Source organism: Patella vulgata, chromosome 2 (assembly GCF_932274485.2).
Source record: "Patella vulgata chromosome 2, xgPatVulg1.2, whole genome shotgun sequence".
NCBI classification, from domain to species: domain Eukaryota; kingdom Metazoa; phylum Mollusca; class Gastropoda; family Patellidae; genus Patella; species Patella vulgata.
This window is the reverse complement of record NC_065880.2, coordinates 75,391,464-75,535,642: the sequence shown is the minus strand read 5'-3', so window position 1 is coordinate 75,535,642 and position 144,179 is coordinate 75,391,464. Positions and strand designations below refer to the sequence as shown.

General features: G+C 37.4%; 3 protein-coding genes across 3 annotated transcripts; all 3 read left to right on the top strand.

Annotated features, from left to right (window-relative positions):
- Positions 1-2,037: 2,037 nt before the first annotated feature.
- On the top strand, positions 2,038-21,877 carry LOC126812547 (actin depolymerising venom protein gelsolin 1). The gene is made up of 14 exons (XM_050539004.2): positions 2,038-2,139; positions 7,332-7,406; positions 9,777-9,848; positions 10,645-10,722; positions 11,710-11,762; positions 12,816-12,921; positions 13,985-14,095; positions 15,397-15,463; positions 16,131-16,260; positions 17,060-17,138; positions 18,957-19,055; positions 19,699-19,855; positions 20,619-20,716; positions 21,695-21,877. Exons 1-14 carry the CDS (start codon positions 2,074-2,076, stop codon positions 21,875-21,877), a joined length of 1,374 nt encoding a protein of 457 aa, XP_050394961.1. The 5' UTR covers positions 2,038-2,073.
- A 9-nt stretch (positions 21,878-21,886) lies between these two features.
- LOC126812014 (villin-1) lies at positions 21,887-37,579 on the top strand. Its single transcript, XM_050538164.2, has 12 exons — positions 21,887-21,908; positions 23,079-23,168; positions 24,152-24,310; positions 25,499-25,582; positions 26,193-26,254; positions 27,307-27,400; positions 28,095-28,187; positions 33,089-33,133; positions 33,733-33,924; positions 34,435-34,506; positions 35,390-35,476; positions 36,380-37,579. Exons 3-12 carry the CDS (start codon positions 24,209-24,211, stop codon positions 36,491-36,493), a joined length of 945 nt encoding a protein of 314 aa, XP_050394121.1. The 5' UTR covers positions 21,887-21,908; positions 23,079-23,168; positions 24,152-24,208; the 3' UTR covers positions 36,494-37,579.
- A 25,802-nt stretch (positions 37,580-63,381) lies between these two features.
- On the top strand, positions 63,382-134,253 carry LOC126812011 (tolloid-like protein 1). Its single transcript, XM_050538115.2, has 18 exons — positions 63,382-64,557; positions 98,558-98,846; positions 110,158-110,456; positions 114,554-114,674; positions 114,900-115,078; positions 116,515-116,748; positions 117,394-117,603; positions 118,517-118,630; positions 119,013-119,158; positions 119,547-119,742; positions 124,299-124,421; positions 125,410-125,570; positions 126,448-126,631; positions 127,240-127,365; positions 128,102-128,443; positions 129,171-129,348; positions 129,866-129,938; positions 131,072-134,253. The coding sequence occupies exons 1-18, from the start codon at positions 64,410-64,412 to the stop codon at positions 131,225-131,227; spliced, it is 3,279 nt and encodes a 1,092-aa protein (XP_050394072.2). The 5' UTR covers positions 63,382-64,409; the 3' UTR covers positions 131,228-134,253.
- Positions 134,254-144,179: the final 9,926 nt, after the last annotated feature.

Genomic DNA, 144,179 nt, shown 5'->3' with positions numbered 1-144,179 from the left:
AGTTTATTTCGGTCGAAGTTTTGACGATCGGTACACTCGGCTTTATCAAGCAAAGAATGACAAGCATAGTGTGAAGGTATAATTATATACACAGTATGGAACAATGAACACATTAATATACAATGAGAGATTATCTATATAAGAAACCGCGAAGTTTAATCCATTGACATACACATACCACAGAACATGGCCAATATATTACCATGAATAGTGCACAGCCATTGAAATACCACAGAATATGACATATACACGAATAGTTCTCGGCTATTAAAAATATATGTTGATACAACCAACAAAATATCACTAATATAAAGTTTATATTCGATACCATACGTATCTAGACGTAACCAATAATACTTTTAATCAAGTTTATTGATATGTCAAACAGATTTTAATCTCGATCAATTAGTATTTTATTTTCAATTATGTTTAACTTTGCGTAACGAGGTTGTAGCTAACCTGTAATATAATATACTGTACATTTTCATCCATATTATTTAATATATATATATAATAATATATGTATGTGTTTGCCATTTTAACTCTGTATATACACCCATTTGTTTCTTTGTATTAATATTATCTAGGGAGATGGGTTTTACATAGGCTAAGTCTGTTCCCCAATTCCATTCACACATCCTGAATAAAAATTTGAAAAAAAGATACGATACGTTTCGATTTATAACGGGGAAATTTTAAGTAGATCTTGATGGGTTAAATGGTGAAATAAAATAAAATAAGTAACGTCCTGCTTCTCTGTACCGACGCGGATGGTGAACATGACATTCACCATGCATCTATTAGAAATTCTGGGTCGAATTATCACTCGAATCAAGAAAATAGTTGTGAATAATATCAAATACATATAGTCTCTGCTAATTACCTTCCTATAATCACTGGCCTACATATAGAAAGGTTTGTTCAAGTCCTTGAAAAGCACTATAAAATTTGTACGAGGAGAGGGACATTTTGCTCGGACAGCGGAGTTTCGCCAAATCTTCGTAAAATAACATAATTAATGAGTCTCAAAAATGGGTTTGTTTTAAGTAGACGTGACATCCCATATAAAAGAAATTCTACACCGACTGGGCTAATTACGACCGACATACACCATGCATTTTAACTCGATTTGCCCTGATAGCGGTGCTACGGTGTACTCTTATTTCGACTTCCAACTGTCGGGAATCTCTAACGTACGTCCAATGGTTTACACTGGACCCGCCTAACTGTACGACCTGAACCACCGGGGGGAAACAGTCAAGAAAATATCAGCTAACATTTGGGATCTAAGACAGGACCTCATGTCTAGTGATTTCCAACTGTCAGTGGATCTTTATTTTGCCACACATTCCATGATTGCAACATGCAAGCCAACAATTAACAGCGTTAATGTCTCTTAATATTGTAATGACCTCGTGGTCAATGATTTTCAACTTTCAGGGGATCTTTAACTTGCACCAAAACTATCAATAGCTTATAATGTCTTTTGGAGCAACGGTGGCCCAGCGAGTATGACGTTGGCTCGCTAACCTAGAGGTCCCGTGTTCAATCCCTGCGTTGGTCAATAGGACGATGGGACGAAAAAACCGAGGCTCCGTTTACACATTGGCGTGCACGTAAAAGATCCCTTGGCAGATGTAATTCTATATAAGAGTAGGCCGTCTTCATTAGCCCAGTCGGAGCATTTCATTTATCACTTCTTGTGGGTGGTATAGAAATAACAATAGAACCTAATACAGGGTATCTTTAACGTGCACCACATTCCATACAGCATGCAAAATCAATAATCAATAGGGTATAAGGTCTACTAATAGGTGGTATTGTAATAATAATAGAATATAATACAGGGGATCGTTAACGTGCAGCACATTCAATAGCGTATAATGTCTTGTATTAGATGGTATTGTAATAACAAAAGACTATAATACACCTGAATATGTAAATTACCGATGCGTTTATTACCATGTAACAGGTGGTTGAATCCACTTGATTTATAGATATTGAAACCACGCCTACTTTCATTAACTTCACAATCATATTAAATAAGTTCCTCATTTGAGCCAAATCGACAAAATGGCGTCAGACCCAGCTTTTGATAACGCTGGCCAAATTGAAGGATTAGAAATATGGCGAATTGAGGTACAGTAGATTTAAATCTTTAATTATTTTCAGTAAATAAATTGTAATTATTGATTTGTGTAGCTAAGATGATAAATGTCGGGTTTTTAATAGACTGGTTGTGTTATATTATTTCCGATAAGTGACAACCTATATAACAGCCTGTATTAGTAATATATTATATACATGCATAACGTGAATTAATATATGTTATATACATGCATATCGTGAATTAATAAAGCAACATCGACATGTATTTATTAACTGATAATTCATATTTAATACTAGTTCGAACAACACATGTGAGAATAAAGACATGGCATGAAAATGAAAAGAAATGGGTTTTAAAGTCCTGCTTTTCTGCTCTGACTGGGCTAATGAAGACGGGTGAAATGACATGAAATGAGGTTTAACGCGCTACTGGGCTAATGAAGACGGCGATACGCCATATATAGTGTGTTATAAGGGAAATTTTGTCCGGCAGCGGTGCTACGGCCTACTCTTATCACGAATTCCAAATGTCAAGGGATCTTTTACATGCACGCCAATGTGTACATGGGACCTTGATTTTTCGTCCCATCCGAGTAAGTAATTTATGAGACGTTGGCTCGCTAATCTGCATGTCCCGTGTTCGATCCTGATGTTGGCCGCCTAGAACGCTCATCGGGATTTTTCGGCATGGTTTCCTCTTGTCAGTGGTGCAGGACGGGAGGACTGGCAAGGGACAACGTATATTCATGCAAATGTGACGAAAAACTGAGCTCCTGTGAAAAATAGCATGACAGTTGGAAATCAATATAAGGGGCCGTAGTGCCGCTGCCCGCGCAAAATTTCCCTCACAGCACACTGCATGGCGTATGGCCCGGCCCGTCTTTATTAAATTCATATCCCAGTCTGAGCAGAAAAGTAAGACGTTAAACCCTATTTCATTTCATTTTTAATTTCTGTGAAATGAAGAGACAATTTGTTCAACATGACTAATTCATCTACACGTGGTCGAAGATATTTTACTATTACTCCCTGGTTTAATCTAAGTGGGTGATAAATACTGTGCACGTGACAGGATATGATAATTACACAATAGCAATCTGTCTATTTTGGGTATTTTACATGGTTGATAATTGCTGACTGGTTTCCTTATAATTAATTCAACGTTTGTTAAAACTTTACTTTAAACAATCTGCGTTTATACTCGACAATTATTCCTGTTTCGAATCGCGGTAAGTCAATCAGTCACTAACTGGTCTAAAGCATTGCGTTTCACCATGTGAAGTATGACAATCAAGAATACTTCCAAACCTGATCTAGTGTAATACTAATTTAAGCCATAGGCTAAATATCGTTTAATTGTACGTATAATAGATCATTTATTTTGCGCGATTTGATATGCTCTAGATTCATCGAAATGAAATCGGTTTTAACGGCCTACTGTTCTGCTCTGACTGGGCTAATGACGATGGACATACCTCATACGGTGTGCTATAAGGGAAATTTTGCGCACGCTAAGGCTTACTCTTATATCAAATTCCAATTGCCAAGGGATCTTTTACACGCACACCAATGTGTACACGGAACTTCGATGTTTAGTCCCACCCGTACGACTAGACAGCTGTCCTTGTCAGGCCCTACGTCCTGCACCACTGACAAAGGGAAAGCCACGCCGGAAAATCCAGATGAACTTTCTATGCCAACACCGGGAACGAACCCGTGACTTCCAGGCTAGCAAGCAAACGTCTTACTCACTTAGTCGCCATGGCCCCAATATTTATCGAATGCTAGAAAACACTGGTATAACCTAGTCTTTAAATCTTATTATTAAAGGTTTTTAACATTCTATTTCTCGGCACCAACCGGGGGACATGGGTCATTTTGCCCCGGCACCGGCGTTTCTGCATACTCGTCTAATTCCAACTACCAAGGGGTTCTTATATGTACACGAAACCGCGGTTTTTCGTCCCTACCCGGTTGACTAGACCCTGTTCCTGCACCACTGACAAGAGGAAACGACGCATGAAAATATGACGAACTTTCTCAGCCAACACCGGGGTTGATCTTCCTTGTTAGTGAGCCACCATGCGTTACTCACGACATGAACAAGCAATAAAAGTGATAAGTCATACAATAATTATACACGTTTATGGGTTTATTTTAAACAATGTTTGATATTGTTGGTATATACTAAGTAGAGTTGTGTTGTTGTGTGATATCAATAATAAATAAATATCCTCATGAATATTTATGAAGGAAGATTATTAATGGATATCACATTCTTTTTAAAATGAAAACAACTTGATGAAATGCAGGGGGATTTCCCTAAACATACACGACAAGAGCCATTTGACCCAACAGGGCTCCTTGTCCTTAATGTGCCCCACGCTAGGGGTTGAGGGGTTGCCCTCTCAAGCTTTCAACAATAAGGAACCCGCTACACAGAAATAAGTGACATGTACCAAATATATAAGCTAATAAATATAGATAGATATTGTTTTAATAGATAAGTTTTTAATAAAACTTGAGAAAAAGAGAGAGAGGGTGGGGGTTTAACGTCCGCGCAACAAAAACTAGGTCATTTCTGGACTAACATATATGGTTCAATTTTATTTCAATAATCCGCATGCACGTAGGGATCTTTAGCAGTGGGCGGAAAACGGAGGGCCTGGAGAAACCCCACTGTTTTGAACAGGCAACCATAAGCCTTGTCACGTGCAAGCTGAGAATCAAAACCACGCCATTTGACTCAGTGACATACGTTATGATCTAAAGCGCACGTTGAGGGGGGGGGGGGATAAGCAACATTCGGCCACCAAACACCAAACCTAATTTAATATAATGTATTAGTGTATGTTTTCTGACCTAATTAGAATAGTCTATAAGCCCACGCAATTATTAGGACATGCCCCGAGTTCTATTGCCGATAGTTGATTGATAGGTGAGAATTTAGAGGTTTTTCTATGTTGTTTATTTTTAAATCTGATTTTTTAAGGCATCGAGGAATGTCGATTGATTGAACTTGGTCGCTTTTAGGCGTGGTTCCCCCTTGTCGGGGATGCAGGACGGAGGGCCTGAAAAGGACAGCTGTCTAGTCGTTCGGTTGGGACGAAAAACCGAGGTCCCGTGTGCACATTGGCGTGCACGTAAAAGATCCTTTGACAGTTGGAATTCGATACAAATGAAATGAAATGAAATGGGGTTTAACGTCCTACTGTTCTGCCGCCGTAGTGCCGCTGTCAGGGCAAAATTACCCTCATAGTACACTGCAGGGTGTATGCCCGTCTTCATTACCCCTGTTCGGAGCAGAAAAGTAGTATGTTAAACCCCCATTTCATTTGGTCGTTTTTACTGACGATTGTATCTTTAAATATGGTATTAAAGCTAATTTAAATATATAATTGTATTCACACAGCCGCTGAAATCGATATCATTTATAAAACAGCATATTATTTGACACTAAAGTGCCGTTCATTGTCTGTAATATTATAAATCTATAATGTCAATGCTGTGCGTTAAAGGTTTACGTTACGGCTTGTATATCGGCCGCCACCGTGGCTAAGTGAATGAGGCGACAAAGCGTGAGATGTTTAGGTCTAAATATTAAGTCCAACTGCAGATTTGATCATGGTCGCGAGATGTAAATAAGGTTAGGGCACGTGATTGTCGAGATTGTGGATTCGGGCTAGGGTAAGGGTTAGGGTTAGGTCTAAGGTTACCTCTCGTGACCATTCACCAAATCTGCAGTTGGCCTTAATATTTACACTTAACAATCGGGATTCCCCCTTGTCGGCAGAACAATATGGATGGACTGACAAGGAACGTCTAGCACACGTGGAATATGTCGCTTCGACAAAGGAAAGGTAATGTTTTCCTCGTGACTGTCTTCATTTCATTTGTCTTCACTCACAACCTGATACCAATTTTGGTCACACAGAGTGATATTGCTGTTAAAAATGACTAACAGCCTGTTATGATATGAATGACTAAGTTCCCTTTAAATTTATTTTATCAGTTGTAAATGTGCTATTTTAAGACAAGCTTTTATTGTGCTCATAATTAATATGATTGTCTAATAGTAAGTTGACCATGAATGTATACTTGACATGGAAAGACGGAAGTATAACCATATAGAGATATTACTTACGTTTCCATCTACTTAATACAAACCCTTCCCTCTTGAAGTTTCAACCTGTCGGAAGAAGGATATGCCTGATAAACATTTAAAGAGTGTGGGTGGCAGAATGGTCTGTCATTGAGTCAAGTGGCGTGGTTTGGATTCCCCACTTGTACACGACAAGGTCCTCCGGTTTACTCCAACTGCTAAAGACTCCTACGCTCAAGCGAATTATTGAAATAAAATTGAACCATATGTTAGTCCCGAAATGACATAGTTTGTGTCGAATGGACGTTAAACCTCAGTTCTCTCTCTATCTCACTAATGATCATTTTACAATATTTGAATCTAAAGATACATCCCCATGTAACTATCTCCGGGGTATTATTTCTAATAACAGTATGGTAATGGAAAGTAGAGACACCCAATCTAACTACACAAATACTAGGACAAAAACGACAGGGTATCACTGACAGATTGTCTCTTGGAGTGAAGAAAGACACACTTCATGTATTGATCGAATGGCCAACGGGTGTGAGAAGGTTAATCAAACAATTTAGTTCGATATTGATGGTAAATAGACAGCGACTAACGACAAATACATACTCTAAATGACGTATCCCTCAATCAAGTCACTTGACAAAAAAGGGTTCTTAAAATAGATTCTTGCGGCATCTTTGGAGAGGGGTTGACAGATAAATTAGTTTGAATATGTTTTTAGTTCAATTATACCATCAAATCACAAAGTCTGTACCCGAGAATAATATAAAACGAAGTGTTCTTTGGAGCGATATGAGCCATGGTGCTTCAGTGACAAAGGTGCTTGATCGCTAACTCGGGGGCCCAGGATTCGATTTTCCGGCTTGGTTTCCCAATAAAAGTGGTGCGAGACTAATGCCCTGACATGGAACAGTGTGTGGACTTTCGAATGGCTCGGAAAATCACGGTACATTGCGCACGTAAAAGAACCATCAACCGTTGAAATTCGAAATAATTTCATTTCCATTTGAATCAACTCACCACTGGAAAATCATATATTTGAAATCAATAAAACAGCAAACTTTTCATAATCTTATTTGAATTTGTTGTTCTCTTTTTGTTTTTTCAGAAATTAAAGGTGGTTGCTCAAGATAAAAGTTCTTATGGTACCTTTTATTCTGGGGATTCTTATATATGTCTATACGTAAGTAAAAGTACATTTTATATAATATTTGTTTATACCTAAAATTACATTATATCTGTTTTTACAATTATATAACACATTCTATACATTGCTGAGGTGGCATTGCTGTGTGGGAGTCGCAGTGGCTTAGCGAGTAAGACGTTGGCTAATTAAACTGGAGGTCACGGGTTCGATTTCGGTGATGGCCGAAGAAGTTAATCGGGATTTTCCGGGGAAGTTAATCGAGATTTTCCGGCATGCTTCCCCTTTGTCAGTGATGCCGGGCAGAGGGTCTGGCAAGGGACAAGATATAGTCGTTCGGATGGGAACAAAAGACCGAGGTCCCGTGTACACTCTGGCGTGCACGTAACAGATCCCTTGTCAGTTGGAATTCGATATGAGAGTAAGCCGTATCGCCGCTGTCCTGGTAAAATGTTCCCTCATAGCACACTGTATGGCGTAGTAGGACGTAAAACCCATTTCATTTCATTTGTCATTCTTGTGGATTGGGGGGGGGGGGGGCACTAACCAGTAACTCTCTCAAGGATCACGTATAACGGGATATAAAGTCCACCCTATATACGTAACTGTAGGGTGAGTTGCCAAACCTCATGGGTTTCTCTGGGTCATCCGGTTTCCTCTGGCTCTGGCAGCTAATAAACCCTACACGCTAGCGAATTATTGATATGAAATTGAACCATATGTTAGTCCCTAAATCACCTAGTTTGTGTCTAGCGAACGTTAAACCCAATTTCCTTTTTGCTCTCTCTCTCTCTCTCTCTCTCTCTCTCTCTCTCTCTTTAATCTTAAATTTAAAAATCCATACCAGGCAGGTTTAGTTGGATCGCTTCGCTTTGTTACAAATAATAGTAGTATTTTCATTCATAAAGAAAGTATATAAGTCGCAACACTATTTAATTCGTCAATAATAAGTGGTGTCAACCCTATACAGCTGTGACCTCGACTATTTATAAAACCATTAGTATATCAGGTTGAATATTGATTTTGAAATATTATAATATTTACCACTATACTAATGTAGGATTTAGACAAACACACGGAAAGAGAGTGTAGTGTCCATTCGACACAAACAAGGTCATTTAGGGACTAACATATGGTTCAATTTTATCTCAATACTTTTCGTTTGTGCTTAGGGGTCTTTTAGCTGTGTGAGGAAGCTGGGGGACCCTAAGAAAACCCACGAGGTTGGACAGGCGACCCTGCCCAGATTTACGAATGTCATATACTAAATACCAAATATGCCAAGTTTTACAGATGTAAAATACTCAATACCAAATATACCCATTTTACGGATGCAATATACCGGTTTTACAAAATAAATTAATACATGAAATGGAATTGGACATGTATTTATTTTAATAAATACTAATATTTAGGTCATGAATTCTGCAGGCCTATGACTGATGGATGACTTTATGTACATTAATTAAATTTCACGGTCTATGAGATACAAATATGTCATTCTAAATCCACATATCCTAAAGGCAAATCTCCATATATACCCGTGATTCTACTTTTTAAAGTATGATGCTATATATATTGAATATTTTTAGGTTGTCTTCTCCCCTGTTGTTATTCGCATTAAGTATTAAAATATTTTATATTTCTGTTTACGTTTAAGTAGCAATAAAGGTAACAGAACACAATTTTTATAGGAAATAATCACTGGTTTATTCTAAATGCACGAAGTTTCGACAGGTGTCTTTTTATCGTCCCCTAAATGCCACTTAAAGATTAAGCAATAAGGTTATAAAGGATAAACTCCCATGGTCGTATTCATCGAGTAGCTATTTCCAATATTGTTTTTTAAAGATACATTTTCTTGGCCGTATTTATCGGGTAGACATTTCCAATAAAAGTATGGCAATTTCGGTATATGTTAGGAATCTGACTAGAAAAATATTGGATTCTCCAAAAAATACGCGCAAAATACAAAATTGTGAAGGTATCTCTAAAAGACAATCTGTCTCCTTGAGTGACGTCACGAGTCTGTCTTGTGTGTTAACGATGTATTTCCTTCAAAAATATGTTAATATATACACAGTTTTTATGGGATACAATCACAAGTTTTATTCTAAAAGCACGATGTTTCGACAAGTATCCTCTTATCGTTATCAAACGTCGTGCTTTCAGAATAAAAACTAGTGATTGTATCCCATAAAAACTGTGTTCTGTTAATGTGTTTCCAGATCGCTAAATGCCACTCAAAGATTAATATATACGTTGATATTTCGTTGGCGTGTACGTAAAAGAACCCTTGGCCGTTCTTTAGAATTCAACTAAGATCAGGCGGTAACGCCACTTTCCGGGCAAAATTGCACACCCCGTCTGATGGCATTAACATTGTATTCTGTTTGTATGTATTTTCAGACGAAGAAGTTACCGAATAGTAATAAATTACAGTGGAATTTACATTTCTGGTTAGGAAAAGACACGTCACAGGCAAGTACTCCATTTTATCTACAGATATTTTTTTTGCATTTTGCAGAAGACCTGCTGAAATCTTAACCTTTTAATACATGACCGGATTAACGGATTAAGCTTGCATGGGGCTCCTGGCTGAAAACAGTGAAAAGAGGGCGTATTCTGATCAATGTCAATGTCACACTCACACAAATGCAATGTGTGTGTCAGTATGTGGTAGATAGATAGCTTTATTTGGCAGCCCAGTTAGCTCCCCCCCCCCCCCCACGCCTCACCCCGGCTTTAGTCCGGCCTTGAAGCTATACTCTACATACATGTATTATTGTTATTAATATGGCGTGTGTTCGTGTCACACGACCTTGGGTTTGGGATCTCAATAAACGATATAACAGGACTCTGACTAGAAACCACATTTCATTCCTCAAAAACCATGCTACAGTCTCTACCTAGGGAGCACAGGGGAATCTCGCTTTAACATAGTAACAGTTTAGATGACCAAACGATTTTGTACATGGATACCCTATAGAAAAGGAACTCAAGGGTTAAATCTATTTGTTAAGGCCAGTTCAATTTTTGTCAAGGTCGCTGAGATGTAAATAAGGTTAGGGCACATGATTGCTGGCGAGGTTGTGGGTTGGGGTTAGGGTAAGCATTGGGGCTAGGTCCAGGGTTAGGGTTAGGGTTGGAATTAGCTCTAGCCCTTGGCGAAAAATTGAGCTGGCCTTATCATTTAGCACTAACCAACGACAAGGGCGGTAGAAATAAGGAGATATTCTTCAGATTAACACTATCTATTTTGTATGATATTATATAGGATGAACAGGGGGTTGCTGCCTATAAAACCGTGGAGTTGGATGATTATCTGGGAGGAGGACCAGTTCAGTATCGAGAGGTATGTCTACTGTTAACTTATGCAATATTTGCTTTAGCGGTACGATATTTTACAACTTAAAGCTACATTATGAAAGATTTAGATGACGAACTGACCTTTCTTGTTATAATAGTTCAAAAAGAGATAATGATAAATAAATATATACAATATAACATTCAAATTATTTTATTCTGGGGAAAATAATGCCTGTTTAAAGATGTAGCGCTGATCGTTTATTATCGTAGCAACGGTATTATAGTTATTTTTTTTAAAATCCATTTAAATTTCGGCCATCGGATGGTCTAGGGTGTTAATTGTGGGCTTTTCATCTGACTAAATGTCTAAATGGTACTTAATATAAGATTTGAAGCCAACAAAAAGATCTGCAATAGGCAAATATTTAGCTCTTACATAATAATCATTATATCTTTAACAAAATTGGCCAGTATTTCAGGAGTTTCTTTTGCAACAGGGAAATGAGTACATAAAACTTACCGTTGATGTTACCTGTGTAGGCCCGATTAAACTCATTTGCACAAATAGAATAAGCTCTAGATGTGAAAATGTTTTTTTAGATTACATTTGATAGCAAGTGTGTTAACCTATGGATTAAAACTGAGTCAGTGTCGTGTGTTAAATACTATTCTTGAACATGACATAAAGCGTTCAGGTTTCTTTAAGAATCATGTATCCAAATTTTATTAACTTACATGGGGCACGGCGTTACGCACCACAATTCTAACTCGCACCCATCCAAACACCATTGATATTCTGTGTATGGGTTTGTTTTGATATCCTCTAGCCAACATTCATTAAGGATGTGAATCTGACACACAAACCTTGTAAATTGTAACTGAATTTTAAAAGAGAACTTTAAAAGCACTGTTATTGCCCCCCCCCCCCCAAATAACAGTACGAATATTCGTGATATGTGACACAAATCATCATTGACAACCCGATTTTTTCATCTGTGTATTGTTATTTGTGTAATACATTTATCAATTTCAGGTTCAGGATCACGAGAGTAAATTATTTTTATCTTACTTCAAAAAGGGAATCAAGTAAGTTGTCCGTTTATAGTTATCTCCCTTTAAACAAACTCGACTATTGAACTGTTTAAGCTGACTTGGGCATGTTGGGATAGTCTGCTAGTGTCACGCTTCTAACTCTAGCTGGCCGGTCACCTCTGGCTTGCAGTTATAGTTTCGATAACTGGTGTGAGCGTATGTAGGTTGGAAATAGGGGCATCTTCTCAACCTCATGGGTACTTCGGTTTCCTCCCACGGGAAAGATAATAAAAATAAGACAACTTGTTTGCGATATCAACCTCGGTTAAAGTGGGCGTTAAACAATCAAGAACAACAACATTGGGCATGCATCTCTGGAATGTAATAAAATGGGATTTAGCCCTTACGGCTCTGTACGGGCAGGGCTAATGATAACGGGAATACGTCATATAGTGTGCTATGAGGGGACATTTTGCCCTGACAACGGTACTACGACCTACTCTTATTCGAATTCCAATTTTCAAGGGTTCTTTATGTGCACGCCAATGTGTACACGACAATGTGTACACTGGGCGACTAGAAATCCTGAGGAACATTTAGTGATGGCAAATTGGAATTGGACCCCATTGGATTTTACCTTTGTTTAATAGTCGGGTTGGGTGACCGAATGGTTAACGCGTGCGCGTTAGATCACAAGGTCTGTCACTGAGTCAAGTTGCGTGGTTTCGATTCCCCGTCCAACATCGTGGGTTTTCTCCGGGTCCTCCGTTCCTCCCCACCCCACCCCCACACACACATACACAGCCAAAGACCACTACGCACACGCGATGTTTATTGAAATAAAACTGAACCGTTTGATAGTCACGAAATGGCCGAGTTTGAGTCGAGTGGACGTTAAACCCCATTTTCTCGCCCTATCACCTCTTGTCTTGTTCAATATCACTTGAAGCTTTCATCATTGTTAATATTTAGATTGGGGAATCTAGTTAATTTTAACGGACATTTATATTGAGTAATCTGGCTTTAAGTGTTTAATGTTTAACGTTATCAGATAATAAGATGGCGGAGAATCTATAGCTTTAAGGATATGTTGTTTTGTGTTATCAGATATTTAGATGGAGGAGTTGAATCTGGTTTTACCAAGGTAGAACGAGGTGTTTATGAAAAAAGGTTAATGCAAGTTAAAGGAAAACGTAATGTCCGGGTTAGACAGGTGAGATGACACGTATTTATTAGGCGTCAAGGGGCCGCGGTTGCTTAGTTCCCGAAAACTGACTCAGGGTTTTAACGTGTTCATAGAATTTATAGATCCATTGACTTCATTTCTACTTTGATTGGGGCCAATTAAGACGGGCATACGTCATACTGTGTGCTATGGGGATATTTTGCCTGGACAGCGGCAATTGTCAAGGGTTATTTTAATATGTACACAGGACCTCGGTTTATAGTCCCATCCGAACGAGTATGCATTGTCCTTTGCCAGGCAGCCTGTTTCTTGCGCCACTGACAAGAGGGATCCATGCCGGAAAATATCGATGAGCTTTCCCGGCCAACACCGGGATCTCTAGTTAGCGAGCCAACTGTGTACTCACTATCAGGCTTACAGTCAAATATATTTAGATTACGATATTCATGCAGTGAAGACTTAAAGACATGAATCTATCTAAAACTACGGGAATCATTACAGAATATGTCAACCAATATTATTTTCTCAGTTGAAACCTGAATCAATTTAAATCTCCAAGAACCGTTTCAGAATGTCCTACAAGATTGTTTTCTTAGATAATAAATACTCGAATGTCTAATTTTAATGAACACCTAAAAACATTAATTAATCTAAAATTCCTGGAGCCATTATTGAAAATGCCCACCAGCGTTATTTGTTATGCTTTGCCCGAGGTTACCCTGTTCAGTCTGGGTACAATAAGGGAAGTGGCGTGGGCTGGTCGCAGGAAGGAGGCAAGATTTTGTAATAGCTCCTCGGCACCAAATGCAGGACCAAATCAAAGGACTTAAATCGCGATCTTGATATTGCGCCCCATCCGAAAGACTGGACACTCTTCATTGTCCGTAATCTGTCTTGTACCGCTAACAAGTGGTGAAACCGGTGAGTTTTTGTTGGATCTAAGTACTGGTAAGGGCCGGTTACAGAAAATTTGCGAGGCCGTAGTTGTTTATTAAAGACCAAATGAGAAGTGGTGCCTTGTGTTCTGAAAGAGTGGGTGATGTATGGTTTGTACTGACTGTAGAGTTATACTGTTGTTTATAAATTACAGGTGAAATGTGATGTTAGCTCATTAAATCAAGGTGATGTGTTTATATTGGATTCTGGTTTAACCATTTTTATCTGGGTTGGACCTAAAAGTACTAAAAGGGAAAAACTAAAGGTAATGTTGGCGATATTGTAACTTTCTCACTTCTTTTACTATACAAATCCATATAATTAACTCTTGGTGTGATTCCATCGAGTGCGAATCAAAATTTTTTCCCGCATTTAGAATCCATTCTGTAAGTTTCTTTTAAAAAATAATCAGATCTTGGTGGATGGTCTAACGACGTGTCTGATTCCGCCGAGTGGGGATCAAGATACTTCCCCATTCAGAACCCATTCTGTAAGTTCTTTATAAAAATGGTCATATCCATTTTTATATGCATAACATGCTCACACCCGGCTGATGGTTGAGTCGCCTAACACCAAGCTGTCGAGGTATAGGGATGAGGAAATCTAAATCGGTAATGTCGGAAACAAATCGGTGATATGCGTGTTAGGGGAGGGGGGGGGGCTGGTCCAGATCAAAAGCAAAGCGACAGGTTATCGCATCAGTAAAGTGAAATTGTTTAAAGAAGAAGGGCGAAGGGAACCATTTATCTAGATTTTTATTCTTGGCAAATTAAATACACTCCATTTCCTATCTACCAATTCTCTTTGGCTAGAACAGGCCAGGGGCGTGGCCCGGCCCGGGACTATTTTATATAATATTACTAAGTTTAAATCATGATACAACAAAACATTTTGTAAAGATTGTGTGGAAACCATCAGTCACATATTTGTCGAGTGTGAAAAAAATGACAAATTATGGAAAAATGTCCTTCATTGTCTTAATATTATCATGAATTCCGACCTATCCTTGTCTTCAGTGGATATAATATTCGGTAAATTATAAAAATTATATATTTATAGAAATAAACTATTAAACCAGTCAGTATCCCTAGACCTAAAACATGATAAATGCAAATACAAAATGAACTTGAATTATAGAGATATATTATGAAGCTTTGTTGAATGATCGCTATAGTTAATCCAGACCAGTTTGTTTTGGGGGTTTTTGTGGGTTTTTTTTTTGTTTTGTTTTTTTTGTTTGTTTTTTGTTTTGTTTTTTTTGTTTGTTTTTTGTTTTGTTTTCTTTTTTTTTTTTTTTGGGGGGGGGGGGTTATTACGGGTGAAGATGGTCATTTATAAGTATGGAATTCATTATTTATTGTTTTATTGACATTTTTAAAACTAATACCTGACCGTGTTATGGCTATTGTTCAATATAAAATATTACTAGCAAAATTGGATATGTCAAAGTCCCAATATCTTGCTCTGCTTTTTGTAAAGTGCTGACCCCAGGGCCACATCCCTGGCAGTACTCCTAATAAATCAGACTGGCAAAATATAATTGATTAAATTGTTGTCTTGTTGTAGGCAGCTGAAGTGGCAAAGATAATCAAAGATGAAGAACGCGGCGGTAAAGCCCAGGTGCTATTTGTAGGTAAGGTGATGCTGGCTATTTTAACAACGGTAACTGTGTTGTTTACAATTACATGTCCCGCCTTAATTATTGTTGTTTACCATTACCACGTTTTCTGTTGTGTTTTACCATTACCACGTTGTATGTTGTTGCTTAACATTACCACGTTGTCTGTTGTTGTTTACCATTACCACGCTAACTATTGTTGTTTACCATTACCACGTTAACTGTGTTGTTTATCATTACCACGTTAGCTGTTATTGTTTACCATTACCACGTTAACTGTTGTTGTTTAGCATTACCACGATAACTGAACAACAATGGACAAGTGTTAGAGTAAAACACTTCAATACGCGTCCGCTGCACCTTGAAAACAAACGAAATGAAATTTAAAGGCTTATTTTTGCTGCTTCAACCAGCCTAATGAAGGGAACACACTCCATGCAGTGTGCTATGATAACGAATTTCCCCGGACAGCGGCGTTCCCGCCTATTCTTTACCGATTTCTAACTGTTTGGTGTTTTTTTTGACAGTCGACGTTATTCCACGAATAGCCATTTGATGTTTTCACTTAGTTTTCTCCATTACACAGACTTAAATTTATTTTTGATAGTCGCGACTAGAATATTAATAATGTCACACGACGATCAGCCATTTTATTATGCTTGTTTATGTTTTATTTGATCAGAAGAAAAATGGGACCGTGATACTAAATTTTTCAAAGCTCTGGGATCGGAAGGGCAGATAAGCGATGAGGATACTGGTGGAGACGATCATGAATTTGAACGAACGGAACAGAATACCGTTAAACTTTACAGGTACGAATTTATAAAGGGGAACGGTGAGATGGAGGGGGAGACAAGTGGGGTTTAGCATCCAGTCGACACCAACTAGGTTACTTTGGGACTAACATAATATGGTACAATTTTAATTAAACAATTATTTAAAGGGATCATCCCAGTTTTAACAAAGTCTCAGAAATAAAAGTCCGTGTACGCATGACATTTTTAAGCGCCAAAACATATAGAGGAATCATGTATTTACTTTGTCTCTAAATTTCAGCTCAAAATATTGAGTCGTTTGGATGTGAACGTCAAAACCGCTTATCCGGACACGTAACCCTTTTAAGATTTCGGGTCATTTTTTTCGTCGGGTGACCTGATAATCTATTACCGTTCCTTTAGACGTCAAAACGGTGCGTGATGAATGTTCTGTACTTGTTGACCAACGGTAAAGTTTGCCTACGCGTTATTTTTATGGAATAAAAGTCTTATTTTATCCAGACACTGTATAATACAGCTTGGGGCACCGGTCTCCATTTCCAGATGAAGACTGACGGGTTTAAGTTGTTTGAAAACAAGTTATTGAGTTAGTTGCTCGGCCCTAAGAGATTTTAAGGGCTTTTCACACAAAATTAAGCAGTTTTATTCTCCAAAATATAATCGAGATTGGCCCTTTAAAACTCTGAATTTTGGAAACCTGAATTGTAAATATATACATAGCCTTTTTCTATATTATTCATAAAAATCTTTTCAAAAGTTGGTTATATAACCTTTTATATATCGGCGTTAAGTGATAAATTAATTTATAACACCGGTCCATTGAATATTAACTTAGGGTATCTGATGCATCAGGAAGTCTGGAAATGGAAGAAGTTGGAAGCAAACCTTTAAACAGAGAAGATCTGGATTCTAACGTAAGTTAATGAGTAAAACTTCAATATTTTAAATATTTTACTCTCTGTTGTGCCTTTCTTGTACTAAACAAAACCTCTAATAATTCACAGACGGAATATTCGAAATTATTTTAGTTAAAAATAAGTCATATTTCTGTAGGCTTGGTTGTACCATCCTTTTTGCCCTTCCGTAATCTAAATATAATCGGTTTTTTTTTCAATATATTGTACCTACAAACCTGCATTCTCTTTATCTGTCTGTCACCCACTGGTCGGGTAACACTAAGAATGCCTGTGTAATACGCTAATGTTTCTGCATGAGGTAATATCAGTATCATGAAATTATTTAATTAGGCAGTAAGAAGCCCAGAATTCTCTTAACATCAAGTCGCTATTTTAAATAGGTGATTACGTTCACTACAAGTCTGGTATAATACTTCTAGCGCCCCCTGCCGAGCAATGAAAGACATTATCTAGTAATGGATTAATCACTCTTGGCCCACGTTCAAAAGCATCGCAGTGCCCCCTGTCGGGATATTGAGATTGTAGTATGGATGAAAACGTTAGCTAATTCCTCGACTGCAGTTGATTTGGCCAGTAATGTGAATCATTAATGAAAGCTATTGATAAAAACGAGTTGTATAATCAACGTATATTGTGTTAAGCCCGGAGATTTTGTTAGTACAGAAAACCGAACCTATTTTACAGAACGTAGAATCAAGTTGAATCACCTTAGCATACGTTGGCGTTTATTCTAAACTGGGACAAGTTAATACTAATTTCGACAACGAACGTGAACGAAACTGGCATAATGAAGACGGGCATACGTTCGTATGGGGGCGGGTGGGGGGTCAATGGCCGAATGGTTAGCACCTGCGCGCTGTATCATAAGGCCTGTCATTGAGTCAATTGGCGTGGTTTCGAATCCCCGGCTGTACGTGACAAGGAGTAGGGTTGCCTTCCAACCTCGGGGTTTTCTCTGGGTCCTCCGGTTTCCTCCCACTGCGCGCAAACGAATTATTGAAATAAAATTAAACCATACGTTAGTCCCGAAATGACCTAGTCTGTCACGAGTGGGCGTTAAACCCCATTTCTCTCTCGTACGAGGGGGTTGGCATTCGCTTTCAGACACGGTACGGGCATTCGCAGACTGCTATGACTCGAGGAACATTTTCCATAGACAGAGTGCCACAGCTAACTATATATAGAATGTCAACTTCCAAAGATTCTTTTACGTGCGTGCACGCCAATGTATACACGCAACCTCATTTTATCTTCATGTCCGAACGACTAGACGCTGTTCCTTGCCATGGCCTCTGTCCGACACCACTGACATGAGTAAACTACGAAGGACAACATGTAACTCGTTGCATTGGAGTAAAACACGTGTTGCGTCTGTTGTATTTAACATAACACGCCGTCCAGCCTAAAACTCGTGTTACATCTATTGTATTTAACATAGCACGACATCGAGGCTAAAACACGTGTTATATCTATTGTATTTAACATAACAATCAGCCCAGTCTAAAACACGTTACCTGTATTTATTATAGCACGTCATCCTAATCTAAACCACGTGGTACATCTATTGTATTTGGGGCTTATGAGTACTTATGTGAGTCTTATGTTATTTTGAATATAAAATTGATGAAAATCAATTACAAGTATTTTGTTGGTGTGAGTGATAGTTCCTTTTTAACTTGGGTAAACCAACGTTTTAATGCCTCTATTCTAAGATGTTTCGCCCCATGTAAGGGATGTTTCGTCTCCAAACGAAGATGTTTGGCCTCCAGTCATTTTGCAAAACTCATTTTATTTATTTCAATGTTTATCTTCCAGGACTGTTTCATTCTGGATTCAGGACCAAGTGGTATCTACATCTGGGTCGGTAAGGAATGTACCAAAAACGAAAAGAAATCAGCTTGGCAAAATGCAACTGTAAGTCTAATTGAACGTTTTGTATACCGTTCATGATGTAGAAATATAAAAGACTTTACTTATTTCTAAGAAAACGGGGAGGGGGGTGCGCTTTGTATCATAAGGTCTGTCATTGAGTCAACTAGCGTGGTTTCGATTCCCCAGTTGTACGCGCCAAGGAGTAGAGTCGCCTGTCCATCCTCGAGTGTATTCTCTAGGTCCTCCGGTTTCTTCCAACTGCTAAAGACCTTTATGCTCAAGCGAATTATTGAAAAATAAATTGAACCATATGTCAGTCCCGAATTGACCTAGTCTATGTCCAGTGGATGTTAAACCCCATTTTTCTTTTTCTCTCCCTTAGAAAACGATAGAATCCAATGTATGCTGATACATCGATAGTTTGTCATTTTATAATATTTATACGCAATTGGTAGTAATCACAGTGAACGGTCGATTGCCAGGATTTACCAAAAGCAATCATCAAATCCAGACCCCTTTCGATGACCACGGGTCAAATAATATATCAATTCACTGTATTGCACATAGCTATATTGGTTTGGTTGTATGAGATTAGAATCGATTTTGTTTTCAAATTCTTACCCACTTCAAATAAAATCCCACCCGTCTCAAATCATAATCCTTTCATTAAATTTTAAATTTACAGGAATTTTTAAAGAAAAAAAGTTATCCACAATGGACACAAATAAGTCAATTGGTAGAAGGTGCCGAAACGCCATTATTTAAACAATATTTTTCGTCGTGGAACAATGCTAATATCCAGGTTGATTTTGGGATAGCTCCAAGACAAGGATCAGTAGCTGGTATGTATATATAACTAACACCTGTATATTATTTACGAATTCAGGGGGATGGGGAATGATTTCACACGTACGCTTTAGATCATAAGGTCAAGTGACCTGGTTTCGATTACCCACTTGTACGTGACAAGGAGTAGGGTATCCTGTTACAACCTCGTGTGTTTTCTCACCTTCCTCCGGTTTCCTCTCACTACTAAAGACCCCTACGCGCAAGCGAATTATTGTGATAAATCGAATCATATGTTAGTTCCGAAATGTCCTACTTTGTGTAGAGTGGACGTTAATCTATCTAAGAATTCATTCATATTGCCCCTGACACCAATGAAATGAAATGAGCGTCATACTTACCTGCATCAAACTAGATAATGAAGGCTGGAATATGCCACACAGTTAATATTAGCGAAACTTTGCCCGGGCAGCGACGCTACGGCCTACTCTTAATTCAAATCCCAACTGTTTTCCTACCATCTGAACGACTAGATAGTTTTCCATCAAAGGCCCTCCTACCTGCCCCGCTGCCAAGGGGAAACCAAAATCCTGAGGTAGCTTCTTGACCAACACCGAGGTTGAACCCAGACTTCATGGTCAACGAATCTGCACTACTGACAAAGGTTAACCATGTCTGACGACAGTCCCAACGAACTTTCTTGGTCAACACCGGAATCGAACATGGCACCAATTAGAGATGTATAATAGTATATACTCTTTTTTTCTGAACTTTTTTAACTAGCAATACTTGATTATATTTTATATGATAATTTTACAGAATATAGTGATGAGAAATTTGATGTAACTAATTTACATTCCATGCAGTCGCAAAAATCTGACGCTTTATTACCTGACGACGGTTCAGGTGAAACCAAGGTAAAATTATTTATTCAAATTTGTAACTTATCCATACCAAAATGCAAATGATAACAGGTGCTTTAGATAAAATAAGCATACCCTCTCCGTGCAGAAGCCCGTTACAATTTACCCATCACTTCACCGATAATTCGGACCTGAATTCAAAAATCCTAAGAAATGAATAAAATGCCTTTAACGTCCTACCTTTCTGCACCGACTGGGCTGCTGAAAACGGGTATACGTCATACAGTGTGCTATAAGGGGAATTTTGCCAGGTCAGCGGCACTGCGGCCTACTCTTATGTCGAATTCCAAATGCACAGGACCTCGGTTTTCCGTCCCATCCGAACGACTAGACAGCTGACCTTGGTGCTAGAGGCGTAAATTTATAGTTTCATTAATAAATTACACACCTGCTCAAAATTTAACGATGATGGTAATGCACCAAACTAAAATTCCAATACAACAAATAAATATCCGAATTTGCAAATAATTTTTGCGGAAGATTTGTAATGTAATATATCGGGTGACTGTTGCTGGGGCATTGGGATAAGTGGAGCTCTATAGTGCTGTTTATTTACATTGGAATATAATAACAATAATAATTCTAGCATATATAGCACAACACTTCAAACTAATGACTTTGTATCATATGTTAGTCACCTAATTGTGTTAAATGGACGTTAAAACCCGTTTTCGTATAATTTTTTATACGGGTATAGCTATGAACTCCGAAAGCGGAAGTGGTAGGCCATCGCCACCAAGCCTATATATGTTACTCCTCCGTCCGAACTACCCCAATACACCGGATTTCCGCCTGGGGACAGCCCGAGTGTAATTACCACCAACACTGAAAAGACGTACAGACAAATAAACTACAGTCACAAATATTAGTATAGATGGAGAATAGTAGATCATAATTTAGTATTATTGGCAGATGACCTAATTGTGTTGAGTGGACGTTAAAACCCCGTTTTCTTTATATATTTTTTATAAGATATATAGAGTAGAAGATCGTGATCTAGTTTTATTACCAGGAGAGATGCATGGTGTATTTTATACTGGTGATTGTTATATTCTGTTATACACCTATAAACAAGGCAATAGAGATAGTTATATTATATACTACTGGCAGGTTGGTACAATAGATATATTATATACTACTGGCAGGTTGGTATAATATAGATAGTTATATTATATACTACTGGCAGGTTGGTACAATAGAAATAGTTATATTGTTTAAGGGACAATATTGGTGTCAGCCATTATCACATATGTGATAGAACTGGTTAAACACGTTCCAAATATAATTTTAACACAGATAGATGTGTAACAAATTTTTGAAGAAACGGAAGTGACGAATGCAAAAAAAAAGGAAAACACGAGTTACCCTTTTATATAACTGACTGAAGTAACGAGCGATAACAGATACACGGGCGAATTTCTGCTCACTGATAATTCCTTCAAAGACCAAAAGTTGTTATTTGAGACTGTGAAGGGATATATGACAATTCAAAAAGATAATTGAATGTCACTACATAAGAGAAAACGAGAAAAATAGAAATAGCCCGTAAATTCCCTTGTTTTTATTCATTCTATATTTAATAAAAACATGGTAATGTGCGGACTTTTTCTATTTCTTTTGTTTTCTCTTATCTAGTGGCTGTCAGTTGTTCTGCGCGAAATTATAAATGTTTGAAGAAGTATCGTAGATCGTTTAGTGTCGTAGCAGTGGTACTTGAAAACCGAGACTAAGTCTTGATTATCCATTGTATCGTTAGATATTTTAATCTCTCGGGTGTTCAAATCCATTTAAAGGGCTACTATCCCAAGGTTTATAGAGAGCTAATCATGGTTTGTTATGTGAATAAATGTATGAATAATAGTTTATAAAACAGTCAAAGTCAAAAGCAAGACCTGCAATAGCCAGATTTATTTCTTACATAATGCATCTTTAAAGATACACTATGGAAGATTAGATAAAGAGCTAGGAATATGTAAAAGGAATATGTTGAAAATTTCAGTCAAAGTGCTTCACTCATAAGCCGAGAAAACCTTATTTTAAAATCACTGTAGCCTTGGTTGTCATTGTTATCCATTTTTGCGTTTAATCATAAACGGACGTTGAACAGCAGATCGGATTCAAATCCAATTAAAATTGCACACATAAGATGGCATCGAGAGTTGATTATGGTCTTTTCATGTTAATAAATGCCTAATTAATAGTTTATAACATTTCAAGCCTAAGGAAAGACCTGCAATAGGCAGTTTTACCTCTTGCATAATGCACGTTTAAATTAGTGGTTCAATAGTCGGATGACTTTCATTAAGAATTTATTTATTTCTTATATTTTCTGATTTGATGTTAATTCTTACTCCAGGGAACGAAGTGTGGTATAGATGAAAGGGGAAGTTCGGCCATATTGGCTCAAAAACTAGATGATAATGAACTAGGTGGCGCTGCCGTTCAGGTAAAGAATATTCTATGCGACTAATCACTTCCAAACTACACTACATCAATTAACCATAATAAACATTTTGTTCGCATGATATTATCCACGATTAATTGAATTGGGGCTATTCGACGATCTCGAGTTTTTTCACCTAAAAGATAAGCTCACACAAAATCAAACATTAATACATGTACTAAAATTCATCAGATCATACAGTATTTCTGTAAAAAATAACATATTCTCAAGCAATAATCTGGTATCCATTGACAAGTTTTCGCAACATTTACAGCCCTAATAATATATTGTTTAAACGACATTTAGTAATTGGACATATGGAAAGTAACTATGCTTGAACAGGACAAGAGCATCATTGTAGATACGTAGCTCCCATTAGATATAGTGATTATATCCCATAGAACTATTGCTTTTATTCATAGCCACCTAATGCTATGGACAGACGGGTGTATTTTTCCTCCCGATCTCGGCGATTGAAATTCGCCAGCGATTTTTTACGGCCGATAACGAACGGGCACACGTAGCGATCGTCTAGAGGGCGTACGCCGCTCTGTGAGTAATTATGTCGATCACGTGACTTGTACAAAATGGCAGCCATTTTGAGATCATGTGATATCAAAGATGTCGATGATTGGCTTATAAAAATGAATCGCCCGATAATATACGCTGGACACGGGCACACGAGCGAATTTAATCAACGGCGACAAATATTCGGCCGAAAATATCTAACATACTAGATACGAGCGATTGATCGAGCGAATAGTTCCCCGAGCAGAATCATCGTCGCCTTGAAGGGGCACACGGGCGTATTTTTGGAGCGATTTTAAAAATCGCCGCGATCGGGCGAAAAAATACGCTCGTCTGTCCCCCACTTAATCTAAAGGTTGTAATATTCTTTTTTCTTTACTTTTATTCGGATTCGTGTAAACTGTTACACCTCAGTCATAGGGTCCCATGTAATTTCTATTTTTTAAACTTTTATTCAGATTCGTGTAGTTCAGGGTCGGGAGCCGGAACACTTTTTACGATTATTTAAAGGACGAATGTTGATATTGATGGGAGGTATTAACAATGACGTAGAGGATACCAATATTAAGATGTACCATATCCGTGGTACTAATGACGTCAACACTAGAGCTATACAGGTAATGGCAACTTGTTTATCTTTCTGGGTGGTAATAATACGGATCCTAATATTAAAATTATCACATTTCTGGGTGGTAGTGATAATGAACCTGATAAAGTACCATATTCTCGGTGCTTATGAAATGAAATAAAATGGGGTTTAAGGTCATATTTTTATGAGGGGAAGTTTAATCTAAGCTGCACGATCTAATGTATTTTTCACCTTCTGCATACATATATATGATATAAATATGGACATTGACATTGTACTATTATCGCTTTTCGCTCGCCGGGTTACGATATTGTCTAATTTCCAGATCGTTAGGAAATGAAATGAAATGAAATGAAATTGGGTTTAACGTCCTACTGTTCTGCTCCTATACTGGGCTAATGAAGACGGGCATACGCCATACAGTGTGCTATGAGGGAAATTTTGCCAGAGCAGCGGCTCTATCGCCTACTCTTATATCGAATTCCAACTGCCAAGGGATCTTTTACGTGCATTCCAATGTATACACGGGACCTCGGTTTTTCGTCTCATCCGAAGGACTAGACAGTTGTCCTTGTCAGGACCTCCGTCCTGCACAGATCGTTAGGAGCTTATATTGTGGTGTACGATAGTATAATAGAGGATTAGTTATTATACATCTCAGGGGTTGGGATGCCCTAGTGGTCTAGACTGTCGCGCTTCGAGCTCTAGCTGGGCGGTCACCTCTAGCTTGTCGGTCGTGGTTTCGATCTCTGGTGTGAGCGTATGTAGCTTAGGGACGGGCCGCCCTCTCAACCTTGTGGGTTTACCCCGGGTACTCCGATTTCCTCTAACAGAAAATACGCATGCGCTAACATAATAAAGATAAGACAACTTGTCTGCGATATCGCCTTCGGTGGAAGCGGACGTTAAACAGCAAGAACAACAACTATTCATTAGCTATGGGAAATGGACACAACAATTACCAAAAAATCTTATTTTATTTTATTCAAACGGGCCGCTGTACAGTGGAGTGACGAGAGAATTTAATTCGTGACTATAATATTCCGCGTGTGGTGCAAATAAAATCGGCTGAATTTTTTAGGTCCTGTTTCCACGTGCCAGAGGTACCACTTGCAGGTGCATTAACAGGAAATGCCGGTTCCTTTACACATTGGTGTGTACGGTAATGAAGCCTTGGCGAGAAAATTTCATTATTATTTGCTTTACTTTTTTTAAGGTACCATGTCGAGCAGCTTCATTAAATTCTAACGATGTTTTTATAGTTCAGAGTGATTCCAGTGTCTTCTTGTGGTTGGGAAAGGTGATTATATTTGTTGTGTCTTTGTATTATTATTTTGCCTCAAATGGTGCCAGTTTCCATTGTGATGTTATCTCGTGTGGCGAGTCCACTTGCTGCCGTTACTGTATTTTTCTGAATTTGTATGCTGGACTGTGCATTTCGACTCCCAGCAGTGTCAATCATTATTTGGCCCTAGGAACATTTATCTGTTTTGCGGATTTGCCGATATCCTTTCAACTTCCGATCAACAACATAGATATGTTTCATGATGGCAAGCCGTATTCATCAAAGTAACGGAATACAATCACTGGTTTATGATACACGGTGCGACGTTTTGATAAATGTTCTCTTATCGTTTCCAATTAAAACAAGGCCCCCTGTCCTGCATCACTGACAAGGAGGAACCACGTCAAAAAATCCCGATGAACTTTTTCGGCGAACACGGAACGTCTTACTCACTTAACCACCGTGGCTCCCACAATAAGAGAACATTTGTCGCAACGTTGCGCTACATAGTGAACGTATCCCATATACATTATGTTTGTAATGTATTTATTGTGGATTATATATGTATCACATGTGTTTCTTTTACATCGTGATTAATCTCTAATTTGTAAATCTATTTATTTAGGGAGCCAGTCTTGAAGAGATCGAAGTTGCTAAAAATGTTGCTCAGTTCATATGTCCTGATAGGTAATCATTTCAGTTTTGATTTATTCAATAGATATTCACATATACAACTTATATATTCATCTCTAGTAAAAAAAAATATTTACAGAAATATAGATACCTTGTTTAAAATTATAAGTTATGTTAGGGACAATGAATAATGTACTCGCAATGTTGCAATTAATCAAAAAATTATATAAGATTAATCTGATCGAAACACAGATCTTCATATCGTTTCGTTTTTTTTTTTAACTTTCGATATCCTCCAGTACATAAAGATCTGGCCGGTTGTAGTCAAAGGTCGCGCCAGGGGCCATGGGAGCGACTTTTGACCCTATGACGTCAGAAATTTTATTAACAAAACAGTGTTGATGTTTCTAGTGGGATACCCACAGTTCCGTGCATCCCACGCCACAAAATCACATTAACAGACCGTTTCATTGGCTAACCCCTCACATCAACCAGATCCTAATGTAGTAAAGACAAGTAAAACGAAATTTTGAACTATAAAAACCGAAACGAAATAGGAGCTGTGTTTTAATCGGGGGCCTGTTTCACGAAATTTTAACTAAGATAAAATTCAAATTTTAGTAATTTGATTGGATAATATTAGATTGATTTTAGTGCTTAGCCAATCAAAATTGAAGTATCTACTAAAATCTGGATTTTATCTTTAGTTAAAATTTCGTGAAACAGGGCCCAGATTGTATATCATGATTTAGAAATATACAAATGAGTCACTCTGAACATTATTTGAGAGATTTTTTTGTGAAAGTCGGATTTCTAAAAATTTGGATTTTCCGATGTGATTCCCCCTTGTCAGTGGTGCAGGACAGAGGGCCTGGCAAGGGGTATTGTATAGTAGTTCGGATTGTACGACAAACCGACAAACCGTGACAATTCTGTATTCCCGTTGGTATGCACTTAGAAGAACCCTTGGCAGTTGGAATTGGGTATAGGAGTAGGCCGTATACCGCTGTCCCTGCAAAATTTATCTCATGGGGCATGCCCGTCTTCATTAGCCTAATCAGACTAGAACAACGGGACGTTAAACTACATTTCATTTTATATATCAGGGACTTGAAGATGGTAGATGAGGAAGATGAACCAGAGGAATTCTGGGATATTGTTGGAGAAAGGGAACCATACCCTACTGGTCCTAGACTACAGGTAATTGTTTAATCGTTCTCTTCGGGTTAAGCGTACTATCACTAACGGTCCTTAATTAGAGGTGTTAGTCGTAATTTTAGAAAACAAAATAGAGTTTAACGGCATACTGTTCTGCTCCGACTGGGCTAATGAAGACGGACATACGCCATGAGGGGAATTTTTGCCCGGACAGCGGCGCTATGGTCTACTCTTACAACGAATTACAACTGCCAACGAATCTTTTACGTGAACGCCAATGTGTACACAGGACCTCGGTTTTTCGTCCTATCCGAACGACTATACGCTGTCCCTTAACAAGAAGGAACCACGCCCGAAAATCCCGATGTACTTTCTCGGCCAACGCAGGATCGAACACGGGACCTGTAGTACAGCGAGCCAACGTCCTACCCACTGAGCCCCCGTGCTCCACCGTAATCGTAGACGACCACGGTGTTTCGCTCAGTCTTAATGCTGGACTCATGGCTATAGAATATATCGGGGTCGAGTCCTGTGTGACTGAGAAAATAGGATATCCCTTAGCAGATGGAATTCGAACAGTTACTCTGCCGACGTCGACACACGGCATCGGTTATATCGCAATACTGGCTTTATCTGTAAAGTAAATTTAAGTGTTTATTGTTATCTCATCAAGGAAACCAGTAATTAAATCAAGTTTTAAAGGGTATGGTTGTTATATAATATTTTTATTTTACAGAATGCGAGTAGCGATATGCCCTGTCGATTATTCCAATGTTCCAATGCATCTGGTAGATTTCAAGTTGAGGAAATTATAGATTTTACACAAGAGGTAAGATTTGGTCATCATTTTTATCTTAGCACCAAATACCAATTACCACGAAAAGGAAAAAGGGTTAATTGGCTCTCTGGGTAAGGCTCACCAAAGCGAGGGGGGGGGGGGGTCTGGGTGAATAAGGCGCTGTCTCGCTAACCTGGAGGACCCGAGTACGATCCCGTTTTTTTGTCGAGAAAGTTTCACTGGTTCATGACACGAAAAACGTTATGTCGTTCCGATCTAACATATACCATTAGCAGCATTTTTAAAGATCCCATGACCTGCCTCACTAGTCTGGTGGTCGCGGGTTCGCTCCCGGTGTTGGCCGAGGAAGTTCATCGTGATTTCCCGGCGTGGTTTCCTCTTGTCAGTGGTGCAGGAAGGGGAGCTGACAAGACTGGCTGTCTAGTCGTTCGGGGGGGGGGGGGGGGGGGCGGAAACCCGATATCCCGTGTACACATTGGCGTGCACGTAAAAAAAAATCCCTTGGCAGACGGAATTCGATATAAGAGTAGGCCGTAGCGCCGCTGTCTGGGCAAAATTTCCCTCATAGCATTATTTCACTGATGTACGGGTAAACGATTCACCATTTCACCATAGCACACGACATGGCCTTTGTCCGTCGTCCTTATCCTAGTTGGTGCATGAAAATAACAGTTAAACCCCTTTTGATTTTTTCGTTCATTTCAAATAATTTTTAGGATAATACAATGTAAAGTTTTTTTATTTTTTAACCACACACCGATATAAAAAAGGAAACATGTTGTAAATGAAATGAAATGGGGTTTAACGTTCTACTGTTCTGCATACGCCATACAGTGTGCTATGAGGGAAATTTTGCCCGGGCAGCGGCACTATCACCTACTCTTATATCGAATCCCAACTGCCAAGGGATCTTTTACGTGCATTCCAATTTATACACGGGACCCCGGGTTTTCGTCTCATCCGAAGGACTAGACAGCTGTCCTTGTCAGGTCCTCCGTTCTGCACCACTCACAAGGTGAAACCACGTCGGAAAGTCTGGATGAACTTTCTCGGCCAATGCAGGGATCGAACAGAAACATGTTGTAGTTTTATATAGTTCATTATACACCAATAGATAAACAGCTGATCTGAACAGGTGCACGACAACATGCAATAAAGTCGAGATTACACGGTTGATCTGAACAGGTGCTCGACAACATGAAATAAAGCCGAGATTACAAGGATGATCTGAACAGGTGCTCGACAACATACAAGCCAGAGCACGCGGGCAGTGGTTTAGCTTGTTGAACAGCGGCGCTACGGCTTACTCTTGGTTCGAGTTGCAACTTTAACTGTCTCCCTTACTCTTATTATCCATGTTGATACAGAAATGTAAGACCTAGAATCTCATTTTATTTTTGGAATACATACCCCCGCGCTGTACGATGATGTACAGACAATATGTTAAGTAGATGTTTAATAGTGAAAACATTTTATTACCGGTCGTTACACAGACTCATAGACATTAAGATAACTTTTATTACTGATAACCACTGGGGAGAAACTTTGGGTGGTCTAAGATATCTAGGGTTGGGCTTTCAACAATTTGCTGGTTGTACTCTTTCTTATAAAAACTGATTTCATAACCTTATTGTTCCGCCAATTCGAGTGACTCTTGTTCTTTGGTCGATTGACGGACAATTCCAAGATGGCGGCGATGACGGTATTGTCTGTTCCTGTTTAAAATATATGCTCATTTTGGGGGATTTTAATTCGTTTTGAATAATAGATGGGGTTTTTTATGTAAAAATTGTTCGGGTTATTAAAGCCACAATGCATCATTTTAGCGTTATAGAATCACTGGCAAGCTACAATATTGTAAAAGATGAATCTCTAATATCAGGAATATCAGTTCAGAAATGGTTCGATTCCGCTCAGTATATACAACGATATGTGGAATTGAAATTTATTGTGTCTACGGACAATTTATCATGTATAATTAATGACCTATATTACTGTTGAAAACACTGAATTATTCAACTGTTGATCACAAAAGATTCCTTTCACAACCATTTTGTTGTCCGTTAAAATTTATTGATATTTTCTTAATTTAATATTAAACATACATTATGCAAGGGCTAAATCTTTCTATTGCAGGTGTTTCTTTAGGCCTGAATTGTTATCTAAATTATTAATTAGACATTAATTAATCTATCCAGGCCATAATCAACTCTACATGGCATCGCTAGCCTGCGATCTTTAGTGGATTGTAAGCCGATTTACTGCATAACTTTCCTTCTCGATTAAACGGTTAAATGGATAATCGAGACTATGCTGTTTATCGTACTGACTTTAGTAATGATGACCAAGGCTTATGGGAATTTCAGTCGCTTAGTTCTCGGTTCATCGTGGATCAATTTGAATGAAATTTTCACCAAATTGCCTTTACGTTATCTAGTTTTTAACTATTATAGTGAGAACTGCCAACTCGTTACCGAATCTCCCATAATATATCTTTAAATAATGAATCCAGGTATACATGTTAGTATAGATTAAGCCGTGATAAATTTGATATTTCTGCGAAAAATACCAATGACGCATCAATACCAATAACTCAACAATTATATTTTTTTTTTATACATATAATAAGTGTTCTTTCATCTTTGAAACGAGGCGCTATGTGTATAATAACCCAGTAATTTGATTCTATGTACGTTATATTTTTGAGATATCCAATCAGTAAACGTAGTTCGAGGATGATTGTTAACATATCGAAATCTAAACGTATTATTTACCCCGCGAGCACTTGCTTAGAAAAAAGAAAATTGGTTAATTGTATAATATTAAAGTTTATCATGGTTTTATCATCTTCATTATAGGCACGTTTGTTAATTAATATATAAACATGTGTGGTCGTCATGGTGATTATATAAACACACACCTGTGTAGATGTTTACTAATTATAAACATTGGCTATAATGATTACTCAAGGCTATCATCTACCTGTATGTTAATATTGTATAAACACATTCAGGTGAACGCAATGAAATGAAATCAAATGAAATGATATGGAGTTTAACGTCCTACTTTTCTGCCCCAACCATACGCCATACAGTGTGTTATGAAGGAAATATTGTCCGGACAGCGGTGCTACGACCTAGTCTTTACTCTTATATTGAAATCCAACTGCCCTGCCAAGGGGTCTTTTACGTGCACGCCAATGCGTACATGGGACCTCGGTTTATCGTCCCATCCGAACGACAAAACAGCTGTCCTAGTCAGGTCCTCCGTCCTGCACGACTGACAAGGGGAAACCACGCTGAAAAATACCAATGAACTGACGGGGCTGCTGAGCCAGCGTCTTACTCACTTTGCCACCGTGGCTCCCAAAATGTTCATCACATCTTTGTTAATACTGATAGGAATGAAACCAATTATTGACTAATATTCCTATTAGAGATTCAAATTTTACAATACTGTACTTGGCAAGGGATTGAAAATATCACAACTAACGTTCGGAGACGTTGGAGGAAATGAAATGAAATGAAATGAAATGAAATGGGGTTTAACGTCCTACTGTTCTGCTCCTAACCTGGGCTAATGAAGACGGGCATACGCCATACAGTGTGCTATGGGGGAAATTTTGCCCGGGCAGCGGCGCTATGGCCTACTCTTATATCGAATTCCAACTGCCAAAGGATCTTTTACGTGCACGCCAATGTGTACACGGGACCTCGGTTTTCCGTCCCATCCGAACGACTAGACAGCTGTCCTTGTCAGGCCCTCCATCCTACATCACTGACAAGAGGAAACCACGCCGGAAAATCTGAATGAACTTTCTCGGGCAATGCAGGGATCTAACACCCGACCTCCAGGCTAGCGAGCCGTTGAAGGAGTAATATTGTTTTTAATTTTTAAAATCTAAAACACGTCCAGTCTTCGTTAAAGTATTCGAATCCCCGGTTGTACGTGACAAGGAGTAGGATCGCCGATCCAGCTTCGTGGGTTCCTCCCACTGCTAAAGACCTTACGCGCAAGCGAATTATTGAAATAAAATTAAACCACATGTTAGTCCCGAAATGACCTAGTTTGTGTCGAGTGGACGTTAAACCCTCTCGCTCTCGCTCTCTCTCTCTCTCTCTCTCGCTCTCTCATTAAAGTAGAAATATTGTTCTTAATTTATTTAAAAACAACCCTGCCTTGCCTTTGTTAAAGTAGAAATATTGTTCTTAATTTATTTAAAAACAACCTTGTCTTTCCTTTGTTAAAGATACATTATGGGAAATAAGATAAAGAGATGGTAGTTCTCGCTATAATAGTTAAAAACTAGATAGTGTATAGGTAATTTGCTGAAAACTTCAGTCAAATTGATCCACTATGAGCCGAGAAAGAAGCGGGTGAAATTTTGGCATAGTCTCGGTCATCGTAACTAAAATCATTAATATAAACAGCTTAGTCTCGATTATCCACTTCTGTTGATTTAATTATCAACGGCCGTTAGCGGCATATAGGAATCTAATCCAGCCAACATCGAAGGCTAGCCTTGACATCGAGAGTTTATTATGGTCTGGATAAGTTAATTAATGTCTAATTGATAATTTAGATAACATTTCAGGCCTAAAGAAAGACTTGTAATAAGCAGATTTTGCTCATGCATAATGCATGTTTAAAGTAGAAATATTGTTTTTAAATTATAAAAATGAATCACGTGGTCATCTATAATAGCGTGAGATCTATTGCTTTCACATCCGTTGTTCCCATAAATAATTATCCATATCACAATGGCCGACTTGTTGTGTTGATGTGAAGTTCATTTCCGGTATATTTATTGACAACTTTTCCCTGGATGTGAACACTTGGCGGACATTTTATCAGATGAGACTATAACAAATTTAGTTTATGATGATGTAGTTTTATTGTGTTGTATTTGTTGCCATGTTTTACCTTTGCAGGATTTGGTAGAAGATGACGTCATGTTATTGGATACTTTTGATGAAGTAAGTTAATAAACTCTTAGAAATATATAAATATTTATTTCTATGACTAAACTTCGCAAAACGCCAGACTCACTCCTACGTCACTCTTTTTGTGAAGTTAGAATCTAAGCCCTATATACGGCTTTGGTTAGAATAACGCCTTGGCGTAGGCTATTCAGTTTACATATTGTGTCCATTTGACTTTCGTAACCGGAATTTTTTATATTAAAAATGAACAATGTTTTGTTTATTAATGTATCCCCACCCTCGCCCGTCTTATGCACGACTTGGCCGTTTCAGACACAGGTGCTAATGTTCAGATATTTGTATTTGTATGGATGGGTAAAGATGTTGATATTTATGTTTCAGATATTTGTATGGGTGGGTAAACGTGTAAATGTTTATATTTCAGATATTTGTATGAGTGGGTAAACATGGTTATATTTCAGATATTTGGGTAGGTGGGTAAAGATAGTGTTTATATTTCAGATATTTGTATGGATGGGTAAAGATGTCAATGTTTATATTTCAGATCTTTGTAAGAGTAGGATAAACTTGTTAGTGATTATATTTCAGATATTTGTATGGGTAATTAAAGATGCTAATGTTTTATATTTCAGATATTTGTATGGGTTGGTAAAGGTGCTAATCGTATAGAGAAGAAAGAGAGTTTAAATGCTGCTATGGAATATATTAGAACAGATCCAGCTGGCCGGACACCAGATACAACTATGATAGCCCAGGTCAAACAAGGGTTCGAACCACCAAATTTTACAGGTCATTTTCATGGCTGGGATCCAGAAAAATGGAGTGTAAGTTGACTTAGTATTCATCTTCTTTCGGGATGTAACTTATAGAATAACATTAACGAGTCCAGTTATTGTTGGTACAGAAACGTAGGAAGTTAAACCCCATTTCATTTAAATCCCTGATCCTTTAGCTCTAATTGTAGCCGCGGTGGCCCAGTGCGTAAGTCGCTGGCTTACTAACCAAGAGGTTTCGGGTTCGCTTCCTGTGTTGGCCGAGAAAGTTCCTCGGGATTTTTCAGGCGCGGTTTCCCCATGTTACTGGTGCAGACCGGTGTGCCTGGTAAAGACATCGTCTAGTTGTTCGGATTGTACGAAAAACGAATGTCCGGTGTACACATTGGCGTGCACGTAAAAGAACCCGTTCATTTCGTTATAACTGCCAAACTAGTATCTGGTAAAACTGTGTTGATAACGATAGAAACTGTATAACGAATTCACTTTGTCTTGTTGAAACTGTGTAACGAATTCACTTTGCCTTGTAGAAACTGTAAACGAATTCACTTTGTCTTGTAGAAAGGTAAAACCTATGAAGAATTAAAAGAAGAATTTGGTGAAGAAGAAACGGAAGTGACGTCCGTACAAGAAGTAAGTATACCAGCGTTTGATTGGATGGGATTAAATGTAAAACTGGTGCATATGCCTATACAGAATGCCCACCCCCACCCCGATTATAATTACCCCTGTATGCCTTGTAACGGAAATAGAAAAGGCGGTGTCGGTTTTGTTGAATTTGATTTGTGAAACTCGTGGATAGGCCTATACAAACTGGCGCCCACCCACACGCCTTGTTAAAGAGGTAAATCTGCCTATTGCAGTTCTTTATTTTGGCTTCAAATTTAGACATTTATTCACATGACAAGTCCATTATTGAACTCTCTAGAACATCGCATGGCGGAGATTTAAACGGATTGAAACACGATCGTCATTTAATGATTTAATTTGAGTGAAAGTTTTAATATATTCATTTTGCATTATCTATACTTGAACTATAATTATGATAGCGAGAACAGCTAGCTCTTTATCTAAATCTTACATAATGCACCTTTTAGGAATTCTATACGAGGCCTGTTTTGCACAGACAGTTAATTATGTTTAATGGATCAGATATGGTCAAAAATCCGCCCGGATATATTCCTCCGACAATCTAGCAGATGTGGTGGACTTTGGTCTTTTGTTTTTCATTGAATAATGTAGGACGCTTCCGCTGCTATCAATTTGGTGCCGCAAAGGTTTGTACGCCTTACCCTAAACATTTAACTCTCTGGCCCCGTCTTTATTTTCCCGGTCGGTGCAGAAAGGTGGGACTTTACCCCCCCCCCCCCCCCATTTTATTTGTTAATCTCTGTAACCAAAACGTGCGTCCACCACTTTGTGAGATATATGTAGGTACATACCGCGCTTTTTCTTTAAAATGTTTGTACTATCGTCATACAGTCTATAAGGAATGCACACGTTTAATACGTTTCAGGAGATAGCTAACTACTCAAAGACATATACATATAAGGTATTACTACAAAAACCAGTACCCGCTGGTGTGGATCCAGCATCAAGGGAGGTAAGGAACCACGTTATTTTCGCACGTTTGGAACTAGACCACCAAAACAGTCCTCGCAACTGAACTTATAGCGTTTGAATGTACATTTTCTGTCAGGTCTTGGTGAACGTTTGTGAGTTAGTTATATGTTTACTAGTATGTTACTTCCATCTTGTTTATGTCATGATTTCCATGGCGGGCCGCATAACATTCTAACCAATCTGTCGTAGGGGTCGTCGAATTATCTAGTGGGTGCGCTGTAAACAATAAAGCATGTTGTCTATGAAAGTCCCGGATTACCAACGGCGTTGCTCATGACGACGCCTTTGAAGAATGTTTTATCATACAAATATTTCAAAGTCTGAAGCTGTTTTTCGTTCAAGTTTATCAGATTTTCTTCAAAGGATGACAATTTTGCACTGAAAATTCTAAACAAGGTTCGAACGACGCAATTTTCATAACTTCTTTTTGAAGGCGGCAAATTTTCATAATAAGTAAACCGGTGCCGCATCGCAAATGCATAGGCGTAGGTGAAATGAAATGAAATGGGGTTTAGCGTCCTACTGTTCTGCTCCTATACTGGGCTAATGAAGACGCGATAGGCGTAGGTACATATCACTTACCATCATACAGCCGAGACTAGATGTATAGAATCTGCCGAGGTTTGTCGAGTGCGATGACTCAAGAATAGGTTCATAGTACATCAAACTATGAATTTTTGTGCTGTTTTCTTTTTCCTTTTTTTTTTTATTATTATTATTTAACATATTGTATCCGCCTCATAATAATATATGGGCGTGTTGATACAATAAAAACTTACATGTAATCTTATCTTATAATAGATTAAGCTTAAGAGGGGGTAGTGATTTGCTCTGTTTTATAAACAAAATAAAAATTAAAATTAGAAAATCATTTTTCTTATAGAAACATTTATCAGACACAGAATTCAAAGAAGTTTTTAAAATGTCCAAACAAGATTATGAAACCAAACCACAATGGAAGAGGACGGCCTTGAAGAAACAAGTGGGGTTATTTTAAAAGAAAACCATTATAATATTATTATATTTTATACATTTTAATAAAATTCTCAGTCTCAAAAATCTCAGATGAACGGAAATTTGGAATGAATGTGCCTTCATATAATTGTCTCCTTTCACCACCAATTGGATTGTAAAATTGTTACTTGATTTAATAAAGAACGTACGAAGTTTTGTATTTTTTATTTGAATTGAACTAAAATTTCCGATTTTCTGGGATTAGAGAACCAGTATTCTAGTTGCCATAGTTACACATACTTCTATTATTATTTACTCTTAGTTAATCATTAGTTTGTAGAAACCAAGTTAGCTTAAAATCATGATTGTCCTTTTAAATTTACCGCAAACAATGTTTATAATAATTTATCAATTTCGCACGTGTATTTCGTGATCACAGAAAACATTGTTTGTGGCGGATTTTAGAACATGAAATAGAGCTGGGGTCTTATTCATGAACACTTAAAACTATAATATTCTAAGGATGTTGTCATTTCAATGGTTGAGGCTTTAAGATTTGGATAAAGAGCTGTCAGTTCTCGCTATGATAGTTTAAAAAATAGATAATGAAAAGGGAATATGTTGAAAATTTCAGTCAAATAACTTCATTCTGAGCCGGGTTATCGCCGTTAGAAGAACAGTGTAGTCTCGAATGCCATTTTTAAATTAAATCATAAACTGTCAATCGTATTTAAATCTGTTGAAAATCTCGAGCATCGGATTTCACCAAGAGCTAATTATGGTCTTGGCAAGTTAAAAAAAATGTTTAATTAATAGTTTATATAAAGACATAAAGCGAGACGTGTAATCGGCAGGTTTAGGTCTTGAATAATGTTAACAAAAAGCTATATTCTGAAAATATTTTTTTGTAAGTTTTTGTGACTTAGACTCCAGTTAACATTGATTTTAGACCTAGATTTATTATTATATTACAATATATTTTATTTGAAGAGCATATATTAAGACTTAATTATTTTCATAATATTTAAATTGTATATCTTCGTTTTTTCTTCTTTTGCACAATTTGTCACTTTGTTACTTTATATATTCTATTTTTAATTATGTAATGGAATACAGAATATATCTTTTAGTTGTTGTCTTTGTAATGACTCTGCCCAATTAGCATCCCTTTCTTAAGTCTGAAAACATTGCTTTATCTCTAGTAATGGGAGTCACGCTGGCTCGGTGGGTAAGACGTTGACTCGCTTGTACCCGGAGTGACCCGAGAAAGTTCATCGGAATTTCCCGGCGTGTTTCCCCCTTGTCAGTATTGCAGGACAGAAGGCCTGTCAAGGGACAACGTATAGTCGTTCGGATGAGACGGAAAACCGAAGTCCCGCGTACACATTGGTGCGCACGTAAAAGATCATTCGACCGCTTTTTCGAGCAAAATGTCCCTCTTAGAACCTTGTATGGCATATGTCCGTCTCCATTAGTCCAGTGGGGATAGACCAGTGCGACGTTAAACATCATTTCATTGGGAATTCTTCACTGTGCATGCACAATTTCTCGAATAGCAAACTTTATGACGTATTCCCGTATTCATACCCCAGTCGGTGCAGAAGCTTCTAGAGTAGAACGTTACACCCCATTTTACAGAGTGATAGGCGGATTATGGGCCAACTGGGTGATTTCGCTTGCAAATGTTTCCACCAAGCTAACAGCTAGCCTAGCGTTTCATTTAAAATCTTTTTTTCTTAGGACATACATACACATCTCATTTCCGTATCGGAACCGTGGCGACTCCGTGTTTAAGTCTCTGACTCGGTAACAAAGACGTCTCTAGTTTACTCCCGGTGATGACAGAGAAAGTTCCTAGGAGTGCAAGTCGTTCCGGTGGGACAAAGAACCAAAGCCCAATGTACACATAACCCTTGAAGGTTGGAATTCGATATAAGAGTAGGCCATAGCACACTGTAAAGTGTATGTCCATCTTCATTAGCCCAGTCGATGCAGAACTAGGACGATAGCTCATTGACGTCTTACAAAGCTCGTGAAGCCACAATGATTCAGTGAGTAATGTGCCGGCTTTGAGTAAGGTGCTGGTTCCCTAGATCACTGTCCGTTCTGACAGGTAGTGAGCTGTGGTTTTTAACAGATTTATTTTCCTAACAATTTCTTTCAGAAGACAAAGTTTAACTGACTTAACAACTACAGTCGGTTTTTTTTAAATCATCTTAGTTTTAAACGTCTGGACGGCATACTAGTTTGATGTGCGGTGGCTTTGTTTTGCCCAATTCCAAAACTGCCAAATGTCAAAAATGCGTCATTTTGATTGAGATTGAAGGCTTTGTTAAAAATAATAAATGTGCGTCGTATTATATCTATTTAGTTTAGAATATATTACTGTCCAAATCCTATTGTATTACTTTTAAAAACAAAAATAAAAATCTTCTTTGAACCCCCGGCAACTTTCGGTCCGTAGAGTGAGCATAGGCCTATTTATAGTTTAACAGGTTTGCATACATTCTGCACATAGAGAGCCACCTACTTCATACTTTGAGAATAAATCTCTTTCCTGAATAGCCGCCATATCTAAAAAAAATAGTATATTGCTTTGTAATGCGGTTCTACTCCGTTTCACATCTAGCATACACACAAAGACTAAATAAATCGATTCAATTTCATTAAATGGAAGCAGAATAAGTACATCTCAAAATATACTTAGTATTTTAGACTAAAATCGTCGATTTAGGATTCAAAATGTCGGTTAACTAGCTTAGTGTCTGTTCTCAAGCGGAGCTAACTGTAGACAGGCAGGTTTAGTTTAGTATGGTTTGCATAGACAATATGCAACCCAACCCACCGTTTGAGGTGGTAGAATGCACTTTTAGTTTTATATTTGAAGTAAAACATACTGTAAATATGGAATATAGCAATTAGGGAAATGAGAGTTTTGTAAATTACCAATTTAAACTTATCTTGTTATTTTTGAGTTGTTTAAAAATAAAAAACTTTGACAAGAACTCAAATTTGAGATTGATTAATTTTACAAATACACCGTAAAATAAAGCATCTGTTCAAGTCATTATCCTGGGAAAATTTTCAATATGTAATTTAAATTATTACCTCGCTATTTTAAGATTAATTTGAGTGGAGCCATTAAAGACGCACCTTGACCATTTTAAGATTTACAGTGTTAGCCATGTGTTCTTGTAAGTAAACGGGAAGTGATATCAGATGGTATGTATGATTGGGAGATGCGGTGGCTCAGTGAGTAAGATATCCAAACACTTACCAGGATGGGTCGAAGTTCGATCCCGGTGTTGGTCGCGAAAGTCTCCCGGGATTTTCCAGGTTGATGTCCGTATGTCAGTGGTCTAGGACGGACGGTCTGGTAGGACAAGGCATCTAGTTGTTTGGATTGGACGAAAACGCGGAATCCCTTATATACGTTGGTGTGTATGTAGAAGAACCGTTGACAGAGTAAATTTGTTGAAGAGTCGGCAAAATCTGTGCTATCCGGACAAATTGCCTTCATAACACACTAGATGACGTATGCCCTTCTTTCTTATCCCTGTTTCGTAGAAAAAGTATGACGTTTAAAGCCCATTTCATTTTTTTTCTATACTTTGGAAGAGCCTATGGGTAATCCTAATGTACTTTGTTGGGAACTTTTAATATTATAACCATTATATTTGCTGTGTGTGGCAGGGCTGGGGCCATTACATTGCCAATGTAATTAATTACATTACCATTACCATTACTTTTTAAATGTAATCATTACAATTACTTTCTTATTTTTAGCAATGTAATTAATTACCATTACCCATTACATTGAAAGAAATTAATTACCATTACCCATTACTTTATGACTATATTATATAAATAAAAAACATTTTTCATAGAAATTAAAAAGACAACCTTATTTTTCTGCCATGAAGCGTCTACAAAATCAAACTCAAAATAATCCTTGATTCACTTAAACATGCATTATGCAAGAGCAAAATCTGCTTATTACAAGTCTTTCTTTAGGCCTGAAATGTTATCTAAATTATCAACTAGACATTAATTAACTTATCCAGACCATAATAAACTCTCGATGTCAAGGCTAGCCTTCGATGTTGGCTGGATTAGATTCCTATATGCCGCTAACGGCCGTTGATAATTAAATCAATAAAAGTGGATAATCGAGACTAAGCTGTTTATATTAATGATTTTAGTAATGATGACCGAGACTATGCCAAAATTTCACCCGCTTCTTTCTCGGCTCATAGTGGATCAATTTGACTGAAATTTTCAGCAAATTACCTTTACACTATCTAGTTTTTAACTATTATAGCGAGAACTATGAATTGTCATTTCTAGCAACTATAACATCAAGGCAAATTTTATAGTGATAGGCAGTGGTGACAAAAACTGACATTTTCACCATATGACTTGAAAAATGAATCAAAAGAATAGTTAATTAACTGTATTTTTTTAAATTTTTGAATCAATCCAAATAGTTTGTCTATAATATATTGTATAATAACTGGTAAATTATTCAGAATGACTCTAAAACAAAATATATATTAGTTTTAAGTAACCATAACATGATGAGATACTTGAAGGTCATTGTTTGCTTTGTCTCTTTTAATCTAACTGTTTGATTGATTGATTGATTGATTATAAAAGGGTCCTACATAAAAAGTAATAAAAGAAAATGTTTAATGTCTTCTTATTCTTCTTATTCTTCTTATAATTTGTTAAATCTGATTTAAATCTTTTTTTAAAAATTATAATGAATTGGATTTGTGTCAGATACACTTAATTATTTCTTTGGTACTCTAAAATTTGAGGCTTGTCATATTGGAAATATTATATTTATATGTGCCATAAAATGTAATTGAAAAGTAATTGAAATGTAATTGTCCATTACATGATTTTTGGAATGTAATTAATTACATTTCCATTACTCATTACTTTTGAAATCTTCCATTACTCATTACATGGCCATTACTTAAAATATGTAATGATTACATTCCATTACCATTACCCATTACCATGACCCCAGCCCTGATGTGTGGCGTGTTTGTCGATAAGGAATAGCAATTCATACATTTCAAAACAATTTCAACAAAAACAAATAGTGGTTTGACACTACCAGTCGATCCGAGATGCTAAATTCGGATTAAAACATTCGTGGGATTCATCTAGGAGAACAGAACAAGTTTTGAGTGTGGTATTTTATTTTTGAAATTCTGAGAATCCTCTTTAAATTACAATACGTCAGATAGTTGAAGTTGCTGATCGCCATTTCCATTTTTAAATTTCAGTTTAACTTGATCGGTTGTGTGCGGCCAAAATTTAATTTCTGTTCTGCTGAAGTTGCTACTCGTCAAGTGCACTTTTAATTTCCGTTAAATTTGATTGATCTTAATAAATTTCAAAAGTACTTCCGTTGTGTGATACCTAAATTTGATATCTATTCTGCTAATGTTGCTAATCGACAAATCCAATTTTAATTTCAGTTTGACTTCATTGATCTTAATAAATACTTACGTTGTGTGGGGCCAAAATTTAATTTATATTATTGTATGTTGAGTCTATAAACTTTATACTTAAAAATGCATTATTCAAGAGCTCAATCTGCCTATCGCAGGCCTTTCTTTGGGCCTTAAGTGTTATCTAAATTACTTTTTAACTATTATAGCGAGAACTGTCAGCTCTTTATCTAATCTTACCTCCTGTCCCTTTAACTTTTACTCTGGCATACGGGGGCTATAATCATTTATCATGAATATAAGAAACATTTGGTGAGTAGGTTTGGTTTATTAATTATAAAACAAGTAAATCTATTAAGATTCTTGGCAAGATACGATAAGTTTAGGAAATGCCCATCACAAATGAAATTTATTTATGGGGTTATGGCATAAATTGTAATAAACAAATTCAAAGTGCGAGAAGAAGAGATTAAGACGAGAGTTATATATATATAAACAATATTTTTATTCATCAGAGTAGGGTTAGGGAACAGGAATAGCCTATATTAAACCACGGTGGTTCAGTGAGTAAGACTTTGACCCGCTTACCTGGCGGGATTCTGTGTTAACCGAGAAAGTCCAACGGGTTTTCTGGCGTGCCCCCCCCCACCCCCTTGTCAATTGTGCAGGGCAGGGGGTCTCGCAAGGCACAACATATAATCGTTCGGATAGGAGAAAAGAAAAAAAAACAGATGTTTGCCTAAAAATACAAACGGCAACCAGTGGTTTTAAGTTCGTGTCCTTTAAATGCCATAGCCCATTGTCTCATTTTTTAAAATGAACATGTCAATTTCCTCAAGGTTTCTGATATACATATATATACATATACATAATGTGCATGATTATAATATAAACAAAAGATAGACTGGTGTCAGAAATAGGAGCTTTATATACACGTATACATTAATCTTTCGTCTAAAGTAAACCATTTTCTTTGTTATTTTTTTCTTAAAATTATTCTTACAGTAAACGATTTTCCATACTACAAGTGCTTATCAGCCGAAAATTGCTTTTGTACATTTTAAGATGATTAAACCAATTTCTTATGTGACCTCCGTACAGATGCTTACATCAAATTAGCCATGATTTGATGTTTGTTTTTATTATGAGAGAGAGAGAGAGAGAGAGAGAGAGAGAGAGAGTCTTCATGATGCATTCAGGTGATTTATTCACGAAAACTTAAGCTAAAATATTTTAAGAATACTGAGGACGGAGAGTCTGACAAGGACAGCTGTCTAGTCATTGGGATGAGACAAAAACTGGCGGTCCCGTGTATACATTGGCGTGCACGTAAAAGATCCCTTGGCAGTTAGAATTCGATATAAGAGTAGGCTATAGTGCCGCTGCCCGGGCAAAATTTCCCTCATAGCACACTGCATTGCGTATACCCGTCTTCATTAGCCCAGTCGGAGCAGAACAGTAGGACGTTAAACCCCATTTTATTTTAAGAATACGGTTTTTTCGTTTATTAAGAGGTGAAATTCGGGTAGAGACTTTTACTCTCGGTCAATGAAAAGGCTGCATTCTTAAAATACTTCAGCTTTTAAAAGGTTATAGAATAGGACTCCTGGTAAAACTCATACTTTTCAACATTTCTGTGTTATTACTGTGTAAGTGGGGGATCAAGGGTAGTCGATTGAACAGTGAGTTGAACACTAGTAGAATGTGTCCGTGAGGGGAGGGGGCAGCTGGAACACTTGTCCAGGGGCCCGGAGCCTAATGGGGACCGGAGCTATTGGCATATATTAATTAAAAACAATACACTGTTACTTGATCATAAAGTAGACTAAATAGCTACAAGTAGACTGTATATACGTGGATAGGATTAGAAACGGATTCAGTCAGTCCACTCTTGGGGAAGAACTGTTTAATCAAAAACTATAACCCACCTGCCCGGGCATTCGCACCTTGCCCCCCCCCCCCACCTTTCGTTTGAATCCAGTTCAACATGATTTTGGGTATTGAAAATAATAAACAATGGTTTATATGATGAAAAAAAATATTTTTGATATTTTGACGTCTCGTGGTCACGGGTTTTGTTTTCCATTTGTTTGCTCGCTTTAAATTTCCTGCAAAAATCGTGTAAATCTGATTATTATTACATCAGCAAAACCGAACAACCGAAGTATTGTGCCGATGCGACGTAAAACCCCAGAAGGGAGGTTACTCACATTCAAATAAGTTCACCAGCAGGCCTAAGACTAGTAATTCTGTCTCCATTGACGTCAATGTGACATATATGACATTTCCTGGCCTATAACATTTTTCTTTTAAATTCTGAATCTTTATAATCATATGTCACAATCTTGTGATTAAAATATTCAAGGGGTTTGGTCATTTGGACGATTTTCTACGCCAGGAGAAAGGAATGGATAGGCCCTTTCCCGTGGGTTTAGATAGAAACTCGAACGGATGATTTCGTTGTCTAAATCTGTGGATAAACAAATGAAATTGGGTTTTGAATATTTGAATATCACGCAGCACCGTTCTTCATCGCAACACAGCCCTGTACAATAGCCATCATTCTCTATAACATACCCCGTCTTTCATAAAATAACCCAGTTCCCCCACATGGCGTAGTCTGGCCTTTGAAAACTGGGGGATCACGGTGGCTATGTGGGTAAGACGCTGGCTCGCTAGCCTGGAGGTCGGGTGTTCGATCCCTGCATTGGCCGAGAAAGTTCATCCAGAGTTTCCGGCGTGGTTCCCCCTAGTCAGTGATGCAGGACGGAGGGCCTGGCAAGGACAGTTGACTAGTCGTTCGGATGGGACGAAAAACCGAGGTCCCGTGTACACATTGGCGTGTACGTAAAAGATCCATTGACAGATGGAATTCGATATAAGAGTAGGCAAATTTCCCTCATAGCACACTGTATGGCGTATGCCCGTCTTCATTAGCCCAGATCGGAGCAGAACAGTAGGACGTTAAACCCCATTTCATTTCATTTCCTTTGAAAACTGTACATACCGAGGCATGTAACAGAGAATTTTGTGAACTGAATACAGACTCATCTATTAACTAGACTGTGTTTATTTTAGCTCTTATACTAGAATACAGATTGATCTATTAACTAAATTGGGATGATTTTAAACTGTACTATTCAAGGTCACGAGATGTAAACAGGGCTAGCGCTAACCCTAACCCAAGATCTAGCCTTAAACCTAACCCACAATCCTCGGCAACAATTATGTGCCCTAACCCAGTTTACATCTCGTGATCTTGACGAAATCTGCAGGTGGCCTTAATATTTAGATTGGACCGCATTACGTGGGTGAAATACATCGGTCAGATGTGGTCTCGGATCGACGATATTCATTGGTGCAGAACAACGGTCACGTGGTGTTGCATATTGGGCGTGACCAATGATCCAGATGTTATTAAACACAGAAATAAGAATAACAGAAGCGTTGAATAAATAAGTCAAGGTTACATGTTTCCTTTGACGTCATCGTTTAAAGGGACTACGAGTTAAAGAAGCCGTTTGAGAATTTACCAGGTTAAATTTGATGCAAGTTTACTGAAAATCGAAGTTTATATCCACAAGAACACCCCCACCCCCGAATTTTGTGCAGGTTACTTCATTGGTTCATCTAGTGATTTTTGGATCCCATACAATTGGGCACCTTCACCCTCTGGTTCTTCCAGTGAAAAAATTGCCTAAGTATGATTAAGATGCATTATGTAAGAACTAAATCTGCCTATTGCCGGTTTTAATTTTAGCTAATAATGTTATATAAATTATTATAAAGACATTTATTCACATGACAATCCTAAAATCATCTCACTAGAACATCTGATGGCGCAGATGTAAACGGATTGAAATACGATCGCCATTTAATGATGCTACGATAATAAACAAACTATGTCAAAACTTCAAACAGTGATAACGTCGCTCAAAATAAAGTAATTTGAATGAAAGTTTTAATATATTTATTTTGAATTATTTATTTTGGAACTATTATGGCAAGAACGACCAACACTTTGTCTAAATCTTACATAAGGCATCTTTAAGTAACATTTTGGTGGTATGTCACAATTCCAAGATGGCTGGTTCATATAGTAAGTTCGTACTTGTTTAAAAAAGAAATCTCTCCAGAAATATAACGAAATTTAAACTGAGGAGACATGTGACACCGAGAATCAACAGCCACGATGGCTTAGTGAGTATGACACCCCGGGCTCGAGAAAGTTCCTAGCTTCTATGTACTCGTTGGCGTGCACTTAAAATCACCCCTGGCAGTAGGATTTCCGGGCCATAGGCATCAATGTTTTTTGTAGATCGTCACATTTAGCTAGATAAAGTGATGATGTATACACTCTGGCTAACGGGGTGGGGCTATTATGTAGCCTACACTTTAGATCATAGGGTCTGGCCCTACCCGGGGGGGTTGGATGGCTGAATGGTTAGCGTGCGCGCGCTGTATCATAAAGTCTGTCATTGAGTCGACTGGCGTGGTTTCGAATCCCCGGTTGTACGTGGCAAGGAGTAGGGTCGCCTGTCCAACCTCGTGGGTTTTCTCCGGGTCCTCAGGTTTCCTCCAACTGCTAAAGACCCCTACGCGCAAGCGAATTATGTAAATAAAATTAAACCATATGTTAGTCCCGAAATGACCTAGTTTGTGTCGAGTGGACGTTAAACCCATTTCTCTCTCTCTCTCTCTCTCTGGCTCTACCCTACCCAACTTATTGCTCGGTTTTCTCCGGTAGTCCGGAAATGGTCCAGCGTGTCTTCCTCCGGCTCACTTGTCTACCGGGATAATGAAGACGTACATGCGCTATCCAGTGTGTTGTTACGAGGAGAATCCTGCGAGGACACCGGCGTTTGCGTCAACTTTTCATCAAATTTCAACTGCCAGGGGTTCTTTTACGAGCACGCTAAAGTGTACTCGGGTCTCAATTAAAACAAACAGATAATTAAAACATATTTCTTTAGGCTAATTTCCGTGTGAAAAGTAGGTGCCTAATTTTTAAAGTACCCAATATTCGCCCCATTGACCCAAGGAAAATATTAGGAAATGTTTACGAGTGGAACAGGTGGATTAACAATTTACCCAGTACACATTCAAACTAATTATTGACACTCCTGTTAAATATTACCTAATAAATAAACACACGTATACAACACAAGTTGATCTAATATACTTATAAACAAACAATTACCGCTAGGTGGCTAGCCTCGTTAAAAGTCTTATGACGTCATGGAATAGAAACCAGATCCACGCGCTGTATAGAATTGCAGATATTTGACTGCAGAAAAAGAATTTGAACGGCACGACCTCATGACTCGTCTGTAAATACAGAATTACAAAGCAACCAGTTCACACAAAACGTATTCGTTTGTTGTTGTGAGTTAAGGTGCCAATTACTGTACGGAGTGCCTTTAGAAAATGAAATTATGAAAATAGACTAGGGTTTAAAGTCCTACATACAGCATAACGTGATCTTTGAGATACATTTGGTCAGGATACCAGCGTGTCAGCTTACTTTTCGTCGAATTCCAAATGTCAAGGGTTATTTCACGTGCACGAGAGCGTGATCGTGGGACCTGATTGTGGTCGTGATTTTAATGGAATCCAGCGCAAGCTCTTGCAGAATGCTTTGCGCTTCCCTTCCAATCTCATCAAAACATGCAGTTTGGATTCCACAGTGAACAAGTGTATTGAACTTTCGGTACTTATATTGACAACACAAGTTAGTTCCTCTGTGATTTTATCTGTTAAAGAAGTTGTAAGATTTAGATAAAGAGCTGGTCGTTCTTCTAATAGTAGTTCTAAAATAGATCATATTGCAAATTTCATTCAAATCACTGGGCGTGGTTATGACTGTTTGAAGATGTAGCGTAGAACGGTGGGCCTACTTGTCAACTAAGTCTCGATTATCCATTTTATTGTTAAATTTTTAAATCTCTCGGGTGTTCAGATCCATTTAAATCACGGCCGTCTGGTGATGCAGGAAATTGATTATGGTATTGTCAGGTTAATACATGTCTTGTTAATAATAATATGAATAACATTTGAAGTCAAAGACCTGCAATAGGAAGATTTAGCTCTTACATAATGCATCTTTAAATATAGGATCTCTGTGTTTTGTGATTGTTGCCTGAATTAACTATATTGATGAAACTACATCACGGGCATTCACTCCGGCAATACTAATTCTCGTGAAATTCGAACATAGTCAACCATGGCCCGGATTAAATGGAATCTGACTAGGCTGCAGCCAGCGGGCCCCCAATATTAAAGGGGCCTTCAAATTAGTTCTACAAAAATTTGTTACCATGAATAAATATGTCATTTATTATGTTGTACATGTTTGTGCCAAATAATTCGTCGGAATTTCCCGACGTGGTTTCCCCTTGCCAGTGGTGCAGGACGGTGGAGGGCCTGACAAGAACAGCTGTCTGGACGTCCGGATGGCACGAAAAACCAAGGTCCCGTGTACATATTGGCGTGCACGTAAAAGATCCCTTGGCAGTTGGAATTTGATATAAGAGTAGGCCGTAGCGGCGCTGTTCGGGCAAAATGTCCCTCATAGCACCCTGCATTGGCGTATGCCTGTCTTCATTAGGCCAGTCGGAGCCGTGGTACGTCAAACCTCATTTCGTTTTATTTTGAAGCCAAATAAATCATATCTATCGACCATACCGACCTATAAATTGCATAACTGCATGTTTGTGAGTGTGAAAGACAATGACCAGAATATGCTCCCTTTTCACCGTTGATGCGAGGGCCCCGTGGCAGTTTCAGCTGGGGGCCGCATACAAGCTGAATCCGGCCCTGGAGTCAACGCACTCGAGAAAGTATGAATCACATACAATAATAGACTGAACATATAAAGCCAAATGTGTTTGTTATTTTATTCTTTTAAAAGTCACATCCCGGAATAATTTAATTGCGCTGTGGGTCACATTCCATGTATATGAAATACAGATAAAGTAATGTTTTAAATAGAGACCTAGGGTAAAGATTCCACTGAAACCGGACTCAAGTGCGATAAGTCCTGGAATAAGTGCGTTCAAATTCGAACACATCCAATAAAATATAGATCTGATATCAAAATAACGACCAATAATATTCTTGTTTAAAAACCACATCAAGGGCAACCAATCAAGAGAATATTTACCAAACTTGGAACTGTTTTCAAGAAATTATATGGCTTTAACTAATGTCATTACGGGAAAGTTCCTCGGTGATTTACAGCTTGGTCAGTGGTGAAGGACATAGTCTGACATGGTACTACGTCTAGTCGACGAAAAATGAAATTCCCGCTGTTCGGGCAAAATGTCCCTAAAAGCCCATTACATGGCGCATCCCCACCTTCATTAGCATGTAGAAACGTAAGACTCAAAGCCTCATTTCATTTCGCTGTTCGGACTCAATATCCTTAAATGCTCCATTACGTCTAAATATTAAGGCCAACCGCAGATTTGGTGAAGGTCACGCGATGTAAAGAGGGCTAGCGTTAGCCCTAACCCCTAGAACCGTTCCCTAACCCTAATCGACAGCCTCGTCAACAATCACGAGCCCTAACCCTAATTACATCTCGCGACCATGACGAAATCTGCAGTTTTATTCCTTAGACGTAGCCCTAAAAGCTCACTACATGCCGCATGCCCATCTTCATTAGCCTAGTTGGCGCAGAATAGTAGGACGTTAAACTCTATTTCATTTCATTTCATTTATACTTACGAATTATTGACCTAGAATTTGAATTGAAAGTCAAACTGTTATCTCATTCATTTAGATTTTTGTGGGTTACGCGTCATCAGCAACTAGAACAAAAAAAGAACTAGGGTGAAAAACTTTAAAAGAAACAAACAGTGTTTAGACAGCTTTCGTGTTGTTTTCGTCATCATAATAATATATGTGTGAAAAAATACCAAAATGACACAATTGAAAATAAAACATCAGTAATATTAGTGAAGCGATCGACAACAAACAAGTGTGGAATGACTGAACTGTCGTAAATCAGCATAAAATTAAGAGAATTATCGCCAGTAATGTTGCAATACAAAAAGTCATTGACGCAAGGCGTTAAGGGTTGTAAATATAAAAATAAACAACATAGATGTAATAAATAGTTTGTTAGAGGAATAGGAAAACCAGATATTTGTTGAGGTTATATACAAAGTCGTCTTAACAGCATTATATATATATATAGAGAGAGAGAGGGAGATAGAGAGAAATTGGGTTTAACGTCCACTCGACACAAACTAGGTCATTTCGGGACTAACATGGAAAATTCTATTTCAATAGTTCGCTTGCAGTGGGTTGAAACCAGAGGACCCGGAAAAAGTAATAGCATATTGTACCTCCACCAGGCGAAGCATGCCGCAGGGTCGGAAAAGTTCATCAGTATTTTCCTGGCGTGGTTTCTCCATGCCAGTGGTGCAGGTAGGGGGGAGGGGGAGGCCCGCCCTGCAAAAAGTTTCGCCTCCCCTGTGAAAATATTTTCGACCATAAAAAAATAGATATACATTTTCCGTTAATATTACAGCCCCCACCCCCAAGAACGCTTCCCGCCCCCCTCGTTGCTCTGAGCTAGTTACGACCCTGGTCGTTTTGATGGGACGAAAAACCGAGGTCCCGTGTACACATGTAAAATATCTCAAGGCAGTTGGAATTCGATATAACAGAAAGACCGTAGTGCCGCTATCCGGGCAAAATTTCTCTCATGGCACACTGTATGGCCTATACCCGTCTTCATTAGCCCAGTCTGGGCAGAGCAGTAGGAATAATGTGCTGTGAAGGAAATTTTGTCGGGACAGCGGCATTTCCAATATTCTTCTTCAAACCCCAATTGCCTATAGGGTTGATATCAGACAGTAAGCTAACTGACCGACATTTTACGTCCTAAATCGACGGTTTTAGTCGAAAATACTAAGTATACATGTAATTCGCGAATTTTGTTAAGTATTTATTCTGCTTACATTTAAACATACATTATGCAAGATCTAAATATGTCTATTGCATGTCTTTCTTTAGGCCTGAAATGTTTTCTAAATTATTAATTAGACATTTATTAACCTATCCAGACCATAATCAACTCTAGATGGCATCGCTAGCCTGCGATCTTTAGTGGATTGTGAGCCGATTTACTGCATAACTTTCCTTCACGATTTAACGATTAAATGGATAATCGAGACTATGCTGTTTATCGTACTGACTTTAGTAATGATGATCAAGGCTAGGCGGAAATTCAATCGCTTTGTTCTCGGTTCATAGTGGACCAATTTGAATGAAAATTTCAGCAAATTGCCTTTACATTATCTAGTTTTTTTAACTATTATAATGAGAACTGCCAACTCGCTATCGAATCTCCTATAATGTATCTTTAATAGAATTGTAAACAGTTTATTTAGTCTTTGTGTGTATGGCAGATGTGAAACGGAGTAGATCCGCATTACAAAGCAATATACTAATATTTGGATATGGCGGTCATTTAGGGCAGAGATCTATTCTTGAAGTATGAAGTAGATATTTCTTTGTGTGCAGAATGCAGGGTTGTTTGTACGTTCAAACAAATGTTGGGGTACCGAATTTATCGATTTTTGAACGAATATCACCAATCTTTTCCAAAAGGTGAGGGATATGAATATTGATAATATTAGACAGATTTTTTGGTACTTTATATTGGTTTAAAAATCTTGAAAATATTCTTCTTTGAATGTGATCCTCGCTGTTCACGGTAACAGATACAAGTGCAATACATATTTTGGGACGGAGATGCACTGTAACTTGTTCGAAGACAAATAAGTGATCAAATTTTATTCCAAAATGCGTGCAAATATTTCCGTATTTGACGAAGTGTATGTAAAATAACGTGCAGGCAAGTCTGAAATGTGCTTTATATAAGACGGCCTCTGAAACATCTTGGTATCTTAGCGGTAGATGAATTCCGAGAAAGGTCTTACTACTTTTAATATACAGAAATGAAATGAAATTGTGTTTAGCGTCTCTGCAGTTAACGGACAATGTGATATGTCACGCACAAATGTGGGATCGACACCATGCCACTCGACTCAATTACAGATCTAACGACCATTCAGCCCCACCCATAACCATCCCCTCTGTGTCATTTTGGAACTAGCATCTGGAAAATTCATATGCAATCAATACATCAAGAATACACAGAATGTTTGGCAAATGATTTCACTGGAACTAACTGGGGGTTGGGTGGCCGAATGGTTAGCACGTGCGTGCTGTATCATAAAGCCTGTCATTGAGTCAACTGGCGTGGTTTCGAATCCCCGGTTGTACGTGACAAGGAGTAGGGTCGCCTGTCCAACCTCGTGGGTTTTCTCCGGGTCCTCCGGTTTCCTCCCACATTTAAAGACCCCTACGCGCAAGCGAATTATTGAAATAAAAAAATCGTATGTTAGTCCCGAAATGACCTAGTTTGTGTCGAAGAGGACGTTAAACCCCATTTCTCTCTCTCTCTCTCTCTCTCTCTCTCTCTCTCCCGGAACTAACTTTGATTCATAACAGACATTATTATTATTATGATCTCTCTTCGACGACTCAACTTGCCTTATAATTGGGAAGTCATTTGACAGCTATAGTTGAGTTGTAGACAGGATGACCTTGTATTATATAGTTTAATATTAAAGTTATTTCCTTCTGAAGGAAGTGGTCGAGATCCTTGAACAATTTTAATCACTGTCTTCCGTGAAAGAGTAAAATGTATAATTTCCTATCGCGGAGCTTGTCGGAGCGGCGAGGTTAACTTGTATCATTCGTTACAATTCTTCAAAAACCATTAGCCGCCTATGCCCGTCTTCTTTAGTCTGGTTGCTTCAGGAAGCTAAACCCCATTTCCTTTCTTGGCGACCTTTGTTTTGATTAGCAATTTTAATAAATGACTTAACATTAACAATGACAACAACTATTTCCACCTTTCTGGTAGTTTGAAGCGAAAACGAAAGCATCCGAGGCAGTATATTATCATATTTCTTCACTTGCTCACCCCCTCCCCCGCTTCATGGTGCCGTTACTCGCTGCCCTCGACCCCGTTCCTAGTGCCATTAGCCATTTCATGCTCCCCTCGACCCCGGTCCTGGTGCCATTAGCCATTACATGCTCCCCTCGACCCCGTTCATGGTGCCATTAGCCATTACATGCACCCCGGTCCTGGTGCCATCACATTCTCCCTCGACCCCACTCCCTTCCTGGTGCCCCCACTTCCTCGAGCCCCTGCTTTCCTCGACACCCCCCACCACCACCCTTCTGGTGCCGTTACTTTTCTTTATAACAATTAAACACACAATAGTACAATTGTTAGCGACATATTTGAGAAGATGTTATCAATCGATAGATTTTAATTATAGCAGTTACTGGTATTTCCGATTTACAACTACATATAACAATAATATTACCTTATTACACTGTAGGGCTTTATTACACTGTAGTGTATAGTCGTTCGGATGGGTCAAAAAGTCGAGGCCATGCATACACATTGACGTGCAGGTAAAAGAACAATTGAAATACGAGTAGGCCATAGCGCCGCTGTCCGGGCAAAATTTCCCCCATGGCAAAGTTTACGTAAAAGAACCCTTGACAGTTGGAATCGATACACGAGTAGGCCGTAGCGCCGCTGCCCGGGCAAAATTCACTCATGGCAAATTTATGGTGTATACCCGGTTTTATGAGCCAAGTCGGTGCAGAATAGTGCGTTAAAACCTCGTTTTATTTCGGGCGTGGAAACACTGTTCTAACCCAAGAGGGCAATTCCCACATTCAGAAACCTGTAGATGGAAATTTAAATTCAGTGCCAGCTGTTTTCTTTCTGGTGTAAATAAGAAAATCCTCCGTGAAACTAATTTCGCATATTTTTTTAGAGAAAAGAAATATTTTTCATAAGCAAAGTTGTAAAGGTTTGTCTCGTGTTCATGGCTCGTCGTTAATTAGAACCCGTCACAAATTCAAAGTTCAAACTATTTAGATAGAGTATCGTGAGTAATTTGATTAGAACGTTATGTCTGTTTCGTGTTCCACACCCAATTAAACGAAAACAACGCCATTAACATTAATCTGTTTGACTCGACGCCATAGTTATACACGCATTACCGATAATACCCCCAATAGTATATTATAAAGTGACGTCATGAACGCTTTGGTGTCACGATTCTTAAGATGATCCCGGAAAACAAACACCTGTTTAAAGAATGTGTGACGTCACCAATATTTGCGTATTATGGACAATATTTGAAATTCATTCACACATCTGAGATAATGAAATTGATAGGATAATACGAATACTTGTTGATACATCTAATTGGTAAAGTAATATTTTCCGGGGTCCCAACCCACTTGAAGGGGTCTCAATTGCAAAATGTGTTTAAGAAAGCGAAAGAATATGTTAAGAAATGAAATGAAATTTGCTTTAACATTATATTCTCCCGCATCAGCCGGACCATGCAGTGTGCTATGGGGAGAATTTTTCCCGGACAGTGACTTGTACGGCCTACTCTTATTTTCAGTTCCAACTGTCGGTTTTTCGTCCCATCCGAACGACTAGACATACTCTCCTGTGTGGATAGCAGTGTGCTATGGGGAGAATTTTGTCCGGACAGTGACTTGTACGGCCTACTCTTATTTTCAATTCCAACGGTCGGTTTTTCGTCCCATCCGAACGACTAGACAAACTCTTCTGCGGGGATAAATGGGATCCGTGATAAGAAGATAACCAAAATGCGGTATGAAATTGTTTTTATTCGGACAATGAATGTCGTCAGTAAGTAGTAGATATTAGAGAACGTTAAACCCCATTTCATTTCAGATATTGGACAATCTAATTAAAACACGGATCTATATTTCGTTTCGGTTTTTTTATACTTTCGATGGCCTACGCAGTAAAAACAAGTAAAACGAAATTTTGAACTATAAAAAACGAAAGGAAATAGGATATGTGTTTTTATCAGATTGGATATTAGATTTTAAAATAATGTTATTGCTTGGTAGTTGACAACGCCACTGTCCGGGCAAAATCCTCCAACCTGGCATTGCACACTTAATCATTTCAAGCTGGTTTCTTTTATTGTTTTTTAGCGCACGTAAAACAATCACTTTTCAGTTGGAGTGGGTGGAAACGCCACCGTCCGGGCAAAATTCTCCACCCTCGGCCCTCGCATTACACGCGAAAATCATATGATAGACTCAAACTGAATGAAGTATGGTGTTGACGAGACATTAAATGGGATATAGCTCTATAGATTGGAATTGAGTGAGAGGGTTAGCTCCTTTAAATTCAACTCATTCCCATTCTTGTAATGTTTATCTTTTATTATGCTGCCAAATATGTCCAGATGTTAATTGACGTCACGTCCACCGCAGTAAAGGAAACGTTGAAATTGTCTGAATCTTCCTTTTAAAGGAGGTAAATCGCATATGATAATTTTATGTGAATGTATATAAACTGATTTACATTCAATCGTTTCCGTTTTTATTCTAATTTCAAATCAGTCTCAATTGAATGGCAATCTCTAACGTCTGGTTATTCCAGTCTACACCGATAGTATTTATTGCGCATGCTCTCCAGATCAAGCCTATTTTGTGGCTTCCTCTGGCAAGTTTCTTAGGAAACACTAACGATATCACTTTATGTGGAAGTGGACGTAAAACTCCAGGAACGAACGGACAGATAAAAATATGCCGTCACCGTTTGGCGTGACTTGTGGAATATGGCTAGCCTCGTTCTTTGAGTCCCTTGTTATGGCGCTGAAACGTATTGTGGTACGCGGTTCGTGTACAAATGGTAAAATGATTAGGCCTACTCTGTCTTAAATATTGGTTATCAGAAGCACATCTTTTCCCGGTAAGATCACAACATCAATGTTGATTTAAATTGTCAAATAATTCATGTTTTCATTGTCGAAGACTTTAGATGATATTTGAGTTAGAGACTTTTAGCTACTTTAAATCTCGGTGAGTTGGTTTCAACTTCCACTGAAAACATCCTTTGGCAAAACAAACCAAACTTACATCTTGCTATCTTTGAAATATCCGGATTCAAATACAAAAAAAGGTAACAGTATTCTTAAAAATGAAAGAACGAAAACAGGCATCGCCTATGCTGGATTTATCTTTGTGTTACGTCACGTCCGGTTGTGCCCATCAAACGTCAACATGACGTTGCAAAATACCAGTAGACAAAGTTTTAAAAACGCACTTCTCATATGATTCATTGCCAGCTTTTAACTCGAACAAATTTGTTTACGGAATGAAATGTACAGAGAAAAAAAAGTCATAAATGTCATTTTAATAGAAAACAGAAATGCCTGTTGTTTGATGTAAATAGTTTATACTCGGGTGTCTGGTTTGGTCTTGATGGGGACGCCAGAAACACAAAATATACACAAACACTGATAGCGATACACGATACAAGATTTTAACTTTATTGAGATCTGGTTTGCTGTATTTTTTAAGCTTAATTTCGTGTTTATTTTTAGGCTTCAACTTAAATTCATGACACAAACACTGGATATGTTTTTCATATATTTTTTTAAAAATCAGACACACACACAGCTTTCTACTCCATTTGTACATATGAACTGCAATGAAATAAGAGTATAACGTTTTACACCGACCAGGCTATTTGAGGACGGGCATATTTCAGATATATGAAATGCAATGGAAAGAGAGAGAGAGAGAGAGAGAGAGAAGGAAGAGAGAGAGAGAGAGAGAGAGAATGGGGTTTAACGTCCACTCGACACAAACTATGTCATTTCGGGACTAACATATGGTTTTTTTTCAATTTTATTTCAATAATTTGCTTGCGGGTAGGGGTCTTTAGCAGTGGGAGGAAACCGGAGGACCCGGAGAAAACCCACGAGGTTAGACAGGCTACCCTACTCCTTGTCACGTACAACCGGGGATTCGAAACCACGCCAGTTGACTCAATGACAGGCCTTATGATGCGGGGCGCGTGCTAACCATTCGGCCATCCAACCCCCCGAAATGCAATGGGGTTTAATGTCCTACTTTTCTGCACCGACTGGGCTAATGAAAACAGGCAGTGTGCTATGAGAAAGATCTTTGCCCCGACAGTAGCGTTAGGGCCTACTCTTATATCGAATTCCCGCTACGGCCTACTCTTATATCGAGAACCTGCCAATGAACAGCGTCTAGTCGTTCGGATGGGACGATAAACCGAGGTCCCGTGTACACATAGGTGTGCACGTAAAATAACCCTTGACAGTTGGTAATCGAACTAAGAGAAGGCGTAGCGCCGCTGTCCGGGTAAACCTTACCTCATAGCACACTGCATGGCGTATGTCAGTCTTCATAAGACGAGTCGGTGCAGAAAAGTAGGACGTTAAACCCCATTTCACTTCATTTCATAGGTTGCGTTAGCTTGTTTATATTGTCTATTGAGTATGCCGAATGTTGCGAAATTTTCAATTCAGCTTTTAGTAAATTAATGACCGGAATTGAACTATTTTGACTTGATATTCTTTTTAGAGATCCAACTTATATTATTGTAGGTTACAAGCGATACCAAATCTCACCGACGACGATCGTCGGGTTTCAGCATGTAGTGGTCAGATAAATAAATAAGTAAATAAATAAGAAGATACATGCAGACAGCGTTACAATTATTTGATATCATGGCCGAACTAAACGAAATGTCCACATCTTGAAGAGCATGTCTAAGTTCATCTTGTCAAGATCTGATAGTTAATCCTTGAGATTTCTCTTTCATTTTAAGGACTTGGTCAATATTAGTCTAACTGATTAGTCCAATCTTCCATTCTATCAGAATCGTCTGAATGTGCTGTAGAACAATCGCAGCAAAAGTCGGCGGATCGACGGGCAAATATTACCTTTCGGGGCAGCCATTGTGGCTGGCTACTTGGCCTATAATAGGGTGTTGAACCTAACAAATGTCTTTAGCCACTCGCAAATGTCAAGTTTGTGCACGGTTTTTACTAGGGCGAAGAGAAAATTCAATCAAATGGGGTTAAGGAATACGTCCTATTTCTGCACCAATCGGGCTAATGAACATGTCCTGCAATGTTCTATGTGGGAAGGTTTTCCCAGACAGTTGCGTATCCGCCCATTCATCAGCGAAATATATCTGCCAGGGGTTATTTTACGTACACGTCAACATGTACACGGGACCTCGGGTTTTCGCCCCATCCGAACGATTTGGCACTTTTCCTTGCCAGGCCTTCTATCAATCACCACTACATGTAACAAAGGAAATGAAGTGAATTGAAATGAAATGTGGTTTAACGTCTTACTCCGACTGAGCTAATAAATACGAGCATACGCAATACGGTGTGCTACGGCCTACTCTTATATCGAATTCCAACTGTCATGGGATCTTTTGCGTGCACGCCAATGTGCACATGGGGTCGTGGTTTTTCGTCCCATACGGACGACTATACGTTTTCCCTTTTCATGCCCTCTATCTGCACCACTGACAAGGGGGAACCACGCCGAAACAATTATCGATGAACCTTCTCGGCCAATGCAGGGATCGAACACGGGACCTCCATGTTAGCAAGCCAACGTCTCACAAACTTAGCTTTTCCCTAACCTCCGCGATATCATTCTTTAATAAAGTTTAATATACTTTGATAAAGTTTAATAGCAGTCGACCTGGGTAGGCAGAGGAAATGTGGGTCCCAGAGTTCATTGATGAATTCTAGTGGTACAAACTTGGTCATTTCGGGACTAACATGGTTCAATTTTATTTCATTACGCTTGCACGTAGGGGTCTCTAGCTGTGGGAGGAGACAACCCACGAGGTGGACAAGCGACCCTACTCCTTATCACTCCCGCCACTTGACTCAATGACAAACCTTGTGATTTTACGCGCATGCGTTAAACCATTAGACCACCCAACCCCCTTTTTTAGGCACTGTTCAGTTATATTTCCATAAATGTCGGCTTTGACCAGCGTGGTTTTCTCTTGTCAGCGATGAAGGAGGTGGATATCGCAAGGAACGGAGTCTATTCGCTCGGGTTGGACGAAAAACGGAGGTTGCCTCTCCAATATCCCGGTTTGTGCAGAAAAGTAGGGCGTCAAACCCTATTTTATTTCGTCTATAGGCCTATGTCATTGTTGGCTCGACAGATTTGTTTTAAAATTTTGCATACATTCGAACATCAATTTTGATATCTAATCGCGTGCAATGGAAACTTGGCAACCACCCAAGATCGTGGGAAGCGTTAATGCCCCTTTAAGACTTAAAGATTAATTAAAGATTTGAGTTAACGTGCAGTGAGGACATTGACCTCGGACACAAATTAGCTTGTAACCTGCATGACCTTCGCATAATAAATTGATTAATTACATACTCCTTGAATTCATTAAAGTTCAATGAAGATTCGTGGTTTATGCATAGATATAGTCTCTTTTCTATAGATCGTAAAAATCATTTCGCCGATAAAGTTCCTCGCGATTGTCCAGTCTGGTTTTCCTTGTCAGTGTGTGTGGAGTGGGTGAGGGGTGGGGTGTTAAGGCGTGCGCGTTAGATCGTAAGGTCGGTCATTGAGTCAAGTGACGTGTTTTCGATTCCCCGCTTCTATGTGGTGACAAGGAGTAGTGTCTCCTTCCGACCTCGTCGGTTTTCTCCGGGTCTTCTGGTTTCCTCTAACTGCTAAAGACACCTACGCGCAAGCGAATTATTGAAATATAATTGAACCATATGTTTGTCCCGAAATGACTTAGTTTGTGTCAAACTCTCTCTCCCTTGTCAATGTAGTAGGACGAGGACCTGGCAGGAAAGGGCGTCTTGTCATTCGGTTTGGTGAAAAACGAAACACCGAGATCCACTCGTGTATTTGTTGTTGTTTACGTAGAAGAACCCTACGTTCGGGCAAAATGCCCCTCATAGCACACTGCATGGCGTATGACCGTCTTCATTAGCCCAGTCGGTGCAGATAAGTAGGACGTTAAATCACTTTTCATCTCAAGTATTTCTAAGAAACCCTCTCGATTCTGGCCTATAGCGGCAGTTAGGTGGGGGGTGGGGTGGAACACTCGCCCAAAAAAGACAGACTGACCCCAACCCCATCCCCAACCCGGAAGAATCGGTCATTGTTCACAGTTTACTCCCAGGTCGCTCAGATCTCGATCAATAATCAAGCTCGATGCATTCTCGAAATTTTCATATTTTTCCTGTCTGTCTGTCTGTCGGTGGGACCTTGCAAATCTGTAAATGATGTGATTCTATTGTAAAGGGGTGTAAACTTTCTGAAATGATACATTAGTGAAACCAAACATTGCTGTCGAGTCGACGTCGAAGATTTTTAAATAAGATTCGACATAATTTTGTTTTCATAGCTCAGCGACTGTCGAGCGACTTCACTCCCTAGGCTAGGCACTTGACTAGTACTACTGGTGATCTTGGTAGATAACTGCCACCATGCTGTAATAGAACTAAGCTCAGCTCAGCTACTCATACCTGTATACGCGGCACGAAAATCTGCCCAAACTCTAAAACTACATTGATGAAACGTATCACGTGACGATACGGATACGTGATACGGATGGGAAAAGGTCCCCTTGCCAAAAGTCTCCAATTTCATTTTCAACCCTTTCTCGCAAATTTCGTTCAACAAATACTTGATTTCCAAACAATGACGCAATCCAGATCCACAGAGAGGACGATACTTTGAAATGAATAAAAATGGATAGGTTTCTGAATATAACGCATTAGAACCAGCTACAACTACGAAATGGAACACAATGTCAATTTTGCTTCAGTGTTGTTTTTTGCTTCGGTGTTTTTAGACTGAATTATCTCTCTCTCATGACATGATATCTGTGATCTGTTCTACTATTAGTTTCAACAACTAAATTAGGTAGCATATTCATAAATTCTCTGAACCTGAATTATTATCATCGATATTTAATTGACCCTCCGCAAATCTAGCTCGCCCCCTGACAATGCGGTCTGTCTACTGGCCTGTCACGGTTTATCATAGTTTCTGTGGGGTTATGTGACCTAACATGTGCTCTGCAGATCATTCTATTTGTAGGCGTCATCTAGGATTGCGATACGTATTCAGGTGACACGGAGTAAGGTCGACTGTCAAACCTCGTGTTGTTTCTATAGGATCTAGGATCTCCGGTTTCAGCACACTATTCAGGGGAATTACTGTGGAAAAAAACAAGTACGGCTGCAATATGATCCAGGAACCAGCCATCCTGGAATTCTGACATCATATCAAAAGGTTGCCCATCCATGAGCAATTATTGACAGAACACAGTTGCCAAGTTTCGAATCGTTCGCGTTCAAATTGGCGGAGCCTCCACCTTTCTTGAAGATCGTCGCCCCAAGAACAAGAAGATTCCCAAGTGTATAGAAAAAGTTCTGGTTCAAAATGATGGCCACTTCTTGGCTACCTTGTTTCTCTTGTGATGGCCCCTCTCAGCGTAGCGAATAAAGAGACATTTATTTTTTTAAAACTAAGGATTATGATCCGTACTCTCAGTGTCGGATTTATACGCGGTGGGGTCCTAAGCTGTGTAAATCTTGGAGGCAAGCCCAATTGTTATATAGTTCCAAAATTATGTTTTGACCATTGACCCTAAAAGACAGTAATATTTAGTACATAAATACAAAAATATGATTATTTTGGGCTAGGATTATGACAATTTTTTGTTGGGGCACAAAGATGCTCAATCACTGCTTGGTACCTAGTTAATGCTTCAGCGGTATTTAAGAGGTGATCCTTATGCGTAAACACCCGTCCATTCTGTAGTAGAACGTGTAAGTCACCAGAGGAAATTTTAAAATGGTGTGGAATCTAAGTGAGCTTCAAACCTAGTTCCTTACCAAGAGTAACACTCCCCCTCCCTCTTCTCAGCTATATAAAAAAAGTTGTAAAATAAAAGTTTTTATGAGAAAAGTCTCAAGGTTGTGTTCTTTATCCTTTATCATCAGATAGTGAGATGCGAGATAATGATATAGAGATAAACAATTAATGCTTTGCATCAATGTGGTGGTATCAATTTATAATAAAAATTGACGTCAAACATGGTATTCCTACATAATTTGGACACGATGATGGCATCATGCATTGTCAACTGTCAAATTTCCTTAACAATGGATGTCCTATATAAGAGGAAACCGGCCTTGAGAAACGAAAACCGGGGGCGAGGAAGACCCCCCCCCCCCGAAAAAAAAATACATTGTCTCAGGAACCTGACAGACCCCCTAATGCCAAATTTCCTGCATGGATCCACCCATGGTAAGGCGTTGATTCACTAACCAGGAGGTCCCCGATTCGATGCCGGGGCTGGACGAGAAAGTTCCTCGGGATTTTCCAGCGTGCTTTCCTCTTATCAGTGAGGAAGGGCGGAGGAGTTGCCAAGCAATATTGTCTAGTCGTCCGGGTGGTACGAAAATACGTATGTAACACTTTGTGCTATAATGAAAACATGTGCGTGTTGTGTAGACCATCGAAATTCTCTTAATATCGTTTCAATACGTAATACGCAACTGTCTTGACCAACTACGACAGTCTTCAGTCTCGAAAGGGGCCAAATGTAGTAAATCGTGTGCGACGCCGTGGTTCACTCACCCCTAATCATAACCTACACGGAAACGTACGTTAAAACTCCTTAAGAAACGTCGTAAGTGTTCTCGGCGTTCTACGTGGCCCAGCAAGCATCCCGTCAGGGAAATCCCCCTACAATTTGACGTAACCGGACAGGGTTTAGTTTCTCAGTTGCATCAACTTTTACGCTTGGTATTTTGGCGGTTAGTATACGAGCAGAAACGCGAATCTCTACGCAATAGGCAATGCGTTTTACAAACACTCAATTACTAAAATTGACTTTAAAAGTGTAAGTACGGAATGCCTCGTGCATGTGTACTGCTGTCGTCAAAGATACAGCTGCGAAGAAACATATAACCCTTCTCCTTTTCGCAGCACACGTGTACCTTACAGACTCCCCGATAAGAAATAATAAGATGTGTTCTAAAAAAAGAGTAAGCATAAAATGCCTCGTGTATGATTATCGTCGTTATTGATACCGGTAGCTTGAAGTTTAGACTTTGATTTGAATTGATAAGGAAAAACCACTTGATGAATTAACGTACAACTTCGTCGCAAATACCACTACCGCAGCTAAATCGTTATGATTTGTAACATTTATTTCTGGTGAGATTATTTTACGTGCAATTACTAATCACAAGAGAAGAAGACGAAATTAGTTTCATTGATCAACAGCGATCATTGGTAGATACATTATCCAGACCGGTTACAGTAACAACAATCGTATTACCTTTCAACTAACTGAACCGTAACGTAATTACAATAACGTCTGGGGAGGCGAGTCTATTAATATTATTGGAGCGTCTAATAAAATGATTAGATACGCTATGAATCTTATAAGCCACGCCTCCAGAGGATTTTGATTGGTTGTTAGTAATTATTATTTACAGCGTCTGATGAGTTTCAGCTGACCGAGACAGCGTTCGATGAAGAGTCGTCTGCTAGTTTTATAAACAGCCTGAAAAGGCTGCACCACAAACCTGCTTGTAAGAGTGAATTTTTGTCAAGACGGAACTATTATATAGGATGACTTGGACCAGTGAACGTGGGTAGATTTTGTGATCAAAAGATTTCAACCATATCCGTCCTTGTATTATAAAAGTTTGTAATTGTGTAATCGGAGGTCTATCGAGTTTACTCATTCATAAAAACGACCAATGTGGGTGCGTAAATCATATATGTAAATTAAGTGAAAAGAACCACATAGGATATTGTCGTGTGTATAATTTACTATATAAACACTGATTTTAATGCAGGCTTCAATAAGTCAAGAGAGGAGTTCGAGAGAAGTTCAATATTAGTCGAAGGGAAACGTCGGTTTTATGAAACGTAGATTTTACTAATACACTGCAGACATAACACGGTTTCGATCATCAAAGGGAACTTATAGTATACTAGTACGGTAGTAAATAATAAACTATAACTATCAGCAATTTGGCTTATATTTAGTTGTACGTAAAGCGGTAGAAGCGTTAACGCGTGAAGTGGTTCTTCGAAACGTTTATTGCCCATCGTCAATAAACGCTGAAAACTAACGTGTTTAGCAACGTTAACATTATATCTTTAGCTTAGAAGCGTTCGAACGTAACGTATTGTTCAAAAACGTTAAAACTCTATTTTATATTAAGGAACGATAAACAATTGGACACGTTAATCCGAAAAACGAAGAAATTTTGTGATACAATTAAATCTAGTCTTAGCATTAGGCCTATTATTAATTATTTTACGGGTAATAATAACATCTTAGTTTACATGCAATATACCACAGTCGAACAGCGTATATATAACAGTAGAAAGTACACATTGTACTTACTTACAAGATTGTTGATATCATAAAAGGCACAGTGTAACAGAGTCTTGGTACCGTAACTCAGCGTTAGACGTCGTAAATTGAGGAAGTCGGCAACACTTAACCAACATTTCCATACTAAACTGTTCAATATGGTGCCGCATATAAATCGCGTATTCTTGCTATTTATCAGCTTTTTCTGTGATTTTGATATTTCTGGACATACTGGAATATTTACAACTGCTCAACTCGTGCAGCATAGAACTTCAAATGATATATATATGGATCCATGCAAAGCACGTGAGTATTAAATGATGTTTGATATCTAACCGTTAATTGTATTATGTTTAAAGAATGGGTTCTTTGGCCCGCAAGTCCATCCGTCCGTCATGTTATCACACGACACAATAAATCTCATAGAAAAGAAATAAAATGAGGTTTAATGTGCTAATTTTTCATGCAAACCGGGATAATGATGACGGTTACATGTCGTGTGCTATGAGTTTAACGTCTTACAGTTCTGCTCCGACTGGAATAATGAAGATGGGCATACGCCATCCAGTGTGCTATGAGGGACATTTTGCCCGGACAGCAACACCACGGCCTACTCTTACATATCAAATTCCAACTGTTAATTATCTTTTATATGCTTGCCAATGTGTACAAGGGACCTCATGCCGTTTTTAATCCCATCCGAATGACTAGACAGAGGGTTGGTTCTTTTACTTCACGCCAAGTACACTTGGAGACCTTGGTTTTTTTTTTGTTCCATTCAAACAACTAGACAGTGTTCCTTGCCAGGGTTCTCCATCCTGATCACCGAGGAAAACCAGGCTACATTATCCTCGGAAAAAACCATCAAAATACGTTCATGTACAACAAGTACATATAGGGTCTGTCCTAACCGTCAGTTTAAAACCAAAATCCTGAGCAACATGAACTTTACAAATCCTACTTGAAAAGTGTTACTGGGTGTTTGAAATATGGTAAGCATACCAATATGAACTTGGTGGATGTTGAAGATGGTTTAATGTTCTAATCAATGGCTATGTTTGTATTTTTCCTGGGTAGCAAAAACAGACACCTAAGTCAGATGTACTATCTCCTTGTTTTATTGGAGCCACTGTGGCTCAGTAAGTATGACACTTACCTTGACGTCCCGCGGTCAGTGAGAAATGAAATGAAATGGGGTTTAATGTCCTACTGTTCTGCTCCTCACCTGGGCTAATGAAGACGGGCATATGCCATACAGTGTGCCATGAGGGAAATTTTGCCTACGGCCTACTCTTTTACATGCACGTCAATGTGTACACGGGACCTCGGTTTTTCGTCCCATCCGAACGACTAGACAGCTGTCCTTGTCAGGCCCTCCATCCTGCATCACTGACAAGGGGAAACCATGCTGGAAAATCTGAATGAACTTTCTCGGCCAATGCAGGGATCGAACACCCGACCTCCAGGCTAACGAGCCAGCGTCATACTCACTTAGCCACGTGATTGCCTGGTCAGTGAGAAAGTTCCTCGCGATTTTTGCCATCCGGTTTAACCTGGCCAGTGGGCAGGACGGAGGGCCTGGCTAGAATAAATATATTGTTCTTTGGATGGGACCTACATGTAACAACAAGGTCCTGTGTATGCCATAAGAATAGACGTAGCGCCACTGTCTGGGCACAATGTCCCTCATACAAAATGTAGTCTATTGTGTGGGGTATATATTGTGTCATTAACCAAGAGTTGGTGGAGATATTACCATTTCCACCAGAAACAAAAACCCACCTGACATGACCTAATTATCGCAACCAATTATGCACCTGTGTTAATTATACTACCTGTTGCCTGTTTCATAAAAAAACCTAGTACCAACAACTTTATTGTCTTTGTACATAAATGATATATTTAGCTCTTTGTAGAAATAATAACCATACACTTGTGGAGCTCAGGTTTTCGCCCCATCCAGAAAACTAGGCACGCTCGAGAAAGAGAAAAAATGAGTTTGCAAGCGTAAATGTTATGCCTCCAATCCTAGCTAAAAACAACACATCTGATAGAATTGAACAATGTTTTAGCAAGTCGCTCTATACACAGATTGCCAATTCACTTGAAAGGTCCATTGACAGAATTCCAAAGAGAGTAGGCAAATGCCGCTGCCCAGTCAAAATTATCCATCTGACATTACAAAATCATAGACAGTATATTTAATACAATGTTAATCTAAGAAAAAGAAAAATGTACACAGGCTACAGAAACCCTGCTACCCGGGCGCAAATCATAAGCTTGCACCTTTGTGAAAACATATCCCTTGCCGTTTAAATATGTTTCTTTTTTTGGGAGCCACAGTTGTTCAGTGAGTAAGATCTTCGATTCCTGCGTAGTTCCCAATATCAGAGGTGCTGGACAGAAAGACAACATATAGTCGTTCTGATGGGATGAAAAACCCAGGTCCCTTGTACACATTGGCGTGAAATCTTGACAGTTGGAATTCCATATAAGAGTAGGCTGTAGTACCCTGTATCCAGGCAAAATTTCCCTCATAGCACACTGTATGGTGTATGCCTGTCTTCATTAGCCCAATCGGTGCAGAACGGTAGGATATTAAATCCCATTTCATTTCTAGAATTACTAATGTTTTTTTAAAACTCAGCTTTCTACACGACCCATGCTGGGAATCGAACCCAGGACATTCTAGTCGATCTTTCGAGGGTAATAACGTAACCTTTTAACCTGTGCACTGGGAAAGTTTCTAGTTTTATTTCAGTAGCACTAATTCATGATGTTTGAATTTAAAAATGCCACCCCGCGGATATGTAATGAGATTTGAAATACATGTACATGTATAATAAGTTGACATGCAGGTCTGTAATTGAATTTGAAATAGAAATACCCACATGAAGTAGGACTAGTCTGTGAATCATTAGTTACATGTATGTTTAGATGTATCAAGTCTATAGAAAACATGATATGTCAACTATGTTGATGTACATCATATGTCTATTCATTCGTTTACCATGGTTCACTTGTACCTCATGGTGACGGCTGGATACAGCATATCAGAGTGGTCTGAAATGAAATGGGGTTTAACGTCCTACTGTTCTTCAACCACTGCACTATAAAGAAGTCGGACATATGCCATACAGTGTGCTATGATGAGGGTTATTTTGCCCGAACAGCAGCACTGTACTGTTTTCTTGTATATCGGTTTCCAACTGTCAAGGGTTCTTTTACGTACACATAACCTCGGTTTTTAATCCCATCCGAACAACTATACACTGTCCATTGCATGGCCCTCCATCCTGCACCACTGACAAGGAGTGGAGTGGTCGAACAAAATTAATTGGCATGGGGCTTAATGCATTACTTTTATGCACCACACGGGCTATCGCAAGATGGTATTATGTGAGTGACATTTTGTCCGGAGAGCGGGCTTTTTGCCTAATCTTTATTGAAATAAGGGTTATTTTATGTGCATTAACTATATATTTCTTTTCAAAATACATTAATGTTTGGATCCATTGAAAAACATAATGGCCTAAATCCGATGAGAAAAAGTCAGAGTGCAGGAAAGATGGATCAAGACAGTTTCGTTTTCTCATCATGTCATGTATACTTAATGACGATGGAGGCCGAAGGACTGCAGTTGGTCCCTGCACAAACCTATTCACAAACCTACACCAGTCCACTCCAAACAAAACAAAACAAAACAAAAACTGTTTATAGTAAATTATACAAAGCATCTATATATATTGACATATACTATTCAAAAAAAGTAGGGGATATTTGATTTTTAAGTGTTATTAAAGTCACCTAATGAAACCGACGAAGAAACAAATGACAAAATGAAATGAAGTTTACATTCATCGATTTATTCCAAATGATCGTTAGACTAAGTAAGGCACAGACTGACCAGTATAAGGGTAAAATGATACCCGGGGTCAAACAGCAAAGTTACCACAGCATCACAACCAAGTCAGTAACGGGTAAATCCTCCTCTGTTTGCCAAACAAGCATTGATCCGACGTGGCATACTCCTAATGAGACGTCTAAGGTCATTTTGGTCCAGATTGTCCCATTCCTGTTGCAACGCAGCAGCAAGTTCTTGGACATTGGCAGGACGTTGTTGACGTTGACGTAACCTCTGTCCAAGCATGTCCCAGACATGCTCGATGGGGGAGAGGTCGGGACTCAGTGCTGGCCAAGGTAATGTGGTGATGTTCTGTTGTTGGAGGTAACCTGTAACGATCCTGGCCCTGTGACATCTTGCGTTGTCATCCTGGAAGATGAAACGGCGGCCATGACGTCGTGCGAACGGCACAACATGGACTGCCAAGATGTTGTCCCGGTAGTACTGGCCTGTAACACGCCCTGCAACAACATGTAAAGCCGTTCTTCCAGCAACAGTGATGCCTCCCCACACCATAACAGAACCACCCCCAAATCGATCATGTCTGATGACGTTAACGTCTTGGAAGCGCTCATTTCGACGACGCCACACCCTCCTACGTCTGTCCAAAAAATCAACAGTGAACCTTGACTCATCTGAAAACATCACATTGCTCCAGCGTCGATTATCCCAGTGTTGACGATCCTTACACCAACGACGTCTTGCCTGAATGTGATGATCTCTCAAACAAGGGATCACGCGAGGACGTCGGGCGCGAAGGTGACCCCTATGCAGTCGATTCCGAATCGTCTGGCCACTCACTCTCACACCAGTGTCTGTTTGAAGACGAGCGCTGATCTGATTTGCTGTGATGACACGATTTCTCAAGGCCAAGGTACGGATAAATCGATCCTGGGCTTGAGTTGTCGCCCTTGGTCGACCTGAGCGTGGTCTGTCCTGTACAGATTGTGTATCACGGTATGTGGACCATAGCCTGCTTATGACAGACTGAGAAACATTCATCGTCCGCGCCACAACCGCCTGTGTTGTGCCGATCTGTAGCATGCCAAGGGCACGTAACCTTTCATTTTGGGTAAGCCGACGCATATCAAAATTTGTTTTCTGGTCACTAAAACAATTAAACTGATGTTTCCACCCTGGAATTCAATGCCACAGTGACTGTAACATTCAAAGTCAGAGTCGTGCAAATCTTGGGTTGGACCCCCATGATGATCCCAAGCATCACCTGCATTCCATGCGGTAGCTATTGGTGCGTTTGGGCGTCACATGTAACTGGAAATGTTTCTTCTGTTAGGTTCTATAGTGACTTTTTTCGTAGTCATTTGCATATTTTAGTATTATGCCCCCAAAATCAAATATCCCCTACTTTTTTTGAATAGTATATAATAAGGAAAAGGTTCCTGGGTTTCCCATGCTTATGGATCAATGAATAGTCGACTGTAGTACACATGGATTTGGGGGTGTTTAGAAGATAACACTGATTTGCTTTAGAAAAAATAAGGTGCCATTAACTGTAGCAAATTCAGTATTTCAAGTTTATCAGAGGGCTTGCAGTCATAACAGAACGCTATATTACTGCTGGTATAGACAATAAACTGAGCTGAATGATATACATGTATACTGACAACCTGTGTTAAACATCATGAAAAGTGCAGGGTCAACATCACAGCATTAACAGAAATACAGAAATGCTGTTAATTTTGGTCTGTTCAGGCAAATGATACACAGACAGGCTACAATTATTTGGGCAATGCATTTTAGTGCTAGTGCCATACGATGATTTTTAATATTAGAATACTTGTCATACAATAAGTATTAATGCTAGTGCCATATAATGAGTAGGTACTTGCAATACATGTACAATGAGTATTAATGACTGTATGCATACTATACAATGAGTATTAATAGTAGAATACATGTCATGCAATGAGTATTAATGCTGGTGCCATACAATTAGTATTAATGCTAGTGACATACGATGATTATTAATTGTAGAATACTTGCCATACAATGAATATGGCAAATACAATGAGTGTAAATGGTAGAATACTTGCCATACAACGAGTATTAATGGTAGAAAATTATTGCATACAATGAGTATTAATGGTACAATACATACCATAGAATGAGTATTGATGGTAAAATATTTGCAGTACAATGAGTATTAATGGTAGAATACTTGCCATACAGTGAGCATTAATGGTAGGATACATGCCATACATTGCGGAGATACAGTTTTATAAGATGATCCTGTGTCCCGAAATGATCTAGCTTGTGTCTAGTGGAGGTTAAACCATATCTCTCCCTCTCTCTCTCTCTCTCTCTCTCTTTCTCTCTCTCTTTCCTTTCACTATCTCCCTTATACAAAATGATATGCAATACAAAGGGAGCAGCATACACCTTATCTCAAATGCACCTTTTGAGAAAAATATTGGCTGTAAATGTATCATTAGTAGGCCTACCGGTACTAAACCAGATAGATGTACATATGTATTGATTATTTAGATTGTTTAGTATATTTTAGTATAGTAAATTATATTGTGTCTACAGTAAATTATACTGTAGGTTGTTTTATATAAGCTCAAGCCATGTTGTTATATTCTGTTTAGATGTTTTGGTATAGTATATTTAGTCTTGAGTAGTTCTGTAGGCTGCCATGATAGTGTAATTTTGATACAAGTTGTTGTGATATCTGTAGTTGCTTGGTGAATCTGGAAATATAATAAAAGATGATGTTTATAACCCCCTGTAGATATTTATACCATGTCTGTTTAAAGTAGCTAAGTCTCTAACTCAATATCATCCAAAATCTTCAACATTGAAAACACGATTTATTTGTCAAATTAAATCAACATTCATGTTGTGATCTTACCGGAAAAAGATGGGCTTTTGATATCCAATATTTAAGACAAAATAAACATTTTACCATTGGTTCACGAATCGTGTGCCATAATGCGCTTCAGCCCCAGTTGTATCAAATGGCGTATGTAGACTGGAATAACCAGACGCTAGAAATTTGCACTCGCTTGAGACTGTTGGCTTGTTTCACCGAACATAACTGATTTGAAATTGGAGTAAAAACCGAAACCGAATGTAAATCAGTTTATATACATTCATATAACAGTATTATATGCGTTGCGACCCACTTTTGTCAATTTCTAGGTCCCAAATGTTAGCGATTTAGCTCCTTTAATATATATACATATACATGTAGGTTTGTACAATGTAGGTAGATATCAGAGCCATGGTAGCTCAGTGAGTAGGGTGCACGACAGAGGACCTTGGAAGGAAAGGGTCTAGTTCTCTGGATTGTACTACAAACCGATGCCCAACTTATGAGAGCCACGATGGCTCAGTGATCGAAAAAGGTCTAGTTGTGCGGATGGTACAGAAAGCTGATGTCCACTCTATCAGAACAATAGTAGCTCAGTGTGCATAGATTTTTTTTTATGTAGCTGAGCCTCTGGATCCGTCCCAGCTTATGTCCGTGAGGTGGGTGCACTGACATCCATTCACTTTATTTTATTACTTGTAATGTCTGTGTGTTATCTTGGTTTTGTCTTGCAGATTTCTATTTGGTTGCTATGTGTCATATGGGCACTCGGATCCCTTCACTTACTTTGATAAAACTTTTAGTACTTTTGTTGGTCACATGTTATCAAGGATGGGTGACCGAATGGTTTAATGTGCTCGTAAGATCACAAGGTCTGTCATTAAGTCAAGTGGTTTCAATTCCCCACTTGTACATGACAAGGAATGGGGTCGCTTGTCCAACCTTGTGGATTTTCTCTGGGTTCCTCCCAGAGAAAATTGAACCATATATGTTAGTTCCGAAAAGACCTAGTTTGTGTGGATTGGACGTTAAACCGCATTTCTCTCTCTTGCTCTCTATGTGCTATCCTGGTTCTGTCTTCAGGTTTATATTTGGTTGCTATGTGTCATATGGTTCTCCGATTCACTTATACATGACAAATGACGGAAATCAGTAAGTTGTATCATTGTCAGAACTTAAAGTATTACAGGATACAGAATGATTCATTGATTACATTAATCACTACCAAACAATGATGTTTATTGTTACATTTAGATAATTGTTTGATTACTGTAGCATACACGTAGGTTATTCCACTGTAATATAGGTTATTCCACTGTTATGTCTGTGTATTCCCCCGTAATGCCAGTGTTTTCCCTTTAATGCTGTCCACTGTAATGTCGGGTGTATTCTACTGTTATATAGATGTCTTCCACTGTAACATAGATGCCGTCCACTGTAACATAGGTGTATTCCACTGTAATATAGATGTATTATATAAAGATGTATTCCACTGTAATATATATGCATTACAAAGAAATATACTCGCACGACATCCATGCTGGATACTTTGTATGTTTTGTTTCATTTTTATGTTTGGCCCATTGTTTTGGTCATTCTTGTGTTTGATTTTGGTCCATTCTTCTGTTTAGCCCATTCTTATAATTGGGTTATTTTTACATTTGTCTTGGTATGTTTCTCTGGTTCTTGCTCTTGTTCTTATGTTTCTCTTGTTCTTGTTCTTATGTTTCTCTTGTTCTTGTTCTTATGTTTCTCTTGTTCTTGTTCTTATGTTTGGTTCATTTCTATCTTTAGGCTATTTGTATGATTGATTCATCCTTATACATTGTATTTAGCCCATTCTTATGTTTGTCCCATTCTTCTTTGATCTTTCATTCAGAATCATTTATTCGTTATGGTTGTTATTCCCCAATATTTGCTATATTCAGTTTGATGTTTGGTTGCTATTTTATTCAATTTAATTTGTATGTCTAGTCAGACTTTTATAGTTAATGAACTAAAAGATCTTGCCTTAAGAAAATAAATTAAAATTGTGAGTCTCCAAAGTGAAACTAATTGCTCTAGCAGCATTCAAGATTTTTCCTTTGAATTTAAATCTAATTGATGATTGAACCTAGTGCACTAATAGTCTTTGTAGTGTATGTGGTATACATGTATAACTGTCTATTTCTTATATAATACAAATGTACTTGCTACCACACCTTATAGACATAGTCAAAATCATATAGGTCACATTCACTTAATCTGTATCCTTTATACGTACATGTATAGCCACGGTCATTAGGGCCAAACTCACTATTATATATTTGAAGGAGCTGCGGTGGCTCAGTGAGTAAGATGCTTGCTCACAAACCAGGAGGTCTCCGGTTTTTCCAGCGTCGTTTCCCTTTGTCAGTTGTGAACTGCAAAGGGCCGGGCATCTACTCGTTCGGATCTGGATGAAAAAGAACCATTGTACGTTAAAGAACCATTGACAGTTGGAGTATGAAATAAGAGTAGGCCGTAGCGCCGCTGTCCGGACAAAATTTCCCTCATAGCACACTGCATGGTGTATGCCTGTCTTCATTAGCCCAGTCTGAACAGAATAGTGGGACATTAAACCCCATTTCATTTCATTTTTCATGTTTGCCTGGCAAGCTATCTTTCTTCTTACATTTCATTTCATTTTTCCTTTACTGATTTTAAATTTCATGAGTCAATCTAACCTAACTTTTTTTTTCATTTCATCAACTCCAATACTTATCCTTGACCCAGTGAACAATCCACCCACTCGGCACATTATTTGCCTGTCAGTAAAGTACAAATGTTGTAATAGACTATATGTACATATGGTTAAATTGTAATACATGTACAGACACAGAAAATGAATAGTTTTTCTTCAAAGCACAACAAGCCATCTAGATCTATTTCTTAAGGCCAGCTCAATTTTAGTCAAGGTCTCTGAGATGTAAATACATGTAAGGTTAGGGCACGTGATTGTTGGCGCGATTGTAGGTTAGGGTTAGGGCCTTATCAAAAAGATCTAACCCAACCAGCCAATCATTCAAATCAAAAGACAACATTAACATCTTTGATTGCGATTTGATTGATATAGGAATCCCTTGTAAAATACAATATTGTAACCAGCTTAGTTTCTTATTGTTGTTGACAGTTTATCACACTGGTTTCTTCTTATTTATAGATTATATAAACACTTGATTCAGCTAATTATAGAACATTTTGTAGATACAGTAAATAACAATCATAACAGTCAATATCCAGAGCGGTATAATAACTACAGAATTATGTTCAACTAAAGAGGTATAATTTCAAGAGTTGGCATAAGTGTAAGTGTAGCCTGTTGTCTGTATTTCCTATTGTCTACGATATCACCCTTTGTGTAAGGGGACGTAAAACTCCAGGAACAAACCAACGATGTATTTCCTACCTATGAAGAACTGAAATTCCATTGATCTACAATTTCCATTTTTTCCCCCCTCTTGCTTTCATTTTCTTGGCACAGGTCTACATTTCTTTGAAACTGACCTTTCCGTCACTTTGCAATCTAAATGTTCTTCCTTGTTTAGAAGGATTTTGACATAGACTCTATAATAATTTGTTCAACATTATAATTAGGTAGGGAATCATTGTAAAAGTTATAAATTAAATCTATGCATAACGTTGAAACCGTACAATTTATTAATCAGAAAAATGTACGTAGGACTTCGCATTATAATTCATAAATACATGTACTAATTACGTAAGGGGTTTCATTGATTTCAATTTTGTTTTTTAAATTAGTCTTGTTCCCAAAGAAAAAGGAAAACAAGTTCTAACTGGTGTTCCCGAAGAACAGAGAATCAAATTAGTGTGGCCTATAATTGAATATTTGATTAACACTTGAATTTTGACTTACAATATAAAATATATTCAAATTGGTGTGGCCTATAATTGAATATTTAATTAACACTTGAATATTGACTTACAATGTAGAATATATTCAAATTGTAAAATTAGTATTTGATGTGACCACTAGTTCAAACTCCACCTATATTTAGTTGTTTTAGTACTTACAATATAACATATATTCAAATTGGTGTGGCCTATAATTGAATATTTGATTAACACTTGAATATTGACTTACAATGTAGAATATATTCAAATAGTAAAATTAGTATTTGATGTGACCACTAGTTCAAACTCCACCTATATTTAGTTGTGTTAGTCCCAACTCGACATAGTTCTCTTGCTTGATCGATGTTGATGATGTTGCCCCAACTCAGTCCTAAAATAAATAGATGATACTCAATTTATAAATCATGAGTGATCAAATTGATTAACTGGAGCAGAAATGCTCATTTCCCAACTTAGTCAAGTTATCATGTTCCAAAGCGACAACAAAACCAATTCCTCATCCCTGCTTCACCTGAGCAGAAAATGCTCATTAATGAAATTGAGTCAAGCAATTGATGTAATGGAACTACATGTATACACTAACAGGAAATTAAACCCCATTTCATTTTGCTGTCACTCAATGCGTGTTCCAATGTATCAACAAATCAAATTGCTTATCTCTTCTTAACCTTACCAGATAATGATCATCTACACCAAGTCTGAACAACCTAACTTATTAGGAGCAGAGTTATTGTGTTCCATAAAGTGTGGCAGATGAACCCATTTCAATAGTCACCTGGCGGGAGGGGAGCCAAAAAAGTGGGTAGACCATTTTGTGTGCTGAAAGCTGTGACAAACAGACAGACAAACCCATTTCAATAGTAACCTGGCGGTGGGGGGGGGGGGAATCCCCCGAAAAAGGGGTGAATTATTTTGTGTGTTCCGACTGCTGTGACGAACAGACGGGCAAACCCATTTCAGGTGAGGAACAAAAAAAAATACCTGCTAGACCATTTGTCATTGATCCAATGAGAACTTGTTTCAACAAAGATTACATATTGATTTTTACAAGGAATTGTCATTATAAATAAAAACGGAGATAAAAGCTATAATTGTTAGCTTATTGACTGAATGACAGTTGTATTTATTATAGAATTAAACAGTGAGATTAGTTAAGAGTAAAACTAACAGGTTTTAACATCATTAATGGTTATCCTCAATAAAACCATATTTACAGATCTCTGTGATCAGATTTACCTGGTGGCGTGTGTAGTTTGTGATGAATGAGAAATTATCAACTGTAGTACATGCATGTTAGTTATGACAAATCATCATGTAAAGAAGAGAGAGGGAAGGAGAGGGAAAGAGAGAGTCCACTCAACACAAACTAGGTTATTTTAGGACTAACTTAATATGGTTCAATTTTATTTAAATAATTGTCAGGGATGGAGAGGGAGACTTGGGTAAAGGGAAAGAGAGAGTCCACTCAACACAAACTAGGTTCAATTTTATTTAAATAATTGTCAGGGATGGAGAGGGAGACTTGGGTAAAGGGAAAGAGAGAGTCCACTCAACACAAACTAGGTTCAATTTTATTTAAATAATTGTCTTAAGTGGGAAGGCTATCCTACTCCTTGTAAAGTACAAGTGTGGGTCGGTCCCTTGGCAGTTAGAATTCGATATAAGAGTAGGCCATAGTGCCGCTACCTGTGCAAAATTTCCCTCATAGCAGACTGTATGGTGTATGCCCATCTTCATTAGCCCAGTCGGAGTAGGACGTTAAACCCCATTTCATTTACATGTACAAGTGTGGGAGAGAAACCATGCCACTTGACTGAATCACAGACCTTATGATCTAAAGCGCATCTGAAACGCAGATGGTAGTTAGGAGATCTAAAATACAAAACCTAATACACCAAACTATCAACGACCACCTCCTTATTTTGCAATGGTGATTATTCTTCATACTTCTTCAGAAAAACTTTTCTTTGAAAATATTGTATTTCATGTCAAATTTCACCTTTGATTTGTGTAATGATCTCATCTTATAAAAGATCGTGTATAAAGAGGCGGGGGTGTGTTATATATTAACGGGCTGTATATTTGTCACAGTAATTTGATCACCAGGAGTTTATTTAAAATGACAAGTTGTCAATGAAGCAAGGATGTTAAACATGAAATATAGACTTGTTAAACAGGAGGTAGAAATATTTCACTTTTAAAGGGATTACCTCATAGAAGTTTAGTTTCAACGTGAATTATTGTTGGTCTGGGTAATGGGAGGGTAGCAAATATTGGGACTAAAAAATAATAGTGTCCATCATAAAGGGCAGTCAAATTCATTTCTAGAGGATGCCGAAAGTTCAGAAATTTTTAATTTACCATATCTTTGTAAATACTGAATGGAATTGAACCATATGTTTGTAAATACTGAATGGAATTGAACCATATGTTTGTAAATACTGAATGGAATTGAACCATTATTGGACTGATATTCAACGTTTACAGTGATTGTTGCCAAGGAATTAACAATTTCTCAAATGACGTCCAGAGACATTAAATGAAGTGTAATGTGATCTCGTCAACACTTGAATAGCCAAAACTAATGCACAGTATTGTTTGCTTATTGCTGCTCATGTGGAGTCCTTTGATGCTTCCCAACCTACCCTAGTGGATAAATCAACCCCAATAGTCTATTTTTAGTTTACAACATTAGAGAAATCAACCCCAATAGTCTATTTTTAGTTTACAACATTATACATGTAGGGACAGTAGAGATCAAAGAGTACTCCATATACAGTTTAATTCTTTAATGTTGTCTTGTGTTTCTTGTGTTGGTGGAGGGGGGGGGTAACTAAACTCAAGAACCTCCCTGGCTGGGTCAAACCCCAGCTACACCACTTAATTAGTGAAGTCGTGTTTTTTAGTGTGGGTGCGGTTGGGCTCTAAAAATTAAAAATCTCCCTAGCCGGTACAAACCGTAGCCACACCTCTTCGTAAAGACGTACATGGATATTGTGTTTCAGGATGTTTTGTGGGTTTTTTTTACCGTAACCAAAGCAACAGTGTCGCTTTAAATTAAGAATTTATCAGAAGATTATCTGACTATACCTGCGTTACTATGTAACATGTTGGTTTAAATTTAAATTTGACATATATTACATGTACAGTGAAAGAGCCAGCATGGTGACTAACCAGATGAATGAATGAAGCTTGACATCGGATGGCGGACAAAATGTCTGAATATAATTAAAGGGACTCTATAGTCTGTATTTGCAGTCCAATATGAGAAGAAGCCATAGTGGCTCTGTGAGAATGATGTTGACTCAACAACCAGGGGGTCTGGGTTTGAACCCATTGTTGGATAAGAAAGATCCTCAGGATTTTCCGACATGGTTTCCCATTGTCAGTGGTGCAGGATGGAGACCCTGACAAGAACAGCTGTCTAGTATATCAGATGGTCTGAAAAAATACATGGTTCTGTCTACCATGGCATATATGTAAATGTTACCATGACAATTCGAATTAAAAAAAGTGAAGGTGCAGACGCTGTTCTCTCAATAACTCCTGCTGATTCGTAAAACTACATTTAGGACTTCAAAATCCCATTTCATTTTGTTTTTCTACAATACCTCCTGGTCTCAATGGAGAGGTTTTACTGTCATACATGTATGTCACATGTAATACGAATTAGTACATGTATAATCATGGTGACTTTCATTCTGCCCTAGTTCTCACCCAAAAATACTGATATTCTATTGAAACCACAAAAACCACATCAAGGGTGTCATTTTCAGCCCATCCTTACTCAAATTAAAGGGATGTTCTCAGTTACTGGACACTCCTCGATATATTTTAATGAATAGTACTGGTTAATTTGAGGTGAAATACTGTTACCAACATCTGCGCAAACTAAACTTACTGGCATAAATTTATGCCTGACAATGTCTGTGACAAATTCCTTATTTCCAGACTGCTTGGAGAGATGTGGTGGCTCCATGACTGAGATGTTGGAGATCCTGTTTTTGATCCAGGTGCTTTTCTGGGGTGATTCCCCCTTGTCGGCGGTGCAGCACAGAGGGCCTAGCAAGGAATAACATACAGTTGTTGGGATGGGATACATATACAATTGTTCGGTGGTGCAGCACAGAGGGCCTGGCAAGGAACAACATACAGTTGTTCGGATGGGATGCTGCCCGGGCAAAATCTCCCTCATAGCAAAACTGGCAAACATAACTGAAACCAGAGTCCTGGCATATACATGTACTATGTTGAAGCGACATTAAACCTCATTTATTGTTTTCATATTTAAACCTGTGTCTTCATTAGCCCAACTGGAATAGAAAAGTAGATGGTGAAACCCCATTTCATTTGTGATTTGAAAATGCACAAAGTCCCTCTTTCATTTGTGATTTGAAAACGCACAATGTCCCTATATACTGTGTATTGGTGTAAAATTCTTCATTAGACCAGTCGGTGCAGTAGGATGTTAAACTTCATTTCATTTCTATTGGTGTATGTAAATATTTGAACATAAAGAGTATAAGTCATGTTTTATTTATCTTTTATTTACTTTTAATTTTTAAAACATCTTGACCGATATTTTACACAAAACACTCTTTGACATAGAGTGAGAGCATGTCCTCATTAAAAAAAAAAATTCTGATAGACAGTATTTGATAACGAAGATTATAATTTTATTCTTTTGCCTGTAGGCTGTTGGCCGATGGTACATTAAAAGCCACTGCATTTTAGGGATTTAGAATTCCTTGCAATATTGTGAAAGTTGTATAATTACCATACAAGTCTCTGATCATGATGGATGAAATGAAATGAAATGGGGTTTAACATCCTACTGTTCTGCTCTGACTGGGCTAATGAAGACAGACATACGGCATACAGTGTGCTCTGCGCAAAGTTTTGTCCGGACAGCGACACTACAGCCTACTCTTATATAAAATTCCAACTTCCATGGGATCTTTTCTTGTGCACGACAATGTGTACACAGGTCCTCTGTTTTTCGTCCCATCAGAAAATCTATACGTCCCTTGCCAAGCCATCGGTCCTGCCCCACTGGTCAATGCGGGGAACGAACACGGAACCTCCCTGTTAGCGAGCCAACGTCTTACTTATTTAGCCCCCTTGACTCCAGACTATATAGGATCGAATCTGTTACAAAATGCACTATTGATAAAGTTGAATCTCTAATAGGAATATCAGTCCAAAAATAGCTCATTTGTCTTCAAAATAATATAAACAAGCCAGCGTCATCTATAATCTCATTGAATCGAAGCCAAAATAATATCTCTTTTTGAACTATTATAGCAAGAACTGTCAGTTCTTTATCTAATCTTACCTAATGCCCCTTTAATTAAACCAGAGATCATTATACTCAATGGAAATTAGTTTCTGATCATTTTGAGACGAACATATGGAAAATTTGAATACATTTAGTAAACCATTAGTTATTGTGAAATACCATGCTCCTGAAGCAGCCACTGGTGATCGAGTTTTACAACATCAAGCCTGTTGCTAGATTGGTCTTACATTCTCGAACTTATAGCAACGTTATCCCCTTATACTGTAGACACATGAACAGTAGCATTGTCAAATCAGAGGTCATGACACAAACACACTCAAATCAAACAGGGTGACCTCCATGGAAACCTTGTCCTTGAACGAACCATGAACTTTCAACTCTTTGCAGGCTTCACTTTTTTCTGCCAGATTTTCAAAATAAAAGTTATCACATTTTTGATTACAAAATAATTATGTAATATATTTTCATGGAATACAATAATTACAATGCTTAGCTAGATTTTGTAAGCTTTTTCAAGGACTTTAACATTTTGAGTTAGCTATAAAAAGAACTAGATCTACCCTTTCCAATTTGTCTGAAGAGTGATTTAACTATTATGTGAGGTGAATAAGTACAGCTGTCTAGTGAACCTGTTATGAATTATCTTGTAATTATTATACAAACTCGTTAATTATTGTAATGTGTAATTTTCAGGGCAATATGTCCACTCATCATGATATTTATCATAATCATAGGGCTATTTAGAGATTAACGGGGATCAGAGGGAAAGGGTGGGCTTGGTGGGGTCAGATCCATAAGAGTGAGGCGTAGGGTGGGGATTGATGTGGGGTCCCTTTATGCCTATTATTTACTATACACTGTAAGCTATACCCAATTATTTACTATACACTGTAAGCCATACCCAATTTTTGGGCCACAGCCCTTTTCTGTAATGGTTGTACATGTATGTTACAAGGAGTAGGGTCGTCTGTCTAACCTTGTGGTTTTTCTCCGAATCCTCGTGTTTCCTCCTACGCAAGCGAATTATTGAAATAACATTGAACCGTTTGTTGGTCTCGAAATGACCTAGTCAGTGTTGAGTGGACGTTAAACCCCATTTCCTCTCCTTTCTTCTCCTTTTCTGTAACCAGTTGATAAAGCACAGCTGGCAGAAGCACGGATTAAATCATAATACTTTTCATCCAAACTTCTCAAGTTTGTTGCTTGGGGATTCCTAACTTCAGACTATTTTCAGAGGATTCTTTCCTTCCCACCGATCTTGTTAATTTTGTTGCTTGGGGATTGCTACTTATGGATTGTTTTCGCGTGTGGTTTGCCTTTGTCAGTGGTGCTGGATGAAGGGTTAGGTAAGCAACAATGTCTAGTATTTTGGATGGGACAAAAAAGCAATAAGAGTAGGTTGTAGTACCTCTGTACCTCATAGCACACCCTGCCTTAATAGTCTGATTGGTGCAGATAGGTAAAAGAGGCATTATTAAAGAGCTATATCTGCCTATTACAGGGCTTTCAATAGGCCATAAATGTTATATAAACTACTAATTAAACATTTATTAACATAACATATGGTTCAATTTTATTCCAATAATAGTGGTCTTTAGTAGTAGGAGGAAACCGCAGGACCCGGAGAAAACCAGTGAGGCTGGAAGGCAACCATACTCTTGGTCACATACAATCTGGGAATCAAAACCATACGATTTGACAGACCTTTATGATCTAAAGTGCACACCTTAGACCATCAGCTACCCGCCCCCCAGGAGGTTAAACCCTGTTTCATTTATTTATACCCTAATAGTATCAGGGGTGGGTGGGTACATGTAGCTGAATGGTTGCATCAAAAGATCTATCATTGAACCATGTGGTGTGGTTTCGATTCCCTGCTTGTACGTGACAAGGAGTAGAGTTGGTTTTCTCCAGGTTCTCTGGTTTCCACCCTCTTCTAAAAGACCGCACTACACTCAAGCGAATTATTGAAATAAAATTTTACCCATATGTTAATCTCGAAATTACCTACATGTAGTTTGTGTTCAGTGAACACCATCTCTCTCTCTCTCTCTCACTCTCTCTCTCTCTCTCTCTCATAGTATCAATCTTACCTGTTTCTTGTGTATTATATCGGGTAATAATGTAGCACTGAATGACTTGAGATATGAAGATTGCATCTTATACCAACAATGTTTCTCTCCATTAATTTGTACTTGAACACCTTCCCTACATATACTACAATCTATGACATACATCTCATAATCATGTCATCATACATGCATGGGCTATCTTCTATTATTTATAAAATGGGGAAGGGGGGGGTGGAGGCAGTGAACCAGAAAAAAGATTGGGTTTGCAATTTGATTCAAGTTTAATTCTTTGTTCTTTTTCATTCATATTTTATGTTTTTACATATTGATGGTGAATATGTGTCTCTAAGGCGAATGGTACCAGGGGTTAGTGGAGTATTTATAAAATGGGGGGGGGGATGCAGTGAACCAAAAAAAAGGATTGGGTCTGCAATTTAATTCAATTTTGATTCTTTTTTCTTTTTCATTCATATTTTATGTTTTTACATATTTATGGTGAATATATGTCTCCCCGGTTAATGGACCCAGGAGTTAGTGGAGTAGAACAGAATGATCCCACTGCCGATACCAAGAATGAGTAATGTGTGGAAAACTCAGTAAGATGCAAGCTAAACCTCTTACCAATGTGAACCTAGTTCCTCGGAAATGGGGTTTAAGTCTTACTTTGGAAGCTTCAGATCTGAAATGAAATGGGGTTTAACATCCTACTGTTCATCTCTGACCGGGTTAATGAAGAAGGGCATATGCCATATAGTGTGCTATGAGGGAAAGTTTGCCCGGACAGCGGCGCTACAGTCTACTCTTATATCAAATTCCAACTTCCAGGGGATCTTTTACGTGCATGCCAATGTGTACACAGGACTTTGTTTTTTTATCCCATCCGAATGACTAGACAGCTGTCCTTGTCAGGCCCTCTGTCCTGCACCACTGACAAGGGGAAACCACAATGGAAAATCCCGATGAACTTTCGCGGCCAATGCAGGGATTGAACATGCAACCTCCAGGCTAGCCCCAGTGTATAATAAATAGGTCTTTAATTTAGCAACCACCATACTTTGAGTTCATTTTAGCATGATTAAAGCTATGAAAAAATATTTATGTTCAGAAAAATGCTAATGGCAATAAGGATCGAGTTTTATTATATCCTCTATAGTGCAGATTTTGGTTAAATTAATCAAGTGCCATGAGTTTCATGTTGTGCCTCTGAGACCCATAGCAACCACTGTACAATGTGGTGAACACATGGTTGATTCTACAGTAATACTATCAATATACATTATATCTAGTTTATTTTTATTAGGTGTTTGTTGCCAGTTTTAGTATAGTAGCTCATGTTTTCTTGTTTGATATTAGAGACTACACACATGTAGTCTTTGAGGATTTGTATCATTTTGTTGGTGTTGCATCTTTCTTTGTAGGGGGTTTGGGTGGGCGAGTCAGGTTAGATCATAAGGCCAGTTATCTATGCAAGTCATGAGTTTAATACCAGGTGTGTATGTGTGTAACAAGGAGTCCCCAGTTCTAAAAACTCCTGCACACAAGGGAATTATTGAAAATGAATATTACATGTTAGTCCCAAAATGACCTGGTTAGGTTTGTTGGCCGCAAAATGACCTGGTTAGGTTTGTTGGTCCCAAAATGACCTGGTTCGGTTTGTTGGTCGCATAATGACCTGGTTAGGTTTGTTGGTCCCAAAATGACTTGTTTATCTTTGTTGGTCCCAAAATAACCTAATTAGTGTCAAGTGGACATTAATTCTCAATTTGATTCTTTAAAAAAAGATAAATGTACAAGTAATTAATGAGCTTATCCATAAGGTCCATGGTTTATCCTATTCATTTTGGGGGAGGTTGGGAGACATCAGATTTACTGTTAGTTCGTTAATTGTGATCCACACCCTAGGTATAAAATCCATACACATCTAGTAAGCCACAGGGAGTTCCCCCTCAATCAAGCAGTATAAAAGGTTATAATATAGTGTAAATGGGTATTTTATAGTGTAAACGTATTATGTAGTTTAAATGGGTATTTTATTGTAGAAGTGGTTATTTTATTGTAGAAATGGGTATTTTGTAGTATAAAAGTGCATTTTGTAGTATAAAAGGGTATTATCTATGTCGTGTAAATGGATGGGTTTTTTTTAGTCTTAATGAGTATTTGTTGTGTAAATGTGTATTTTGTAGTGTTAAGTGCTTATTGATTAGTGTAAATGGGTGTTTTGTTGGGTAATTTGTAGTGTAAATGAGTGTTTTGTTGGGTATTTTGTAGTGTAAATGGGTATTTTGTAGTTTAAGTGCTTATTGTGTAGTGTAAATTAGTATTTTGTAGTGTAAATGGGTGTTTTGTTAGATATTTTGTAGTGTAAATGGGTAATTTCGATGACTTGTATCATTAATTTGTTGATAATACTATCATAGATTTACTTGTTTATCTGGTATCCACATGGAGAGCTGACAGATTCCACACATGGTTAACAAAGTACATTTACAGTTTACCATTGCCAGAATCTTTGGTCTGATCTCCATTAGGAAGATCATAGATGGAGGTGTGAAGATCAAATAAGCTATGAAAGAGTTGAAGAAAGATGTTATAGTGTTAGTTTGAAGACTTATGTTTCCTGGGGGAGGACTGTTATCCAAAACATATTTCATGTTGACATTCAGGGCTAGAGTTTATAAGGGGTAAATACCCCAGGCCTCTCTTGTCAAAAGGGTCCCTTAGAGGTCCTTTCTTTAAAATAAATGTAAATATATTTATGAAATTAGTTTTAATATTTAATAAATTAACAAAGTGTGTGTGGGGACAAATGCAGTTGATCATACATTTTAGTTCACTTTTTGATTTTGTTTTCTACTTTGTTAAAGAGCATCTGAAGTGCACTGATTCAGCAAATTCTGGCCTTATTGAAATTGATATATATTGCAGGAATACTACAAGGGACTAATCCTTTTCATGTACAGCTAGCCTACATATAGTTAGAATCCTGTGAATACAATGTTTGGTCTGAACCAATTTACATCCCGATGTAAGAGGGATTAAGCCTTTTCCAGTAGTTTTGCATTAAGTAAAATCAAAGTAAATAAGGAAGTTCTAGGGTCTTGGACAGCATCAGACACATGAAGATCTATAAATGTATTGTTGTCCAGGCATCTGGTGTTAATCATTGGTTTTAACAGGTTTTACATTGTATCATGCATTGAGTACATTATAAAGTCTCTAGGGGATTCCCCTACACCATATGGGAGGACTGTGGTGTATTGTTCTGGTCGTCTGTTGTGAGATGATTACTAGTATTCTGTTATGATAACAGCGCTAACTAGTTCTACCCAGGTTGTGATAGCGTACCATTGGGAGTTACCTTTCCTTTAATTACCCGTGTTCAATACCAGATGGATGATCTGCTCAATTATCGCGTCTATTAAAGAAGCTGAGAATTTAAAATAATGATGCATCATTTGCATTTTTCGCTAAAATATCAAGTTCTTCGCATATTAATCTACACTAATACATGAACATGTACTCAGGGTGATAGGGGATCACGTGGCTAAGTGGGTAAGACGCTGTCTCGCTAGCTTGGAGGTCGGGTGTTCGATCCCTGCATTGGCCGAGAAAGTTCATCCAGATTTTCCAGCGTGGTTTCGCCTTGTCAGTGATGCAGGACGGAGGGCCTGACAAGGACAGCTGTCTAGTCGTTCGGATAGGATGAAAAACCAAGGTCCCGTGTACATATTGGCTTGCATGAAAAGATCCCTTGGCAGTTGGAATTCGATATAAGAGTAGGCCGTAGCGCCGGTGCCCGGGCAAAATTTCCCTCATAGAACACTGTATGGCGTATGCCCGTCTTCTTTAGCCCAGTTTAGGAGTAGAACAGTAGGACGTTAAACCCCATTTCATTTAATTTCACTCAGGTTAATTTTTATCATTTTATTAGAAAACAAAATCAAAATATTAACGTTAGATAATTTCCAGGCTTTGATACAAACAGAATTTGAATAGATTTTTCAATAAATTTTTGGGACTAACATAATTGAAATAAACTTGAACCATATGTTATACCTGAAATGACCAAGTATTTTTTCTAGAAAATGTTAAAGCCATTTTCTATCTCTCTCTCTATTTCAAATTGCAGCATCCATCTTTGAAATGCTGCCCCCTGGTGAGACGGTTGATTAACGACTTTAAGGGGAGTTAATTAATATGGTGGTCACTTCAATAATTTGCTTGGTTAACTGACTGCAGTAAATGTCCACTTGTTATGATGGGATGAAGTAATATTTGGTATTAGTTTTGAACAGTTGTGGTTTATATTCTAGTCATTGAGTCTTGAAGATTTGTGGTTGATGATAGATGAGAAAATGATTGGACTTCAAGATAGCATTTTCAAGATTTCATATCTCTGTTATTATCTCAATTACATTGTCTAGACTGGCCAGTATGTTATTAGTATTAGAACTCAATTAGCATTAATATTTAAAGGAGCACCAGCAGTTCAATTGAGTCAGAGTTTGTGTGATTGCAGTCTATTCTTTAAAATCAAATTATTATTCCTTAATATGGCAAACTGTGAACATTTGAGCTCTAAAATAATTTAATGTGTTTGTAGTCTTTTCTTTCAAGTCAAATTATTATTCCTTATGGCAAACTGTGAAAATTTGGGCTTTTAAATTATTTAGTCTTTTCTTTCAAGTCAAATTTCTATTATTCCTTAAATGTCAAACTGTGAAAATTTGAGCTTTTAAAATTTATTTTGAGGGATTGTGTTTCCTTTGTTATGAGTTTGTTAAAGTTTTTGTGTGAAGCCTGTATCACTACAGGCCCAGGACTTCACAGATCATTGAATGCTTGTGGCCAGTCCCTGGATCCATTGATTTGATTTCAATTTTATTACCGTATACTGCTTACAATGTCTTTGTGTCTTGTGTACGACGTGTGCTTCCATGATTGTATAAAGGTCCTAAACAGGGGTGCCGGAACCCGGGTACCAGGGTATACAAATGGTACCCTGCCCTTTTATGGGGTAACCCATGCCCTAATGATGAAAGTTTATTAACCTTTTTACTAGTCTATTCATTTTTAAATAATAGATATGTGATTGCTCTCTGGTCTGTCGCGAACCGGCTCTCGCACTCTCATTATCAGCTACTGTCTCGTTCAGAAAGCTTATTCGATTTTCTTGATGAGGATTGGTGTATTGAATGTCAAATTAAAAAGAATTTTTTATGAGATGAATTGCTCATGATACGAAAATTGTGAATAATCAGGCTTTTGTCTCTTTCATTATCATGTACAGTGTATTTCAAACGGTTTTATGTTGGAATTTGGAATGCTAGAGGCACTCTAAACAGCGTTCTCGGAATTGACAAATATCAAAATTATCTAGAGGTCGGGGGAAAGAACCCTACCCTTCTATCTTTTGGTACCCTGGCCCTCACGGCGTTCCGGCGCCCCTGGTCCTAACACTAACACTGGTCCTAACACCGTTGTCAGTGGTGTAGGACAGAGGGCCTGGCAAAAGGTACAATGCATAGTCCTCCTGTGTACATATTGGTGTGCACGTAAAAGATCTCTTGGAAGATGGAATTTGATATATGAGTAGGCTGTAGTGCCGCTGTCAAGGCTTTTGCCCGTCTTCATTAGCCCAGTCGGAACAGAAAAGTAGGACATTAATCCCCATTTTACTTCATTTCGTTCATTACCCTAGTGTTTACATGTAGTACATGTAGTTCATGACCATTTCTTGTTAAATACACATGTATGTGCGACATGTTAATTAGCGTGAGTATCACAATGGTGTACACAGAGTGCGAATTATTTTAATGATTTTAACATGTTAACGATTACGTCAGGAGTACAACAGAGTAATGTTGTAATTCTATTGTATACTGCAGGTGTGTGCATTCTATTTTTCACGTTTTGCGAAGGGTTTTTTTTTTTGCCCTTCAGGTTTAGTCTAGACATAAACACAACTGTTTATATTAGAGGTAGTGCTGAGTTCACACATGTTAAATATTCTAATTATATGATGGAGGTTTTTATTTGATGAAGTGGAGGTTCACTTAAACTTACATTATACAAGAGCTAAATCTGCACAATGCAGGTCTTTCTTTAGTCCTGAAATGTTATATAAACTATTAATTAGACATTTATTAACATGCAAAGACCTTAATCAACTCTCGATGCCATCTTATGTGTCCGATTTTCATTGGATTTGAATCTGATTTGTTGTTCAACGCTCCTTGATGATCAAACACAAAACTGGATAATCGAGACTATGCTTTTTATCGTCGAGGCTAGGCCTAAAATTCGATCGCTAATATCTTGGTTCAGAGTCAAGCAATTTGACTGGAATTTTCAGCATATTCCCTTTACATTATCTAGTTTGTAACTGTTATAGTGAGAACTGCCAGCTCTTTATCTAATCTTTCATAATGTGCACTTTAATATAAAGTCTCATGGCATATGCTTTACATTTTTTGGAAAGTTACAAATGAATTAATTTACGCTTGATTATTTAACATTAATTAAGAAAACAAAATCCAAATACATGTATCATCAGTAGATGATCTCCCGGCTTGGATTCAATTGGATTGAATAGATCATAGCTTTCACTGGCTTGTTTTGACCATTTCCTATTTATATTGCCAACACACAACACTGAATATTAGAAAATTACAATTCATCATAATATATGTAATTATTGAACATACATGTAATTGAACCAATCTGATATTCTTGATAAAGCATGAAATTTCACAATATTGTCAATCACAAGGGATTAATAATCCATAAAATGATGTGGGGTTGTTTGGATGAATGGATCAACTTATGTATCTTAGACCAGTCATTGAGTCAAGTGGCATGGTTTCAATTCCCCGCATGTAGGGACAAGGAGTAGGGTCGCCTGTCTAACTTTGTGGGTTTTCCCATGGGTCCTCCGGTTTCTTCCTACTGCTAAAAACCCTATGCCCAAGCGAATTATTAAAATAAAATTGAACCATATGTTAATTCCGACATGACCTAGTTTGTGTCAAGTGGATGCTAAACCCCATTTCTCTCTCCCGCAAACCATGATCAGAGACTTTATAAGATTGGTTTAAAACCCAGATTCTGTCTCGGTATGAATCTAAACACTAGTGTAAATGACTTTGTGTATGAATCCTCCAAGTTGAAGTGTGACAGAAAATATGAAAATCTGGTTACAATTAGTGGAAAATGTGCTTATTTTGGGAATTTCCTGAAGAATGCCATCTCTCTTGTCAAGTTTGAGTCTTATCACTTACATCAATTTCCTTTTTGTCTGTTTTTTTCCCTACAGATTCTATCTTCAAGGGAAATTTGTCAGACTTCGGTGGAACATTTTTGTTTGAATGGAATATAGTTCTAGTTATTGCATACAAAGTAAATGAAATATCTTCAGCATGTGTGAATTTCTAACATGAAATACAATGAATTAATGGGATTTAGCATCTAACTTTTCAGCACTAACTAGACTATGATGGAAATTTTGTTCGGACAGCATATTCTTGAAGCAATGGCTTGATAGGGATTGGGTGTAATCAAACGAAACACTGTGAGGACGCTGCCAAAGAGTACATGTACATCTGAACAGCAGCCTTTCAATCATTCTCTTTATCAAAGTGTGGGTGTTGGAAGCCGAATGGTAACGGGTCTGTCATTGAGTCAAGTGGTATGATGGTTTTAATTCCCCGCTTGTACATGACAAGGAGTAGGGTCTCCTGTCCATCCACATGGGTTTTCTCCGGATCTTCCGATTTCCTCCCACTGCTAAAGACACCTACGCACAAGTGAATTATTGAAATAAAATTGAACCATACGTTGGTCCTGAAATGACCTAGTTTGTGTTGTGTGGGTGTTAAGCGCCATTTCTCTCTCTCTCTCTTTATCAAAGTAGACCATTTAACTCCATTTTGTTTCATTTCATGGTATAATTTCAATTAATTCCCAACATGCAAGATATTAGATCTAAATTAGATATAATGATACAATTTTAAAAAATTAGAATGTTTGTGTGTCTACCTACGCCCTTGATATCATTGTCAAATCAATTACTCTTATTATATTATTAAACCATTTATTGTTAAAGGGGCATATTGAACATTCCAACAAAAATTCCATGAATAAGGGTTTGGTGGGTACACTACTGTTTTGAGAAACACAACAGCCAGTTGTGAACATAGTGTTAAACATTCCAACACAAGCACGGTCATTATAGTTCAATGAATGGGGGTTTGGTGGAAACACAACACAGTCTACAGACAGATTTCATCCACTTATACAGTTCTGTTCTATCAAAGGTGTGGAAACAATATCCATCCATGGCAAGATTCTTACAGCTTCACCAATGGGGGTTCAATTTGGATCCACAGCAAGATTACTACTGTTTCATCAACAGGGATTGGTTTGGACACAGTAGCCAGTAGTTGGTAGTGTCGTTGTCGGTGGCTAATTCTGTCATCTCATCACATGCACTGTATATCGTATGTCCATCTTCGTTAGCCCAGTAGGATGTTAAACCCCATTTCATTACATACATGTATCATCTTGTTGCATCTGGTTGCATGGCATATGCCCATCTTTAATACACCAGTTGGTGGTGAAAAGTAAAACCTCATTTATATGAATTTAGCTGATCATAGAGTTGCATCAAAGTCATTGTTGTCAACATGTAAAAGGGCAGGCCAATTATCTGTGTCTAGGTCAAAAATGTGACAAACATTCTAGTAATTAAAGAGACAAAAACAAGACTAATGTTATTAAAGAGACAAAACAAGACCAGGGTTATTACCGAGACAAACCATGAATAAGGTTATTAAGGAGATGAAACAAGACCAAGGTTATTAAAGGGACAAAACAAGACCAGGGCCATTAAAGAGGCAAAACAAGACCAAGGTTATTAAAGAGACAAAACAAGACAAAGGTTATTAAGGAGACAAAACATGAATAAGGTTATTAAGGAGATGTGTAGTACTTTGGTCCTTAAGACCATAGTGTATCAAATCCCACATTCTAATGTAAGTAAATGACATGTTTATATATACAAAAAAAACAGTGATATTTTGGTAAAATCCTTACCATTGTCAAAATATCCATCAAATTTTATCTTTTTATGACATGTGTTTGGTAGACCAAATAAGCTAATGTTCTCAGACTTTTCCCCGACTTTTCCCCCCTGATCTTGGGAGAATGGGGTTGTTTATTTCATATTTGAGAAGGAAATTAACGCCAAGGTCAGTCTATAGCATGCAGAAATAAGAGGTTATAATAAAATAAAACCAAGTACGAACAATCCAAACCATAAGACAGAATTCGAAGTCCTAAAAAACGTTATAGGCAAAATAGTGTATTCAAGCAAAATAGTGTAATCAGCAAACGGACTGCTCCTCGTGTACAAAATACACAACAAACAGTGGTAACAGGTGTCCGGAAGAGTAAGCTTACCCTGCCTGGCGCCACACCCGCTATAGCTGCATCCAAACTATTAGGCGAAATGTCGGTAAAATAGCGTGATTGGCCAATGAACTATCGGTATGCAAAATGCACGCGATGAACTGTGTTAACGATTAAACATTATCAGGGAGATAGTAATAGTATACGTGTCAATTAAATATATCTAGAATAATAGCCGAGAGAGACACCTTATATTTACCAATCAAATCAATATGACGGCCATAAAACTTTTTAAAGGTTTTAATAAGTTTAGTGCGCAAGTATCCTTGTAGTTGAAGCTTAGATGACAAATGCCTTGATCTACTTAAAAAATCTGAATAAAAGGAACAAGCTCTCGCGTAACGAATTAGCTGAGACACAAACACTCCATAAGCTGGTGATATTGGAATGTTACTACTAATAAATGGAAAGTTAACAATCGGAAAGTTAAAGTCATCCTGTTTATCGTACAATTTAACACTCAGTTCATGGCAATTGTCAAAATCGAGACACAGATCCAAGTAGGAAGCGTAATTGTCACTGTCAGTGGTGTTTTTAATTTCGAGCACATCAGGAGATATGAATTCTACATAATCACTAAATTTAGGATTATTAAGTGATAAAACGTCATCGATATATCGATAAGTGAAATTAAGAAGTCTGACTGAGAGTGTCTAGCGAAATTGATCAGAGCTCACTCAGCAAGCCTTGAAATAACTGCTAAGGTTCAGCCTGACATCATGTCAGGCTGAACTGATTTTCGGCCGGACATTTCAGATTTTCAGCCTGACAAATACTTTATAAAGTATATTAAACCAAAAAACTGTTGAAAGTTACTATGTTTATAAATATTTTTATACATACATTTATTAATAAAATAAATTGATGACTCACATACAACCTGGAGTTTTAAGTTTTTATATGTATATGGAATACAACTTTATAGTTCATATAATAATGTCATTAATCTCTTTGGTTGGGCTGGGGACTAAATCCTAAAAACTCTGATTAAGATTCAAATTTAACTAAAGAATAGACATCTTGAGTTGTCGTAAATGGTTCAGAATCTGCCAAGTCATTTTTGATCCACTTTTCTAGTTCTACGGCTCGTTTTTGTAATTTTCCAACTGGTGACGGCGACGCCCCCCATTTAGAAGTGTCTTTATGAGAGACATAAGATTAAGACACAGTACCAGTCTTTGAATTTTCTGGAACGGTCCCACTAGCCGGGATATCCGTGTCCGAGGGTTGGGAAAAGTAAGAAGTTATTTTATTCGACATGTTTTCACGGCTCTTCTATTTACATTCACATTGGAAGTGTCCAACAAAGTGAGATATTTTCGTATAAAAAATCTGTCCCTAATTACATCCATAGTCAACTTGGACATTTTCTTGTAAACTAATTTTAAAATATTATTACTTTTATAACTAATAATTTATATAATTACATGTCATGTTAGGTGTGATTTAGAGCTAATCATATACGAAAGTAACGCAAAGCTAGCTACGAGACTCGAATAACCAGTGTAAAAGAGCCGATTCTCAATATTATTCATTATTTTTTCTTCACGTGGCCGAGAGAGATACATGTATAAATAGTAATATTTTTACTATGACTCGGGTCGTTGATATAACCAGCGTAAAAGAGTCGATTCTAAAAATTATTGAAGATTTTATCTGCACGCGGCCGAGATATAAATAGTAACATTTTCACTATGACTCGGGTCATTGATATTTTTGGTTCTGGACTTTCGAGTCTAATAATAAATAGCGATCGACTCAAATATTTTTGACATAATGTTTTATTACAAAAACACGGTCGGACAATTATGTCCGGACGAAAGGCAATTTGGCCTGTCAAAAGGGGTCAATTCGCCCGGACATTGTCCGTGTCCGGACGCTTATTTCAGCGCTTGTCACTCAGATATTCCGAGCAGCCATCATCTATGGTTTATTGAGAATGGGGGACCTTCGGTGCCAACTAAGTTAACAATAAAGTTTCTTGTCAAGAAAATACTTTGGTTGTTTGAAGACAAACTATGTTTGATTTTGTTTACTGTCGTCATGTACAGTGTGAAATGCATTGATAGAGAATTTTGCCAGTGGTGTTTCCTTAAACTCTACCAATTTCAAAGGATTCATCAGCATGTGCCAAGGTGTATTTGACCTTGATGTACATCTCATTTGAATTCCTACATTCAGATATCATTGGAAAGTCAGGATTTAAACATAGGACTTAACAGTTGGTAGTTAATTGCCGTGACTACTATGGCTGGACAATATATTTTCTCACATTGGCTGATGTATCAGTGAGCATGGCACTTTGATACTAACCACAGGGAACATGATTTTCCGTTTGTTCGTTTCTAGAGTTTTACGTAGATTTTCCAGTCTGGTTTCCTTTAAGTAGGTAATGGCAAGCTAAGAATATCAAGTCGTTTGGTTGTGAGGATTAAGCTGAGATGCGTCTGTGTGCTCAGTGTCGTCATTGGCATGCATGTAAAAGAACATCTTCATTAGCTCAGGCATTGAGTGCAGAAAAGTAGAATGTTGAACCCCATTTCATTTCTCTTTCTCTTTCACCAAAATGAACTTTTGGCATGTGTGAAAACATATCCTTCAGATAAAAATGTTAAGGTGCTAGTATCAACAACATCCTAATGCACTTTATTTACATTTCAGTTGTCAAATGGCCAAGGCAATGGACTTTTGACTAAAATGTTCAAGGTTCAAATGTTAGTAATAAAATGATCAAAAGACCTAGAATTGTTGTATTGTCAGTGTAAAAGTGACCCATCCTTTCAATTCATGGAGCTGCGGTGGTTCAGTGAGTAAGCCACTGGCTGTTTAAACTGGAGGTCTCGGGTTCGAGAAAGTTCCTGTGCAAAAATTTGCTTATAGTTATAGCACACTATTTGACATATGCCTGTCTTCATTATTGCAGTCGGTGCAGAATGTTATACATGTATGATCCCCATTTCATTTCATTTACCTTTCAATCAATGTTCATAATAGAATGTTAAACCAGTCCTTTCTATCGAGGTTTATAATAGAAGTTTCCCATCCTTTCCTTCAAGGTTTATACATGTAATAGAAGTTTAACAATGATGTTATTGGTGCCTTTAACTCATCAATCATGAGGATAATAGTATAGTGTTAATTAAGATAATTAAATGTATAATAGATGTTTTAATTACAAGGTCAAGAGGTTAATTAGCATCATACAATATCTCGGTGATGTACTGGTATGCCTTTTACAGCATTACACCAATCTCATCTTCATGATGTCACGTTACTACAACATAAAATGAAATGGTGTTAAACACCCGTCTTTACCACAGCATAAAACCCCATTTGTGATTGATTGAAATGAATAGTTGTATCATCTGGGATGGGATGGGACAAAAACCTGAAGTCCCATGTACATGTTGGCATGCTTGTAAAAGAACACCTGACAGTTAGAATTCAAAACAAGAGTAGTCCTTAACATACTGTATGGCGAATATCTGTCTTCATTAGCTAGGATGGAGCAAAAGAGTAAGATGTTAAACCCCATTTCATTTCATCCAGGCTTTGATAGGGTAATTATCCTTGTTGTGTTTTGGAGTGGAGATAGATATCCAGATTTTAGGATGATTATCCATACAATGAAATGGGGTTTAAAGTCCTATTATTCTGTCTTACTTTTGTAACAATCAGGCTTTAAGTGCAATCAGTGGATTTTACCTTTGTTTCTAACAGTTTCAGCAGGCCCGTAGCCAGCTTGCTAGCTTCAGAGGGGCAGTGAAGTTTTTAGGGGGGGGGGGGGCACAGTCTACAGCAGGTATTTTAGAGCTATGATCGGCAATTTTTTTTCGGGGGGGGGGCATTGCCACCCCTGGCCCCCCCTCTGGCTACGGGCCTGAGTTTCAGTATAACTTAGTGAGTTTGTTGTTTTTAGGTGTTAATGTATTTTGTGTCATGTCCGTATGTTTGTCTTGTGTAATTGTTTGTCTATAGTGCAGTCCCCCTGCACTTATTATTAAGTGTAATCAGTGGATCTTACTTTATATATAATAGTCTGACTATAACTTGGAGTGCACCATTGTATTAAGCTGATCTTAACATCAGCGTTATAGAGATGCTTCACTGTACATCCACATGTAATCACTATAACTTACCGTAGTCTTGGGTCCTAACATCAGCGCTATAGAGACGCTTCACTGTCTGTATGTAATCACTCTATATGTAATCGGTGGATTATTAGTGCTATAGAGACATTTCACTGTCTCTATACATGTACATGTATGTAATGATATGGTTTGTGTATGTAATTATAAGTAATTAGCTGTAGGTATCTTTACTGATAAGTGTATGATATTTAGTTTGAAATGGTAATGAGAAGAGAAAACAAGTTGATGTGGGTTTATAATGACTGTTTAACTACCTTATGCACTGTATCATACTTAAAGTAGCAGCTAGCCGCAATGGCATCCTTAAAGCATCAGCCAGCTGCAGTGGCATCCTTAAGGTAGAAAGGAGCTGCAGTGGCTCAATTCGTACCTTCTTATGCAACACTATATCATCCTTAAAGTAGCAGTGAACTGCAGTGGCTCAATTCATACCTTCTTGTACAACAGTATATATCATCCTTGAATTAAGGTAACAGGGAGCTGCAGTGGCTCAATTCACACCTTCTCAAACAACCCTGTATTATCATCCTTATAGTAGCAGGGAACTGCAGTAGCTCAGTTCACATCTTCTTATACAACACCATATCATACTTAAAGTAGCAGGGAGCTGCAGTGGCTCAATTCATACATTCTTGTACAATAGTACAGTATACATCATCCTTAAATTAAGATAATAGGGAGCTGCAGTGGCTCAATTCTCACCTTCTCATACCACGCAGTATCATCATCCTTAAATTAAGGTAATGGGTAGCTGCAGTGGCTGTAATAGAGAGCTGCATTGGCTCAATTCACACCTTCTCATACAACACTGTATCATCCTTATAGTAGCAGGGAGCTGCAGTAGCTCAATTCATACCTTCTTATACAGCACCATATATATCATCCTTAAAATTAAAGTAGCAGGGAGCTGCAGTGGCACAATTCACACCTTTTCATACAACACTGTATCATCCTTAAAGTAGCAGGGAGCCAATAAAAAGTGGCTTGAAGAATAAGGCACTAGATTGTTAACCAGGTGGTGCAGGATGGAGGTCCAGGCAAGGAACATGGTCTAGTCATTCGGATAGGACAGAAAACTTTGGCCTGCATTTGAAAGAACCACTGACAATTGCTATCTGGGAAAAATTTCCTTCATTGTACATAATATTGTATGGCGTATGTGCCTGTCTTTACTAGCCAGGTTGATGAAAAAAAGTAGGATGATAAACCCCATTTTATTCAATCATACCATCTTAAACATCATTATGTCATACTTAATGTAGCAGATTGTTATTTATTTTAAGAAAGCCACAACATTGAATCTTTGCATGGAAGGGGTTGGATGGCCGAATGGTTAACGCATGCGCGTTGGATCAGTAGGTCTGTCATTGAGTCAAGTGGCGTGGTTTCGATCCCTGCTTGTACGTGACAAGGAGTAGGGCTCTCTGTCTAACCTCGTGGGTTTTCACCCAGGTTCTCGGTTTGCTCCCACTGCTAAAGATCCCTATGTGCAAGCGAATCATTGAAATAAATTTGAACCATATTTTAGTCCTGAAATGAGCTAGTTTGTGTCCAGTGGACGTTAAATCCCATTTCTCTCTCTCTGTTTGCACGGAGTTGAAACTTGCTGTATTGCTCTCTTGCTTTTTTGCCAAACATATTTCATAGTTTAAGTGGACATTAGTTTACAAATAGCTGTTTTAATAAACAGGTTTGAGAAAGTACAGAGATTGTCAAATGGCAAGTGTAAACAGACTATCTAGTGTCAGTAGCCTTAATGGTTTACATAAAGTTTGACTTTTTAATATCTATTTTCATAGGCTAAAACATTAGTAGGCTCTGAGCCACGCAAGCAATTCTTATTCACTTACCACAAAAAATAAAGCATTCAAGTTTTCACCGTACCTTGTGTTTAAGCCAGAGAGAAATCTGGAAGTATTTAAAATTTCTGATAGACTCTTTACTTGCTTCGTTTGTTTTTATAGTTTGGTGTTCTCTATATAATGGCCTTCATTTAGTATATACAACATCTAAACGATATGTAAAAACATGTAGTAATTAGCCATCATGTATTTCAAGGGAGATAAATCTTCCATGGTCAATTTGCGATTTGTTTTAGCGTAAACCCTTTTTATGAGATGGTAATTTAATGGTAAACTAATTTAAAGGCCCACAGTTTAATGTGTTTCAAGAAAACTATTGAATCTTTTATCATTTCAAGGGGAGTTGGGTTGTCAAGTGGTCTAACGTGTGTGATTTAGATTATAAGGTCTGTCATTGAGTCAAGTAGCTTGGTTTCTATTGTAGGCCTATGGGACAAAGATTAGGGTCTGGTTGTCTCCCACTGCTAGAAACCGCTAGATGCAAGCAAATTATTGAAATAAAATTGTATCATATGTAACTCCTAAAATGGACCTGTTTTGTGTCCAGTGAATGTTAAACCTCTCTCTCTCTCTCTCTCTCTCATAATGCAACAATCTTTATGGACAACTGAACTGAGCTGCTTTGGACATATGTTTAATTGGATGACAAACTAACTATGTTTTTGGTTTTTTTTGCAGATTCATTGTAGACTTTACTTCATTAGTGATATGAAGAAGCTTTTCGATGTTTTAAAATTCATAAGTGGTTGGCATTGCCTCGTATCACTCATGTGGCTAGCAACCTATCTTTACTGGTAGTTTTATTTATTCTTTTTTTTTTCAGCTGCATTTTGGGGTGATATAGCTTTATCTGATGAAGATGCTAAACGTGAACAAAAATACTTGCAACAATTAAACAATACATTATTCGAACTTCAAGTAGAGGACCCGAGGCATTATACATACACGCAAACTGAAAATGATAAAAATGACAAGGGAAAATCGAAACCGAAGGAAAAAGAACCATTGATGAAGATAAAACAAATGGATGAAAGTGTGGTCAAAGAGAAACGTTATCTTAGAAAAGTTTTAAAGGAGAAAGTTCAAATATTGAAAGGAATGTGCAAGATGGGGTAAGATTGTTTAGATATTGTTCAACTCCCAAGGTAGAGATGAAAAAAAAACTTTCTATTGAAATAGTAAGTGCAGGAGGACCGCACTACATGCAAAACAAAACCGATGAGAAAAACCTGCTGACAAGACAAACTACTTAGAAACTGATTAAACATACATTATGCAAGAGATAAATCTGCCTATTGTAGGTCTTTTTTTAGGCCTGAAATGTTATCTAAACTATTGATCTAGACTTTGTATATTATCATACCAACATTGGTAATGACGATCAAGGCTATAGTCTAAATTTGAATTGCAAATATCTTGGTTCAGAGTGAAGCAATTTTACTGAAATTTTCAGCATATTCAGTTTTCATTATCTGTTTTCTAACCATTATAATGAGAACTGTCAGCTCTTTATCTAATCTTGCCTATTGCCCGTTTTTTTAAGACACTGACTTATTACCTTAAGTCAGTAGTGCAGGACAGAGGGCCTGGAAAGGGAAAATGCCTAAATGAAACCTGGACAGTTGTAATTCATAGATAACATTTCCTTCATAGCACACTGCATATGCATGACCTATCCCCATCTTCATTAGCCCGATAGGTACAGGTTAAAAATGGCACCTGGACAACCACCACACCAGAATGGATTATTATCCTTTCTGAGTCCGATATACTTTTCTACACAAACTGGCTGAGCATACACCATGTGGTGTGCTATGTGGGAAATTTGCCTTAGACTGCAGCGTTTGTACCTACTATTCATCAAATTTCAACTGTTAAGAGGACCTTGATTTTCTGCCACTGACAAAAAGTTAAACCATGCTGAATAATCCAGAAAAAGTTTCTTGGCCAACACCAGGATCGGACCTCTGACTTCCTGGTTATAGTGAGCCAGTTTTATTGTGTCAGCCAATTTATGGACTAAACCATTTGTCTTTGGACACAAATCATAACTATAAATAAATAAATAAATTAAATCATATAGGGTAGACGCAATTACCTTTCCGAATCGGAATCGGAAATAAAATTGAGCCATATGTTAGTCTCAAAATAACCTAGGGGGTTGGATGGCCAAATGGTTGGCACGTGCGCGTTGTATTGACAGGTCTGTCATAAAGTCAACTGGCATGGTTTCGATTCCCCAGTTGTATGTGACAAGGAGTAGGGTCGTCTGTCAAACCTTGGGGGATTTCTCTGGGTCCTCCGTTCCCTCCCACGGATAAAGATCCATATGCGCAGGCAAAATAAAACTGAACCATATGTTAATCTCAAGATTTCTCTCTTCTTTCCAATAAATATCAAATATACCAATGATATACAATAAACAAGCTGAAAGCTTATTATATGGCTACATTTCAGAGCCTCGTCTAAGGATTTGGTCGTGCACGGCAATGTCGTAGGTGCGAGCCACGTGAACACCGTAGGTGAAAGCCTGCGCGAGGCTGGGGGCTGGGGGCTGGGGGCCCGACCCCAAAAATTTTTGAAAATTTACTCCCTTAGACTCGATTTCTGAGCACTTAAAAAATAGTTTCGGAGATTTGATACACTATTAGTTTTGGCATCTTGTTAAACCATGGATTGATTAATACCCTGTAAAATCGAGATCAAAACAGACAGAAATATACCCATAAAACAATCAGAAAGACGATTTTGTAAACCTACACACCATTATATAGTATTGGCCCATGTGAAAAACCTTGTCAGCAATTTTCAAAACGTATGTATGTTGCCGCCCAGTCTTCAACTTTTGGGCTCAGTAGGCGGCACAGTTAAACGAGGCTCTGCTACATTTGACTTTGTATATTTCAAGAATATATTGTTACACAATTAAAATACAGATTTATAGGTCGCGTCGGAGGTCACATGAGCGACTTTTGACCTATGATGTCACACATTTGATTAACCAATCAGCTTTGATGTTACTAGTGGATTACCCACAGTTCCGTGCAAAACATGCCTAAGCTTGCTGTAACAGACCGTTTCATTGGCTAATCCCTCACATCATTCAGAACATGTCAATGATAACAACTCTTCCAGATCACAGTGTAGTAAAGACAAGTAAAACAAAATTTTGAACTATTTAAACAAAACGAAATAGGATCTGTGTTTTAATCAGATTGAGATTAGGGTTTCATGATGAAGGCAATTCAAAATAAATGAATCCATAGTTGATATACTATACCTCCCCATCCACTCACTAATTCAAACATAAATATATTAACAGATGCCTATAAACATTTCTATCATAGGCTATTTCTATTAAGATGGCATATTTTTCATTTTTTTTTGCCTTTCTACAATTACAAAAACTTTTTTTTTACTTGATGTCAGACATATAATGACAACTTACAGGAAACAGATAGTAGAAAGTTTAGTAGAAGCAGAAATGAATAGAGTTAGATGTTTTGGAGAACTTGACAGGTTACTTTATAGACTACAAAGATGTAGTCAGATAAAACTAGAAGCTCCTTTCAATTCCATATCTTCTAAATCAGGGTATTTTTACCACAATACACACCATGGTAAATTATATTGGTTATACTGGTAAAGGAATGAAATGGATTTCAGATTGTTGGGTGATCTTTAATGGGCTACCAATGTGTACACCATGCTGACAAAGTGTTATAAATACATGAATTCACAAAACCCTACCATAAATAAAAAATCCTGAAATATGAATTTATTTTGCAAAGTTTTTGTGCGTTACCAAAAATGACCGGCAGTGAAAATTTTTAAGTGGAAGCCCTGGTACGGGACCTCGATACAAAAAGTGAACTCATAGTGTTGGTGGGGTGGGTGGGAAGCATGTCAAGCCCTGCCTCTCCCCCATCTGCACCTAAATACCTCACTCTACTGTAGAAAGTTGAAAAAGGGGGATACAACCACTCAATCCTTCAAATTGTCCCGTTTCTAAAATTAGCTAACAGGGAAAAACAATGCTTGTGAGTAAAGTAATATTTTGATGAGGAGGAATGCCAACTGCCAGTAATGTTGTGTCTGGGTGGGGGATAACTAGAGCCTGTATGGAATTCTTATTTGATGCAACAGTTAGTGTACAAAAGTTTGCTGGAATGCCTTCTTAACAACATGCTGCAGTATATTTATGGCAAATTATTTTTTTCTTTGCCTGTAGATTTTGAAGTTCAAGAGATAAATATGCAGTTCAAGATAATTATTATATTTTCACAAAAAATCACAAGAATGTAAAAAAAAAAAATTCCAACAGATTGTTGGTAATCATTTTTGGTAGAAGGGGCCTTATTTACATTACAGTAAGGGGCCCCATGTAACCTTCAAATCCTTCTCATATGTTCATTTGTAGTCTCTGACTTAAAGATACATTATGTAAGATTTAGAGCTGGCCGTTTTTGCTAAGGTTAAAATAGATAATGCAAAATGAATATATTGAAAATTTCATTTATAATTTACTTTATTCTGAGCCCAGTTATCACTATTTGTAGTTTTGACAAGATGGGTGCATTGATTGTTTATAATCGTAACCACGATACTGGTATATTTGAAATCACTCCTCCATTTTTGAATTAAATCATTAAATGGCCGAACCTTTCTAATCTATTTAAAATCTTGAGCATCCAATGGCATCTAGAGTTGTTTATGGGCTTGTCATGTTAATAAATGTCTAATTAATAAATTATATAACATTTAAAGCCTAAAGAAAGAAAGACTTGCAATAAGCAAATTTACCTCTTTAAGAATAGACCATGTAAGTTGTAGTTGAGTAGAGTGTGTTTAATAGGTATAGTGTTGATAGTAACCTGTCGGGCTGTTGACGGAACACATGTTATATTAGAATTATCAAAACTCTTATCTACAGTTAGTTACAAATTCTCTGTATGTATCAACCATGCTAAATGCTTACAGAGCCATTATTAGACATTTGTTTTGTATCAACCATGCTATTTGTTTACTAGTTCAGTATCAATCATGAAGTGTTTGCAGGGTCATATCAATCATGCAGTATCAATCATGATGTGTTTGCAGGGTCATATCAATCATGCTATTGTTTAGATGATCAGTATCATCATCTGTTTTAAAAATCCAGTGCTTTCGTGCTTTTTTCTTAGTGTTCAAAGGGCTCTGTGTGTTTTGAGTTCCACTGGATTTGATTCTGGTTGAGTATAGTTCCTATAGTCGATCGGATGGTATGGAAAACCGAGGTCATGTATATATTCTTGGCAGCACATGAAAAAGATCACCTGGCTGTTGCAAATCGATATATGACTAGGGGCTGGGTGGCCGTATGGTTAACACGTGTGCATTGCATCATAAAATCTGTCATTGAGTCAAGTGGGGTGGTTTCGATTTGCCGCTTATACATGACAAGGAGTAGGTTCACCTCTCCAACCTTGTGGGTTTTCTAAGGTTTCTCTGGTTTCCTCTCACTGCTAAAGACCCCTATATGCAAGCAAATTAATGAAATAAAATTGAACCATACGTTAGTCCCGAAATGACCTAGTTTTCGTTGAGTGGACATTAAACCCCATTTCTCTCTCTCTCAACAAAATTTGCCTTACAGCACACTGTGTATGCTCATTTTCATTAGGCAGGCTTGTGCAGAAAAATAAGATATGAAGCCCCATTTCATTTTATTTCTGATGTGGCTGACATTTATTCAATAAGCTCTGGTCTGTACCTCAATTAAACCAATGACTAATCGGACCATGGTATCCACTTTTTCTGAGTGATGGCAGCAACCAGATGATTACACTCATTCTATTCCGTCCAAAACAGATTTTGATGAGAAAATTCACAAAAGGGGATGGGTTCTACTTTGCGTTAATAGCCATTTCCGCGTGGGAAAGTTGATGATGTAGTAATTTCAGCACATCATTATTCAAAAATATTATTATATGATAGCTGGCTTTATTGAAAAATGACCAACAATTACCATTCAATCACACAAGATTGTAATTTGAAGTAATTTTCAAAATTCTGTCGTAAAGTATTATTGATAAATAATAGCCATTGGTAATACTTATTGAGAAATTAGCGATCATTATAAATAATGACAAGAGTTATGAATTTTACAATATTCACCTTCACCCAGGTCAGAATTGAAGATGATGTGTTTAAAAACATACATGTATAAAAACCCATCCCAGTAACAGAAATATTGCCCATTGACAATCCTATTGTAACCCTCTGAGATGATAGCACTTGTTGCTCGAAAAGTAAAATGAAATGAAATTGTACCTTTCGGCACCAACTCGGCTAATGAAGTTGGGCATATGCCATGCAGTGTGCAATAAAGCAATATTTGCCTGGTCAGGGCTCTATTACCTGCAAGCCAGCAGCATACTCACTAAGCCACCATTTATCTTCATGTTGCATGATCTAGATTTTGGTATTTAGTGGCACAGGTGTGCAATAAGGGGTACAACAGAGGCTTGTCTAGGAGTTTGCTCAAAGGAGGCTCAGAGTGGAGGCAACATAAAGTTTGGCGTGAGGTTTAGGAGATTACCCAAACAACTTGATAATATTTCTGCTTATTTAGGTGCATACATGATTAGAATGGAGTGGGTCCAAAACAGCGACACTGCTTCACACATTTTTTTGTTCCATGTTATTTCCATGAATGTAGGAGAAAAAAATGCTTTGCACAAACAGGAGAGGATCCAGACACCTTGCACCCAACCACACCTTTTCTGGACATGCATCTTTACATTTATTCCATTGCACTGGGGGGAGCCATGGTGATTCAGTTAGTACATGTATGTATGGCACTGGTTCCCCTAGTCAGTGGTGCAGGACACACTACCTGACAACTCGTTAAGAAGGGATGAAAAACCAAGGTGTGCTAAACAATTGGAATTCAAAATAAGCTTTAGGTACTGGTAGAGCGTTGCAAAATTTCCCTCACGGTACACTGCATGGTGTATGAATCTTATTAAACCTTTAAATGCAAAAAAGTAAACCCAGTTTCATTGCCAATGTCATTAAATATTTTATTGGGAATTCATCAAAAATTAAATTTTCTCTTTACCATAATAACAATATCCGGCTGTCACATTTGCTTTGTCTTTTTTCTAAGGATATTTATAAGATTTGATATAAAGTTGATGTGATAGACTGATGAGAGATAGGGTTAAATAGATGGTGCTGAAATAGATAATGTTAAATACATGATGTTAAAAGATATACACTGATAAATACATGGTGTTAAATTATATACACTGTGAAAACCATGGTGTTAATGAATTATTAACACTGTTAAATACATGGTGTTAAATTATATACACTGTTAAAAACATGGTGTTAATGAATTATTAACACTGTTAAAGACATGTGTTAAATGAATGATTAACACTGTCAACTAAATTATTAACACTGTCAAATAAATTATTAACACTGTCAAATAAATTATTAACACTGTTAAATAAATTATTAACACACATGGTATTGAAATATATACAATGTTCAATTTACCAGAAGATGGTTGAACTGTTGTAAGATCTATGAAAGATGTTGTCCCATCTGTTGGGTAAGTAAAAGGAAGAAAAATTAAATGGAATTTAGCATCCTACATTTATGCACCAAGGTGTTGTCCCTTCTTCAGCTGTTTGGTTAGGAAAGGAAGAAATGTGAAATCAATTAGGTTTAACATCCCCATCTTATGCACCAAACACGATAATAATGACAGGCATATCCCATGCAGTGAGCTATAAGTGAAATGTTGCCCATACAAGAGCATTTCTGCATACTCTTTGAATTTAAGGGTTCTTTAACGTGCACACCAACAGGCATACTAGGCCATTGTTGTTTTTTTTTTGTTCCATTTAAACAAATAGTAATTGTTTCTTGTCAGACCCTCTATACTGTACCTCTGATAAGTGGAAACCACACTAGAAAATGCAAGGGACTTTCTTGGCTAACATCGGAATCAAACCTGGAACCTCCTGGTTAATGTTCTAGCACCTCACTCACTGAGTTACCAGAAATGAAGGAAAAAGAGCTCAACATGTCATCCACACAATAATTTGGTCATTTTGAGACTAACATATGTGACAATATACATTTTTTTAAAAGATAGTTATATCTAAGAAAAAAGATTGAAAATTACTGAAACAAACAAAACAAGTCTCAACAGCAAATATAACACTATAGGGTTATTTTAGGTCTAAGAAAAGTGTTCTGTTTAATATAGAAATCTTTACCTACATGATGTGTGACAAAAACTAGGGTAATGAAGTAGCTTGCATTACTCTGCTACTATCTTAGACTAACTCAGAGACATTTATGTCAGTATCCATTTCTGGAAAGTAGGGTGCTATCGTCTAGTCATCTTGTGCACGGATTAGTCCAATTAAATAGAATAACGTTGACTTTAAACGGTGCCTATATGAAACACTTACCCAAAAATGGTAATTGTCCCGCCCTTATAGATGACGCATTACAAACATTTGGTTTCAGATTGCTAATTCTATCCCCAATGACATTTGGTTTCAGACTGGTAATCCTCTCCACAATGACAATTTGGTTTCAGACTGGTAATCCTATCCCCAATGACATTTGGTTTCAGACTTGTAATCCTAACCCCAATGACATTTCGTTTCAGACTGGTAATCCTATCCCCATTGACATTTGGTTTCAGACTGGTAATCTTATCTCCAATAACATTTGTACATATCTAGATCAAAGAGTTTACAAAATGACAGGCAAACGGGTGGGGGAAGGGAAGCAGAAGGGAGAAAGAAAAAATTGCTGTAAACATATGAACTACATCAGTGAGTATCTAGATAAGGGGAAGTAATTACTAGTCTTAGCCCATTTTTCAGATGACCTAGTTATTTTGGGTGAATGTGTAACCCTATTTCTCTTTATCTCATCTCATGTCAATGTCAATCTAACCCAGATAGAAAAACAAATATTAGAATTATTTTTTAGATGTTCCTTAATTATATTTACATGTTTCTAGGCAAGTTCAACCAGTTTGCTTGCTCATATACAGATACACATACAGTGCAGTTTGTACATCTTAACTTTACATTAATTACATCATTATATATGTAACATACATCATAACTATAATCATATACATTTGTATAAAATATATATCATAACTTTACATGAATTGCATAATCATATATATATAACATATATCATAACTTTACATTAATTACATAATCTATGTAACATATATATAATAAAATGAAATGGGGTTTAGTGTTCTACTGTTCTGGTCCGAATGGACTAATGAAGACGGGTGAATATGATACAGTTTGCTATGAGGGAAATTTTGCCAATGTGTACACAGGACCTCAGTTTTTCATTCCATTCGAACGAGTATACATTGGCCCTCCATCCTGCACGACTGACAAGGGGGAACAATGACAGAAAATCCTGATGAACTTTCCCAGTCAGTCCAGGTTAGCGAGCCAATGCAGCTCTCTAACATATACATATTTTATTCATGAGTGTATTAGCTTGTTGAACAAGGGGGCTGCAACTCTCCTAAATGTCCACAAAGTAATTTGTATTGGACTCTATTGGAGTGCAAATTAAGTAAAAAAAATTAGACATTGTCAAAAAAAATCCCAAAAATGACTTTAAATGATTATACAAAAAGCTGTGTTAATTTGTAGAAATAACAGAATGTTTAGGGTAAATTTATATCTGTAAAAGTCATCAGGATTAGGCCATAAAAAAAATGTTCTAGTTCTCAGACAATCTGATGTGGAAGGGAGAGAGAGAGAAATGGGGTTTAACGTCCACTCAACACAAACTAGGTCACTTCGGGACCAACATATGGTTTGATTTTATTTCAATAATTCGCTTGCGCGTAGGGGTCTTTAGCAGTGGGAGAAAACCGGAGGACCCAGAGAAAACCCATGAGGTTTAACAGGCGACCCTACTCCTTGTCACGTACAACCGGGGATTCGAAACCACGCCAGTTGACTCAATGACAGGCTTTATGATACAGCACGCACATGCTAACCATTCGGCCATCCAACACCCCTAATGTGGAAGGGAGGTTGTAAACTTGATAATGAGTCTACGATAGAGTTCTTGTTTCATTCAGGGTAAGATGCTGGCTTGCTAGTCTGGAGGTTGCGTGTTCGATCCCTGCATTGGCTGAGAAAGTCCATCAGGATTTTCCGACATGGTTTCCCCTTGTCAGTGGTGCAAGATGGAGCACTGACAAGGACAGCTGTCTAGCCATTTGGACAGGACGAAAATCTGAGGACCGAAATTACCCAACAAGATGGCCGCTCCTTGTACGCAAATAGTATAAAAGTGTTAATATGTGCGCATATTTGACCGTAACTTCCTGAATTATGACACCTGATTGTATGAAAAATCGCTTTTTATTTTAGCTTATTCACTGTCCATCTTTTGCAAAATGTGGGTGTATCTTGCCTGTCAACTGCTTGTTAAGTCAGGCAGGTGTATCTAAAAACCAGAATATTTATTGTTCATGGCCTTATTACCAGTCCGTGTCTGTTTTCTTAAATAATTATAAATATGTTAAAGATGTATATCATAAGACAAGAATAACAGAAATGGATGGGGAATATTATTAATGAAAATACTCCATATTGTTATAGACATGTATATACAATTTGTGATATTTATACAAGATGGTGAGAACAGACTCCAAACATTATTTGAACTCCTTGCATTTTTCTTTAATCCCTAATTTCTAAATGTGGCTAAAATCTGTTTGATTTTGTATAATGGAGAGTTTTAAATCGTGTCCACATTTCTTTTATAAGCATTTAGTAATTGAACATATTAACACAAGGTACAATTTTATGAATACACAATTACTGATTTTATAACTATGCAACATTTCGAAGAGGATACTTTCATCTTTATCTAGCAAATGATGCAAATATGTGAATAGAAGACAAATATATACAGAATATGCAACAAAAATACCAATCAAATACTTTTGTTAGGGGGCCATTTACAACTAAACCAACAAGAGGAACCCCTTCTAGGTAATTTAGGTGTTCACAAAAGGTGTAATTGAGTAATTAACAGACTAATTAATTACTCAACACTGCTTAGGAAACTAAACAATTATCCCAAAATTATCTAATCTAGACAGACCATTTTAAACTACTGGACAGTAGAAACCCAATAGTTTCCCATCATTCTCAATGAATTTGAACATTTTGCCAACAATGGTTGAAACTAAGCATTAAATACAGAAACTCCCACTAAAACAGCACAACTACATGATAGCCAGGTTGAAAGTGTATGACCTGGTAAGGAATTGTGTCTAGTCCTTGAGATAGGACAAAATACTAAGGTCCTGTGTATACCATTGGAAGCATGTTAAAGATCCCCTGACACTTGGAAAATGAACGAAGAGTAGGGTCTAGTGCCGCCTTCATGACAAATTTCACACAGAGCGTATGCAGGTCTTCCTTAATCTGTTTAGTGCAGAAAAGTAAGACATTTCATTTTACTGGTAGTTTAGTAGCACTATGGTTTTTACTTGGATACAGAAGCTAGAAGTATTTGATAACCTGGTATCAATGGCTACCAGCTGCCACAAGTCAAGTTGTTTATATGATTGATTTGAAGATATTTGTGATAAATACAGACAGTGTTTTATGAAATTAAGGAAAGCTAGAATCTGGTCTGGTTTCCGTCTGTCTGTAAAACAATTTGATCAGCTGACATTGTCTAGTTTCTTATTGGGTCTGGTTAACATAAAAACAGAAACACAACAAATTTGTTATAGAAATTATAGCGCATGTGGTATAACTGGAACAAAATTGTGGGCTGTCATTAAAATGACAGGGCATATTAATATATATTGTTGTTATCAAAACTATAGGGCACATGGTCTAACTGAAACAAAATCTTTGGCTTTGGGTCCCTTGACAGTTGGAATTTGATATAGGAGTAGGCCGTAGCGCCACTGTCTGGGCAAAATGTCCCTCATAGAACACTGCATGGCGTATGGATGTTAAACCCCATTTTATTTTATTTAAATTGGCTCAGTGAATAAGATGATAGTTTGCTAACGTGGAGGTCTTGTGTTAAATCTCGGTGTTCGCAGAGAAAGTTCATCAAGATTTTTCAGCATGATTCCATCTTGTTAGTGGTGTAGGAAGAAGTCGTTTGGATGGGACGAAAAAGCTGAGATTCTGTTAACATATTAATGTGCATGTAATAAAAAAACCTTCACAGTTGGAATTTGAAATAAAAGTAGGTCATACTGTTGCTGTCCGAGCAAATCTTCCCTCATAGCACATTGTTTGGCGTATGCTTGTCGTAATTAGCCCGGTCAGAGCAGAACAGTAGGTTAACCCCATTTAATTTCATATTTATATTTAAATGTTTTTTCAGAAGAAAATGTAGATTGGAGAGAAGAAGATCAAAAGATGAAATTAAAAGTTTGCGTCAGAAATGGCGGAAAGTGCGACAAACAATTCGTAAACAAAGAGAACATAATCAACGTGTGGCAGAAATGTTAAAAAAACAGAAAGAAAAAAACAGACGACGATCTCCGAAAACAACCGATTATCCTAGTTACGATAAGAAAATATCAAACAAGATGAAAAGAACAAAGAGAGCTGCAACTGCTCGACCCGAGAGACTCTGGGATTATGCTGTTATACCGTACGAAATAGAAACAAACTTTACTGGTAGGTATATTAGAGTTATTTTTATTATCGCATGCAGGACAGGGTTAGTCCCTGTATTCCTTTCCAACAGCGATTTTTTATATTTCCATGTGTACAGAAAAATTACTGAAAGGTTTGGGGAACCCCATGCAAATGATGTACTGAGTGAGGATTTCTCTTTACAGCCTGAGCATTGTTAATGTTCAGTCAACGCCATTTTATTATATGCCCACATCCGTCCATTGTCCATAATTCCTTGTGAACGCTCTAAAGGCTAAATTATTTTCCGATCAATTTGAAATTAATATATGTTGTTGACATTAGTGAGACGAAGAAGGTTATTGAATTTCAGCAATGTCCACTAATAACTTCGAGAGTTATGGCCCATGTTTTACTTTGTTGAACCTTAAATTGTGAATGCTCTAATCACAAAAATTTCTTCCGATCTGTTTTATATTAGTAAAAGAACAAGCCTATTGAATTTCAGCAATTTCAGTGTATAATTTTTAGAGTTATGACCCTTGTTTCACTTTGTTGAACCTTGTGAATGCTCTAACAACTAAAAGTTATCAACCAATCGGTATTGAATTTGTATGCATTAATTAAATTAGTAAAATGAAGATGCTCATAGAATTTCAGCAATTTCTCGTAATAACTTCTACAGTTATGGCCCTTATTTCATTTTGTTGAACCATGTAAACACTCTATTGATAAAAGAGTTATCATCCGATCTGTTTGAAATTGATATCAGTGTCTTGTAAAAGCTCTCATTACCTACAAAAGAATAAATATGCGACAACCCTTTTTGATTGCTCGAAGTATTTAGGTTCTGTGGCTGTATGTTTTGTTGCCTGACAACCTATCTTAATAACAACATGTCCAAAAAGTCTGCCATTTGCAAGCTGAATTTGCGGAAACAAGAGCAGTTGATTGACTCCATGGAAGAAAACCTGTGTTTGTACGCCAGAATGTAACCATCCGCATGTGCACCAGCATCACTCATTGAGTAACTTTTAAAACCCTTACATGAAAATCGTCCGATTACATTTGCATTATACTGACTTTTTCGTTGTTGGAAATGCTGAGATGTAAAGCAGGCCTTAGGGAGGGTTATTACAATGGGCTATGTCCTTCCACCTGTTCATTCCTCCTTCCTGATTTTTACTATGGACCATATCTCTTAAACGGGTAAAGATATCTTTTATGACACTTTCATCAGTTCACGTTTTATTGGTATGATAACTATTTATTATTGCATGCTGAATTACTGGAGGAATATTGAAACAAGCTCAGTCCATCCTTCCATCCTGGTTTTGCTTCAGGAGCATTTCTTTTCAACTGTTAAGATATCTGTATGAAACTTTACACACATCAATTTATTATAGTAGTTGTACCTTTACGTATTAGAAATTTCTTGGATTCGATAATTTTGTCTGTCTGTAGAAACAAATTTTACTTAGTTTTTTTATACAGCTTTTATTCTGGAGCACATCTCATAAGATATCTTTATGGAACTTTTCAAAGTATTTTGCTAAGTGTGTTAATTATCTTAATGGAATGTTAACTAATTTATCTGAGTACTTTAACATGGATTAAGCCGTGAAAAAGTAAATACTGTCCAACCAAATGCAGCAGCTTTCATTCTCGTACTAAATATATAAAAATATGAAAGCTTTCACAACCTACATTTGTTATTCTTCATTCCAACCAAAAGAGGTTATATCTTAAATTGTAATTTACAGACACAAGACTGAATAGTTGAGAAATTGTATATGACATTTGCTGTTAGTCTGCGAACATTTTTCATCTACTAAAAAATAACAAAATTTTAAATCCTTCATTTTGTAACATCTAGAATAACTGAGAAATAATTTGCATGCCGCTGTCACTTGTGGAGTTTAATGTGTTTCTTTAATATATTCTCATTCTCCACGTCAAATTGTTTGTGAGAAAAACATCAAACTCTACAATTTCACTCCAGATTATTGAAACAAAAGACATTTGTTTTAAGTTAACATACATGCTATATTTCATTTATATCTCTAGTTGAAAACTGAAAGTGGGACTAGTCAGTCAGTTTAATACTATGCATAGCACTGGATATTATGTATAAAATAAGATTTTATTGCATCAAAACAATTAAGTCCAATAGAGAGAGAGAGAGAAATGGGGTTTAACGTCCACTCGACACAAACTAGGTCATTTCAGGACTAACATATGGTTTAATTTTATTTCAATAATTCGCTTGCGCGTAGGGGTCTTTAGCAGTGGGAGGAAACCGGAGGACCCGGAAAAAACCCACGGGGTTGGACAGGCGACCCTACTCCTTGTCACGTACAACCGGGGATTCGAAACCACGCCAGTTGACTCAATGAAAGACTTTATGATACAGCGCGTGCGTGCTAATTACCATTCAGCCATCCAACCCCCCAAGTCCAATAGAATAGAATACAAAATTGCAAAAGTTAATAACAAGCAATGTGGAAATATACCTGTGATGTGATAAAGAAATATTACATGCGATATGAATAATATAATATTAGGATAAATAAATATAACATGTGATATGAAAAATGTAATATAAGGATAAATGAATAATGTATGTAATATCAGGTTAAATATATATAACATGTGATATGAAGAATGTAATAATATGATCAATGAATATTACATGTAAATAATGTCATAATAGTATGAATAAATATAACATATGATATGAATAATGAAATAATAACATGAATAAATAAGCTTATTACATGTTATGTGAATAATGTATTAATATGATATTACATGTGATATGAGTAATGTAATAATAGGATATTACATGTGATATAAATAACATAATAATATAATAAATAAATATTACATGTGATATGAATAGTGTAATTAGTGCTATAAAAAGCTTGATATAAATAATAGTGTTGGTAATATCTAAAATCAACATTATTATATTTTCAAAAGAAAAAAAAAGTGAACATTTCATATGATAATAAAACCATACAAAAATACATTTGCCATTCATTTCCAGCACTAAATGTAGCAATTACTGCATGCATCCCAGTTAAATTTTAATTATAAAGGTATAATAAGTGTAATGAGGAAAATATATATGTACATCATGTTTTCTCAGACACTTAAAAATGTCTGACAGATTTTTGTTTCTCAATTAATGAACAAAATAATGAAGTATTGGCCCATTAATTAATATGTTAGATATTTTTAGTAAAATATTGTGATTTATAGTTGTGAAATGTTTTGCAAAAAACAGATATTAATGGTGATTTGAGATGCATAGCTGGACCGGAAAATAACATTTAATTCCATTAGCAACATCATCTCAAATTTACATGTTTCCTTGGTTTTATTACCACCACAATATTTTTTGATATTGAAAATAATGGTTAGGAGTAGTACATGTATGGTATATATACCAACAATATTCTTTAAATAATCTAAATTTCTAAACATTGCGCTGTCTTCACTTAGACAATAAGAGACCTTACTTATTAAAATGTTTAAAAACATGCGTCTGATACATGTAGGCCTATATGTCTGACTTTATGTTTTTGAGAAAGTATGATAGGGTGAAACTACTTTGAAAGATGTTTTTGAGAAATTATGATAGGGTGAAACTTATACGAAACTAATTGAGGTAGAATGTTCAAACTTGGTGTTGATGTTCATTAAGTGGATGTCTTGACTGAGGTCGATCACTAACATTATCTTCTCAGGTTATTCAGAAGTATAGATGTGCTTATAATTTATGTGTCAATTTTAGGATTTTGTCAGTGGTGCATGACCTGACAAGGACAGCATCTAGTTGTTTGGATGGAATGGAAAACTGAGGTGCTGTGTACATATTAGCGTGCCTTATAAGAACCCTTGACAGTTGAAATTCGATTAAGGGTTGGAATTTAATATAAGATTGGGCAGTAGCCCAGTGGATGCATCATATATATATTTGAAAGAATTGTTTTTGTTTTTTGTTTTACAGGTCCTCATAACACATTATTTTTGTTTTACAGGTCCTCATAATGCATTATTTTTGTTTTACAGGTCCTCATAATGCATTATTTTTGTTTTACAGGTCCTCATAATGCATTGTTTTTGTTTTACAGGTCCTCATAAAGCATTATTTAAATTAGCCATGAGACATTGGGAGAATCATACATGTGTTACATTCATTGAGAAGAAACCAGAGGATCAAAATTATATCGTATTTACTGAAAGGCCTTGTGGGTAAGTCGGTTGGTTAATACACAGTCCATGCTGAGGGGTTGTGTGTGCACAGATGGTTTGTGTGCCACTAATGTTAGGGTTGGAACTTGAAGGGGTTTCATTCACTTCATTGCAACAATTTTGAAAAATGGTAAAATTGAGGCAGAGTTTTCTAGTAGGTTAATCTGAGAATATTTCTAAAAGGTAATAACTACAATGATGATATAAATATATTGTTATTTTTAGATGTTGCTCGTTTGTTGGTAAACGAGGTAATGGTGCTCAAGCTATATCTATTGGTAAAAATTGTGATAAATTTGGTATTGTTGTTCATGAACTTGGCCATGTGATCGGTTTCTGGCATGAACATACCCGAACAGATCGTGATGAGAATGTGCAAATTGTTTATAAAAATATCATGCCAGGTTAGTATGTTGAGGCATTTTTTAAATCCTTGTTCTGTCGCCAGTGGATTGTTGATTATCCATGGTACATTATTCCGTAGCTTATCCTCTTCCAACTCATTTATACGTTTTAGATCATAATGTCTGTCAATGAGTCTATTGGCATGGTTTTCAGCCTAACATGGGACATCGGTCAGTTTTCTGCAGGTCTTCCCACTTATACGCTTTAGATAATAAGGTCTGTCAATGAGTTTAGTGGCATGGTTTTGATCCCACACTTTAGACATCGGAGGGTTTTCTCCAGGTCGTCCCACTTATATGCTTTAGATGATAAGGTCTGACAATGAGTTTAGTGGCATGGTTTTGATCCCACACTTTAGACATCAGAGGGTTTTCTCCAGGTCGTCCTACTTATATGCTTTAGATGATAAGGTCTGACAATGAGTCTAGTGGCATGGTTTTGAACCATCACTATGGACATCGAAGGGTTTTCTCCAGTCCTCACACTGCTAAAACATTCCTACACACAAACAAATTATTGAAATAAAATTGAACCATTTCTCCCCAGCAAATACAATATACATTGTCTGTGCAATGTAGCCTACATTGATACTGGTCTGTACAAGTTACATCAACACTTGTCTGTTATGACGTGAAAAGTACATTGACCCCCAGCTTATGCACTAATAATTGTGTCGTTTAACATGGGTTAGCAATTAAGTGATTTTTAACAAACCTTGTTATTAAGCTATACAGTATTATCTCCCCTTAGCCTTCATATCTTTTCTTTGTAAATAAAATGAGATGGAGTTTAACCTCCTACTTTCTGCACCAACCAGCCTAATCAAAACAGAATATTTTCTATATAATAATAATAAAAATAATGAGTATATTTATAATGCGCTATATCCATAAACCAAGTTTATGCTCAAAGCGCTACACAATTATTATCCCGGTCTCTAGGATACAGGTAAAGCCTGATTACCTCCCTTTACCCCTGAACTCTTAGAAAGAGCCCCAACATATGCTGCTTCAAGGAGCGCAACAGTTTTTTGTATAATACATACACCATCCTACCGGTACCCATTTACAGCTGGGTAGACTGGAATACAGGGATAAAGTGTCTTATTCAAGGACACAAGAACTCGGCGCACAATTCGGGTCTCGAACCTGCAACCATTCGGTCACAAATCCTACTCTCTAACCATTGCGCCAAATCCCTCCCCAGTTTCAACATTGTAATGGATGATAGCGACTAATAATATTGACATTTAATAATGGTTTTACTGATCTTTAAAAAAAAAAAAATCCCATTAACCTATTCTCCAGTCTTCAGATATCCTTTATGTACTGTTTCAATATTGCTGTCTTCATTAGCCCAGTTTGGAGCAGAACAGTAGGACGTTAAACCCCATTTCATTTCATTTCGTTTCAATATTGTAATTTTATGTGAACAGGACAAGAGTATAATTTTAACAAGTTGAATCCGATGGAAGTGAACTCACTTGGAGAAGAATATGATTACGGCAGCATTATGCACTATGCTAGAAACACCTTTGCTAGAAATACATTTTTAGATACAATTCTACCAAAACGCAAAACTGGGATGCTGGTCCGTCCGGATATTGGTCAAAGAATCCAACTGAGTCCAGGAGATATACGTCAGGCTAAAAAATTATATAGATGTCCAAGTAAGTTCTGTGATTATTTTTCTTTGATATTTGTTTTTTTAAAGATGCATTATGTAAGAGCTAAATCTGCCTATTACAGGGTTTTATTTTGTTCAAATGATATTATTTAGACATTTATTAATATGACAAGTCTCGATTAACAAGTGACGCTGCTGTGATAATAAAATCTAAGCCAAAGTTTCAAACAGTGATAGCTTCGATCAGAATGAAGTAATTTGAATGAAATTTTCAGTATATTACTGTTGAATTATCCATGCTCAGCTCTTTATCTAAATCTTACATAATGCATCTTTAAAGGAACAGTCCAAGTTTTCACAAGGTCACAATTAAAATCTGTTTAAAGTGGATGATATCTAATTTACCATGCTTTAATCCACGCTGAAATGTAGTCAAATTGATTGTTCAGATTTAATCAGTGTGAAAAGAGGCCAATCAAAACATTTTACCCCCAAACCTGGTAAGTGAACAACTGAGCCAATATTGGCCCAGAATAGGAAGGAATGAAGGTTAAAATCACGTAATTTTGAGACTAACAAAGAAAGGAGAATTTTGCCCAGACAGCAGTACCACAACCTACTCTTCATTAAAACATGGTGTTAAAATATCTGGTACAATATGAATGTTTTATTGTGTACACTATTTCAGCTTGTGGAAGAACTTTACAAGAATCATCAGGAACATTTCTTCACAATCCGAAATCTGGATTAGGTGAAGTTTGTCAGTGGAGAATATCAGCCACCCATGGAGAAAAGATTGTGTTGAATATCTCGAAGTTAGAACTACCTGTATCCTATAATTGTCAAACAGATTATCTTGAAGTTCGAGATGGTTATTACATTAAGTCGCCATTACTAGGTAAGTTATCATATTAAGTCACTGTTTCTAGGTAACTTATTACATTAAGTCCCTATTAACAGGCTGTTATCACTGTTACCAGGTAACTTATTACATAACTGGTAACTTATTACATTAAGTTACCATTATGTCCAATATCAAAGGGTAAAGTGATTATGTACTTGAAATTTCCACCAACATTTTAAACCCTAACCCTGAGTGTAACTTTAACCAATTAACACATATTGCCTGGGGCCAGTTGTTCAAAGCTCTGTTAACACTTATAACGACTCGTTAACATGGAGTTAGCGGATGGTTAATTTTAGCGAAGAGAAAGTCTGATGCCCTGTAAACTTTAACCTGCCGTTATATTTAACAAAGTCAAAGTATACCCTTAGCAGGATTTCCTAGAGAATACCAGTGTAGGTTTCTATAGAACATTCTGGGGGGTTGGATGGCTGAATGGTTAGCGTGCGCGCGCTGTATCATAAAGTCTGTCATTGAGTCGACTGGTGTGGTTTCGAATCCCCGGTTGTACGTGACAAGGAGTAGGGTCGCCTGTCCAACCTCGTGGGTTTTCTCCGGGTCCTCCGGTTTCCTCCCACTGCTAAAGACCCCTACGCGCAAGCGAATTATTGAAATAAAATTTTAAAAACCATATGTTAGTCCCGAAATGACCTAGTTTGTGTCGAGTGGACGTTAAACCCCATCTCTCTCTCTCTCTATAGAACATTCTAGAGAGGATATTAAATAATGATTAATGCATAATGAAATTGACTTTCCAGCAAAAGAAATTAACGGGCAGTTAAAAAACGGCACATTAGCAATATAGCGATCTGTTTAAATAACTGAGTTTTGATCAACCGGCCCCTGGTGTCCCAAAAATATCAATCTACATAAATTTTGACCTTGATAATATTATTTGTTTTCTAAGGTCGTTTCTGTGGTGATAAACTACCTGAAACCATGGTTTCGACAGATACCAGGATGTGGATTGAATATAGAACTAATCATGGCTATGGCAAGGGATTCGTAGCAGAATATGAAGGTACGTGTAAATACAAAGTACTTAAATGTGACTAAAGTCACTACTCTTAACATATAAATATTTAACCTTAACAACACCATGATGGTACTTTTACGTGAATTTTACGTTGAAATGGTTGGTCGGTTTACTATCATTTTGCTCATCTTTTTAATGTTAATTGAACATGATAAATGTTAGAAAATGATTTTGGTCTAATGTAAATTTTGGTTAATGTGACTAAAGTGACTGCTTATTAAAATGGGTTTGCCGAGGGTTGGACGGGAAAGTATTTTCAGATTTTTATAATGCTAACACCATACCCACTGAACCCCTGTTGTGGTTTGTTGAAAGGGAAATTCCTTGTTATATGTATTTATATATTATGACTTCCTGTTTCTTCTAGCCATATGCGGTGGAGAGATTCTTAAAGACTCAGGACATCTGACCTCACCAAATTATCCAGATGAATACAGACCAAATAAGGAGTGTGAATGGAAAATAATTGTCGCCGAGAAATATTCTGTAGCTCTCAAGTTTCAGTCATTTGAGGTAACTCCATTTAATCAATTTTATGGACAGTATGGACAATAAATCTTTGAGTGAATTAAAATACTATTTACTAATTTTATGGACAATATTGGCACATCTGCAGAAAATAGCACCTATGGTTAGCTCTGCAATTGCGCCCCTGCCTGAACATCTGACACCTAATTTTTTAAATAATTTTACCATAAAATCAGCTCAGAAATACTAACATTTTTTCCTGTATGCGCAACATGGGTGTTGTCCAGGGAATCCAGTATTTTTCTAGTAAGACTTTTATTGAAAATAACCACCTGATAAATACTTTTCTGGGAAAGTATCTTTAATGAAATGTTATGGTTTAATTTTTTGGGAAAATGCTAGACCGATAGCTGATTGTTTATGATACTTTCAGATAGAGAATCATGACAACTGTGTCTATGATTATTTAGAAGTGAGAGATGGACACGAAGAAACCTCACCTCTCATTGGTAAATACTGTGGCTACAAGATACCTGATGACATCAAATCAACGGGAAATAAACTTTACGTTAAATTTGTATCAGATGGATCCGTACAGAAGGCTGGTTTTGCTGCATCCTTTGTAAAAGGTTTGTAGGATTGTATCTGTGTGTTTTGTGTTGTCCAGGGTTTATTTCTTTAAAACAAAACCCCCTAAAACAACTGAATTTTTAACATAGAGTTTTAATGATTCATGTCTGTGCATTATTTTTCACTCTAATGGCTTCCATGATTTTTGTAGGATTAGTGTGCATCTGTTATTTTTTTGGTGTCCTTTTAAAGATGTATTCTTTCATGTATAATTAGGTTATCTATTTATAAAACTTGGAAGAAAAAATGAATTTTTAGAATAGAGTTTTAATGACTTATGCCTGTAATGATTTCCTTTATTTTTATTAGTAGCATCTGTTATTTTCTTTTGGTATCCATTTAAAGATGTATTCCTTCAACTTTAATTTGGTCATCTAAATCATTTAAAGATGTATTCCTTCAATTTTAATTAGGTCATCTGATCCATGTAATGATATTTTCTTCAACTGTAATTAGGTCATCTAATTCATTTTAAGATGTATTCCTTCAACTTTAATTAGGTCATCTAATCAATTTAAAGATATTGCTTGAACTATAATTAGGTCATCGGGTCATCTAATCCATTTAAAGATCTATTCCTTCATGTGTAATTAAGTCTTTTAATCCATTTGAAAATATTTCTTCATATTTAAGTAGGTCATCGAATCAATTTGTAAAGCTTGGATTAAAAAGGCCCACATTGAATTTTAATTTGACTGTTTTGTTTTAAAGTTTTATATTTTAAAGAAAAGAACCCAGCACTTTATGAAGCCTGTGCACAACCTACTTGTAGTATCTTTAGATTTGTAGATAGTTTTGTTATTTTGTATTATAATTAGCTACCATGTTCAATCCGCTTATTTTTTATATAAATAACACACAAAACTTTATGAATGATTGTTAAAAACATTGCTCCTATTTCATTAAGTAATTGTATTCCATAAAAGCTTTGTGTATACACATTGGCGTGAATGTAAAAGAACCCTTAAGAGTTGGAATTTTAAGTTTCCCTCATGGCACACTGCATGCCACATGCCCGTCTCCATTAGCCCAGTAGGAGCAGAACAGTAGAACTTAAAACCACATTTCATTTCATTTCATTTTATTTTGTGTTTTATTTTATGTGACCAATTACTAAAATCCACTTAGCTGCCATATTCCTCAGCTAATTCAATACTTATTTATTTATGTTTCTTAATAAAATTGTAAAAATTAAAAGAATAAATATTTAGACCATACAGCTTAAATTTAGTAGAAATGAATTTAAACAAAAGATTGTCTTCACAAACCGTGATGAAAATTATACTATTAAATTTGCTGATTGAAATTTTGGGAATTTTGAATCTTCTTATCCAAAGATTATCTTTTGTTTATTTTTTTGATTTATTTTCTTAATCAAACGTAAAATAATCAATTTAAGTACATTTTTTGCATGGATTAAGTTTGAAGTATGATTATAAAATTCACGTTCTGGTTCCGCAACGTAATTGATGGTCAATCTGGCTTGTGAAGACAAACACTGTAAAGAAAACACAGACGGTGTGATCATTTTAGGATTGTAATTATCTCCCTTAAATGCATGTTTTTACTAACTCACTAATTATTTACCTTCCTTCTTGCTTGTTGCATGTGGCGTGTTGTGTTATATATACAATTTTTTTAGCATGAATAATGACAGATATATTTTAACAGCCAGCATCGTTACTTTTAAGTTCATGTGGAGCGACGAATGTTGCGGAGTCCTTTTTCTTACATCATTGGATGGACAGTTACTTGGATTGATATATTTATTAACAGACGACTGTTTATTTGTGGGAGTTATACCTCTAAATCTTCAGTATTGTGGGAGTTGAATCTCTAAATGGAAATACATGCAGGCCAGGAAATAACAGTTTTATATGTACCTGACATTCTGTCAGGCACTAATAAAATAACGTACTGACATTTTTAACTTAGTGCCAGACATGTATTAATAATATCAATAAAAAAGACAAATCAGTGCCGGACAAAATGACAAACACCAGAGGTTTAGTGCCTGACAAAGCCTGACATTGTCTGTGACAGGTGCCTTATTTCCAGGCTTGATGGATCATATTTTGGGTACAATTTGATCTAAATATATTCTATGGTGGATAAAGGAATGTCTATCAATGTATAGACATACACCCCTCAATAAAGTATGGAAAATTTTCATATTTATTTCTGTTGTTTCAATTGAAATCTAGGAACCACTGTTATATGCATCTAACATGCCTTTGTTTTATGAATTTAATACTGTCTTACTTGCTGTCACTGGAATAGTTCTCAGCTGATCTCAAATAATATACTACAGAAAAACTGCTGTTTACTTTCTCTACCAAACTTTCTTCTATTTGAACCATTTCTTTTATTCCTTTCTATTCAGCTTCACTTCTGTCCGAATGGCAACAGGAACCACTGGATTGTATAGTTTCAGAACACAAAACTGTCTTTCTAAGGCCTCATATAAGCCAAAATGTAGTTCAGGGGACTACACAGTTTTAGTTTGCTTTTGTTGGAATTGGAAGAAGATTTCACATAGACTTTGCTCTCGCAGAAGACCAGTGTCGCCGTCTGTAACCTGAAATTTTTTCTGGCATTTCAGTTTCTGCCCCCCCCCCCCAACTCTCATCCAGCCCGTACGACTATGGCCCTATGCTTTAGCCTGTCAAACCTATAGGTAAATCTAGCACTGCATGTCATACTAGCCAAAATACTTCTCGATTGATTTTTCTTGAAATTTGAAATTCTTTTTATTAACAAAAACTTTAATAACAATGATTTGATTTACTTTGAAATCAGTTTGTTTATACATGTAAATGTAATATTTGAACCATTATTTTCTTGAATAGAAATAAAGAAATATTTTGTTTTTAATAACCATTATTTATTAATTCTATCATTTTTATACGAGCCAACCTTTTTTTCATGGCGGGGTGGAGGAATAGTTGTATCATAAGGACTGTCAAGTGGCATGGTTTGATTTCTCTCTTGTACGTGACAAGGATTAGGGTCTCTTGTTCAACCTCGTGGCTTTTCTCTGTGTTTCTCGGGTTTCCTCTCACTCCTAAAGACCCCTATATATGTGCAAGCGAATTATTGAAATAAAACCATATGAAACAGTGAGTTGTCATGAAGTCTGTCCTTGGTATGGTATGGTTTTGATTCTAAGCTCTAGTATTACCACATGTCTTATATCATGCCCTTTGATGGCTGACTATCAAGGAGATCCTGGGTTTCATCCCGGTGTTGGCGGAGAAAGTTCCTTAGAATTTTCCAGCCCAGTGTCCTCAAGGACAGCAGTCCTGGCAAGGGAAAAAGGAAAAGTGTCCAGTCCTTCAGATTGAATGATAAACTGAGGCAGCATTTCCATCATTGTACAAGAATGGCATTTGTGCAGAAAAGTATGGCAAAACACTAAAGTCCTATATACACTATTGGTAATAGGTTAATGATCCCCAGACAGTTGGAATTCAAATTGAGAATAGACAATAGAACCTTCAAGTGTGAGATTTTCAAGCTTACGATTATTTTCTCAATGCAGACACTTTTTTGCTCAAACTGGTTCTTTGAAATAAGGCTTAAGATAGAGGATGCTATATGGAATCCTTGTTATTGGATCAAACCAGAACAAGAGATTTTTATAGATGGGAATAACAATTTCATTTCGCGAGCTTTAACATCACCCTCCAGCGTTGATTTTACCAGTGAAAAAATGACAGAGAGTAAGATATCATCTAGATTTAATTGGACTGGGAAATATGTAACAAAATACTTTGAGCAACCAAGGTAGGATTCTGAAATAAACAGATTATATTTATATATTAAATAAATAAAGTAATTGGAATGCTATGAATATTTTAGATAATCTAAGAAGGAATCAGAATGCTATATTATATTTTAAACTGGAATGTTATATTGTAATTTAAATTGGAATGCTATATTATATTTTAAATTGGAAAGCTGTATATAGACTGAAAGAAATTCGCTTTTAACTTGTAAATTATTTTAAATTTGAGCAATAATTAATACAGTCATGGTATATACCACAGACTTAACACTTGACTCCATTCTATTGATCTATTTTTCCTGTCAGTTCTAAATATTAAGGCCACCTGCAGATTTACTCAAGGTCACAAGATGTAAACAGGGTTAAGGCATGCGATTGTTGCCGAGGATCTTGGGTTGGGTGTTAGGTTAGGGTTAGCGCTAGCGATATTTACATCTTGTGACCATGACGGAATCTGCAGGTGGCCTTAATATTTAGATCTAACCATCGACTTCATTCTATTGATGTACTTTCCGCAGGTCAGCAGTTTCTAGTCATTCAGATGGGACAAAAATCAGTGTGGTGTAATATTTGGTGTTTGATGTTTTGCATGTGCATGTGTAATATTGATAATTTATAACAATATATAAATCATATCTTGTTTACCATGTAAAATCAGTGTAGTGTACTTGACATTTAATGTTTTGCATGTGCAAGTAGAACTATGTAATATTGATAATTTATAACAATATTTTGTCATGTGTATAAATGTTATTGTTGTTATTTCAGAATATGATGAATGTAAGACAGAACTACATGGTTGTGATCATGTGTGTGAGAATACCCTTGGTAGTTTTAAATGTACTTGTAGAATCGGTTACGAACTTCACTCAGACGGCAAACGATGTGAAGGTTAGTATTCAACACTTAGTAATAAGGCTGCGTACTGCAGCTTGAAACACTATAGGCTTCAGGGGCGCTGAAAGAATTTTTATGTGCCATGGCAAGATAAATTTTGGTCCTCCATCTCGCCCTCCCAAACCCGTAGAAGGAATATGCCAAAAATAGGGTTTCTAACGTTACCCCTGCATAGCCAGAGTAGGGCATTGGGCATTGGGCATTGGATCGGGAGCTATGCGGCATAAATACTGTTTATACCTACATAAAAAAACATAGATATTTAAATGGTCCACTAGGGCTTCATGAACCCTGGAGCGATGTAATGACGCACCTCATTTCTCTGTGAGTCTGATGGGCTTGGAACAGTATTGCGGTATACTGTGGTACTTTTATATGTACCAGACATGAAAAAGTATCTAGTCTTTTGAATGGTACGAAAAAACTGAGGTCTTGTGTATGTACCATTGGCAGCACATTAGTAATATGTCTGCATACCGTGACATTGAACTGTATTGCTGTATGCAGTGCTACAGCCTACCTTTATAATTTTTCTTCAGGAAAGTTATTTTTATACACCAAACCATGAGTAAAATTAATGACTTAAAATTATCAGGAGGCCTATGTTCCCAATAGAATAGATATTTATGGCTATATAAGCTATGTTGATGTAATTTATGATGTCTTTAATTATGACCGATAGCCACTGTGGCCCCTTTTGTGTTCTCCAGGATATTCCAGAGTGGTTTCCCTTTGTCAACTGTGCAAGCCAGAGCGTCTTTCAAGAAACAGTGTCTAGTTGTTTGGTGGGTCGAAAAAAACGAGATTCCATGTCCATGTTGGCATGGACGTAAAAGAACTCTTTAGCAAAAGTTTCCTCAGAGCACACTGCATGGCATATACTCAAATTTATTAGCCCGATTCATGTAGAAAAGTAAGATATTAAACCCCATTTCATTTCTCCAAATGTCTAAAAAACAGATTTCTCTTCCTTTCTCTACAGATGCTTGTGGTGGTTATATTAGAGCTCAGAATGGAACGTTACAGAGTCCATCATTCCCCGATTTATATCCACCGAATAAAAACTGTGTCTGGCAGATAGTAGCACAGGATCAGTACAGAATTATACTCAATTTTACACACTTTGATCTCGAAGGCAGCAACGTAAGTATAACAGTTTCTGTTTTGGGAGGAAGATGAGGGGGACAATTACAGTTTCTATGGGGTGGGGGTGGGGGGTTGAGGGAGACGATTAAAGTGTCTATTGGGAAGGGGTGGGGGTCTTCCTTAGCCCATTTGGTGTAAAAGAGTACTGCATTAAACAACTCTAAGTGAGTACATAGGACGTTGGCTCACTATCCTGGAGGCCCTGTGTTTGATCCCTGCAGTTGCCAAGAAAGTTCATCAGGATTTTCACAGAGGGTCTGGCAAGGAACAACGTATAGTCATTCGGATGGGATGAAAAATTGAGGTCCCATGTACTCCTTGACGTGCACATAAAAGATCCCTTGGCAATTCGATGTAAGAGTAGGCCTTAGCGCTGCTGTCAAGAACAATTTCCCTCATAGCACAGTGTATAGCATATGCCCATCTTCATTAGCCCAGTCTGAGCAGAAAAGTGGGACGTTATAAACCCCATTTCATTTCATTACTCGGTGACTTCATCTACTTAAACATCGGCCACTTACAACAAACTCTTCTCTCATAAATATCATGCCCCATGTACACATTGATTTGCATGTAAAAGAACCCTTGACAGTTGGAATTTGATATTAGAGTAGGTCGGCAAAACTTCCCTCATAGCACACTGTATACCTGTCTTCATTTCCCCTTTGGTTTAGAAAGGTAGGATGTGAAACGCCATGTAATTTCCTAAAATGAAATGAAATGGGGTTTAATGTCCTACTGTTCTACACCGACTGGGCTAATGGAGACAGATTTCCTATCCTACTCATTGACATCATCTAGTTGAACACTTACATGACGGCCATTTACAATAAATCCATCCCATCATTACTACATAAATATTTTGTTGTTACAGCAAGATTGTGAATATGATTCTGTCCGAGTGAGTAGTGGAACTGGGAAAGATTCTACAGCTCATGGTGTCTTCTGTGGATCATCTCTTCCCACATCTGTAACATCAGAAGGAAATGTTCTACGTCTCGAGTTTAATTCTGATAATTCCGTTCAAAAAACAGGATTTAAATCATTGTTTATGACAGGTAGGCTGTATAGTGATTTTCATGTTGAAAAATAACTAATTCCAGTGCCATAAATACCAGGCGTATGCATGACAAGAAGTAGAGTCTCTTCCCTAACCATGTGAGTTTTCTCCAGGTTCTCCTTACATTTAAGCAAATTATTGAATTCCCGAAATGACTTAGTTTGTGTTGGGCAGACGTTAAAACCCCATCTCACTCTATTAGCATCAACCAACAGTTCTGAAATTACAATGAGTAAAGCGCTGGCTCTAACCAACTCGGTTTCCCCCTTGTCAGTGGTGCAGGAGTGAGAGCCAGGCAAGGAACAGCATGTAGTCTATCGGATTGGACGGGAAAAAAAAGGGAGCACATGTACACCTTGGTGTACACGAAAAAGAAACCTTGACCGTTGGAATTCTAAATAAGAGATCATAGCATCACTGTCTGGACAAAATATTCCCTTCTTTATTAGTCCAGTCGGAACAGAATAGTAGAATGTTAAACTCTATTTCTTTCCATTTCTTTGGTCATATATTGTTGTTACCCCCCATCAACTTGAGATTATCATTCATTTATTCAGAAATTACAAGTTGTTTATTGAAAGTCATGATTTTTTTTGTTTAATTCAGATAAAGATGAATGTGCAGAAGATAATGGAGGATGTCAACACATCTGTAATAATAATGTAGGCAGTTTTACGTGTGCCTGTGATAATGGTTACACTTTACATGAAAACAAGCTCGACTGCAAGGAAGGTAGGTCAAAATAATGTGGATTACATTCCACAATGGAGAAATATCCAAGGTTCAAATCTTGATGCGAGTCAAGACGGAACTTCCATTGATTTTTCAAACTCAGTTGTCAGAGGTGGCACCTACCAAGGAAAGAGTGCCTTGTTGTTTGGATGGGATAAAAAATAAGGGTCCACACCTCGCATTGCACATGTAACCAAAGAAATAAAATTTAGAACATGTTAGTCTTAAAATTCACAAAGTTTTGTATTGACGCGTCTTTAAACCCCAACCATTCATTTCCATACATTCCACAATAAAAATCTGTATTCTCCAGTGAAAAGTGAGGTTAGATGGCCAAATGGTTAGCATGTGTGCGCTGTATCATAACGTCAACTGGCATGTTTTCGATTCCCCGGTTGTACGTGACAAGGAGTAGGGTCCCCTGTCCAACCTCGTGGGTTTTCTCCTGGTCCTCCTGTTTCCTCCCACTGCTAAATACCCCTACGCGCAAGCGAATTATTGAAATAAAATTGAACCATATCTTAGTCCCAAAATGACCTAGTTTGTGTTGAGTGGACGTTAAACCCTATTTTTCTCTCTGCAATTTCTGATAATAAATTCATTTTGATTTGTATTAAAATTGATGTAGAAAACTTTGTTTTAAGATTTATCTAGGATACCACTTTTAATTATGGCATCTAAATTTCTAGGATATTACCTTTAATATAGGCCCCTAATTTTTTGTTCTAATCTTCAGGTGGATGTCAGCATGAGATTACTGTGCCGTCTGGAGAGATCAGTAGCCCTAACTGGCCCCAATTTTACCCAAGTCGTAAAGACTGTGTGTGGCACTTCACCACGAAACCTGGTCACAGAATAAAATTGGAATTTAACGATTTTGAACTGGAACCACATCAAGAATGTACCTATGATCATATTATTGTATTTGACGGAGATGATAACACCGCTCGGTCCTTGGGTAGGTTCTGTGGTAGTAGTACTCCTGCTCCTATTATTTCCAGTGGTAACAGAATGTATATGGTCTTCTACTCTGATGCGTCTGTTCAGAGAAAAGGCTTTCACGCTACACATGAATCAGGTTAGTATTTTCATTGAAAACGTCGAAACGTCACCCAAATAAATCAGTAACTGTTCTTCCATAAATATGTATCATAGTTTATTGCTCTATCCAGTTGCTAAATGCATCTAAACAATTAAGACTATTGGATCTTGTGTAAAGTGCAGTATTTATCACTCCAGCTGCAATTGTCTCCTTTGGTGCAGTGGGCGAGGCTCCATGAGACAGGCACAGTAAATAAGGTGCTCACTAGTCCTAGTTTCGATTCTGGTGTTGGTTGCTAAAGCTCCATTGTAGGTGGTGTAGGACAGAGGATTTGGCAAGGAACACCCTCATGGACGAAAAAACAAGGTCCTGTGTACACCCTGGCATGCACGTAAAAGAACCATTGAAATTTGATGAAGTGTAGGCCGAAATGCTGCTGCTGGGCAAAATTTACATAATGGCTCACTGCCTGGCATATGCCCAGCTTCATTAGTCCTGTTGGTACAGAAAAGTAGGACATTAAACCCCATTTCATGTCAATTTAAATTTGTACGGAACATGTCAAGCATAGCTTTAAAAAAAAGCCTCTCAACTGCACAGAAATAGAAAATACAAGTCAACAATATTTTATTAAACCTTTATGTAACTAACTGTAAGAGAAATGAAATTGGGCTTAATTTCCTATTTTTCTGCACCACCCGGGGAAGTGGGCGGGGTCTAATCAAGATGAAGAATCACCTGTATGTGTAATTTTCTTTCGTAGTTTGTGGAAGTCATTTAATAGCAACGGATAAACCCCAGGATTTGTTTTCACACGCTAAATATGGAGACCAGAATTATGACAATCGGGCGGAATGTGAGTGGAAGATTGAAGCTAAGGAAGGGTTCAGGATACAACTCAGATTTTTATCTTTTGAAATAGAAGATGAAATAGATTGCTCGTAAGTTTTAATTTGTTCAAAAGAAATACAGATAAGGATATAATTTGCTTATTAAGCAAAAGTATTTGTGTTAAAGACTAGATTAGTCTAGCCACCTTAAGTTATTGGAGGATTTGGGAACAGTTTCTTTACTGTGGACTTGGTAATTGACCAGGGGGAATCTTGGTCTGTATTAGTCTAGCCACCCTAAATTATGGGAGGGTTTGGGTAACAGTTTGCAGAGAAATCCTCTTTACTGTGGACTAAAATGAGTAGGTCAGCCCATCCCTCCGCTGTTCTTCCTGTCTTCCGCTCCATCCCAGCAACTGAATGCTGAATAAGCTGTCAATCATCTTGTCAGGTAGTTCTTGAGAGTGTGAATGCAGCCTCATTTCATTCACAATTAAAATTATTTACACATCTAATGGTAATTTTTGATAATCCAGCTGACAAGACTGGTTCAGTTGGTTTCGACACTCAATTTCTTATGTATTTTTAAGCTAACAGAAGTTTAATTTGTGTTTGTATAATTTAATAGATATGATGTAGTAGAGATTCGAGATGGAATAAAAGATGACAGTACAGTACTTGGACGTTATTGTGGTAGTTCGGTAAGATATATTATAATGATTCGTTTCTGGGGCTTAACATCTACTACCGGTACTAACGAGGGTGGTATCTAGTTGTTTCGCCTTGTCAGTGGTGCAGGACGGGGTGGACCTAACAGGGACAGCGGTCTTGTCATTTGGATGGAACAAAAAATGGCAGTCACGTGTACACATTGGTATGCCCGTAAAAGATCCTTTGGCAGTTGGAATTCGATATTAGAGTAGGCAGTAGCGGCACTGTCCGGGTACACATTGGTGTGCCCGTGAAAGATCCCTTGGCAGTTGGAATTCGATATTAGAGTAGGCAGTAGCGCCACTCTCCGGGTAAAATTTTCCTCATAGCACACTATGGCGTATTCCCATCTTCATTAGCCCAGTCAGTACAGAACTGTAGGATGCTAAACCCCATTTCATTTCTAGTTATTTAATGTGTTCACCATAGGTTCCAATTCGACCATATATGCCGGTCATGACAGCTTGAGTCAATGTACAGGCTGTAAAACTTACACATTTTCTTATATGGCGACGATCGACCTCTACCATGTAAATGTAAAATTAAATTTTATGGCTTGTACATATTGCACACATATAGAAGCCATTAGCTCATGATTTGTGTATACATAGCTGCTAATAGAGGATTATACTGAGTGTTTTGTTGATATTTAATGATGAATGTCTGGAAGTATAACAGTAAAAGTTAATTATGTTGGAATCTTACCAATGGCATGAACTGGTTCTGCACGTTGTAGAGCATAAGATCTAGCTGTTACCTATGTAAGTTGTGGGTTCTGTTTCATAATTGTTGTAGAGGATTGCCAGTCTAATCTTGTGAATATCTCAAGGTAGACTAATGATATATTGAAACAGAATACTATCTTAGTAAGTGCAGGAGGACCACACAACACACAACCAAAACTGACAACTTCATCTTGGAATATTCCATCTTCCTGTGGACATAAAGTTTTGTGTATGAAACACGCCAAGTTTGTGTATGTCTGATAATTTTGTTTTACCTTTGCTTGTTGTAAAACGCCAAAGAGCCGTCAAATTGACTGAATGTTCAGCGCTCTAGAAAATGATTATTTTTTATTATACATGTATTTAATAAAACAAAATCATTTTTTTTTTCTCACCAGGAACCAAAAGAAATAATTTCATCAACAGAATATTTGATGATTCGATTCAAATCTGATGATACAATAAACTGGAAGGGCTTCCAAGCTGCATATAGCCTTGCTGATCCACAACATATAGATTACGATTTAAAAGAACTGGATACAGAGTTCAATTAATCTACCAATTAAAGTGCTTGTCAAACGGATTGGACCAATGAAATGGATCCATGTAATTAAAGAAACCAATAAAAATGTCCCATCTTAATTCTGATGCATGTCAAGAGAAAAAACAAATCTGTCACAATTAATTTGATTGGTGGGTGATAATTATGTTTATCCAATGAAAAGACCAAAGTGCTTCAAATCTTTTAACAGATGTATAAAATTCAAATATCTGACCAATCACTGGTGGATTTACATGTGTAGCCTACAGGAAGTGCGTGTTTCGACCAATCAGTGTGGTTGTTATATTGGGAGGAGAGTTATGTATTATATATATATTTATGTTTTGTAAATATTGTAGTTATAGTCTGTTGTTACAATGTAACATTATTTATACTGTGTTTTTCTCGGCAGCTGATGATCTTTTTTAATCAGTTGTTATAATATTATCATCCTATTTATGGGGATGCTCGATTGTTAGTCGGGAGCGTTCTGAATTAACAGAATTGCAATGGAGCGATATGAAATTCCGTTCTGTCAGTCCTGATAACCAAGTTAATGCACTTGGAATCATGACATGGTTAAGTGAATTATTTGTAATATTACCATCCTATTTATGAGGATGCTTGATTGTTAATCAGGAGCATTCTCAATTGACAGGATAGAAATGGAGCGATATGAAATTCCGTTCAATCTGTCCTGATAACCAAGTTAATGCACGTGGAATCATGACATAGTTAAGTGAATTTCTGAATTGACAGAATTGCAATGAAGCGATATGAAACTCAGTTCTATCAGTCTTGATGACCAAGTTAATTTGAATAGAATCATGACATAATTATTAAGCACAGCGAATTCACAATAAATTTGGTAGTTTCACTGTTCCTATGACCAAAGAAGAATTGGGATATAATAATACACAGCTTGATATCTCAGACTGATTGAGATATGTTATTTTTCAGTTGGCATATGCATTGTAGACCAAAAGGTCGACAATTGCGATGGAGCAATATGACATATGGTAGTTGTACTAGTTTCATTGATATATCAATTGTTACATCAGTTCCGATAACTGAGATAGAATTGTGACAGCGAATATGTTTAAGCTTTCATGATTAAGATATGTTCTTAAATTCATCAGTCAGCGTATGCATTGTAGCCCCTTATATCACTCGATAATCACTATTCATGGGATTGATAGACTCGTTAACGGAATATCCAATCGCGTATCCTCCATATTTCATCATTCATAGGCCTAAATTGTCCATAGGCAATTCAGGCCTATGGTCATTTATGTTGCAATAGACGTTAAAGAGACTTTAGGCCTTTTTTGTTAGCATTTAGTATATAGAGGGAATTTTAGACACACATATTTAGATTCATGTAGCGGGAATTTTAGGTCTGTTTAGATTTGTCATTAATGTACAAGTCTAGATTTAAAGATATGTACACGATTTAAATTAGGTCATCTTTTTAATACGTTTCTGGGTAGTTTGTATATGGTTGTATTCAGAATTTAAAATATTGAAGTAATATATTTTAAATGTTTTAGAAAGTAACGTTTTTAAGAATAATGGCAAATTATATAACCCACGTTGTGTTGAGGTGCTATATGGACCTTTAGGTTAGTGAACACTCTGCCATTTTACATTTTTATTTATCTTAATTTTAGGAGAGACAGTGAAATGGGGTTTAACGTCCACTAGGTCATTTGGGGACTAACATATGATCCAATTTTATTTCAATAATTCGCTTGCGCATGGAAGGAAACCGGAGGACCCAGAGCAAACCCACGAGGTTGGACAGGCAACCCTGCTCCTTGTCACGTACAAATGGGGAATCGAAACCACGCCATGTGACTCAATGACAGATCTTATTTCACGTGCACATGTTAAACCCCTAGTCCACCCAACCCCCACTTTTTTTTTTAGGAAATCAAGTATTTTAGTTTCTAATTCTTTTTTTTTTATTACAAATTGATGTCCATTGGGCTGAATTTAATATTTTAGTTGAATAATTCAAATAAAGTTTTAAAAATTTATAAATAACTAAAAAAACCTGTTTCAAAATTCAATGTCTTTAGTTGAATAGTTACAATAATGTTTATTTTAAAATATTTATATGTTAACAACTTTTATTCAATTAAGACTTTTGATCATGATTAGGTTTCAAATTAAAGAAAAGTGGTTCGACATTTTAAAAAATAATTAAAATATCTTATCTATACTATGTTGTTTTTACTCATTTTTATTTAATCAAGAGTTTTTTTCATGATTATATTTCAAATTTTTTAAAAATGTGGTTAGACATTTTAAAAATAATTAAAATATGTTTAATATTATGTTGTTTTTCTTCTATATAGATTGTACCTTTGTTTGTTAATATTTTGAAGTAAATAACCTGTACATTGATGTTCAAGGCCTCACCAATTTGATTTTCTGTTCTTTGTGGTCTTGATAAATAAATAGCCACTTAAACATACATTATGCAAGAGCTAAATCTGCCTATTGCATGTCTTTCTTTAGGCATTAATTAACTTAACCAAACCCTAATCAACTCTCGAAGCCATCGTTAGCCTGCGATATTTAGTGAATTTAAATACAATTTGTGATGGATAATTTAACATATAAATGGATAATCGAGACATTGTTTATTATCATATCACGTTAGTAATGACGACTGAGGCTAGCCTAAAATTGAACAGCATATTTTGTTTTCATGATCTATTTTGTAACTATTATAGCGAGAACTATCAGCTCTTTATCTGATCTTACCTAATGTCCCTTTAAATCATGTGAAAAATGTATTTTTAAAATTTCAAAGCTGAAAAATTTGGCACTAAAAGCTTTTGAACAGCACAACAGGGGAGTAATTTTGGTAGATTTCCTGAAGAAATAAGGACTATTTTTACAGGTGTTCCTCAAGAACAGAAAATCCAATTGGTTTGGCCTAGTTGTATTATATATATATGATTGTTTCTATGGTCCGGACTTTAATATGTGTATTTTACAGTATTTCGTACAATAAAATATGAAACTGTGTTTATTAGTTATGAGTTGGATAGCCCGCTTCGCCAGGTGCACAAATTGAACCCAATTATGACCTAAAACATTCATGGGGTCATGCTATGAGGATATGACTTGACTTATAAAATCCACAATTTTTCTAACTTTTTATCAACTTTTTCAGCATGCCCCTGCCCCACTCAAAAAGCTAGAACAGTGCATTTACCAACTGCATGAAATTTGTTTCATAATGTTCAGCATTGTCACATGCATCAAAAGTGATCGTGGGGCTTCCCTAATTGCCCTACCCAACCCCACTAGCTCATTTACTAACCACATAAGACCACATCCAAACATTTTCAGTCGTGAGGTATCCTCGTCGACCTGGGCTCTGTTTCTCGAAATCTTAACTAAAGATAAAATCCATATTTTATTAGATACTTCAGTTTTGACTGGCTAAGCACTAAAATCAATCTAATATTATCCAATCAAATTACTAAAATGTGGATTTTATCTTAGTTAAAATTTCGTGAAACAGGTCCCCAGGACGATTTACTCACTACCACCCAATACTCACTAAATACTACATCATTATGTTGGGTATTATTAGGTAAACTTCCCTCTGTCACATCCAGACGTTCCTATTTCCCCACACCAAAGGCTAAGCCAGATGCACTTATTTCCTTATCACACGAAACTTATAGATAAATGCTCAGCATAAGAATGGCAATGGCCATATGTTTTCAATAGTGGGGTATGCCAGCCAGAAATCTAATTGCTCCATCCGAAAAGCTATAATTACCACATTACTAACGTATAAAATGTACCCGAAAACCACAACTAACGAATCATAAATGGTCACTCCAAGGAATGTTCAGTGATGAAGTATCCATGCCACGCGGAACTGTACAAACTGTAAATCGGATCGTTCCCAACAATAATTGTCTCACCTCGCTCACTTTAACTCTTTATTGCGAGAACGAACGCATCTCTCGATGACCTTAATGATTCATGTCATGAAACCTTGGCAGACGAATCCATTTCTGATCCAGAAGGGGACGTATACTAGTCTTTTTAACTAAACCTACACTGCGGAAACTCTTATAGGGATCTGGGGATCACGTGGCTAAGTGGGTAAGACGCTGGCTACCTAGCCTGGAGGGCGGGTGTTCGATCCCTGCATTGGCCGAGAAAGTTCATCCAGATTTTCCGGCGTGGTTTCCCTTTGTCAGTGATGCAGGACGGGGGGGGGGGGGCTGACAAGGACAGCTGCCTAGTCGTTGGGATGGGACGAAAAACAGAGGTCCCGTGAACAAATTGGCGTGCACGTAAAAGATCCCTTGGCAGTTGGAATTCGATATAAGAGTAGGCCGTAGCGCCGCTGCCCGGGAAAAATTTCGCTTATAGCACACTGCATGGCGTATGCCCGTCTTCATTAGCCCAGTTTAGGAGCAAAACAGTAGGACGTTAAACCCCATTTCATTTCTTATAGGGATCCCTCACTGCGCAAACTCTTATAGGGATCCCAATAAGAGTTTCCGCGGTGTAGGTTTAGTTGTAAATGGCCTCCTAATCCTGCAACAAGATAACAATCAAATACAATTAAAACTTAATACCTATGAGTTTCCGCAGTGTAGGTTTAGTTGTAAATGGCCCCATAATCAAAGGTGTTAAGTTTTAATTGTATTTGATTGTTATTTTTGTTGCATATTCTGTATATATTTGCCCACTATTCACATACCCGTATCATTTGCTCGATAAAGACGAGAGTAACCTCGTCGAAACGTCGCTTAGTATTAAACTTAAAAAAAAATATTGTAGAATTTAATTTGCAGAACGAAAAGAGTTAATATTGCGAGCTAATATCCCACAACGATGTCATCTCTCTTAGTGATTGTAGCGGCCTAGCGAATATTCACTTCTGATAAGTGTGGAGATTAACAATCACTAATTTTATGCTCTCGTTAAGTTTATTAGTCAATTTCATGCTACGTTAAACCCTATTTCATTTCATTTTCATTTCAATTTCATGCTCTCATTTATATCATTCTTAATTGTATGCTCTCATTAGTACCTAGATAAGAAACCTTATCTCTCCAGCCTCCGTGTTTCGAGATAAAAGATGGTGCTATATAGTTCCTTCTTGCAAACTCCGACGGGGATCACATCGGGTCCCAGTAAGCAAAATTGACAACATTTTTCATCAAAACAACGAATGTTTATTTGTTATTCTTAACATTTCTGCCATATTTAACTACAATTAAGCATATAATCCTACCTGACATAGGTACAAATCATGTCTTTTTAAATCCAGGCGATATCGTATGACCGTTTGCATTATCCCTGTGGGAGAGAGAGGGACAGAGACAGAGAGAGACACAATCTGAACGACAGACTCACCCTACCTGCAGAGAAGTGACTCTGACACAGTGAATAGCCATGATATCCATATGACGTTATCTAAACGTCACAGGTCATGAGGTCACATCACCAAACAAATGTAAACACCATCATTATGATCATTATCAACCTTACAAGACACAATGTTACATTGTAAACAATAGCCTTCTTGCAGCCTTTAGGGCTGTATAATCCGTACAGAACGTCTTATCGCTTCTTCCAATGATTTTTCAGAAAAATAACATCATCTACAACTCTAGATTTGACATCGGCATATTGGCACTATTTTGTGCTTCGGTCGTGTCTATTTCAGATATACACAATCAATTCTGTTAATGTTTTTAGCGTGGGGATTGACTAAAAGTTAATTTATTTCAGTTCTAAACAAAAATTTAAAACTTTAACGCAATTTAAAAAAAAAATAGCCAAATCTGGCTGGGATTACTGAGCAAAATGGCCATTCACTGTATACGTGCGAAAAAAAAGCCAGCTACCGTTTAATTTCCGTACGTTAGTTACGTACGAGAGAGACAGAGAGAGCGAGAAATGGAGTTTAACGTCCACTCAACACAAACTAGGTCATTTCGGGATTAACATATGGTTCAATTTTATTTCAATAATTCGTTTGTGCGCAGGGGTCTTTAGCAGTGGGAGGAAACCGGGGAGACCCGGAGAAAACCCACGAGGTTGGAAAGGCGACCCTACTCCTTGTCACGTACAGCCGTGGTTGGACAGTGGAATCGAAACTACGCCAGTTGACTTAATGGCATACCGTATGATACAGGGCGCACCCGCCAACTATTCGGCCATCCACCCCACCCCCTCCTGGCTAGTGAACCAGCGTCTAACACAATGAGCCACCGCGTCTTTCGGTCCTTTCGGGATATACACTGTGTCAATTAGGGCTGTCCTATGTGTGTGTGTGGGAGGGGGGGGGGGTATATGTGTTTGTTTCATACATTCGCCAAACCATAGATTTATGTAACTATACAAAATGCTAATCTTCCTTTTTCTGTTTGATGTCCACAGATATAACAACAGAACGCAAATTTCATAACTGCCCGGGATCAATGTCTTCCAAATTTAATAACTAATTATATGCACGGCAAGGCTAGCTCTTTTGGTCAATAATGCCCAGGACCCGATTAAGGCAAGGACTTTAGGGGTTGAAGAAAGACCTCCAGAAATTAAGTGAAAAGTTACATAAATTGTAAATGCATAATTAGGGTATTTCAAGGATTAAATAGTTTGAAAACAAATTACGCAAAGTTTAATAGGGATCTTTTACGTGCACGCCAACGTGTACACGGGACTTGTGTTTCATACCATCCGAACGACTAGACAGCTATCCTTGTCCGGTCCTCCGTCTGCATCACTGACAAGGGGAAACAACAAATCGGATAAAAATTGTGACCTCTATAGTGTCCACAACTTTGATATACCATATTTTTATGCTATTTGAGAACGAAGGGCGGCCATTTTGTCTGTCAGTTTTGGGCCGATTTTCACGAAATTCGAACTTAGCCGTCCTTAGGGTGTAACGGTGATAAAAATTATGACCTCTATAGGGTCCACAAGCTAAAAACGAGATTTTTCGTACAATCAGGGGCCATAATTCAGGAAGTTTCGGTCCGATATGCGCGAATATCGAAAGGAACCGAGATCTTTGGGTTATAAACTTACATATCAAGTTTCAACAAAATCGGATAAAAATTGTGTCCTCTATAGGGTCCACAAAATTATGACCTCTATAGAATCCACAAGTTAAAAACGCGATTTTTCGTACAATCAGGGGTCATAATTCAAGAAGTTACGGTCCGATATGCGCGAATATCGAAAGGAACCGATATCTTTGGGTTATAAACTTACATTTCAAGTTTAAACAAATTCGGATAAAAATTGTAACCTCTATAGGGTCCACAACCTTGATATACCATATTTTTACGCTATTTGAGAACGAAGGGCGGCCATTTTGTCTGTCAATTTTGAGCCAATTTTCACGAAATTCGAACTCGGCCATCCTTAGGGTGTAACGGTGATATAATAATACGCTTTTTTTTTTAAATCGGATAAAAATTATGACCTCTATAGGGTCCATAAGCTAAAAACGCGATTTTTCTTACAGAGGCCATAATTCAGGAAGTTACGGTCCGATATGCGCGAATATCGAAAGGAACCGAGATCTTTGGGTTATAAACTTACATTTCAAGTTTCAACAAAATCGGATAAGAATTGTGTCCTCTATAGGGTCCACAAAATTATGACCTCTATAGAATCCACAAGTTAAAAACGCGATTTTTCGTACAATCAGGGGTCATAATTCAGGAAGTTACGGTCCGATATGCGCGAATATCGAAAGGAATCGATATATTTGGGTTATAAACTTACATTTCAAGTTTAAACACATTCGGATAAAAATTGTAACCTCTATAGGGTCCACAACCTTGATATACCATATTTTTACGCAATTTGAGAACGAAGGGCGGCCATTTTGTCTGTCAATTTTGAGCCAATTTTCACGAAATACGAACTCAGCCAACCTTAGGGTGTAACGGTGATATAATAATACGCTTTTTTTTTAAATCGGATAAAAATTATGACCTCTATAGGGTCCATAAGCTAAAAACGCGATTTTTCTTACAGAGGCCATAATTCAGGAAGTTACGGTCCGATATGCGCGAATATCGAAAGGAACCGAGATCTTTGGGTTATAAACTTACATTTGAAGTTTCAACAAAATCGGATAAAAATTGTGACCTCTATAGGGTCCACAACCTTGATATACCATATTTTTACGCTATTTGAGAACGAACGGCGGCCATTTTGTCTGTCAGTTTTGAGCCAATTTTCACGAAATTCGAACTCAACCGTCCTTATAGGGTGTAACAGTGATATAATAATACGTTGTTTTTTTTTAAATGGGATAAAAATTATGACCTCTGTAGGGCCCACAAGCTAAAAACGAGATTTTTCGTACAATCAGGGGCCATAATTCAGGAAGTTTCGGTCCGATATGCGCGAATATCGAAAGGAACCGAGATCTTTGGGTTATAAACTTACATATCAAGTTTCAACAAAATCGGATAAAAATTGTGTCCTCTATAGGGTCCACAAAATTATGACCTCTATAGAATCCACAAGTTAAAAACGCGATTTTTCGTACAATCAGGGGTCATAATTCAAGAAGTTACGGTCCGATATGCGCGAATATCGAAAGGAACCGATATCTTTGGGTTATAAACTTACATTTCAAGTTTAAACAAATTCGGATAAAAATTGTAACCTCTATAGGGTCCACAACCTTGATATACCATATTTTTACGCTATTTGAGAACGAAGGGCGGCCATTTTGTCTGTCAATTTTGAGCCAATTTTCACGAAATTCGAACTCGGCCATCCTTAGGGTGTAACGGTGATATAATAATACGCTTTTTTTTTTAAATCGGATAAAAATTATGACCTCTATAGGGTCCATAAGCTAAAAACGCGATTTTTCTTACAGAGGCCATAATTCAGGAAGTTACGGTCCGATATGCGCGAATATCGAAAGGAACCGAGATCTTTGGGTTATAAACTTACATTTCAAGTTTCAACAAAATCGGATAAGAATTGTGTCCTCTATAGGGTCCACAAAATTATGACCTCTATAGAATCCACAAGTTAAAAACGCGATTTTTCGTACAATCAGGGGTCATAATTCAGGAAGTTACGGTCCGATATGCGCGAATATCGAAAGGAATCGATATATTTGGGTTATAAACTTACATTTCAAGTTTAAACACATTCGGATAAAAATTGTAACCTCTATAGGGTCCACAACCTTGATATACCATATTTTTACGCAATTTGAGAACGAAGGGCGGCCATTTTGTCTGTCAATTTTGAGCCAATTTTCACGAAATACGAACTCAGCCAACCTTAGGGTGTAACGGTGATATAATAATACGCTTTTTTTTTAAATCGGATAAAAATTATGACCTCTATAGGGTCCATAAGCTAAAAACGCGATTTTTCTTACAGAGGCCATAATTCAGGAAGTTACGGTCCGATATGCGCGAATATCGAAAGGAACCGAGATCTTTGGGTTATAAACTTACATTTGAAGTTTCAACAAAATCGGATAAAAATTGTGACCTCTATAGGGTCCACAACCTTGATATACCATATTTTTACGCTATTTGAGAACGAACGGCGGCCATTTTGTCTGTCAGTTTTGAGCCAATTTTCACGAAATTCGAACTCAACCGTCCTTATAGGGTGTAACAGTGATATAATAATACGTTGTTTTTTTTTAAATGGGATAAAAATTATGACCTCTGTAGGGCCCACAAGCTAAAAACGAGATTTTTCGTACAATCAGGGGCCATAATTCAGGAAGTTACGGTCCGATATGCGCGAATATCGACAGGAACCGAGATCTTTGGGTTATAAACTTACATTTTAAGTTTCAACAAAATCGGATAAAAATTGTGACCTTTATAGGGTCCACAACCTTGATATACCATATTTTTACGCTATTTGAGAACGAACGGCGGCCATTTTGTCTGTCAGTTTTGAGCCAATTTTCACGAAATTCGAACTCAACCGTCCTTAGGGTGTAACAGTGATATAATAATACGTTGTTTTTTTTTAAATGGGATAAAAATTATGACCTATGTAGGGCCCACAAGCTAAAAACGAGATTTTTCGTACAATCAGGGGCCATAATTCAGGAAATTACGGTCCGATATGCGCGAATATCGAAAGGAACCGAGATCTTTGGGTTATAAACTTACATTTTAAGTTTCAACAAAATCGGATAAAAATTGTGACCTTTATAGGGTCCACAACCTTGATATACCATATTTTTACGCTATTTGAGAACGAAGGGCGGCCATTTTGTCTGTCAATTTTGGGCGGATTTTCACGAAATTCGAACTCAGCCATCCTTTAGGTGTAACGGTGATATAATAATACGGTTTTTTAAATCGGATAAAAATTGTGACCTCTATAGGGTCCACGAGCTAAAAACGAGATTTTTCGTACAATCAGGGGCCATAATTCAGGAAGTTGCGGTCCGATATGCGCGAATATCGAAAGGAACCGAGATCTTTCGGGGGCAATAAACTTACATTTCAAGTTTCAACAAAATCGGATAAAAATTGTGACCTCTATAGGGTCCACAAGCTAAAAACGTGATTTTTCGTACAAACAGGGGCCATAATCCATGAAGTTTCGATCCGATACATGCCAATATCGAAAGCAGCCGAGATCTTTTGGAGATAAACCTATCTCCTGTAGAGTGTCCACAAACAAATTTTGGACGGACGGACGGGGGCGACGACAATATACGTCCACATGAAAATGTGGGCGTATAAAAACATGCAGTGGTATTAAAGAAATTACATATTTTTCACTGTAATTTTACAGTGTCGAACAGGCCGCAAGTTCGCAATAATTTGGCCGCAAGTTCTCTTTTCTCCAGGTTATTGCACGAAAGTAACTATTCTATTAAAACAAAGAGGCTTGGTTTTAATATAGAAGTGAGTAGAAGTGAGACTTCTAGAATGTAGATGTTTAGAAGAAGAAACCCCTACTATGCTTTATGCTGATCCCTGGGTTAATAGACCTTCGAAAAATCTGCAGGTGGCCTTAATATTGAGATCTAACCTTGGTATTACATGCTTTTAGGGGAGCGGCCATTTTGTCGGGCAGCTCGGTCCGATTTTCACGAAATGTAAACTCAACTGTAATTATGGTGTAACGGTAATATATTTGAACGCTTTTTAAATCGGATAAATATTGTAACCTCTAGAGGCACCACAAGCTAAAAACGCAATTTTTCATACAATCAGGGCTATAATCCAGAGACCGGTTGCTCAAAACCCAGTTAATTTAACGATCCGTTAAACTCTAACTGATCGTTATCTTGCTAACGTGTCGTTTGTTAACGATCCGTTAAATTTCTGTTGCTGGAAAGTCAATTTCATTATCCGTTAGCTAACGGACTGATTAAAGTTAATCCAAGAAATGACTGTTCATTGGCTGAATTTTAAATTTTAAAATTCAGTGTACATGTATAACAACTTCATAGAAGTTAACATAAAACTAAAGAAAAAAAGATAACTGTAGAATTTACTACAGGAAACACTATAAAAAAACTATAGAATAGTTTATTTTTTTCCTTACTGTAGGAAAAATTGTGGGATTTGCAATACAGAAACTGTAGAACATTTTGGGCCCATTATATCCTACAGGCCTGTAGAGTACTATAGAATTTCATCCTATTGGAAAATGAAATAGCACCCTCACTCCCATCGCCTAACCCTCTACAATGTTCTATAGAAAATTACACTGGTAATCTATGACTTTTTGCTTAGGGTATACTTCGACTGATAGCTGACTAATGCCATCGTTGAATAGATAACGGAGGCCAACACCTCCGTTAAATACAAAGGCGTGTTAACGACATGTTAAAGTTAACGGGGCTTCCAACGACAGACTTTCTCTCCGTTAAAGATAACGATCCATTAACTCCATGGGTGAAAATTTGACTCTTGAGTGTCCTTAAGATAAAAACATGATTTTTCGTACAATCAGAGGTCAATATCCACGAAGTTACGGCCCGACACATGCCAATTTCGAAAGAAACCGAGATCTTTCGGAGATAGACCTATATGTCAAGTTTTGTCATTATCGGATAAAAATTGTGACCTGATATTGAACGGATTTTACAATCAAATAAAAACTGTTATTACTACAGGGTCCACAAACTAAAATGTGATTGTTCGTACAATTAGGGGCTATAATCCAGGAAGTGACGGTCCTATATGCGCCAATATCGAAAGGAGCCGAGATCTTTCGATAATAAACATATATTGTAAGTTTCATCAAAATCAGATAAAAATTGTGACCTCTGGAGTGTCCACAGCCTTGGTATTATTATGCATATATTTGCCAAGTTCAGCATCCCGGAATAAAGCACCATAGATTGTGTTTTCATGGTAAGGGAGTTAGAAAAGAAATCAAATTTTACTTCATTGCTGAGTAATTTTATTATCCAGAAATCACTCAGAAAGCGTCTCCAACGATCTAGAACCCCAAGAGCTTTCGGGGCCTGGGCGGCCCCTGGACCCTCGCCTAAGAACCTAGGATGGTAGCTCTCAAATCAAGAATTACTTCCATCGGCCTTGAGACAATCACAATTCGAACTAGAGTGGAGAAAGCCCCCCCCCCCCACACACACACACACCGCTGTACAGTTGGTCACCTACGTAAGAAAACTTATCTCTCAATCCTGACATCAGTATATCATGAGCGCGTCCAGGAATTTTTGCAGGGTAGGGTCCGGGGTGGAGACAATGGCAAGTTTACGTCACGTCTGGGGGATTAGTCCTACCCTAGATTTTGTAAAATGGGAAGCTCTGAGACAATATTTCTGCTCATTTAGGTGTTTATCTGTGCAATTCAGTGATTCTATTTAAATGTATACATGGGCGTTTTGATGCAATACATTTATAAGCTTAGATTGGCGTGAAAGTGAAACCAGAACGGCGACAGGGCTTCGCACGCCTGTTTGTTTA

Excerpts from the sequence above, each read along its gene's own strand:
- LOC126812547 (XM_050539004.2), top strand. The coding sequence starts at position 2,074 with ATGGCGTCAGACCCAGCTTTTGATAACGCTGGCCAAATTGAAGGATTA. Across the intron at positions 9,849-10,644 it reads TAGGAAAAGACACGTCACAG|GATGAACAGGGGGTTGCTGC; the intron begins GCAAGTACTCCA and ends GATATTATATAG. Across the intron at positions 20,717-21,694 it reads ACGGTTCAGGTGAAACCAAG|ATATATAGAGTAGAAGATCG; the intron begins GTAAAATTATTT and ends ATTTTTTATAAG.
- LOC126812014 (XM_050538164.2), top strand. The coding sequence starts at position 24,209 with ATGTTGATATTGATGGGAGGTATTAACAATGACGTAGAGGATACCAAT. Across the intron at positions 33,134-33,732 it reads TATTGGATACTTTTGATGAA|ATATTTGTATGGGTTGGTAA; the intron begins GTAAGTTAATAA and ends TTTATATTTCAG. Across the intron at positions 33,925-34,434 it reads GGGATCCAGAAAAATGGAGT|AAAGGTAAAACCTATGAAGA; the intron begins GTAAGTTGACTT and ends TTTGTCTTGTAG.
- LOC126812011 (XM_050538115.2), top strand. The coding sequence starts at position 64,410 with ATGGTGCCGCATATAAATCGCGTATTCTTGCTATTTATCAGCTTTTTC. Across the intron at positions 127,366-128,101 it reads CAAGCTCGACTGCAAGGAAG|GTGGATGTCAGCATGAGATT; the intron begins GTAGGTCAAAAT and ends TCTAATCTTCAG. Across the intron at positions 129,939-131,071 it reads GACGTTATTGTGGTAGTTCG|GAACCAAAAGAAATAATTTC; the intron begins GTAAGATATATT and ends TTTTCTCACCAG.